Below are 136,764 nucleotides of genomic sequence, written 5' to 3'. Positions count from 1 at the left end.
GGACGCAGGGAACACAGGAGACCCAAAAGGACATGGGAGGTTATAGGAGCCTGGATGGACATGCAGAGAGCATTGCACGTGAAAACATGGGCATAGGGAGGACCCGGGATGTGAGGCAGACACAAGCATGGGGAGGACATGACACAGGGAAGGATACAGGATACCAGGAGGACATGGGACTTGGTGGGACCACAGGGTGTGGAGGGACATGGGGAGGACCTATGACACTGGGAGGGTCTGGGCCACCAGGAAGAGAATGTATGTAAGGAGAACATACATGTAAGGAGAACCAGGGGCAGCAGAAGCTCAGGGGTAAAGGAAGCCGCAGGGAGAGGGATTCAGCCCAGGAAGGAAGGAGGAGGTCGGCAGGGTGCCTCCCGTTCCGGGTTCGCGGAGCCGGGGACACAGCTAGCGTGGATCTGTCTGACCCCACAGCCACACAGCCCGGTCCCATCTGAGCCCTGCCTTCTCACCCCGTGTCCACAGGGCCCCCAGCCCCCCGACACCTCCACGCCCAGGCCCTTTCAGACTCCGAGATCCAGCTGGTGTGGCAGCGCCCAGAGGCTCCAGCTGGGCCTATATCCAAGTACATTGTGGAGGTGCAGGTGGCTGAGGGCTCAGGAGACCCGCTGTGGATGGACGTGGACAGGCCCGAGGAGACGAGCACTGTCGTCCGCGGCCTCAACGCCAGCACGCGCTACCTCTTCCGTGTGCGGGCCAGCGTCCAGGGCCCCGGTGACTGGAGCGACATGGTAGAAGAGTCCACCCTAAGCAACGGTGAGAGGGTGGGGCCCAAGAGGACTCCTGGGCCACAGGGTCAGTCTCAATGCTCTCTCCTTCCAAGCGATCCCCTGCCTTGGAGCTAGGGCATCCTAGGCCCCCTCCCAACAAATGACACAAGCCCTGGCACCGGGGACCCTGACCCTTCCCTTACTATGACCCATTGTCCTAGTGCTGGAAAAATCATGTCATTCCAGACCCATTGGTCCTAGGCCTGATACACCTGCTCCCTCCCTGGAACTGGGATCTCTGACCTCTCCCTCTGTGTGACCCCATGGTGGCCTCTGGGTTCCCTGACCCAGGCGTCCCTATGATCTGCCCCTCTTATTGGATCCAGGGCTGCAGAGCGAGGGCCCGGTCCAAGAGGTCCAGGCAGCTGAAGAGGGTCTGGATCAACAGCTGGTCCTGGCTGTGGTGGGCTCTGTGTCTGCCACCTGCCTCACCATCCTGGCTGCTCTCTTAACCCTGGCGTGCATCCGCAGAAGCTGCCTGCATCGCAGACGCACCTTCACCTACCAGTCGGGATCGGTCAGTCACCTGTACCCTTCTCAGGGCACATGTGTGCAGACCTTGTGTATATATGTTCCTACCTATACACACGAGTATTTGTACACTGCGAGTGTGTGTGTGTGTGTGTGCGCGCACACATGGTGTTTGTGCCATAGGTATAAGACTACACTCAACAACGTGCAAGGGTACGATACTTATCAATAATTTTCTCTATTTCTCTAGAAGTGAACTCAACTCACAGCCCATTTATATTCGTGGTGACATGTTTAATATCCCCAGTTCAGAATCACTCGGTTATGTCCCTGTTGCACCACGGTCAATTAAGGATTCTCCCCCTTCTCACGAGGGGTGATGGAAGCCTGGGAAGCCTGGTGATAATGTAGGCAACGCCTGGGCTCCGTGCCGGCCTCTGTCTGGGCAGGCCGTCCCGCATTTGGGAACCACCCTGCACCTGCACGCATCTGTGACTCATGTCCTCAGCCCTTCCGTAGCCTCCTTCCTGCCGGCAGGGCACTCATCCCAACCTCCATCCTTGCAAATCCCAGGGCCTCCTTGGGGAGACGTAAGAACTCCAAGGGGCTTCCCTGTGCCCTGCAGAAGGCAGCGTATTCTGTGGCCCTCAGACCCATTGCTGCAGGCCCTCCTACAGCTGTTGAGCTGGGCCTGCAGCCTCACCTGTCACTCCTGGAGACAGGAAGCACAGGCCTCCTCTCTTGGCTTCCCTGTAAACCTGGCTGAGTTTTCTGTCCTGTCTATGCCCCTCCAGCCAGCAGGCCCACACAGAGGGGCTGGGGGTGGGGGTGGGGTGCTGGCTTCTCTTCAGGGACCAGGCATCACCTCATCTTGTCACCTCCTCCCACCTCTCTGTCCTCTGGGATCTTCCCCACTGTTGTCACTTATGATCTGAACTCTGACCTTGGTCCTCTGTGCCTGGGCTCTTGATATTTACAGCCAAGCTTTGGCATTTCAAAAAACAAAAACAAAAAACTTCTCTCTCAAGGGCTGATCCTTGTGATACAAAGCCTAGTGTCCGAGGCTATTGTCTCTGCCATGCCTTTAGAAAACTCCCTTCAGAGATTCAATCGGCCTCTTTGTTCCAGGCTGCATTGGCCTCCTTCTGAGGTCAGTGTGTGCAGAAAGCGGCCCTGGCTGTGGCAGGAGAGGGTCACGGGTACAAATGTGGAGGGAAGGAGTAGGAAAGCAGCCTTAACTGGGTATAGCACCCTGACATATATCAAGATGTACCCCTGCTACATGCACCTGCGTGCGCGTATGCGTGCGTGTATACATGAGCGCGTGTGCCGGGCGTGAGTGCACGTGTGCGTCCCTGTGAGTACCCCCATCTGTATGTGCCTATGTCCCTGATACGTGTGTCCCTCTGCTTGTGCTCCTGCTTGAGCACATGTCCACGTGTAGTTCTCATGGATGCCCTGCATACGGGCCACCACTAGAACATGCGTGTGCATGCTGGTGTGTGCCTTCAGCTGTCCATGTTTTGTGTGAATCCATGTGACCTGTGTCCTCAGCCCTCGCCCCTCACGCTGGGCTGCAGCTCACGTAGGGACCGCACCCACCACCAGGTCTGTCTTAACCCTTCTTTTGGCTCTCATATTGGCAGCGCCCGTGGTCCTGTTTAGCGGTTTCCTCTTCCTATCAGCCCTGCGCAGGTGGCCCAGCTCCTACTTGGTTGTGGGGAGTGGATGTTCCTCTTTTTTATGCTCTTTCTATCCTCAGGTCCTGGGGTGATTTGAGAGCTATGGGTGGCCACCAAGTGGGTGGACAGGGGTAATCTCTGCTTCGACTGCTGTGGAGAAGAAAACCCATCCACTGGCTCCCAGCAGCTCAGGGCTTAGCATGGAGTAGGTGCACAGTAAATGTACCCTAGCCCACTGCCCAGGCCTGGAATCCCCTCCAGAGCGTCCTAGGTGACAAAAAAAAAAACAAAAAAACACGGGTTGTGGGATCAGCACAACAAGGGGAAGCTCATTACTCCCCGTCACAGTTCATTCCAATTCCTTTCAGTTTTAAATGTTAGGAGTATCATCCTTCCATCGACTCACGCCGTGGCTTCTAGCAATTTTACCCACTCCTTGTTCCTCCAGAGCCCCACACACCTGATCCCCAGGTGGCGGCCTCTGCATTTCTCTCCTTGGACATCTGTCCACTCAACAGCCCACCTGTGGCTCCATCTCATATGATTCTGTCTCGGTATGTGTCCTGTGTCTGACTGTGCTTGGCTGGCCACCAGGGTGCCCTCTGTCTGAGTCTCTGTCCATTTGTCTAACCACTCTTTGTCTGCCTATCTGTGCATCTTGCTGCCCCTGTCTCTTGTGTGGACTGTCTGCCCACTTGTCCCATCCTATGAAGGGTGAGGAGACCATCCTGCAGTTCAGCTCGGGCACCTTGACACTGACCCGGAGGCCAAAACCACAACCCGAGCCCCTGAATTACCCAGTGCTGGAATGGGAGGACATCACCTTTGAGGATCTCATTGGGGAAGGGAACTTCGGCCAGGTCATCCGGGCCATGATCAAGAAGGACGGACTCAAGATGAATGCAGCCATCAAGATGCTGAAAGGTCCGCTGCGAGTGACTCCCGCCCAAGCCCTGACCCTCTCCTTTGTCCCACAATCCCAGGCCCCACCTGGCTTCCACCAGCAACTGACACCAGCCCTCATCAGCCCATACCCTTTCTCCAGGGTTATTTTCGGCAAAAGTGATATTGGATTTTTTACACAGAGTATGCCTCTGAAAATGACCATCGTGACTTCGCGGGAGAACTGGAAGTTCTGTGCAAATTGGGACATCACCCCAACATCATCAACCTCTTGGGGGCCTGTGAGAACCGAGGTGAGCCCCCAACTCATCATCTACCCCTTCTTCCAAACCCCCATTATCTGCCGTCACCTTCGTATCTGTAGCTTGTGGGAAGCTTCGAGACACAGAAACATCACTATTGGTTCTCCTTTGTGCACCAGGTTCCCTGTCTAGTACCATGGGGTGCCTGCTACCACCCCAGGTTGCCTGAGTATAAACCACCACCCTGTATTCCTCACCTCCCAGGTTACTTGTATATCGCCATTGAATACGCCCCCTATGGGAACCTGCTCGATTTCCTGAGGAAGAGCCGGGTCCTGGAAACTGACCCAGCTTTTGCCCGAGAACACGGAACGGCCTCCACCCTCAGCTCCCGGCAGCTGCTGCGTTTTGCCAGTGATGCTGCCAATGGCATGCAGTACCTGAGTGAGAAGCAGGTGTGTGTGAGTGTGTGTTGGGGGAGGGGAGGGGAGACCATGGAGCGGACTTCAGGAGATTAAATCAGCAGGCTCTAATTGATGTGGGATTGAGGAATAAAGAGGGACGTGACCCCATCCTGTCCTGGATGAGCGGGTGAGAACACAGGGCGAGAAGCAGGTCTGAAAAAGGTGTTGCATTTGAAGCATCCGAGGGACATCCTGGTGGAGGTGTTGGCTTAGCGGTTGTAGAAGCCAGCCTAAAACTCAGGAGGGAGGCCTGGGCCAGGGACGACAGTCTGGGAGCTGTCACTTCACAGTTGGTGACACTGGTGGCCAGGGAGTGGGCGAGACTCACCAGGAGAGGCTGGAGGGTAGAACAGACAGGGGAGGCCCGAGCCCAAGTTCGAGGACACCCCGCTTCAATAAAAGGAGAGAGGGGACAGTTGAGACTGAGGGGAGGCATTTTGAAGTTATTAAAGTTTTGAGTATCTTTGAAAGCAGAGGGGAAGGGGCCAAGATAGAGGGAGGGGTGATGGAGAGAGGTCTCTGAGGAAGGTGGAGGGCCCAGTGGGGAGGATCTGGAACTCAAGGGAGAGGTCACTTTGGGCAAGAGAAGGGCCTTTCCACGCTCATCAGTGGGGTGGGGGTCGGGGAGAGGTCAGGAAAGACGGGGTCAGGGAGCATGCAAAGAGGAGAAGGTGCAGTGTGGTCACTGGGGAAAAGCCCACCTTCGTCCCAGGAGAGGGATACAGCCTGAACTTGGCCGTGGCCCAGGTCACTAGAAGGAAGGGATGACAGTCAGCACTGTGGTTCTTCTCAGGCAGGAGTTTCTGATCCAGAATGAGGCCTGGGTTCGGGGGCAGAAGAGTAAGGGGCTACTAAAGGCATGGAGGGGCCCACGAAGGCAGCCACGGGGCCAGACGCCTCGCTGGCCCCGGAGTCTGGGGCTCACTCATCCCCCATCTTTCCTGACTTCTGACCGTGCCTGCAGTTCATCCACAGGGACCTGGCTGCCCGAAATGTGCTAGTCGGAGAGAACCTGGCCTCCAAGATTGCGGACTTCGGGCTTTCTCGGGGGGAGGAGGTTTATGTGAAGAAGACGATGGTAAGTCTCACTGGGTCCCCCTCTCAGGGCCAGGCCTGGCCCTGCCTCCCAGAACCTGCTAAACAGCCCCTTTCTCGTCACCTGACCCCTCAAACCCACTCTCTCCCAGGGGCGTCTCCCCGTGCGCTGGATGGCCATTGAGTCTCTGAACTACAGTGTCTATACTACCAAGAGCGATGTGTGAGTGGGGGGGGAGGGGCGGGAGGGTTTGGTCACCTGAGGATGCTTGTAGGTGTAACCTGGACGCACCTCAGAGATGTCTCAGGTAGTCCAAGGGATGACTTGGCCATCCCTACGGTGTGTTCCAGGTGTGACACAGGTGTGACAGATGTGTCTCAGGTATACCTTGGCCATGCCCGGCATCTTAGTGGGAAGGCGTGGGGCTAGCTGGAAGGAAGTTTCAACTTGGAAGGTGTGTCAGGAGTAGGATTGGAGTAGGGGTGGTTTAGGGCTATATTTGACTAAGAGACTGGAGGATGCCTTGGAGAGGCTTGGGGATGCTGGTGGATAACACCTGGGTGAATGGAGAGACCACTCAAAGAATGTTCTCGCCTTCATCTCTGAAGGGGAGGTCATCCCCACCCGAGGACCTAACTAGAGCATGACCCCCAAGATGCCCTCTCTGTGCTCGCTCCTCCAAACAGCCACCCTGGCACACCCCTGCCCTTCTCTCCAGGGAGCCTGGCCTGCCCAGCGCTCCAGCCCTGGCTCTGCCCCTTGCCCCAAGCCCTTTGGCCTGGCCTGCCCGGCTCACTATCCACCACCCCTCTGATCACTACTCACCTGCTTCCCACTTCTGCCCCAAGACCCCTGAGATTCCCTCCCCCACTAGAAGTTCCACCCTGGCCTCAGCCACCTCTAACCTGCACAGCTGTTGTTACGATATAAGAGGCAGTTAAGAGCAAGGGCTTTGGAGCGAGACTGCCAGGGTTTGAATCCCAGCTCTGCCACTTACTAGCTGTGTGGCCTTGGGTGAGCTAGCTAAGCTCTCAGTGCCTCTGTGCCTCCATCTGTAAAATGGGGATAATAATTGTACCTATACCATAAGGTTGGTGTGAGGGTTAAATGAATTAACATACACATTAAATGATCAGTGCCTCGCCTACGGTAAGTGCACAGTAAAAATGTTAGCTATGATTACGTTAAGCCTGGGAGGGTGTGAAGGAGTTTCAGTTGCAGAGACAACAGCTGGCCAAGGCCAGACCCTTGCAAAGTAGATACACACAGGGCCTGGGAGGGGCTGCACACCAGGGGTAGGTTGACACTAAGCTGCTGGGCCCCGGGGCCTAGAAGGTAACTAAGTACATCCTCCTCGTTTCAGTTGGTCCTTTGGGGTCCTCCTCTGGGAGATCGTGAGCCTTGGTGAGTTCCTGACCCCTGTTCCCGAGAGGGTCCCCACCTTCTCCCTACCCCCCCCCACCCTCCCTCCTGGGCCCTGGGCTGAGAGAGCATTGCCCCTCCCGCAGGGGGCACCCCGTACTGCGGCATGACATGTGCCGAGCTCTATGAGAAGCTGCCGCAGGGCTACCGCATGGAGCAGCCTCGCAACTGTGATGATGAAGTGTGAGTCCCCTCAGCCTTGAGCCCCGGGAACCCCGTCACCCCAGCAGGCCCTGACCCTCACCTCGGCGATCCCCCACCTGCAGGTACGAGCTGATGCGGCAGTGCTGGCGGGACCGTCCGTACGAGCGACCCCCCTTTGCCCAGATCGCGCTGCAGCTGGGCCGCATGCTGGAAGCCAGGAAGGTGAGGAGACTGGGGGGGACGGGGGCTGGTCTCGCCGAGCTCGCAGGGGTGCCCTCTCATAGGAGCCAGAGAGCAGCAGCCTCTGTGTCCCTGTCCCCACCACTAGCTGCACCACAGCTAGGCCGGGCCCTGGGATGCAGCCCCGCTTTCCAGCTCTCACTGGGTTGGGCACTAGGCCCTTCTAAACTCTTCCAAGGCCACTGATCAGCCTCAGCAGCAAGTCGTTGTCCCAGGTCCCAGACTCCCTGCCTGTCCTCTGCTGGGGCCATCAGCCCGCTCTCATCTGGGACACCTCACCTGGCACAGAGCCAGAGTGGAATCGTGAATGGTCAGCTCACCAAATGGATGAAGGATGAATGAATGACCCAGTAACTGAATGAATGAATGAATAGAATTAGTGGATGGATGATACAATAATCATTCAAATAAACATGTAATTAAATAACTGAATCTAGTAACCATATAAATAAATGAATTATCACATAAATATAAGTGAAGAAATGCATCAAAATGAGTAATGTGAAGAGTTCGTCATATGAATTAATTAATGACTAAGTAGTTAAAGGAATTATAAAACTATCTTAAGAGTGAAGGAATAATCAAATAACCAGAAAAATGGGTAAATCATCAAAAATAGCCTTATAAACAGATGAATAAGTAAATGAATGGATGAATGCATTAGCAATCAATTCATCGGATAAGGGCATGAAAAAACTCCTATCGAACAATTGTGTCAAGGGTCTCTCACGTGAGCCCCCAGCTGTGGTCTGATGACCTTGCTGCTCTGGGCTGGTGAGGACCACCCTTGGCCATGGGGTCATCTTGAGTCTCCGAAACAAATCCGTGTCACTTCAGATACCCCAACCACATGGAAGTCAAGGACCTCCAGGGCAGGCACGCCCCCATCCCTGGCCCCCACTAAAGCTTGCTCTGCTCCCCAGGCCTACGTGAACATGTCACTGTTTGAGAACTTCACGTACGCGGGCATCGACGCTACAGCTGAGGAGGCCTGAGCTGCCATCTGGCCAGAATGTGGCTCTGCTGGCCAGAGCAACCTCAGCTCTTCAACCTGTGACTTCTGATCCTTGTCGCCTGAGCTGCCTCAAGGAATTGTTTTTTAACTTAAGGAAGAAAAAAGGGGATCCAGGGATGGGGTGGGCTTAGCGGGGGGGCGGTCCTCATCCTTTGCAGTTGCTCCCAGTGCCTCCTGAATTACTGACGGCTACCCTCACGTCCTTCGTTCTAGTTCAGCTGCTCCACGTTTGTGCTCTTCTTTTCCCTGCCCTCAAACCCCTGCTTCAGCCCCTCCACTCAGGCCAGCACTCACACCACTAACATGCCCTGTTCAGCTGCACCCCACTCCCAGCCTTGTAATCAGGAAAAATAAATGCTGTGAGAAGCTCCATCCGATGTCTACCATTTACTGCTGGTCAATCCCAGGGAAAAGTTAAGCCAAAGAGGGAGAAACTGGACTTTCCAGGAAAAGAAATGCTATCCCTGGTTACACTGTCATTATTCCAAGCCCTCTACGGGGGTTGCCTCTCCATGATGGGAGATATTCTTGAAGACCCATTTTATACATACACTGCCCCCACATCTCCGTCATAATGAGAAGTCCAGTTCTCCCCTGGTCTCTTCCCAGCTTTCCAGCCTCTATCACCAATGTGTCTCCCTAGGTAGCTGCCAGCCTAGGATTCTTTGCTCTGTCCTAACAGTCCCCTCCCAGGATCGGCTCTAGGCCAGCCTCAGCTCAGACTGACACCTCAGCACCGGACAGGTTCTGGCCTGTCTTGAGCTCCCATTTTCCTTATGTCTCTAGGCGGCCTTCCCTGGCTTGGCACTGCCCGGCTTGTGGGCCCCAAAGGAAGAAAGCAGAGGTCACTTCCAACTTCAGCCAGCCACGGTAGGATTCCTTTGCCTTCCTCAGAGTCTCTAAGTGTGTGGGGAGGTGATCCCTGTACTGAAAGCTAGTCCCAAATCACTACCCCATGCTGTGTGGCCTTCAGGTTTGCCCATCCTTTTGATTTGTCACTGCTGGCCTCAGATTTCTCTCCCACTGGTCCTTAAGAAACAAGACTTGTCTTGCTTCTCACATTTTTTCAGCGAATCAGATAAAATCGAAGAAGACATAAAGATAGGATGGTATTGTGGTTAAGAGCACAGATACTGGAATCACACAGACCCATGTCCAAGCCCCTGCTATATCACTTACTATCTGTGTGACCTTGGTCAACTCACTTAACCTCTCTGAGCTTCAGTTTTCTCCTCTGAAAAATGAAGTTAGTAACAGCTACCTCACTGCTGTTAGCACTAAATAAGATTACACAGGGACGTTTTTCACAACTATGACCTTGGACACAGTGTTCAGCAAGTGTCAGCTGATATCATTATACACAAATGCAGGAAGTTGGGGAAGGAGGTGATTATCAGAATCTATATTCCAAAAAGACTTGAGTGGTTAGAGAGTGGAGCTGAATTTAAGAAGAAGAAATTAACTGGAGTAAAGGGGAGGCTATGCATGCTAGGGGAGATGGGATTCTCTAGAATGAAATTCCATTTCAGATCTACTGCAGGGATATTTCCAGGTCTTGGATGTGCGGATTAAAAAGTTATCTCTGGTAGGGACCAATATATAAACAAAGATGCCCCTGTGGGGTGACAGGTATGTAAACAAACAATAAAATACAGTGGTGTATATGCTATAAGAGAGGGAGACGGGACCTGTGGGTACACAGAAAGGAGATGCAGTCGGGAAGGCTTTTCCAGAGAAGGTAACATTTTAATATGGGCCATGAAGAAGAAGCAGGAGCTTAACAGAAGAAAACACCTGGCAGAGGAAACAGCACCTGTGACATGTGGTATGTTCAGGAGCTGCAAAGAATTCCCTGTGTCTGGAACAAAGGGAGAACATAGCTCCATGAGGGTAACGACCGCAGAGAGGTGACAGGGGCCAGCCCATACTGAACCTTATAGGCAATATTAAGGATATGGGTCTTTATCCTAAGGGCAAAGGGCAGCCATAGAAGAGCTGGATGCAGGGGTGTGTCATGATCAGATTTGCATTTTTGAAAAGATCACTGGTTACTCTGTGGAAGATGGATTATAGAGGAACAAAGTGACATGCCTATAAATTAGATACCTTAAATAAAATGGACAAATTCCTAGAAAGACAGGAACTACCAAAATTGACTCAAGAAAAAATAGGCAATCTAAATAGACTTATGACAAGTAAAAAGATTAAATTAGTAATCAAAAAACGACCTACAAAGAAAAGCCCATGCCCAGATGGCTTTGCTGGTGAATTCCACCAAACATTTAAAGAATAAATACAAAATTTTCACAAACTCTTCAAAAATAGAAGAGGAAGGAATAGCTCCCAATTCATTCTGTAAGACCAGTATTACCCTGATACACAGAGCAGACAAAAGATCACAAGAAAACAAAACAACAGATCAATATATCTTATGAATATGGACACAAAAATTCTCAAGAAAATACTACAGAATCCAGCAACATATAAAAAGCAAACAGAATCCAGCAACATATAAAAAGGACTGCATAACATAACCAAGTGGGATTTATCCCAGGAGTGCCAAGTTTGGTTAAACATCCAAAAACCGATTAATGTAATACGTCAACGTATCAATAGAATGAAAAACAAAAACTACATGATCATCTCAATAGGCACAGAAAAAGCACTGGACAAAATCCAACACACTTTCATGTTTAAAAAAACAAACAACTAAAACTAAGAATAGAAGGAGACTTCATCAACCTGATACAGGGCATTTACAAAAATCCACATCATACTTAATAGTGAAAGACTGAATGCTTTCTCCCTAAGAACAGGAAGGAATAAGACAAAGATATCTGTCTCCCCACTTCTATTCAACACTGTACTGGAGGTTCTAGCCAGGGCAGATGGGCAAGAAAAATAAACAAACAGCACCCAGACTGGAAAGGAAGAAGTAAAACCGTCTCTATTTGCAGATAACATGATTGTGTATCCAGGAAATCTTAAGGAATCCACTAAAAAACTATTAGAACTGATGAATGAGTTCAGCAAGTTTGCAGGACACAAGATTTATATACAAAAAGCAGTTTTCTTTTATATACTTGCAATGAACAATCTGAAAATGAAAATAAGAAAATTCCATTTACAATAGCACTAAAAATAATAAAATACTTAGGAATATATTTGGCATGCAAAACTTATACTCTGAAAACTACAAAACATCATTGAAAGAAATTAAAGCACATCTAAATAAATGGAAAAACATCTCATGTTCATGAATTGGAAGACTTAGTATTGTTAAGATAATAATACTTCCCAAACTGATCTACAGATTCAATGCAATCCTGTCAGAATACTAACTGGCTTCTTAGTAGAAATTGACAAGCTGATTCTAAAATCCATATGGAATTGCAAGAGACCCAAATCAGCCAAAACAATCATGAAAAAGAAGAACAAATTTGGAGGACTGACACTTCCTAATGCGAAACTTATTATAAAGCAATAAAAATCAAGACAGTGTGGTGCTGGCATAAGGATAGACAGATAGATCAATAGAATAGAACTGAGAGTCTAGAAAGAAACCCATGTGTCTATGATCAACTAATTTTAAACACAGGTGCCAAGACCATTCAATGGGGAAAGAATGGTCCTCAACAAATGGTGCTGGGACAACTGAATAGCCACATGCAGAAGGATGAATTGGACCTTTTACAAACACCATAAACAAACTCAAACTGGATCAAAGACCTAAATGCAAGAGCTAAAACTATAAAACCCTTAAAAGAAAACATAGGGGTAAATCTTCATTACCTTGAATTTAGCAATGAATTCTTAGATATGACACCAAAAGCACAAGTAACAAAATTAAAAATAAATGAATTAGACTTCATCAAAGTTGAAAACTTTGGCATATCAAAGGACATTATCAAGAAGGTCAAAAGACAACCCATAGAATGGAAAAAAAATATTTGCAAATCACATATCTGAGAAGGGACTTATATCTAGGATATATAAAGAAGACTTACAACTCAATAAAGATAAATATCCCAATTTTTTTAAATAAGCAAAGGCCCTGAATAGACATTTCTCCAAAGAAGATATACAAACGGCCAATAAGCACAAGAAAAGATGTTCAACATTATTAGTCCTCAGGAAAATTCAAATCAAAACTGTAAGGAGAATTGGGGTGGGGGAGGGAAGGATTGGAAGTTTGGGATTAGCAGACACAAACTACTATATATAGGATGGATAAACAATAAGGTCCTACTGTAAAGCACAAGAAACTGTATTCAATATCCTGTGATAAACCATAATGTAAAAGAATATATATATGTAACTGAATCACTTTGCTGTACAGCAGAAATGAACACAACATTGTAAATCAACTATACTTCAATAATTTTTAAAAAAATACTATAAGGAGATACCACTTCATATCCACTAGGATGGCTATAATCAAGAGTCAGATAATAACAAGTGTTGGCAAGGAGAAATTAGAACCCTCATACATTGCTGGTGGGAATGTAAAATGGTGCAGCCTCTTTGGAAAATAGCCTAGCAGTTCCTCGAACAATTAAGCATAAAATTTCCATAGGACCCCACATTTCCATTCCTAGGTGTATTCCCAAGAGAAACGAAAACATATGCCCACACAAAACTGTACTTGAATATTTATAGAAGCATTATTCATAATAGCCAAAAAGTGGAAACAACCCAAATGTCTATCGACTGATGAATGGATAAACAAAATGTGGTATATCCATAGAATTGAATATTATTTCAGCCATTAAAAGGGAATGACATGCTGATGCACTCTACAACATGCATGAACCTTGAAAATACCATGCTAAGAGAGAAGCCAGTCACAAAAAGACCACATATTGTATTTGTTTGTATTTCATTTATATGAAATGTCCAGAATGGACAAGTCTTTAGAAATAGGAGGTAAATTACAGGTTGCTTAGAGTTTGGGATTAGCAGATGGAGAATTGGAGGGCAAGAGCTAAAAGATACAGGATTTCTTTTTTTTTTTTTTTAATATTTATTTATTTAGTTGCGTTGGTTCTTAGTTGCGGCAGGCGGGCTCCTCAGTTGCGGCTCGTGGGCTCCTTAGTTGTGGCATGCAAACTCTTAGTTGCGGCATGCATGTGGGATCTAGTTCCCGGACCAGGGATCGAACCCAGGCCGCCTGCATTGGGAGCGCAGGGTCTTAACCACTGTGCCACCAGGGAAGTCCCAGCATTTCTTTTTGAGGAGATAAAAGTGATCTAAAATTGACTGCGATTTCATATATCTGTGCATATACTAAAAGCCATTGAATTGCACACTTTAATTGGGTGAATTGTATGGTATGTAAATTAAATTCCAATAAAGCTGTTAAAAAAGAGAGAGAGAATGAAGAAGTGATGGTGTGGTGGTGAGCTGGAAGAAATACTTAGGTGGAAGAATGGCCAGGGGTTGAATATGGGCGTGGAAGGAAAGGGAAGGAGTCTAGGATTATTGCCACACTTCTGTTTAGATGACTGGGTTGCTCGAAGTGTCAGTCACTGAAAGAACAAAAACAGCTGCTACGTACATGGTGCTTAATTGCCAGGCACGGCCCAAGCACGTGGCATGTATTAATTCCTTTCATCTTCAACAACCCTATTAGGTAGCTACTATTATTATCATTCCCATTCTACAGAAGAGACAACAGGCTCAGAGAGGTTAAGTAACTTAGCCAGAGTCTGACAGCTCATAAGTGGCCAGAGTTGGGGTTCAAATCGAGACATTCTGGATCCAGAATCCTTCTCGTAGCCACAGTGCTGTGGTGCTTCTCTGGCACAGGGGAAAGGGCCCGACTGGGGTATAATACCAGCTTGCAAATCCAACACCAATACTTTGATTGCATACTGCACGACAGGTCCTGGGCTAAGGGCGGGCCCCAAGGGCATTCTCCCCCAACAGAAGAGCTCACACATCCACTGTGGCACCATAGGACCTAGGACGCCACTACAAACAAGGCAGAGAACTTCAGGCCAAAGCACCTAAACTCTCAGCCTCACCTGCCCCAGCCCTGTCTAGCTGCAGTCCTCACTGCCTCGCTCGGCAGCTGTATTCCCACAGGGGATGACCTGGGCTGGGCAAGCGTTGGAACAAGAGACCTACTCAGCAGCACAAACTTGCTTCCAGGGAAATGATGGAAAAGGGAAGAGGGAAGGCCGAGGCACGCCTCTTGAAGCCTCATTTGGCTGGTGGCTGTGGGAAAGGCGAACCCAAGTGCTTTGTCCAAGAGGCCTCACTGCAGCCTGCCAGGACTGCAAAAACGGCACTCCCACCCATCAGCCCTGAGTCATCCCCCTCTCGGCCCCAAGGAAGGGGTGATTTCCTGCCTGGCCCTCTGGGCAGCTCAGGCTCCTCCCACGGGCTGTGCATCTCTTATCTCACCCCAGGCCCGCTCCCAGAGTCTGGCCGGAGTGGTCTGGTCCTCATGTTTCCTCAGCAGGAAACATGGATTCAGGGGTCAGAGAGAGCCCAGCAGGTCAGGAGGACAGAGGGCTTATCAAATTGGGTCCCCTGTAGCTCTCGCTTGGGGTCGCTGCTGGGCACCTAGGGGCCCTTTTCCCATTTACTTGAATAAAACCTCTCCTGATGTCTGTTTTGAACCCAGCCTCATCCTGTGGGAGAGACTCTGGCCTGGTGGCCCTATGCCAGGCACATAACGTTAAATAAATGAATAAAGTGGAGAAAACAGTAGTCCTAGTCAGAGGTGTCCATGTAGTAGTTATAAGAACAGGCTTTGGAGTCAGACAGACCTGAATTCAAATCTCAGTTCCCCTTAATAGTGACTTTGGACAACTCAGTTAATCCATCTCAGCCTGCGTTTTCTCTTCCGTAAGGTAAGAACAAGGGCACAGAATGGAGTCCTCGTGGGATGTAATGAGACAACGCATTAACGTACGGCTAGAAAATAGCAAGGACTCTTTTTTTTTTTTTTTTTTTTTTTTGCGGTACGCGGGCCTCTCGCATTGAGGAGCACAGGCTCCGGACGCGCAGGCTCAGCGGCCATGGCTCACGGGCCCAGCCGCTCCACGGCATGTGGGATCTTCCCGGACCGGGGCACGAACTCGTGTCCCCTGCATCGCCAGGCAGACTCAACCACTGTGCCACCATGGAAGCCCAGCAAGTGCTCTTTAATGGTAGCTGGTGAGACAGGGAATCAGGGAGGAAGAGGCTGGCCCACTCCCACCCGACTTTTACCCCAGGATGAGTGAGCTAAGATGACAGTCCCCTCTTGGCAGGGTTCACATCTTGTCTCGCTAAGGGGGAGGTGTGCACAGATGTTTGTGTATAAAAGCACCCTCACAGGGGCACAAAATCCTGGGGGGACTCAGAGGAAGGAAAGATTGTGTGTGTGTAACCCAAATGTCCTCAAGGCTTGCAACGCTTTGGTGTCACCTTTTCCCTTTACATCCAATCAGAATAGCCCAGTCCCTATTCCGATCCTCTGGGAAGTCCATGCCCTCATCTATTTTGACTAGGACTCCAGTACATCCTCATGATCACCCCTCAGTCTGAATTCCTGCTCTTGCTAAATTCTTGATCACTGGATTGCTCACTTTCTGTGGCTGCCATCCTCTCTTGACTCCACAGGTATCATTACCTTTCTCCCTTTGTTCCTAAAATACCATGAATATAGGGTTTTGCTACAGAAGGCCTCTACTGAGTGTTTGGGGATGCTTTAGGGAAGCTAAGCTTTCACAGAATAGGAAGTAAACTTAAAACTGAGTATTAAGCATCACTGTTCTGAAATTTTCCTCCAACAGTCCTTCTACTGGAATTTCTCACTGGTGAAGACTTCTTTCCCTCAGGCTGCTTTCACTTACTAGCTCTCCTCCTTTTTTCTCTGGAGTTACCACAATACACTCCAAAATTCTCATTAATTTCATATTTGGCAAATTTAGCTCTCTAACACCTTCCTACGCCCAAAGTGTCACCAGGTTGCTTCTGATCACAAAACAGTTACAAGGCCTCTGAAAGGAATGTGAAATTGCATTTTTCTTTTTAAGTAAGGCTTTTTTCCCCATTATATATAGTTGGGGGATAAGAGTCCCAAGAAGTAATGACTTGAATCACAAAGACAGCTCCAACAGTCTGAGAGTTTGGAGGGTTCTGTGCTTGGGGAGGCAAGGAAGCAGGGCCTGTGGCAGGGTTTGGGAAAGAGTGAAGGGAGCATCATGAGGGAGAGAGTCCAGGAACAGGAAGATGAGAGGTTTAAGGACTTTAGTTCTAGCATCGAGAGATGAGCCCTGGTCCAAAGGATCACAAAAGGATTTTAAGCAGGGAAAGAATAAAAGCAAATTTGAGCTTCAGAAAAAGTACTGAATAAGGAGAGACCATTTGTCAACTATGGGAATAGCAAACATAACACTGAAAAAGGTGTGGGGAAACCACAGTGCTCTGACACACTGCTCCAGGCGTCAATGGAACAATGGTTCTGGAGAGAAGCTTGGCAACGCTGGGAAAGAGACGGGGAGATGGAGAAACCAAGTGCCCAGAGCTACCTCTCCCGGGCTTTCTGACTGGAAGAAAATGACAGATGTTGGGAAATCTGGGAAAATTGGGAGGGAGAGGGCAAGGGCACAGGCATGGGCCCCTGAGAGCCCAATTCTCTTCCCACTCACTGTTCAGGGATATCACATTAGTAGCTTGAAATTGGCCGTGTGGGAGTATTTATACCACAAAGAGCAGCAAATGCTACCCAATGGGCTCCCATCCCCCAGCCCCAGAGAGCAGTCCAACAGCACACTACTGCCTGAGCCAGTCCGCACCCAGCAACCCCTTGAGTTCTCTCAGCAGCAGCGGCACAGAGATCAGATGCAGACTTTGATACGCCAGGGCTTTGGCCTCATATCCCAACAGAAAAGCCTAGGCCTGCTGACCTGGGCTGGACCCATTGGCCCCTGACCAGAGAGTAGCAGATCTAAGTGATCTCCTTTCCCCTAGGGCTATTCCAGTCTCTGTTTAATATTCTAAAAAAGCAAAGGATTGGGGAAGGCACCTCTTTCCAGCTGTGTGGAAGCAGAAAAAAATGGCAAAATGACAGGGACAGGTAGTTGGTCGTCCTTCCACGCAGAAGCAGAAAGGCCCCAACTCAACTCTCTGATGGTAGTAAACAAGCCCCTTGTCTTGTGGGCCCTGCACCCCAAAACACTATTATGCTGCCTCCCTGTAAAGGTCATAGGACTTGGTAAGACCTGGATGCAGGCGTGGAGGGAGAATGAAAATTTGAGGATAACGTTCAGGTTCCAAGCTTACACGCCCAGGTCGCCTATGGTGAGATGCAAACATAGGAAGGGAAGATCCGATAGGATGCATGGGAGGTAGGAATAGCTCTGTTTGGGACACGGTGTGCTTGAAGTGCCCATGGAGCAACAACTCAAGATGTCTAATAAGTAAGTGAGAACTTGAAGTTCAAAAGAGTGATAAAACCTTGAGAGTTACTGGTATATAGATGGAACTGAAGCCATGAGACCACTCGGGGAATATGAAGGGGGAAACAAGGACATCTGGGGAACACCAACATTTAAGAGAAAGAGCAAAGAGAGAGAGAAACTGGGAGGGAACGTTACAGAAGCAGGAGGAAACCGGGAGAAGGTGACACATTGCAGAACACAAGGAAGGAGGAAAGTATCAGCACTGCAGAAAGGTTGAGCATGAGAAGGATTAAGATGAGAGACACAGTGAAGTTATTGTGGCTGGTGGAGATGGGATCTAAGTAGGCAGGGGCCGGATCAGGCAGGACCTTGTGTGCCTCTAGGAGGTGTTTGGATTTTATTCTAAGTGCAGTAGGAAACCGTTAGGGGTTTTAAGCAGGGGAGTGAAGAAATCTGATTTGCATTTTAAACATCTCACTCCCGTTCTGTGGAGGATCTGCCGGAGGGGTTAAGAGTGGAGTTAGTTAGGAAGTTACTCAGTGATCCAGACTTGGACAGACTAGGATGGTAGCAGTGGAGGTGGTGCAAGTTCAGGGTGCATTTTGAAAGACTATCTGGCAGGACTTGCTAATGAATTGAATGTAGGGTAAGAGGAAGACAGGAATCAAGGAGCACTGAGGTTTTTGGTTTGATCAACTGAGTAGATGGTGGTGCCACTTACAGTGTGGGTAAGACTAGAGGAAACAAAACAGGTTTAGGGGTGGGAACCAGAATCAAGAGTTTTATTTTGGCCATCGGTAAGTATAAGATGCCCATTAGACACATAAGCAGAGATGCCAAGTAGGCAGTTGGTGATCCACATCTGGACCCCAGGAGGGGGAGTCGCAGCTAGAGATATTTTGAAGCCATCAGCACATACACAGCATCAAAGCCATGGGACTGCATGAACATTAGAGTTGTTTCCCCTCTCACCTGACCCGGCGGAGGTTGGGTGGCCCTTGATTGGGGTCTGGGAGAGGCATCCAAATCACCCCCGTTGGGCAAAGGAAGCTGGTCCTTGGAACTTGAGAACCGAACAGGAATCGGGACAAACCTAGCCTCAGGGACTTCTTGCAGAGAAATGGTGCGAGAGAAGCTAAGACTTCCCAGGGGAGCTGTAGGTTTCCATGTCCCTCCTCCTACCCCTTCCCACAATTCTCTGTTAGTAGCATTAATTCAGGAGGAAGAGAGAAAAGTGATATTGAGGATACTAACTCTGTAAAGCCAGGAAGGGGAGCCCCAGCTGAAGCCAGAGGGGCTAAATGTGGGAGTTAATATGGTCTACACTGGCCCCATGCCCTGCAAGAGTCAAAGCTCCTGAGAATCGGCATAAAAGCTACCAGTCAGAGCAGTCCCAGGAGGGGGCCTGGGCTACAGAGAAGGGATCACACCCACTCTTCCGCTACTAATGTGGAGATGAGCTCAAGCTGGAGGACTGAGACCAACCACCCCTTGATTCTGAGCCAACCTGATAAAAGTACTGAAGACCAGAGCTTCTCCAGCTTTAATATGTATTCGCATCATCTGGGAATTTAGAGAGAGTGCAGATTCTGTTTTAGAAGGTCTGGGGCGGGGCCCAAGAGTCTGCATTTGTAAGACACTCCCAGGGAATGCTCTTGCTGCTGATCCATGGACCACACTTTGAGTAGCAAAGGATGAAAGGCAGCTGTGGAGGGTCCCCACAATGGAGGTTGTTGTGTAGTTCCAAGGAGAATGTGTTTATTTGTGCACAAAGTGACAGAACCTATTAAAGTGGAAATAGCCACCATTTTGTCACAGTTGCAAGGCAGACAGTCATTTCTTGGCAAATTACACCTTCCAGCGGCACTGGTATGGTTGTTAAGCACTTGGGGTCTTAAGCTTGATGTCCTGAGTTTTACCTCTTAGGAGGTGCGTCATCTTAGGCAAGTCTTTATTTGCATCTCAGTTTCCTCATCACTCTAATGGAAATAATAAGACTATTGTGAGGGTTAGCTGAGTCAGTAGATATAAAGTGCTTAACACATGGCAGCATTGTAAGTAGCACTCAGTAAATGTTGCTCTCCATGCTCATAATACACCCTTCTACAGCAGTGAACATGGACACACATAGAGGCTTACTCTGCTTTTGGTACATGGTCAAAAAAATGTAACCCCCCCATCTCCCTCCCACCAAAGGTCTGTATCCTCTCTTTCAAATTCCTCCTACCCTCCTGCCCACTCCCACACCCCCTCCCCTGGCCCCCGGCCCCAGTGTGGTCTGGATGGGCCCCACAGGGGCAGGGACAGGGACAGGACGTGGGGCTGTATCTGACAGGAACCTGAGGGGCTGGCCCGGGAGGGGATTGGGGCCCGGCTTCCTGCAGGGAGGATGGGCTAAGGCAGGCACACAGTGCCGGAGAAGATGCCCTCCTGGGCCCTCTTGGTGGTCATCTCCTGCCTCCTCCCGGCCCCCCAAAACCTGGCACAAGTCACCAGCCAAGGTGAGGTATGTGGAGGGTGGAGATCACCTATACCCAGGAAGAGGGAGCCCTGGGAGGGGGATGTGCAAAGTAGGAGGCTCCCATTGGTCCCCGACTCTTGCCCACAAACACACCAGGGAGGACCCAGAGCCCAACTCACCAGCTATTCCTCAGATGCCTCCTTGCTGGCCTCGGACTCAGAGTCCCTGAACTGTTTCTCCCGAACATTTGAGGACCTCACTTGCTTCTGGGATGAGGAAGAAGCAGCGCCCAGTGAAATATATCAGCTGCTGTATGCCTACCCGGGGTATGTGCTGCCTCATATATATCATATATATGTACCATGTATGTCCCACTCCCCTGGATCTGTCCTGTACATACCACAGCTGAGCCCCATTCCAGTAGCTTCCCTGCCTTTGGCGCTATCAGAGGACTCCTCCAAGTACATGCCCTAAGTAGCCACTTAATGAACAGATGTGCTTTGGATATACCCAGCTCACACCCTCTACATAACCCCTAATCCCACCCAGGCACTGAGAAGAAAAATGGCAGTATTGGAAATAGAACTTGGGTTTGGGCCCAGACCTGGGTCCTCAGGGCTGAACAGGTGGCCGTGTAGGTAGGATGGACTTCTCCTGTGCCCACAGGGAGAAGCCCCGTGCCTGCCCCCTGAGTTCCCAGCGTGTGCTGCCCTTTGGAACCCGGTACGTGTGCCAGTTTCCAGCCCAGGATGAAGTTCGCCTCTTCTCTCAACTGCACCTCTGGGTGAAGAACGTGTTTCTGAACCAGAATCTGACCCAGCGGGTGCTCTCTGTGGATAGTGTGGGTACGGACCATCCTCCTGTCATCCTGGCCCCCCCTGTTTGCTGCCCTCAGGCCAGCTCCTAGAATCAGACTGAGCTGTGCTCTTTCAAGACAATGTGGATGTCCCCCCACTACCAGACCCCCAGAGGCACCTCAAGACCCCCTTCTCATTCCTCTTAGCCTCAGCATCCAGAGCTAGACTTCATTTCACACCAGAGACACCCTGACTTTCCCATAATTAACCTATTCATTGACTCACTAATTCATCAGTTACAGAATACCTACCATGTGCCAGGCACTGTGCTAGGTGAAAAGGATGCACAGATGAAGAGACATCCCTGCTCTTGAGGAGCACTGAGCCTAAAAAACCTGCAGTGAGGTCACTGTTCTGAGGACAGGAGAACAGGATAAGGAGCCTCCCTGCCCTGCCCCAGGGGCTGCCCTCAATCCAGCCTCCAGTATCCCCTCTCCACAGTCCATGGGTTGAGCTGTAGACTGTGGCCCCCAAAGAGTTCTCACGTGCCCTGTCTCACCTTCAGGCTTGCCAGGTCCCCCCAGCCTCATCAAGGCCATGGGAGGGAGTCAGCCAGGGGAACTTCAGATCAGCTGGGAGGTCCCAGCTCCCGAAATCAGTGAATTTCTGAGGCATGAACTCCGCTATGGCCCTAAGGATCCAAGGAACTCCACTGGTCCCACAGTCACACTGCTGCTGTCCACAGAAACCTGCTGCCCAGCTCTGCGGAGACCAAACCTAGCCCCAGCTCCGGACCAGTCTCCATGTGCTCAGCCCATGATGCCCCAACAGGATGTACCAGAGCAGACCCCCACAACTAGAGAAGTATCCTGGCCTTCTTCTGCTCCACCTCCTGATCTCCTACCCACAATTTTGCCCCCAAGAAAGGATAGGCCATACTTTGGGGATTCCAGACTGGGTTGGTCCTTAGAGAGTTAGTATAGGCTCTGATTAGGAGCCATGTCTATTTAGGGATCTCCCACTTTGGGTCATTCATACCAACAAAATTGAGAGCTTCAGGCCTCCAAGTTAATGGGGATTTCCCTAAAAAGCCCTGCACTCCACCTGAAACCCACTGACCTGGCTCCCAGTCTGTGTGCATATCTATCCAGTGAAGAACTGAGTGTCTCTCCACAGGCATGTTGTGGGGCTTCAAATATAAGGGGTGGAGGCTCTCTTGGCTGAGAGGCAGACCTAGATTCTGAGGCTGGGATTCTTCTCCCAAGGCTCCATCTCTGACAGTGAAGGGTGGAAGCTGCCTCATCTCAGGGCTCCAGCCTGGTAACTCCTACTGGCTCCAGCTACGCAGCCAACCTGATGGGGTCTCCCTCCGTGGCTCCTGGGGATCTTGGTCCCTCCCTGTGACCGTGGACCTGCCTGGGGATGCAGGTGAGTCAACAAAGGAATGGGGAGATGGGGAGGAGATAGAAAAGATCTCTAGAGAGCCCTGGGCTCGATATGGAAGCTCTGTAAACCATGGTCCTTCCTGATGACCTCAAACTTGCCACTGGACAGAATGAACTATGTTCAGGGAGAGAAGACAAAATAGGAGTAAATGTTCCAAGTTACGTGTGTAAAGATGATCTGGACACCCTATAGAGTAGGAGCACATGGGCTCTGATGGGACTTCCTTCTCTGACCCCAGTGGAACTTGGACTGCAATGCTTTACCTTGGACCTGAAGAATGTTACCTGTCAGTGGCAGCAACAGGACCATGCTAGCTCCCAAGGCTTCTTCTACCACAGCAGGGCATGGTGCTGCCCCAGAGACAGGTGAGAACTGAACTGCTGACTGAGCTTGATATCATGGGAGAGAAGCACAGCCTTGCAGAAAGAAGGGAGAGATTGTCCTGGTCCTCTTCACTCCCCTCCCTTGTCCGCCAAACCAAACAGCCTCCATGCTCTCATCCTCCAATGGGTATTGTATCTTTTCAACCTCTCTTCATACTCGCTGGGAATGCCTTGGTTTCATGCAGCTTTAATCATGTCACCTGGACCATTCCAACAGCCTACATTCTCATCTACCTCCGATTTACCCCCCATGCTGCTGACAGACTGACTTTTGTTAAACTCAAACTTTGCATGGCCTTTCCCTACTCAGATATGTACTGCAGCTTTTCACTATCTATCAGATCCAATCAAAACTTCGCCTGGCCTTCAAGAATTTCCACCAAACACCTCACTGACCTGTCACTTCCTTCATATCAAGTATATAACCAAGTCTTACTGATTTTACCTGTTAAACATCTCTAGAATCTGTCCACGTTTCTTCTTCACTGCCATCATCCTAGTACAAGCCATCATCATCTCTCACTTAGACTATTGAGAAGTCTTATTAACTGATCACTTCTTGGATCCTCCAAAACATTCTCCACACAGGAGCTGGAGTGAGTTTTTAAAAGTGTAAAACATAGGGACTGCCCTGGCGGTCCAGCGGTTAAGACTTCGCCTTCCAATGTAGGGGGTGCGGGTTCGATCCCTGGTCGGGGAGCTAAGAACCCACATGCCTCGCGGCCAAAAACACCAAAACATAAAACAGAAGCAGTATTGTAACAAATTCAATAAAGACTTTAAAAATGGCCCACATCAAAAGAAATCTTTAAAAATAAATAAAGAAATAAAAGTGCAAAAATAAATACAACATCCTCTGCTTAAAACTCTTCCAAGGTCCACAGCTTCCATTGATCTTAGGACAAAGAAGAGAACACTACTGTGGCCGTGTAAAGTTCTAAAAGGCTCAGCCCCCACCAATGCCTTCAGTTTCATCTTGTACTATGCTGCCTTCTGTGCTCTGTGCTCCAGTACTGGCCTATTTTTGTTCCCCCCTACCTGCCATGTCCCCTCCTGCCTCTGGATCTTTGCACATGCTGTTTACCCAACTCTCCTATCTTTACTTAACCTTTATTTATCCTTCAGATCTCAACTCAAATGTCACCTCCTCAGGGAGCCCTCCCCTGACCTTCCTCCTTAGGTCCAATGGCACTATTATACATCCTTGTTGTACCACGTACCTCTCCTTCTTAAATACTTATGATAGTTACAATTTTACATTGATACCTCACATAGTTTTTTCTTTTGGCTGCGTTGGGTCTTCGTTGCTGTGCGCAGGCTTTCTCTAGTTGCGGTGAGTGGGGGCTACTCTTTGTTGCAGTACGAGGGCTTCTCATTGCAGTGGCTTCTCTTGTTGCAGAGCACGGGCTCTAGGCGTGCGGGCTTCAGTAGTTGCGGCACGTGGGCTCAGTAGTTGCGGCACGTGGGCTCAGTAGTTGTGGCTCGTGGGCTTAGTTACTCTGCTGCATGTGGGATCTTCCTGGACCAGGGATCGAACACGTGTCCCCTGCATTGGCAGGCAGATTCTTAACCACTGTGCCATCAGGGAAGTCCCATGGTTATTTGATTGATGACAAAATTCTGTCTCAGAGCTCCAGTTGAGAAAGGCTGATCTTGACTAGACATGATCCATGAGGGCAAAGTCAGTGTCTGCTTTTACTCACCAATATGTTCTCAACTCACACGGTGCCTGGAATACAGTAGATGCTCAGTAAAAAAAAATTGTTGAATGAATGAATAATGAAAAAAACCACTATTAACAGTTTTAATGTATTCTTCCAGATTTTATATGCATTTACATATGTCTATACACAATATTCAATTTTCAATATAAATTGGATCACATTATATGTATGATTTAGTAACTTACCTTTTTACTTAAAAATATGTCTTGGAGATCATTACAAAAAGATGTAACCCATTCTTTTTAATAACTGCACAGATTTCCATAGTATGGAGGGGCCATGAATGGATCAAAAGGTGGCAAAACCGAATTCACATATTCCCTACCAAAACCTGCTCCTCCTCTTCTTGTCCATCCTGCTATGAAATCAGTTTTCCACCCTGAACTTCTGCCATTTCTACACCCTCCATATCCAATCAGAAACGCTTGTCATTTCTACCTGTACAGTATCCCTTGAATCCATCTATTTCCCTCTACCCCAACCACCACAACCCTACTTTCAGATCCTCATAACTCTGCATGTAAAATACCGTAACATTGTCCTAATAAATTTCTCTGCTTCTAGTGCACCCTCACAAGTCCTCTCCTACAAACTGCAGTTAGAGTGACTTTCCTAAAGTACAAAGCTAATTATGACAATTCCTGTTTAAAATCTTTAAGTGTCTCCATCATTACTGCAAGATTAAGTTTATGCTCCTTAGAAAGGCAATAACGCCATCCATGACCTTGGTCTGCTCACATTTACCACTCCCCACCAGACCCTCTATGCTAAAAGCATTCTGCACCACTGAGAATTTCCCCCAGAGTACCACATCTCTTATCTGTGCACAAGCATGTGCCTGGGATGTCTGTCTGTCCCCTTTGCCTGTCCTGTTTAGAGTCCAGGACTCAGTCTAAGCACTGCCTTGCACGGGAACTATCCTCTGACCCTCCCCATCTGGGTTAGATGATCCTCCTTGATATTCCCAAGCCAGCCTGTGCACATCACAGAAAAATATCATCTGTTTGTTTTTCTACCTTTCCCATTGAAATGACAGGTCCTTGAAAATTATTCCTCTGTGTATTCATAGGGTCTATCACAGTGCCTGGCACATAGTATCAATTATTTGTTGAATAAATTAGTAAACATAAAAATATATAAAATGATAAATAATTTTAGTAATAGCTAGTCATTTAGGGGTTATAATCAGGAAGGAGACAGGATTTACTTGTTCAATAAACAATTCGCGAAGGCGACTATGTTCCAGGCACTGGGGATAGAGTGACAAAACAGAAAAGCTTCCGGCATTGTTGGGGCTTCCATTTTAGTCGGGAGAAGGGAAGAGGGGGTGAGAAACAAGTAAAGAAATAAAGGAACAAGGTTATATGATAGAGACTAAGTGGGAGGGTGGGGGAGGGGTGCTAATTTCACCTGAGTGGTCGGAGAAAGCCTTGCCAAGGACGTGACAGGTGAGCTGAGATCCAAGTGGCAAGAAGAAGTGAGTCACGTGAGATCTAGAGGCAGGGCAACCCAGGGCAAGGTGAGCTGCAAAGACAGTTCATCTGGCACATCTGCTGCACAGAGAGAAGGCCTGTGTGCATGAAGGGTGGTAAACTGGTGTGAGAATTGTAGGAGATGAGAATGGGGAGGGAGGGAGGAACTCAACCGTATGGAGTCCTATAGGCTCTGGTATGGAGTTTGGATTTTATTCCAAGGGGGATGGGGAGTCCTTGAAGGATTTTAAGCAAAAGAGTGACATGATATGATTTACATTTCGAAAAGATGTTTCTTTGTGCAATTAAAAAGAAGTAAGAGTGGAAGCAGGATCACCAGTTAGAAATTTGCCTTAATCCAGGCAACGGATAATGGTTTCATCTAATGCAGCAGGGGGTAAAGATCAAAATAAATGGACAGATGTGTCAGATATTCTGGACATTATCAGATCAACATTTTGGATCTGGTTGCTGTGTGGAGAGTAAACTGAAGGGAGTGGCAGAAATGGAGGCAGAAAAGCCAGTAGGAGGCTGTCGTAATAATCTATTAGTAAAATAACATTTAGAGGTGACTAAGAGGGCCGCCTGATGAGAACAGGTTAAAAACATGTTTTCCTCCAGAAAGATGAAAGCTCTTTAATCTCTGAAATAATACCATTCAAAGTAGGCATTATTAACCTATTTCACAAATGAGGAAACTGAGGCAGAGATAAATCAAGTAATTTGCCCACAGTTATACACCAATAAGCCAAGACCTGAACTCTATAGCCCATATGCTATTTTCCTATCTCATCTAGCTCTTTTCTTAAGAAGAGGCTGGACACCAAAACAAACCTCAGAAAACCAAACATTATGACACGGGAGAGAAAGCCCTGTAGGCCCATCCAAAGAACAAGTTAGATTATAATCCAGTCCCCTGTGGGATGGGGGATATGAGGATTAGTCTCTGAGGCAAGCCTGATTCAGTGACTCCATGGGACTGATTCGTAGGGACCCCGTCTGGGAGAAGTGTGAAGAGCAGAAGAAAAATCCAGGATCACAGCCCTCCCAGTTCTCCCGCTGCCACTTCAAGTCACGAAATGACAGTGCTATTCACATCCTTGTGGAGGTGACCACAGCCCAGGGTGCCATTCACAGCTACCTGGGCTCCCCTTTCTGGATCCATCAGGCTGGTAAGAACTTTCTCCCCTTCTCCTCCCACATAGTTCCCACCTCTACCATATCTGACCCCATGCCCAGGATCACCAACTCTGATACTTCTGACCCGTGGCCCTGGTGACATGATGTCTCATGCACAGAAGGGCTTAGGCCAGTCCCTGCTGACGTCCCTGTAGTGCTCATTCCCACTCCAAACTTACACTGGAGGGAGGTCTCCAGCGGGCAGCTGGAACTGGAATGGCAGCATCCATCACCCTGGGCAGCACAAGAGACCTGCTATCAGCTCCGATACACAGGAGAAGGCCATCAGGACTGGAAGGTACAGTCAAGGAACAAATGCCCCCAGACCTCATAATCAGGGTATCCCTGAGTTTCACTGTATCTGTTATCAGGAGTGAAGGTGTCTGTGTATTCACGTCTGAGCTTGTTTATCTATGTTTTATCTGATTCAGCTGGTGTCTTAATCTCTCTTTGGCATCTGACATGCTGACTACTCCTATTTAAAATTTTCTCCTTCCTTTGCTTTTGGGATATCAGTCTCTCCTGATTCTCGTACCACCTCTCTGACTGAACCTCCTCGCTCTTTTCCTGGCTCCTCCTTTCTACACTTCCTTAATAGGTTGTGCTTCCAACAGTCCCATCCTAGACTCTTTTCTCCTCTAGATAAATATATATGCTCTCCCTAAGTGAGTGCTTCAACTCTGTGGTTTCAATGACTATATGTTAACCATCCCAAACTTATCATTCCAACACCCATATGAGAAGGAACTTCTATACCATAGGTGAATTACGTAAATTTTTGAAGTCTCAGTTTCCTCATTGGTGAAATGGGGATAAAGCTATGTACTTTCCAGAGTTACAGTAAAAATTAAATATATAAATATTTAGCATACTGCCTGGCAGATAGAAGGTGCTCAATATTCATTAAATATTAGTTTCTTTACTTTTATTCTCATTCACCACATGTATATACAACTTCAGACTCAGTATATCTAAAACTGAACTCATCTTCTTCCCCAGACTTATTTTACTTTTTTACTGAAGTATAAGTTACATAAAGTAACACAAATCTTAAATATACCACCAATTAATTTGTACATGTGTATACAGCCATGTAACCATTACCCAGATCAAGACAGAGATTACTTCTAGCACCCCAGAAGCGTCTCATGCCCGCAGGTCACATACGCACACCCTCCAAGGAAACCACTACTCTGACATTACCACTCATAATTTCTGACTGTTGTTGAACTAATAAAATAGAACCATACAGCATTTCTTCCTCAGACTTACTTCTCCTGTTCCTTGTCTCTGACAGTGGCACCAACACTTACCCAGTTACCCGAGTCTGGAATTATCTTTGACTCTTCTCCCTTTTCCCTTCCCTCTATTCATCAACAAATTAGTTGAGTTAATCGCACTAATCGGCCTCATGTCCCTACTACCGCTGGCTTAGCCTCACCTTTGACCATCCAGCCGGCCCATGCATGCTCTCAGTACACAGAACACTCTGTAACCTCCAATCAAGCAACTCAGGCAGCATTACACTCTTCTTGGTGCTCCCGTGGTACCTTACTTATATCATTATTATTGCGCTAATTATTTCTTGTAACTATTTACTCGTTTGGGTGTCTTACTCTTCATGTTTGCTAACTGATCAAGTTAATAATGTCTCCCTGCTTGTACACACGATTCTTGTTCCCTGTGCTTGGAATCTCTCCTCGTACCCCCAGCACCTAGCACAGTGCTGGCATCCTCTACTCAGAGGATGTCATTTGTGGCCTGGTCTACGTGGCTCCGAGTATCTGAGCGTGTCCGGGGTTTCCATCGGCCGACCCGGTCTGGTGCGTGCCTGGTCACTGTGTGTGTACCAGATCTCTGTCGGTTTATCGTATGTATATGTGTCAGGATGAGTAGTAGTCTGTGTAGATGAGTCTGTGTGACGGGGGTGTACCGCGCCAGGCTGGGCGAGGCCGCAGGCAGGGCGAGGCTCTCTGTCCTGGTGTCCTCTCCAGCCAGCTTCCGCCGGGATGACCGTTTTCTGCCAGCGAAGCTCTCTGGGGGAAATCCCCGGGGACTCAACGCGGTAGGATTTCGGTCAAACAGATGCCGAGTTCTAGAGGCCCCGACGCCGGCCCACCCGGACCGGGAGCCTGACCACCCGCCCGCTTCTCCTCTGCGCAGGTGCTGGAGCCGCCTCTCGGGGCCCAGGGAGAGACCTTAGAGCTGCGCCCGCGCTCCCGCTACCGTGTACAGTTGCGCGCCAGGCTCCACGGCCCCACCTTCCATGGGCCCTGGAGCGCCTGGTCCGACCCAGTGAGGGTGGAAACCGCCTCCGAAACCGGTGAGGGCCGAGCCAGAGCAAAGGCGGTCAGCGCCTGCGCGAGCGGAGGGGCGCCGGCGCAGCGAGGGGCGGGGCCGCTGCCGAGCCGACTTACCCGGCGACCCGGGGCGGCGAGGGGTGGGGCCTGGTGGACCGGGGAGGGGGGCTCCTGCCAGGCGTGGCCCCCCGAGATCTGACTGCTTTTGTCCATTAGCCTGGATCTTTTTGGTGACCGCTCTGCTCCTGGTGCTGGGCGTCAGCGCCCTCCTGGGCCTGCTGCTGCTGAGGTGGCAGTTTCCTGCGCACTACAGGTACCGCTCCGGTCAGGCGGGAGACGGGGCCGTGGTCCGGGCGAGGCCAGCGGCCTCTAAAGAAGCATCCCCGCGTCACTCTATGTCACCCGCTCTCCGGACAGTCCCACATCCACACCTGTGGCGTCAGCTGCTCCCAGCGCGTCTTCCCCGGGAGTCGCACTGCCTTCTTACACCCTAACATGCCCACTATACGGGACACCCCAAACAGGCCCACCTTCTGACTCCTCATCTCAGTAACAAGGCTACTGTCCCCCTGTCCCCCAAGCCGGAACACTTAGGCGGCACCCTCGCCCTTATCCAGTCTGGTCCGGTCATTCCACCTCCTAAAGCTCGCTCAAACAATAGCCCTCTTTCTCTAGCGGTACAGGCACTACCTGACTCACCAAAACGGAGCCCCTTCTCCCTCCCGTCTAGCCTCACGCAGCCATCAGAATAATCTTTCTAAAACTGCACACGTGAACTTGTCACTCCGCCTCCTTAAGTCACATTATTAGCGCCCCAGGATAAAGTCCAGACGCTAGAATGACAAGGAAGGCTGTGCAAAATCTGGCCCCTGCCAGGATTTCCACCCTCCCACCATGTGCATCAGCCTTGCCAGACTGTTGGTGATTTCCTCCCCAAGTCAAGAGATTCTACTTCTCAGTGCCTTTGCGCATAATGTCCCGTCTGCCAGGAATATCCTCCCTGGATGACTAATACCCATTTATCTATAAATAACTTTCTTCCCCAACTCCTAGGAAACCTTTCCTGACCTTCCCCTATTGGCTACTTTCTTTGTGCCCCAATGCAGACTTCTTCCATAGTACCAGAAGCATTTTACTGCATTCATTTCTTTATCTGTCTTCCCTATGCTTTACTTGGTCATCCTTAAATCTATAGCACAGGGCCTGCTAAATAGCACACACTTAAATAAATGTTATTAATGAATGACTTGTTTATGTGGGGAGACTAAGGCTGAGGAGAAATGTCATTGGAAGTTATAAACATGAAGGACAGAATCCATACCACCTCAGTCCTTCAGTTGGTAACATCTCTTGATTCTTGAAGACTCAGCTCAGAAGGTAACTCCTGCACGTGGCCTCTTTAGATGACCCTAGGCTAGATTAGATGCCCCTCTTCTGTGCTGCATCTCTCCTTGAACATGTCTTTGAGCTTTTAATCCACTCATATGTATGAGCAGACCGCAATGCAGCCTCTATGCAAGTAGCCAGCCCAACAAAAAAGTTGGGAGAGAGGAGGGAGGTGGTGCTGCTGAACCAGGCGTACTCAGTTCCTTTTCCCCAATTTACCAGATACATCACTCCTCCTTCCCTGGAGAGATATGAGTGAGGTCACAGAAGAGGCCTGAAATGTCGTTCAGCTAAAGTCCCTCCATGTGGAAATATGAGCCTAAGGAATTGGAGGTTCCCCCAACATACCCTAATCCACGTTCTTCCTGGAGAGACCACCTTCCCCAGTAACTTAATAAAAGCCCCATTGGTTCTCTCCATTCATTCATTCAACTAATTTCTTGAGAACCTATTATGAGCCAGACACTGTTCTACACCCTGGAGCTACAGGAGTGAGCAAATAGACAAACTCTTTGCTCTCATGGAGTTTACATTCTCGTATATGTGATATATATAAGGATCTAATAAATACACAATAAGTCAAGTGCTATAAAGAAAAGTAAGCAGAGCAGGAGACAGAGAGTGATGGGGAAGGGAGGTGGTTCTATTTTAGGGCAGTCAGGGAAGCCCTCTCTGTCAGGACGACGTCTGAGCAGAAACCTAAATGAAGTGAGGGAACAAATCAAGTGTTCCAGGCAGAGAGAACAGGAAGTGCAAAGGCCCTGAGGCAGGAGTGTTTGAGGACACTCAAATCCCTTTTTTGAACCTCCGCACTGCTGAGTTCCCTCCACCACCAGAGGTTTCCTTTTCACCTATGCTCCACTACCTTACTTTACCACCTTGACTACACTGTTACCTCTCCAAGCTTGCTCCCCCACCTCACTGCCTCCCCCCACGGCCCCCCCTCAGGGCTCCCCTCCTAACTCACTCCCACAACTCAGTCTCCTTCTCTTCCTTCTCCTCAAGGAGCCTGAGGCATGCCCTGTGGCCCTCAGTTCCAGACCTGCACCGGGTCCTAGGCCAGTACCTTAGGGATACTGCAGCCCTGAGTCCGGTGAGTGCACCCCTGCTCTCCACCACCCACCACCAGCCCTGTGTGGAGCTGGATCCTTGCCCTACCACACAACTTTTCCAAGGCCCTTGCCCACCAGCATACCATCCCTGGGCCCTACCTCCAGCCGAACCCTCCTTTCCACACAATCCAGGTCCTGCTCCCACAGGACCTGCTCTAATCCAGACCCCTTCCCCCCCTCTCCCATCTCTCCCAGCCCAAGGCTGCAGTCTCAGATGCCTGTGAGGAAGTGGAACCCAGCCTCCTTGAAATTGTACCTAGGTCCTCAGAGAAGACTCCCTTGCCCCTATGTTCCTCCCAGGCCCAGATGGACTACCGAGGATTGCAGCCTTCTTGCCTGGGGACCATGCCCCTGTCTGTGTGCCCACGCATGGCTGAGACAGGGTCCTACTGCACCACTCACATCGCCAACCATTCCTACTTACCACTCAGCTGCTGGCAGGCCCCTCGCTCCCAGTACCCTGGACAGATCCAAACCCTCTAGTCCTTCCTTCTGAACTTCCCTACCCACCCCATCCCAACAACACAACCATCTCAGACCTCACATCCTTCCCGGTTGTCTACCCTCCTAGCTGGGCTTCATAACACTGATCTTTCAGTACTGCTGCTGACATAAATCCAGGACAAGGCTCATTTGACTAAGCCCCTCTAAATTTCACCTCCTTTCTCTCTCCTCTTTAATGCCAAACTCCTTGAAAAGGAGTCCCCACTTCCTGACTCCCATTTGCTCCTCAGACTACTTCAATTCATTCCCCTACTACCACTCTGCTAATGAAACTACTCAGGCAAAACTCACCTCAAATTTTTCTCATCACAAGATCCAATCAGATTTTGTTAATTCTCAATCCATTTGATCTCTCTGTTGTCATTTGTCATGGTGACTACTCATTTCTCCTTTAAATTCTCTCCTCCATGGCTTGCATACATCACCATCTCTCCTGGCTCTGCTCCGGCCTCTCTGAGTATACTAATAGTTAAGAGCATAAGCTCTGGAGTCAGAGCTGGGTTCAATTCCTGTCTTTCCCATTTGCTAGCTGTATGGCCTTGAGCAAGCAAAGTCTTTGAGCCTTAATTTTCTCATCTATAAAACAGGGATAATAACAGAACCCCATAGAGTTGTAAAGAGCATTTAGTGAGATAATCTAAGTAAAGCACAGTAACTAGGACATAGTAAGTGTTTGATATGTCTAAACTATGGTAATTATTCCTTCCTAATCTTATCCTGGAATCTCTTCCACTCCTTAATTACTGCAGTCCCTCAAGAGTCCATTCTTAACAGTCTCCAATCCCATCGGTTCTCATTGCCTTTCCTATATGCTGACCATTCCAAAGTTCTTATCTCCAGCCCAGACCTCTACTACAGCACCTGTAATGGTTTATGCAAGTAACCGTTTACATGTCTGTCTTCTGTTACTAGATTGTGAGCTCCTTGAGGGCAAGGGCTGTGATTTATTTGTCTTCCCTCCAACCCCCACCCCCCAGCACCTGGAGTAGTGCTTGGTGCATGGTAGCAGGCCTTCAATAAATGTTTTCTAAATGAAGGAAATCTTTCTGGACAATGCCGCCTTAACCCCATGCCTCTCATCCTCTCTGCCATTCATATGCAGCAGTAAATGTGCTTAGCCATTCTGATTATGGATTCCCCTGACCCATTCAAATTCTCAAACAAACAGTATTTTTTGCTGACTCCAAATATACCCACTGTGTCAATCAGGGTCTTGGCAGAAATAGATGACGCACTCAGTCTGGGTATCTGGATGAGAGTTTAATAAAGGGCATATTTATAAAGATGAGGCAGGATTTAGGAACACCATCAAGGAATAGTGCAGTAACCCGGGGCTAACAACAGCTGGGAGCGGGTACCCACCGCACCCCACCCTGGGCATCGAGGGGTAACGGGAGAGAGTAGTTATGAGACAGGGAGAGAGTAGCTACAGAGAGGGCCGCCTGGCAGGAGCTGTGGCAGACAGCTACAGCCAACCTGTGGGGATATGGCAGGGACGGAGCCAGGGGAACAAATAGCTCATGTCTGCCCTCCCCTTCCCCCAGACCTCACTCTCTGATCTCCTGATCTCCTCCATCTGCCCTAACAAAGTACTGCAAACTTGGTGGCTTAAACAACAGATGTTTATTATCTCTTAGTTCTGGAGGCTAGAAATTCAAGGTGTCAGCAGGGTTGGTTGCTTCTGAGAGCCGTAAGGAAGAATCTGTTCCATGCCTCTCCCCTAGCTTCTGGGGGTTTCCTGGCAATCTTCAGTGTTTGGATTGTAGAAGCATCACCTACACCTCTGCTTTCATCTTCACATGGTATTCTCCCTGTGTGTGTCTGTGTCCAAACTTTTCCAGTTTACAAGGACACCAGTCATACTGGATTAGGGCCCACCTAAATGACCTCAAGTCAACTAATTATACCTGGAGTGACCTTATTTCCAAGTAAGGTCACACTCTGAAGTACTGGGGCTTAAGTATGCAACGTATAAATTTTGGCGGGGAGAGACACAATTTAACCCATAACATCCTCCCATTGGTGGAATACAAACAGAAACCAGAGCCCAAGGGAGTCCATTGACGCAGGCCATATGAGTCAGCCTCACAGGGCACAGGGCAGAGTAGAGGATGAAGAGTGGACCTGGATGGGACAAATGGATGACATCCGGTATACTCACTTTCCATAATTCCTTCCCCAAGCCACGTTCAAGGCTCCAACTCTACTCCTAGGGACTCAAAACTAGGATTGAGATCCAAACCACTGAACCTCCCACCTTTACACCGATTCAGCCATCATGTCCTGACCCCTTATACTTCCTAAATTCGGCCTCCTCTTCTCCATCTCCACTGAGCTATTACTACCTACCTCTACCTAATATCTCTGCCTCCAGTCTCTCCCCCTAAATCCAACCTGTATGTTGCCTCTAGATTGATCTTCCTGTTCATCTCACTCCTTGCTCACTCCTTACCTCTAAATCTTTAGCTTGACCCTTCAGAACTGATCTCGTTCTCTTCTACTATTTCCCCCGTGTGAGGATTAACGGTGTTAACACAATGCCATGCATATAGTAAATAGTCAGTGTTTACAGGGTTATCTTTTTTTTTTTTTTTTTGCGGTATGCAGGCCTCTCACTGTTGTGGCCTCTCCTGTTGCAGAGCACAGGCTCCGGACGCGCAGGCTCAGCGGTCATGGCTCACGGGCGCAGCCGCTCCGCAACATGTGGGATCTTCCTGGACCGGGGCACAAACCCGCGTCCCCTGCAGCGGCAGGCGGACTCTCAACCACTGCGCCACCAGGGAAGCCCAGGGTTATCTTTTTTTTTTTAATTAATTTTTGGCTGCATTGGGTCTTCGTTGCTGCGTGCGAGCTTTCTCTAGTTGTGGCGAGCGGGGGGCTACTCTTCGTTGCAGTGCGTGCGTGGGCTTCTTATTGCGGAGCACAGGCTCTAGGTGTGTGGGCTTCAGTAGATGTGGCACGCGGGCTCAGTAGTTGTGGCTCACGGGCTCTAGGGTGCAGGCTCAGTAGTTGTGACGCACGGGCTTTGTTGCTCTGCGGGCATGTGGGATCTTCCCGGACCAAGGATCAAACCCGTGTCCCCTGCATTGGCAGGCGGATTCTTAACCACTGAGCCACCAGGGTAGTCCCTACAGGGTTATCTTTATTTTTATCCCAACTGGGCTGTTCCACCCGCTGAATATCACCTATATTTTATTCCCTCCATGTCCTCTGCTTCCCTACATTCAGGTCCTTCCGGTGGGAGTTCCCCAATCCAAGCAGCTCCTCAGCCTCTAATTATCTATCTCTAAAGCCTTGTTCTCCTTCCCTCCAGCCTAAGAGGAATTAATCTTTCTCCCCTAGACTGAAAAAGCTGCCTGTGTTTTGTATCCCCTTTCTTCCTGGGCAAGGTGCTTGTTCTACCCTCTTCCATCTCCTTTGGCTCTTCACCTTCAAAGATGCATAGGCATCTTGATGCTGGCATTCCCTCCAGCTCCCATGCACTACCCTCTTTTTCACTCCCAAATTTCTTATACAAGTAGCCCATGCTTGCTGCCTCCACATTCTCCCCACCCTTCTTTCTGCAACCCCTTCCAAACAGAACCCAAGCACCACCTCACCTGATCCCTTTCTCTCCAAGGTCACCGAAGATTTGTTTCCCAATAGCCAACTCTGACCTTTTCTGTCATCACTCTATTTGACCATTTTGTATCATATTAGAATCCCTCCAACTTCAAGGTCCATGTCAGTTATAATCTCCACTGGCTTCTTTCATTCCTTTATTTTTAAATGTTCAAATTCCCTGAAGTTGTACTCTCATTTACCCTGTTGTTCTTTTCCTCTACAGTGACCCTTACACCAGAAGCTGCAAATTGCTCGCTATGTTCTGCCCTCAGAAATGTTTTGTTTGGCCCTTACCTGCACAGAAACTCACTGACTCCACAATGCCTGGCAGATAAAGTCCAAATTCCTTAGCTTAACATTGAAGGCCCTGACCAGCCTGAACTTTCTATGTCCTCTGGGGTTCAGGGACTCCCCATTTCCAAACCCCAGGATATCTAACTCCTTGTTTTCCAAAGTAATTGGAAAGAGACAGCATGAATGCTTCAAAATTAAAAATAATAACAATATCATTTGGGTTAAAGGCCCCCAAATTTTCTCTGTCATCATCAGAGTTGACCTTAGGCTAATGATTGAAAACGCGATTTTTTTCTAGCCTCTCACTGGGGTAGTGTAGCATATGGTTAGATTGCTGAGGTTCGTTAGATAGTTTGGCTCCACTAATTACTATGGCCTGTATGCCTTTGGGCAAGTTTCAAACCTTTCCCTGACCAGGTTTCTTTTTTTGTAAAAAGGGAGTAAAGCATCTGCTTTATGGGATTAAGGATTAAACGCAGTAATGTATGTAAACTGTTTAAATACCGCAGTTAGCAGATGGCCAGGAAATGGTACCCATGATTATTTTTATTATTGTTGCTTCACCTCTAAGCATATCATACAATTCACTGAAGTCATTATTAGAGCACGGATTGAATGGGAGTCAGGCCTGGACTCCTAACAACATGGGACCTCGGGCAAGTCCTTTCTTGAGCCGCGGTTTCTTCACCTGTAAAATATGGGTATGTTGCTGGGATGGGGAGGGTGCACCATGTGCAGATTAGACTAGCGGATCTCTAAAATTCCTGACATCTCTAAAGCCCCATGGGGGTGAGCCCCTGTTTCCCTCGCAGGGCAGTCCAATCTTATCTCCCAGATAGGCAGATCTGAATCCTGAATCCTGATCTTTTTTCTTGACCATAAGGAATTCACCCCTCTTTCAGCCTCATTTTCCTTGTTTGTAAAACAACAACAAACAAAACAGTTTTTAAAAACAAACAAATGAGCAACTTCCTTCCTATCAGTGTTTCCGCAGGCACTAAGCTAACAGTGGACGCTCCCGCCTTCTTTCTGTTTCTAAGCCGCTCAATCAACTCCTGCCCCGGCCTCCCTGCCCGCGGGCCGGCTGGCCGGCCGGCCACTGCATGTAACCTCCTCTAAAAAGGCTCAAGTGCTTTAGGTCATTACGCCGAGTCCTGCACTTTGTATCATAAACACGATCCACAAGCAGAGTTAAGCGTGAAGGGCGGGTGCGGGGAGGCTGAGGAATGAATGGAAGCGACTGGGGAATGCACGCAGCTCAGGCCCCGCCCCCAGACGCGACGCGACGCGACGCGCCCCGCCCCGCCCAGCCCAGCCCCGCTTTCCGACACCTGGTGGCGCAGGACCTGCCTTTGCCTCTCTCCCACCCTTCAAACCCCGCTCCACTGCTGGACTCCCGTGAGATCTGCGACTTGCCCCGGAAGACCCGCCCCCTGTGCCGTGGAGGCCAATGGGCAAGGGCGACTGTTGCGACGGTTGGGTTTTGAAGGAGCCAATGAGTGCTCGGAGCGGAGAGTTTAAGAAGTGTAAATCCGCACTGCTAAGGCCGGTCTGGAATCGGAGTCTGCTTTGAGCTGACGGTGAGAGGCGGCTGGGCCGAGCGAACCGGGGTGAGGCCGCGGCCGGGGGTGCCGGGCTGGGAGGGGCTGCGGCCGGGGGTGGCCCTGTGTGGTCGGCTGTCCCAGAGCACGGTCGCCTTTCTTCCTCCGGGGCTCAGTGGGTAACCCTCCCCCTCCAGACACTCCCATGGCCCAGTTCGTGTTCGAGAGTGACCTGCACTCGCTGCTGCAGCTGGATACACCCATCCCCAATGCACCCCCTGCGCGCTGGCAGCGCAAGGCGAAGGAAGCCGCGGGGCCGGCCCCCTCGCCTATGCGGGCAGCCAACCGATCCCACAGTGCCGGCAGGACCCCGGGCCGAACTCCCGGTCAGTAGGGTGCGGCGGGACGCGGTCAGGAAGAGGGAAGGGCTGAGAACAGCCTTCACGACTGCTCCCATGGGAGCCTGTTGTGACAGTCTGACTTCCCTCTCCCTGCCCCAGGCAAATCCAGCTCCAAGAATCAGACCACTCCCAGCAAACCTGGCGGTGACCGCTATATCCCCCATCGCAGTGCTTCCCAGATGGAGGTCGCTAGCTTCCTGCTGAGCAAGGAGAACCAGCCCGAAGACAGTCAGATGCCCACCAAGAAGGTATGTGTCCCAGGGGGGCTTAAGGCAGGAAACCGATCTGTATAATCTGGATGATACCACCACCTCACCACCACCCTTATGTGCCAGGAACATCAGAAAGCATGGGCTTTGAACCTGAACGGTTTTGATGTGGAGGAAGCCAAGATCCTTCGGCTCAGTGGAAAACCACAAAATGCCCCAGAGGGTAAGACCTGAAGTTTTCAGCTCTTGGAGGGAGGTGTCATTCCATCCCCAGGGCTCGGGATAGATGAGATGGCTCTTCCCACCTAAGACTGAGAGGAGTGAAGGTGCTTCTCTGGCCTTCCTGGTTAGGGGCAGGGGGAGGTGTCAATTCTCCCAATGTCTAGACCTACTCCGTTGCTACAGGTTACCAGAACAGACTGAAAGTGCTCTATAGCCAGAAGGCCACGCCCAGCTCCAGCAGGAAGACCTGCCGTTACATTCCTTCCCTGCCAGACCGGATCCTGGACGCCCCTGAAATCCGGAATGACTACTGTAAGTGCAGCCTTCTCCCTGACCGGTGGATGGAGAAAAAGGGAGAGAGAGGGACTAGGCAAACTAGAAAGCTCATGCTCTTCCCTTCCCCCTCTGGCAGACCTGAACCTTGTGGATTGGAGCTCTGGGAATGTACTGGCTGTGGCTTTGGACAACAGTGTGTACTTGTGGAGTGCTAGCTCTGGTGACATCCTGCAGCTGCTGCAATTGGAGCAGCCTGGGGACTATATATCTTCTGTGGCCTGGATCAAAGAGGGCAACTACCTGGCTGTGGGCACCAGCAGTGCTGAGGTGCAGGTGAGACTTGTCCCTGTGCTGCAGCTCTATTGTTCCCCAGAACAAGACCCCCAGGGATCTTGCCCAGCAGGAGGATGTTAATGCCAAGCCCTGGTCTTCATGGTCTTCTCTCTCTGCAGCTATGGGATGTGCAACAGCAGAAACGGCTTCGAAACATGACCAGTCATTCTGCCCGAGTGGGCTCCCTCTGTTGGAATAGCTATATCCTGTCCAGGTTAGTGGTTTTTGCTAGTCTGTTACAAAATCAGTCTATGATTTTGGCCCCCTCTCCCCGGACTGTACACCTCTGAACTGAAGCAGCTCTGGCCTGCTGGTGGCGTTTGGCACTGCTATAGGACCTGATTCCCTTCTTTCCTCCTGCAGTGGCTCACGCTCTGGCCACATCCACCACCATGATGTTAGGGTAGCAGAACACCATGTGGCCACATTGAGTGGCCACAGCCAGGAAGTGTGTGGGCTGCGCTGGGCCCCAGATGGACGACATTTAGCCAGTGGCGGCAACGATAACTTGGTCAACGTGTGGCCTAGTGCTCCTGGAGAAGGTGGCTGGGTTCCTCTGCAGACATTCACCCAGCATCAAGGGGCTGTCAAGGTGAGAGTGGGGCTGGGCTGGGCCTCTGCAGACTCTCACTCAGAACCTCTGGGGACATGGGATGGTGGCATTGGACTGGGTTAATCTGTGAGCCCTATAGCTCTGTGTCTAGCTCTAGTACCTGCTGACCCCAACTTTTTATCACACCTAGGCTGTAGCTTGGTGTCCCTGGCAGCCCAATGTCCTGGCAACTGGAGGGGGCACAAGTGATCGACACATTCGTATCTGGAACGTCTGCTCTGGGGCCTGTCTGAGTGCTGTGGATGCCCATTCCCAGGTAGTCTTCCTTATTCCAGCCTCTCACTCCCAGATGCGATCTTAATTCTATATAGCCTTCTGGGCAACCATGTCCCCTCCAGTGGCTTCACCGATGCTATACCCTGATGGTTTCCAAACTTCTAACTCAGCTCTCACTCATGAGCTCCAGACCCACATTTCTAACAGTCCACAGAGAGCTTGTCTCTAACGCCATGTGCTATAGGTGGCACCACCCTAATATGTCCCAAATTAAACTTGTCACTTCTCCTTGCCTCCCTGAAATGCATTCCTCATCCTCCTATGTTGTTGTGAGGGACACCACTCAGAAATCTGAAAAACCTAGAATCTTTCATCCTCCCCACCTAGTCACCAAGATGTCTCAGTTTTACCTCAGAATATCATTTACACGTGTCCCCTCCCCTCAGCCTCATCCTTCTCCCCAGTGGAGGCTCACAGCACTGGTCTTTTCATATCTCTTCCAGTCTGTCCTCTTTTCATATCTCTTCCAGTCTGTCCTCTACACTGGTCTGGGTGGTCTGTTTCTGTCCTCTTTAAACCCTGCAAGGGCTCCCTATCACCTACAGTATATAATCCAAATGCTTTAGAGGCCCTTGCTGGTGTGTCTCCCTGCAAGCACTGCAGCTTCCTCTTGCCACCCCCTTGCCCAGCACATGCAGCCTTCATTCTAACCTTGGGCTCAGGTTCAAATTCTGGCTCTGCCTCCTACTAACTTAACTTGCATGTGATCTTAAGCAACTCGCTGAACTTCCTTCTGCTTGATTCCTGATCTGTAAAGTGAATAACAGTTATAACTCTCCAAAGGCTTTTGTAAGGACTACAGTCATTCAAGTCTGAGTCCGTAGCACCTGGTAGGGTGGCTAACACCACGGTGGACTTGGTTCTGATTTGAGTAGTGTTGGCTCTATGTACGTCATGCCCATGCCATTCCCTCTCCACAGGTGTGCTCCATCCTCTGGTCTCCCCACTACAAGGAGCTCATCTCAGGCCATGGCTTTGCCCAGAACCAGCTGGTTATTTGGAAGTACCCAACCATGGCCAAGGTGGCTGAGCTGAAAGGTAGGTGCTAAGTGACAGAAGCCAGAAACAAAAGGGCACGTATTGTATGACTATTTATATGAAATGTCCAGAAGAGGCAAATGCAGAGAGGGAGAAAACAGATTAATGGTTGCTAGAGGCTGAGGGGAGAGGGTAATGAGGACTTTCTTTATGGAGCGATGAAAAAATTCTGGAATTACTGTTGTGATGGTTGCACAACTCTGAATATACTAGGAACCAATGAACTGTACACTTTAAAAGGATGAACTTTATAGTGTGTGAATTGTTAATTATCTCAGACTGTTATAAACAAGTTCTCAAAATTGGAAGGCTGTAGGTATCTACCTTCACTTGCACTGCTCTCCCTTCTTCCCTCCTCACGCCCCAGGTCACACAGCCCGGGTCCTTAGTCTGACCATGAGCCCAGATGGGGCCACAGTGGCGTCAGCAGCAGCAGATGAGACCCTGCGGCTGTGGCGCTGCTTTGAGTTGGACGCTGCCCGGCGGCGGGAGCGGGAGAAGGCCAGTGCAGCCAAAAGCAGCCTCATCCACCAAGGCATCCGTTAAGGACCAACTCAGCTCAGTTTTTTGCCTTTTTTTTTTTTTTTTTTTTACTTTTCTAATAAAGTCACGTCTCCCTCTTCTCCTGGCATGACCTCTGTCCCAGCAGCCTTCCCCGGGGCTCCTCTCTACTGTGATCAGAGAGCTAGAAACATCCATCCTGTGGGCACCTTGACCATCCCTCCTGTTTGCAGACAGGCTGGCAGGCTTTGTACCCACCTCCTCCATTCACACATGTACACACACAGCCTCAGCGGTTTCCTCTGTCACTTTTAATGAAGACATAAAGGAGTGAGCAGCCTCCACAGGCTGTATTCCCAGGCCCCCACCACCCTGACCTTTGGCCAAGAAGCTCCTACTTCAGTGTGGGGTGGAGAAGGAGGGAGCCTGGGTCCACAGTGACAGATTATTGCTGACCTCTTCAGTGTGAGGAAAAAGGCCACACGACCCTGGTGGGGACCAGCCCTGAGTGCTCCTCTCCCACGTGTAAGGCAGGGAGGGGGAAATAAGTGTCCAGCCCTTTCGGCCCCTGGCTCTGGAGTGGCAGAGGGCAACGAGGCCTTGTCCCTGGGGCTGGCCAGAAGAGGAGGAATGGAAGCAGTGGTCCCTGTGTACCAGCTGTGGGGAGCAGAGGACCTGTCACCTGCTCAGTCCTGACCACATAAGCCCTGGTCACAGGTGTAGCTGGGGAGGACAATGACAGATGCTGCCCGAGGTGCAGTCCTGAGGCACTTAGGTGGGCGCCTAGCTAGGCCATGTTTCTCAGTTAGCCTTGACTTTGGCAGTACCTGGAGCTCCATTTTGCTGAAGTACACGGGGCAGCCGCTTGCCTTTGGTGTAAGACTGATACCAGAAATTGGAGAAGAGCAAGAAGAAGATGGTGCCGTACATCCAGATGAGATGGATGATGATTGGATACTGGTAGTTACAGCCGGGCATGAAGTAGTACTGGGAGATGTGCAGCGAGACCAGGACAAACTGGATCTAGGACAGAAAGGCAAGGGTCAAAGGGCACAGTGAGAGGACCGGAGGGAAAGGGGGTAGAAAAACAGAATGCTGAGTAGGGAGGGCTGGGGTCAAAGGTGAAGTAGGCTGGCTAAAGGTAGGATCCAGACCAGAATGTTGAGGGGATGGTTGTAGGTCAGGCTCAGGCCCCTCACCAGCTGGACAGCTGTCATGTGCTTTTTCCACCAAAGGTAGGGCTGAGCCACAGGGCCAAGGGCAGACAATCCATAGTACAGGTACATGATGACGTGCACAGAGGAGTTGATCATGGCGTGGAAAGAGCCCATTCCTCCTGTGCATGGACAATCAGGACCTGAGTTGGGCCTCTGGTCCCCAGTGCCTGTCCCTCCTCCCCCGTGGTCTTCACCACTCACCTGGAGCAAATTTTACCCCCCACCACCAGCTCCAGGGAAGCACTGAGTGGTGGAAGACATGTAGGAAGGTCACCTGTCCATCTTTCTTCCGGAGAATAAAGATCACCTGAGAGAAGAGTGGAGTAAGGGGTTTCAGAGCCAGGGCCTCTCACTCCCTTCTCCCCATAAGTTCTCGAATCTCATGTAACTACTCACCGTGTCCATCAGCTCAATGAACTTGGAGAACAGGAAGAGCCAGGCAACTCGAACCATCTGTAAGAAGTCAGGGCAGCCTTAGGACCGCCAAGAGCCTCTCTAAACTGGCTCATGAGCACAGGGCACATCCAAACTGCTCCTAACCCCAGGCTGCTAAGGACCTGGCCTCCGTCCCCACTTACCCTCAGTGCCTCGGGATTGTTGGAAAAGTCCACTGGGTCACAGCGCCAGGTGTAGGTGCTCAGCCAGCCAGACATCAGGAACTATGAAGGGGTGTGGATTAGACCGCCAGACTTCCCTCCCTCCCCCAAGTCTCTTCTGTTCTCTAGACGGAGAAATAGAGCTGAGCCTCTCTGGAAAGGAGATGCCATGCTCTGGCCCTAGGGCCTGCCCCTTATCCTGCCGGCAGGAATTAAAGCCTAGGCATCCTGGGGGCCCACCTCATAGACGATGTAGAGGGAAAATGCCACCAGTGAGAAGTTGTAGACAACCATGAAGCTGCGGAGCTGGAAGGGCTTCCGATTGGCCATGACGCGAGGCCCAAGTGAAAGAACGAAGTACACGTAGGTCAGGAGGATAGAGGTCATTAGCAGGGGGGACCCCATCAGAGGGTAGCCCTGGATCCGGGGATCTGTGAATAAGGGTCAAAGGAGTCAGGAAGGGTCACAGAGTACAAAGGGTCCCCACCAGGTGTGCAGACATGAGGTCAGGTCACAAAGGGTCAAGGGATTTGAAGGGACTCTCCACCATTAGGAGACAGCCCTAGATCCAGGGATGCCAGGGTGGGAGGGAGAAAGGGTTGGAGGACAGCATCTCACCTGCATGCTTCATCATCTCCTGGTACAAGTTCACAACAGCCTCCATCCTGGCTAAGGACTCTGGCGAGGTAGGGAGGATGGGTGTCAGACAGGGCCGACTGTGTTCCCCCCACGCCCCAATTTCACCCCTGACCCACAGACAGGACACAGACCAGACGCGACAACTCCCAACACCTCATTGCAGAAAGGACAGAGCAGTGAGAGGAAGGAATTGCTGGGGACTAGGGTGAGGAGGAGGCCGCTCGGGGTGGGGGGTGGGATCTGCTTCCCGCATACCCTGCCTGCCTGGGAAGGGCTCTTCCGCCCTTCCTCTCCACACCTTCCTCTCCTCTCCTCACGCTCTGCTCCTCTCCAGAGATTTTTACTTCCTGACCTCCCCTCCCTTCTTCCACAAGAGGACTCTCAATTTCTGGTCTCTTTCCAGAGAGTCTTACTTCCTACCAACAGGGAACTCACCTCCAGAACGAACCTCCTCTCCCTTCCTCGCCAGTCCCTCACCTCTCCAGCCCTGGAGTCTTCCTTCTCTCCAGGGGTCCTCCCCTTCAACTTCTCCTGCCCCATTTCAGGATGCACATCTCCCGGGATGGTCCCTCCTGTCCTCTCCCCTGCTGAGTCACCCCCTCGGGCTCTCCTCTGCCCTCCTTGGCTCTCACCTCCAGCCTCTCCTCTCGTCTCCGGAGCTCTCCTCTCACCCTCCCTCTCCAGGAGCCTGGCTCTTTGAGACTCCTGCCCTGGCGGCTCCACCTGTCTGACTAGATCTGGCAGCAGCCCCGCCCTCTGCTCGCCCCGCTGTACTGCACATGGGGTGGAGGGTGGGTCCAGGCCACAGGTCAGTACCTGGGGGACCCACCAGGATTGAGAAAGCCAAGTAAAGCTCAGGACTCACCACCCGCCCACCCCAGACCAGTCAGATGAGCTAAGGTTCTAGGTTTTGGCTAGAAACCTCCCAGGACGCCAGCCCCAGGCCTAGCCTTGGCCCAAAGAGAACTGCTGAAAACCCACACCCAGCATCCCCTCCTAAATTAGCCATAAATTCTCAGTTTGTCCTACTTCAGAATGGGTACCATCACCCTTCTCTCCCAGGGAGGGGCAGGGAGTGGCATGTGAGGAGGTGGGGAGTAGGGGAGGTCTCAGGAATCTTCCCCTCCCTCAAGTAGGGGGTCATAATGGGCTAGGCCCTCTTCCCCTCAGAGCCTGAAGGAATGTCGGGGGAGGGCTCACCAGGACACAAAAGCCTTGGCCCAGGCGGAGGACAGCCTGGGACTCGAGGCAGTCCCAGAGGGGCAAGGCGTTCCCCGAACAGCCAGGACAGCAGATGCTCTGCGAGCTGCCTGCACTCTGGTCGGCCAGGCTCCCTCTACCCAGAGAAGCACCTGTGCAGGTACTAAGTGAAGAACACACCTTCTGACACAGCTACGGAGGCTGCACACGCGCCCCTCACACACACATGTCACAGACGCTCCCCCAACTTCCATGCCGACCCACAACTGCCCCATCAAGGTCAGGCTCCAAGTCCTCCCATACACACAGCCCGTCACAGCTCCCCGCCACCAACGACAACTCGCCAGCGGCTATAGCACGCACGTGCACGCAGAGCCCACCTGGCTCCTGCAGGCTGCAAGTGCCCTCCTCTGACACTCTGACCACCCGGACAAGTCTTCAGGGACTTTGACATGCATGGTCTCTAACACTCAGGCCTGCTCCTAGCTACGTTCACACTGGCAAACACACCCAAACACACACACACTCTTTCACAGGACCCGCATTACCATGTGCAAGTGCTTGTGCTCAAACGCAGGTTTCCTCACACGTCTGAGTCTCAGATGAATGTGGTCACATACATAAACTCACACAGCCCACCTGCAGGTGAACGAACCCAACATCACCCACACTGTGTGCAGACATATACCTGTCCTGGGTCAGGCACCCCCACAGCTCTCTTTTCACGGATGGCAGTCACCATTCTTCATTCATTCATTCATTCATTCATTCACAATCAGACTTTTGTTGGCTGCTTATTCTGGGGTAGGGCCTACCCAGAAGCATGTGATCTAACACACAGTTCCTCCCGGCCCATGTGAGCTTGCCAGCTTGTTATCTCCCAGGCTCTCTCAGCCAGCATCCCCAAGTTCACCTCCCCCCAGCCTACACACGCATGCACCCTGGAGGTCAGGGGTGGCTCGAGGCTTCTGGAAGGACCTCTCCCCAAGTCTGAGCTGAATCTGGGTGTGTCCCCAGTGGGGGAACTCAGTCTGGTCCTTCCTTCCTTTCAGATGGATGAAAGGGAAAGGCAGACAGGCAAAGGAAGGGGGCGGTGGCGGTGCACAAGGGCGCCAAGGGTTGGAAGGAGTAAGAGGGGGAGAGGGGCAAGAGAAGGAGGTGGTAGAGGAAGGCCCAGGTTCAAGCAAATGGGGGCCTGGCGGGAGGGAGGCTGCTGGGGAGGCCCAGCCCCGGAGAGCTGGGACCTCCCACCCACCCTCCCCAGGAACGGCCTCGCCCACAGCCTGGGCAGGGCAGGGCAGGCCGGGCGGCCCAGCGGGGCAGGGGCCTGGGCACGTGGCGAGCCCGCCCTGGGAGGTCCCGACTCACCAGTGGGGGCCAGGCGGGCAGTCGTGGAGGGCTCGGAAGGAGCAGGGCCGGAGAGGTGTCCCCAGGGCCAGGCTGCCTGCCACTTCCTCATCTGCTGGGCCGACTTTCTGTCACCAGAGGGGGAGGGGGCGGGCCGGGTGGGGGGCGCCCGCTGATTGGGCCGCGGGCTGAGGCAGGAGGGGCCGGCCAGCCCCGTCTCTGCTGGGCCCGCGGGGTGGGGGCGGGGGCGGGGGCGGGCCGCCGGGCCCCGGGCAGGAAGCACGCCCAGCCCCTGCTCCCTACCCCTTCCCGCCGCATCGCCTCCCATCTCCGTCAGCTCGCGCGGCTTGGCCCCGGCCCGCCCCAGTTGCACCCTGCGCCTTCCTGACGTTCAGCCTGCGCATGGCCTCATTCTGGGCCCTCTGGGGGTTTATCCACCAAGACCAACACAGCTTCTTTCGCGGCCGGTCCACCCGGCCTGGGACCCTGGGAAAAGTTCCAGGGTCAGCCCTCCCCGCAAAGAGCTCCCTGTCTAGAGGGTGGGACCGGAGGGGTGGGCTGCAGGCAGCCTGTGTGTGTGCGGAGAGCGGACTGGGGCAGCGGGGAGGTCTCAGCCCGAGGGAGAGGCTGCGCGGGGAAGCCTTCCCTACCAGCCCATAAGCCTGGATGAGCCTAGCGTTAGGAGTTGCTGAAAGGATTGTGTGGACTGGAGGTGGGCGAATGCAAGTAGCCTGGGGCAGCAACAGTTAGTGAATCACTGGCTACACTGGCCTTCAAGGCAGTGAAGGAAAAGGAGGGAAGCGACGCCCGCTGTGGCTGAATGTAGTGGTCTTGAAGGCCACATGGAGCAGTTTGGTTTCTTCTGGAAGCAGAGGAGAAACTGAAGAGTTGAGGAGGCTACAATCAGACCTGTATTGTTAAATATTCATCTCATATTTTTCGACCACGTACGGGGTTAAGTGCTGGTGGAACATCAATGAACGAGGCAGGTGCCGTCCCTGCATGGGGTTTACTGCCTAGCCCAATCACTTTGCTCTGGCATCCAGTGAGATGAGGGTACTGGCGGGGAGACCAGGTGAGAGAGCACCCTGACCTAAGAAGGTTTGGAAACTGACGGGATTGGAGAAGCAGACACTGGAGATTTCCCCAAGACAGCTGGGCCCTCTCTGTACACTTAGCTGTGTGGTCTGGCTCCGTGCGCTCTCCCTTCCCTCACCCACACACTCACCAAGTAGACTGAACTACTGGGGGTGAGGACTAGGTTTCTGCGAAATGAAATCTGTATCTCCAGCAGCGCCTGAAACAGTGCTAATAACTGCATACAGGATTGTATGATGTACACGTGGAATTCAGAGGAGGTGGTGGTTTGGAAGAAATAATGTGTTCCTCGGTGGTGGGATCTAGCTATGTGGAAGTTTAGTCTCAGAGTTAAGAGGTCAGAGCCAAAGTACAGCTATGATCTAGCCCATTAGTACCTATGCTTGAAAGGAAATGGCAAAAGAATTCAACTATTCAAAAGGCTCAAACTTCTTAGCATGGTACACGACGGGCTACCTGATCTGGCCCTCAGCCTCCCATTCTACCAGTGCTATTCTCCTGGGCCACGTCCTATGCTTCAACTGTTCCCCAAGGATATCAGCGTCTTTCATATCCCCCCACCCCTCCAAGCCTTGTCTCCTAACTCAATACAAGATACAAGCCGCTCTCCCAGGCAATAAATCAGTCCCTGCCTTCGCTTCCACAATCTCCCTGCAATGCAGTTATCTGCGTGCCCCCTCACTATGTTTTAGTTGTCTCTGTACCTCTAGCATCTGGCCTAATGTCAGACTCACTTGACCCTCCACAATGTTTGTGGAATATTAGAGTGAATGAGAAATGTGTGAAGTGGAAGAGAGGTCAAGGGACCCAGAGTCAAGTGGGGAAAACATTAAGAATTCAAAAGACTTTCTACTTCCCTTGGGGTGGTACTATCTGTTGAGTCAATAAATATTTACTGTGTTAGGTATACTTCAGTGGCTTTGGGGTCACACCTAACTCCAAAGGCCTGAATTTAAATCTTCCACTTAGTACCTATATGACTTAATGTAAGTGGCTGAACCTCCATAAAATGTGAACAACGGTACCTGTCTCATATGATTGTTGTGAAGATTAAAGGAGATGACCCAGGTAAAGTGCTCAGCATGGCTTCTATCTTGACATATCATAGACAAGGGGGGAAGCAAGAAGGTATATACTTGTATGTAGATTCATAAGCATTCATTTAACAAACATTTCCCAAATGCTTACTGTGTGCAAAGCACTGTTCAGAGAGCACTATTGAGGGGCTTTGGACTAAGTGTCCATCTAGAGATGAACAAAGTCGACTATTATAAATGATGAAACAGTTCCAGAGGTCCGTTAGAGATAGAGAACTTCAACTATCCATTACTCACCTGGACCACGCGGGTAAATGACCACAGCAATCCCTCAGTAAATGCCCACTGACTACATGAATGAACATGCCCAAAGACTCACTTCCTTCAGTTCCTGTCCTAGTCCTAGGAGAAAGCGTGTTCAAATATCTGATATAGACCACCTATAGACCACCCGAGGTCCTACCAAATGGTATCTCCATGGCCCTGGGGTTACTGCAAAATACTCACAGTCTAGACGAGAAGACAGACATATAAATTAACAATTACAGAAGCGTGTGGTGGGTATTCCCACAGAGATAAACCCAGAGAGTTAAGAGAGCACCAAGGGGGGCACCTTACCCCAAGGTGGGGATTAGTTCTTGAAGGCTTCAAAGAAATGACACCAAAGCTGAGCATTAAAGGACGCTTTCTAGAAGGCAGGGGAACGTATTCCAGGCAGAGGGAAGCATGTGTGTGAAGGCATAGAAGCAGGAGATGTGGCAGGTTTAGGGAGCTCTGGGTAGTTTGGTGTGGCTCCAGCCCAAAGGTCTTATAGCTAAGGGGGAAATGTCAGCAAGAGTCAGTTATGAAGAGCCATGTATGCCTCGCTTGGTAAGAAGTTTGGATTTTAATTGTTTATCTTTTTCAGCCCTGGCTACACACTAGAACCACCTGGGAAGTTTTAAAAATATCAGTGCCTCGCTCTCACCTCCAGATTGATTCTAAGGGTTGTTTTTAATGGGAAGGGGCTTGAGCGTGTTTATGTGCTGTATGGAAGGCAGTGAGATCCAGCGCACATGGACGGGTTAGCCTTTGGCTCAAGAGAACCCCTCCCAGTCTGAAATACATAGAAAAGAAGGATAACCTTGTCAGTGGACTGGGAGGAAATGGGACCATTTGGGACCTGCAGAGAAGCTAGGATGAAGGCCTTGGAGGTAAGAGGGTCCGCAGAAGGGTACCTACACCAGGGGCAGGCTGATGAACTGGAGAAGCTGAAGGGGTCCAGGAACTGCCTTGATAAGGATAAAGGCCAGGTGTTCGTGTGGGTAGGGAATAATAGGCAGTCCAACAGCTGAAACTCCCCCTGAAATACCTGGCGCCTTCCTGACTAACGGGAAGTGATGTGACAACGTCCCCTTGGCCCCGTTCTCTCTGACTCACATCTTACTCACGGCTCTCTGAGGGGCCTTTCTCCATCCTCTTTCCCCAGAAGACAAACTACTGATTTACCGTCTCCAATGTTCAGCCTGAAAACCACCATCTGCATGAACGTTAACAACTCTGTTTCCCCGATTATGCAGCTTTATATGTTTCTGCAGAAAAACTAAAGGTAAATGGGATCACAGAAGCAGGAAAAAATGGGAAAAGGTATGCCTGTATGTGCATGAGTGGGTGAGGGAGGGAGCAGGTGAAGCCATGGAGGGAACAGGGCATGGGAGACACAGGGGAACTGGCTGAGAACAACAGGCACTGAGGGTCGAGGCTGAGAGACAGCAGGAGTGGCAGATAGAAAGGGAAGCAGCCTCCCAGGGCCTGTGTCAAGCTTCTCCCTTCCCCATCCTGTAAAGGGCAAAGGGCGCTTTCTACACAGTATCCACACAGAGGAGCTGAGCAGAGGGCTGAGTCCGTGAGGACAGTGGAGTGAAGACGAGGGTGAAGGGCTCATCAGTTAATCATTCTGCATGTCCCTGGGCCTTAGCTCACTAGTGTCCTCTGCCTAAGGCTGGGACCTTGGCTGAAGGAAAGACATCCAGCCAGCAGAAGAGAGAGACTGCATGCAAACAGTCATCACACCATCTGGAATTTGGGGATTGCCTGGACCCTTGAGAGGTCAGGGGCAAGGTCTGATCCATTGTAGGTAGCCAATGCCAACGCATTATGGGTATCGTTCAGTGTTCACTGAACTGAAGTAAAGAAACTCAGCTTGGGGGAGAGGGCTGCGATAGAATGTGCAGGAAGAGCTCTGGAAAGAGAAAAGGGAAGGCTTTGGTGAGGGGACAATCCAGGGGAGGTTATCAAGGTGGAAGAAAGAGAGTTAGCAAGATCTGGAAGATGTGGGAGAAGGGCCAAAAGGGGAAAAGAGGAAACGCAGCTTACTGTTCAATACTTTCTCTGGCAAGTGTAGGGCCAGCTGCTTTCCATATGCTCTTATGGTTCAGTCCTGTAAGGTAAATACTTACCTGTAAGTACTTACCTGTAAGTACTTACCTGTAAGGTAAGTACTATGATCACTGCTTAACAGATGGAAAAAAAAACAAAATCAGAAAGGGTAAAGGATTTTCTCAAGGTCACACAGCAAGTGAGGTGGAAGCAACATAGATGTTCCAAGCTGAGGAAAAAGTGTGGACAAAGGGATGAATGGAGGGAAGCACAGGACGGGAGTAGAGAATTGCAAGTGATTCTGTTTGGCTAAAGGATATGGTGAGTGAAAGGCCTTCATATGCTAGGTTAAAAAGGAGGTTGGCCCCAAATCATGAAGTGTTTTAAATGAAAGACTGAGGAGTTTTATTTGTACTGGGATGTCCCTGAAGATTTTTAAGGGGTTGGTATGATCCCCATTGTTATTGATAAAGAAAAACCTGGTGAGAGTGAGATTATCAAGAGGAAAGCAGAGGAAGGGAGAGCAGGTGGGAGACCAGCTCAGAGGCACAGGTGTGACAGAGTGAGGGCCTAACCTAGAGCAACGGAGTGAGAAGGAAGAAGAGGGGATAGGGCAGAGAGAGGACCCAGAACTGACAGCAAGGTTGGCACGCTGGATAATGCAGGTGGAGCAGGATGGAGGAAGTGAATGCAGTTTGGGACATCCGGAGTTTGAGGAAGGATGGCACATTCCCCAGGCAATCTGAAACACAGTACTGTAAGCTTAGGAGAAAGGATGGGGTTCGGGGGGAAAAAAATATCTGCGGATTGTCTGTAGAGATGAAACCACACAAAGTGGACTGTAGTAGCTGTAGGTCTGGTCGTATACAGATACTGTCCCATCCCCCTGCTTTCATCTCCTTTAAGGAACTCCTGTCCTGCTGCACTGGCCTTTTAATCATGGTGTTCTCTCCACTTCCCCCAATGCTCCTAATGGTACAGAATCCAAGCAGCAACAATCAGAGTTCTTTCATGGGATGAGCTATATGCGGTAGAGTGGAGAAACGCAGAGACAGAGAGCCTAGATGACACTGGAGCCCCTGACCCACCTGGAGCTGGCCACCCTTCAACTCCACATCCGCATAACCCAAATCCAGTTGGGTCTCTCCCTCTCTCTCTCTTTTTCAGTTAAGCTAGTTTAATTGTAATATGTTGCAATCAAATATACCATGTGATAAAAACGAGATTGCTCAGGAGAGAGTAGGAGAAGAATAGTATTAGCATTTCAGTGCTAACTATATGCCTGGAGGCCCTTGTGTGCTTTTCTAAGAAGCTTGGACTTTATCCTGTAGAAAATTAAGAGCTATTTAAAGGTTTAAATTGAATCTTAAATATACTCGGTGGAAGGTACCTTTCTGAGGTTGGTGCTATAATCCCATTTTACAGAGGTAGAGATTGAGGTTCTTGGAAGTGAAGTAACTTGCCTAAGGTCACACAATGGATAAGTGTCCAGGTCAGGTATAATTTAAGAATGGTCAAGTGTACAGGGGAGGAGGTGGTAAAGACTTTACAGAAGTAGGTGCCACTGGGAGGATGAATTGTTCACTAGGTGAACAGGGGTTTGGAGCAGGAAAAAAAGAGGGCAGACATACTAAGGAGAGGGCAGACCATGTGTTAGGTATGGAGGTGTGAGACAGCACCTGACCTGCAGGTGTTGCCGATAGCTTAGAGTACAGTGGCAAGAACCAGGACGTTGCCATGGCAAAACAAGGCCTAAAGCACTGGTGGTGAGTGTGAGGAAGAGGCAAGCATGGAGCTCTGGTTTGTGATGCCCAGTGAATCACACAGCCACCCGTGAAGACCTGAGCCCGGATTGAGTAAGCACAGACAGAGGAGAGAACACATCCCAGCTGCACAGAGAGACCTCTGAGTGGTGAAGGGCCTCCTTTAGAGATGGGATGTAGGCAGACTGTGGAACTGAGTCTTCAGCTGGTGTGGACAGGGAACAGACACAGTTTAGAAGGGAGGAAAAGGAACACTGCCAGTGAGGGAGCTTGTCATCTGATCTCAAATCAAAATCACACAATTTAAGAGATCAAACTGGGCTTTAATAGAAGAGTGTAGGTGACAACTAAGTGCGAGAAAGTTCACACAACTAGATTTGAAAATGACTTATCACATCAGGCAAACCAATATAAAAATGTTCCAGTGCCTGTTCTGCACATTGTGGGGGATGAAACGTGCCCAGAGGGTCTCTCCTGACACGTGAGCATAGCTGTATGCACAGATGAGCTGCAGAGGGAAGAAGAGTTACCTCCTCATAGAGGGACTGGTCAATCATTGATTTAAGCAACAACTACCGACAGCAGACTTCTAGACACTACCCTGAAGACAGTTAATATTTGAGCTTCTACTATTGTCAGGCACACTATTCTAAGCATTTTGTATATACTAATGTATTTAAACTTCACAGCATCCCCCAAAATAAGGAAACTGAGGCACAGAGAGGTAAATCAACTTGCCTAAGGCCACACAGCTCGTCGGTGGCACGGCTAGAATTTGAACCCAGGCAGTCTGGCACTAGAAACTGCTCTTTTAACCAAAATGCTACATTATACTCTCTCTCCAAAGTCAACCTAATAATAATAATGATAGCAGCAACTACACTTAACGTGTTTATGATGGTCCAGATGCCATAGGACGCCAGGCATGCACATTCCTTGCCAAAGATCATATGGCTCCCAGACAGAAGAACTGGATTCAAACCTTGGCACTTCAGGGTGCTTGAACCTGGGGGACAATAAAGAGCAGCAGGAGCTAGAATAAGTCTGCACAAGGCACAAATGTGGAGTGGAAAATAGGAGGTCGTTGACCTTACCTGGTGGGAGTGGCACTGGGTTGTAGACAGACTGGGTTGTTGGAAAGCTTCACAGAGGAGTGACTCATGAGCTGAATTTTGAAAGATAAGATTGAGTAGTCATCACAGAATGATGGGGCAAAATGTTCCATGCAGAGGGAACAGTGGGACTAAAGGAATGGGGTCCGTTACATTCAGGAAACTTCAAGCAGTTTGAAGTGGGTGTCAGGACAATACAGAAAATAAGTCAGAAGTCAGGGGCTGGATCACACAGAATCCTACTTGCCTTTCCAGGAAATCTGAGCTGTTTTTCAAACTTCCACTGAAGTAAATGTGAAAAAAAAAAAAAAAAGGAAGAAGAAATATCCCCAGAGAATCTAACGGCTAATTATGAAGCCCTTCAGACTAGTAGGAATTCTTTGAAGTCTATTTTCTCCTACTGCATGCATGGTAATTCTGCATTCTGTTTAAATTATTTACCCTCGAGTAAAATGGGCATTCTAGGATGATTTTTTTAAAAAATATTTATTTATTTAGGCTGCTCCGGGTCTTAGCTGCGGCACGTGGGATCTTCGTTGTGGCATGCAGACTTCTTAGTTGTGGCATGCGGACTCTTAGTTGTGGCATGCATGTGGGATCAAGCTCCCCGACCAGGGATCGAACCCGGGCCCCCTGCATTGGGAGTGTGGAGTCTTACCCACTGGACTAGCAGGGAAGTCCCTCTAGGATGATTTTTATCCTGCGACTTTCAGTATGCCTAGCACACTGCCCCTACCAACCTGCCAGGTATGTGGACTCCAGTTTGAGAAACATGGGAAGGAAACTATCAAAAGGATTTTAATCAAGGGAGTAAGGTGATCAGACCTGCAGTTTAGATAGATGTATCTGGCAGCCATATGGAAGATGAGTTGGAGTGGGTAAGACTGGATACAGAGAGTCTGAACAATACTTTTAGGGTGAGAGGCCCAGGGCCTAAACTGCAGGGCAGGATCCTGGGGAGACAGAATTGACAGGATTTAGTATCTGACTGAGTTGGGGGGGTGGGTGTTTAGGATGGCTTCCATAGACCTGGCTTAGGTCACACCTAGGATGTTAGAAAAAAAACAGATTTGAAGGGAAAGATGATTGGATTTGGACATTCAGAACCTGAGGTACTTGTGGATCATATGGGCAGAGATACCCAATAGGCATCTGCAAGTCAGCAAAGAGGTCTGGGCTGAAAATAAAACCTGTTTGAGTTATGTACATAAAGGTGGTGGTCACAAGGAGAGCAGGCAGAATAAGAAAAGAGGGTTAAGGACAGAGTACTGGAGAACAACAACATTCAAGAAGCAGGCAGAGGGGGACTTCCCTGGTGGCACAGTGGTTAAGACCATGCACTCCCAATGCTGGGGGGCCCGGGTTCCATCCCTGGTCAGGGAACTAGATCCCACATGCATGCCGCAACTAAGAGTCTGCATGCCACAACTAAGGAGCCCACCTGCCGCAACTAATACCCAGCGCAACCGAATAAATAAATGCTTTTTTTTAAAAAAAGGAAGCAGGCAGAGGGACAAAAGGCCAAGAGCTGCAGAGAAGGAATGGCCAGAGAGGTGGGAGCCGGTGAAGGGCAAGAGGTGAAAAGTTAATGGCCAGCACTGTTAAACACCATGGAGATAAGTAAGAAATATAAGGACTGAAAAAAGTCTGGATTTAGCCATCAGGTCAGCAGTGATCTGAGACAGGGTAGTTCCCGAGGAAGGGTGGAAGCGGGGCTAAACAGCGAATGGGAGGTGTGCAGGAAAATGGTAGGCTCTGTATTTCACGAGCGTGGCTGTGAGTCAGGGAGTGGGGACATGGGCTCAAGAAGGACTAACATGGAAGGATACTAACCAAGGCCATGAAAATGGGTGCAGCCCAGAGAAATTAGTACAAAAAAAGAAATAAGGATGCTCTACATTTGGGGTGTGGGCCAGAGAAGATGAAGAATCAAAATGACCATAAACTAGGGAAATTCGGGTGAGGGCCAGGGAAGGCAGTGGAATGGCCGAGGGAAAGCGGGAAGGGGAGCAGCCTAGGGCTCCTTGGATTTGATTTAGTAAGGAAGGGTATCATGACATGGAAAAGTATAATTTACTGCTTTTATGGGGGAGTCTCTCTGGTACATATATCTTGCCCAGGGGAGAGAGGGGGCTCCCTGAGTGGGAAGGTGACTTCTGGCATTCAATGCATTTATCTCTGCGGTAACTTACTACCTCTTTGATGAATTTTCACTAAAGAACTAGTGAAAGCTAGAAAACAATTTTAGGGAAGTGATCTAGAGGGATGTGGGTATTTTAAGCTGCAGGTGACAGGGAACTTTAGGAACAGTTTGGAGGGGTTCAAGGGATTGGCGGGCTGATCTAGGAAAAACCTAGCCTATAATAACATAGTCATGCAATGAGGAATATGAAAAATGCCAGGGATAAACAGGCTGGAGAATCATTGCCAGAGACTTTAAAGCTAGGAAGGATCACTGGGAGCACCTAGGCGAGAAAACCGAGGCCTATAGGGAAGTCAGGGGCCTTGTCCATGATGTACTTGGGGAAGCTGCCATGTCCAAGTGGTAGGCGACATCTTGAGAACATGTGAACTCATCAAGAGATGACAACAGGGCTTCCCTGGTGGCGCAGTGGTTGAGAGTCCGCCTGCCGATGCAGGGGACACGGGTTCGTGCCCCGGTCCAGGAGGATCCCACATGCCACGGAGCGGCTGGGCCTGTGAGCCATGGCCGCTGAGCCTGCGCGTCCGGAGCCTGTGCTCCGCAATGGGAGAGGTCACGACAGGGAGAGGCCCGCGGAGCGCAAAAAAAAAAAAGAGATGACATCAGAGATCTAGGAGCTGCCTCAGAAATGCACAGGAGCTCAAGAGCAAAAGAGAGATAAGTTAAAGGGAAGAAAAGAGGAAGTTTGTCCTTTGGGACAAAACACATGTTGAAGCAATGGATGCTATGGCCCTGTCAGATGGATTGGAGTTCACCTTCTGTTCCAGTTAGAAAGCCCCATCTGCAGGGTGGCAAACCCCTTCCAAGTGTTAGCCCCTGTGCGTTCAAAGCTGACGGGCCAGAGCCACATCACGCCTCCATAGGTTGGTACAGTGAACCCTCCGGACTGAACCAGAGAGGGACCACAGCCCCCAACCCTACTCCTGGTCCATTGCTAAACTTCAATAGGCTAGCCCCCCAAATCTGGAACAGATAGAAGAAAATGTACACCCCTTGGTAGTTTCTCTGAACAGTAATCAGGAGTTGACCTAGGGTGGGCATTTGGAAGGATTCCGCCTCCGTCCTGCCTGGTGCTGGGATCAGCTCACACGGCTCCTGTGTCCACAGGGCACAGAGAATACATTGTCCATAAGGAGGATTATTCTGTACAAGAAGCTCAGACAAAGGGAGAGGTTGTTCCCAGCTGCCTGGGGGAGGTGAGAAGGGGGTGGGAAAGGGACCAGCCTTGCACTGGGGCATTCCTGCAGAGCTCAGCTTCTTCCCTTCAACAGCAGGACAGGAGGTGGCCGCTACACCCGCTGCAGCTCAGTCCTAATGGCAGGACTGATAATGGAGTTAGAAGGAGCACTTAGCTAGAACAACCTATCTACCTTGGCTGTTTCCCAAGAAAATGCAAGGTGAAGTTAGGTGACCTAGCTAGGTAGGGCAGCAATAGACACCAGGAGGGGAAGAGAACAGGGTGACTGGGGCAATCAGCAAAAGGGACATTCAACAGTGACTGAGTCCCAGCCTCAGGGCAGAGCTGGAGAGCGAGTGGTCCTAGCAATGGGTGTCGTGGGGACACTGATGCATCCACCTTCAGCAGGATGACCTCTGTGCTACAGAATATTGAAGTTTCACAGCTGCTGCTTCTTTCTCCATCCCAGACACACACCTGGGAGACGATGGCCTAATCTCATTCTCCCGGGGCCCCAAGAGTAGGAGAAAACACAAGCCCTAGGCCAAACAGAGCCATCAGAAACTGAGCAACACTACCAGAGTGGAGCAAGAGGGCCATCTTTTGCAAATCTGAAATCTGAGCAAGGGAGCAGGTCAACGTCCTCTTCTTGAAAGGAAACTCTGTATTCCCTCCTTTGGGAATGAGTGTGTTAGGGATGGGAGATACTCTCCATTGAGGCATTTACTGGGCTGTATGGGCCCCAAAGTTGGCAATGCTACATAGGTTTGTGCACTCCAGAGGATCTGGGGTTGAGGGGTTGGGAATGAGAGCACGTGCTCCCGGAGTGAATATAAAGACATGAGTGCCTGCGGAGGAAGGACTGTTGGTTTAAGGGCACAAGATGTAGGTGGGGTCCTGCATATGTCCCTGCTGGCGCAGGAGGACATTTCCACTCTGGGAGGACAAGGAATCCATTTCAGATGGTACTTTGGGAATGACGTCGATATTAGCCTGGGACAACAAAGAAACTTGGGGTGGTTTCAATAGGTCCAAAAAGTTTTCAAGAAACTTTCAATAGGAAGGAATCTTTTGGTAGAATAAAGGACAGCAGTCACCAAAAGATGCTCCAGGGGTTTTAGAGAAGCACACCTTGAACTCTATCCAATATGACAGTTAGCTCTGACATTTCCAGTGTGAAGGGAAGAGAAGATAAGGAACATCTGAGTGGGCTGATAGACCAGTAAGGGAGCACTGTTGAAGTGGGGGACAGGTCTGACATTGCCTCAGAGCTGATGGCAGGACTTTCCGTGCTCTTGTGTACTATGATCAGTGAGCTGTGTGAATACCATTTCTTGTCTTGATGGAACAGGAATGGATGTGACATCTGCAACCACTTTTCCAGCCCTTTGCTGCCACAGCCTGGCAGAATTCTGCCTGGCACTGAACAGATGCCAAAGTACTAATGTGTGACAGAAGAGAACAGAAAAAAGGCAGCTGGAAGGTGTGAGAAGGGCCTCCTATTACCTCTCAGGACATTTAGATCAAAGCTAAGAAAACTTTTTATTGGAAAACAAATTAGAATTGCCTTGCAGCAACCTTGAAAGTCTCTGACATGTAGTCTCCAATCCCTACGTAGCTGTCTCAATTTATCTGTCAGATTAACCCTGATACAGTGGCCATCAACTTAAATAACTTTATTCAGAGAAACCCTTTGGTCCACTTCTGCTGACTCAACCCCTGCCCTAGCTCACAACAGAGAGCTAAGCAAGGCAGCTTAAGCTGGAGACCCAAGCCCACTCTGCTCTCAGCTTTATAAAAGCAGGCAAAAGTACTGGCGGCTGCCACCTCCCGCCATCCACCTGGCCCTTATTGGAACCACAGGCTCAGTGTACTGGAGAAAAACCATCCTGGCTGGAGCCCAGGAACCAGGCAAATTATGAGGATAACTCAATCATGATGAAAGATGGTGTGAGGTGCAATTCCCCTCTCCCTCTAAAATAAGAAAAAAAGAGTCTGGGGAACAAGGGACTTTCTCATCTGCTAAGAAAAACCCTTTCTCACATAGTCCTGCCTGGTAGAGCCACTTCCTGAAGAAGCCCCCATATACCGGGCCTTCAACATCTTCCTTCGTGTGTGAGGTGTAGGGTAAAGGATAGGGTACTTTGTGACTATTTCCCAGGTAAGAGCTGAACTGGCTTCTCAAAGGATGGAGAATAGAGCAGGCCTGAGCTTCTCCAGAGCCACAAGTGGACGGTCTGTCTCAGACCAGAAGCCTCGTCACCTGCAGCTTGGAGAGATGGCCAGGATGGAATCTGGGTAGGAAGGCCTGCGGAGACAGTAGGCCACTAAGGACACAGAGGCTGTCACCGTTTCTGGCAGCACGAAATAAGCACAGGCTTTCAAATAGAGCTGAGCGGTCCATGATCTTGTGTCCATCAGCTCACCACAGACATGAAGCAGTATCAGACCAGGATAAGTTCTGGATCGAGGACTGAAGAGGGGGCAGTGGGGAGAAGTGGCTGTAGAAACTCTCATTTATTGAATACCCATTATTTCATAGACTGTGCCAAGTGTTTTACATGCATTTTCCCATTTTAATCCTCACAACAACCCTTTGAGGTAGGTATTATCACCATTTACAAACAAGAAAACCGGCTCAGAAAAATTAGGTCACTTGCCCAAAGTCACGCAGCTAGTCGGCAGTGGAGATGGGATCTGTCTGTGGCTGAAAGCCCGTATTCTTTTTATTATACCCATCTAGGTCAGCTTTGGGCAAAAGGCAGCTTCACTGCCGAACTCTGCAAAGAGCACCTGGGAGTGGAGGTTGTCGGCCACACTCACCGCTGGTAGGGATGCATGGAAGCCGACTTGATGTTGGTTTTTATTCCACTTGGCATTTTCCCTAAAAGGAACATGAAGAAAGACACCTGAAGCACAGTAAGACGTTCATGGTAAATCAGAAATGTGGTCCCTCAGGTTCCCTTCTGCACCTCCGCTATCATCTCAGAATCTCTGTGGCATCTGACCCTGGACGGCAAGGCTCAGAGGTATGGCTTTTCGTCCAGCCCTCTCCCTGAAGGTGTCTAGGAGGAGGAATAGTGGGAGGGGTTGGAACACACCTGGCTCCTGCTCACCCCCTCCTAGAAAAAGAGAACTAAATCTGTGGGACCCCCCATTTAATATCACAGGTAAAAGAGTGCTACGTTCTCTCTTATTTTAATTGTCCCTTTGTCTAGACAGCTTGGAAGAAAATACCTCTTCTAGCTGCTTGCATCTGAACTCTGCCAGGCTGTTCTTATAATTACTAAAAGCGAGCAGGAGAGACAGGATACGGAGAAAGGACTACACACAGCACCGGGAAACTTGCCTGCTTGTCCATTCCCAACACACCTACCCAATGGTCCTAATGAAGGTCTGACCATTCATTTTTCTACCTAAGACAAGACAGTGAGAACACACCTAATACCCGGAGTTAAAGGGGACAGAAGGGTAGTTGAGACCGAGATCTGAGATGGGGTGGGAGGCGAGAGCAGTTTCTGCTTGTCAAAGTTCTTCCTCATTGTCTGGTACCTATTAAGGGTCTCAAATGAGACTTTTACTCCAAAAGTTTTTTTTCTGGGTCACAGTCCAAGGGAGAAAAGGAGAATATCTCCAGCTCTGGGGACGCTGGGGCCCCAGATAACCCAGCTTATTCCCACTTCCCTGCTCAAGGTCTGCCACCATGCCAATCCCTGTCACCTTACCTGGTTGACCTGCTTGGGCCATCTGCACCCCACTGAGCATTGGCTGCTGCTGACTCGGAGCTCCTGCCATCTGCACCTGCTGTAATCCTGAGGCTCCTGCGAGGATTGTCCCAGCTCCTGGCTGGCCCGGCTGGCCAGGACCACTGCTGCCTGAAGGCCTCCAATTAGACAGCCCCTTCCCAAAGGCAACAGCTGCCACTAACGCATTGGTGTCTGCTGGGTTAAAGGTCTGCTTGTTCGGCCGGAGACCTGAAGAAAAAGTAAGTGGGGACCCCGAGGTATGCCTCTGGCCCTGGACCGAACCTAGCAGCAGGAAGACCAGTATGGGTACCAGGGCTTGGAGTTCTGACTTCAGCAGAATCTAGGCTCCCTGGCAGCCCAGAGGAAGAGCCAGAGGACCCCCATGACTACTCAGAATACTCCCTTCTCCCTTTGCCCATTTCCTCCACCTGCTCCGGGGCTGGCCAGAAATACAAAAGGCTAACAGAATGGACGCATACCTTTTCCTAAGCAGCACATCCTTTCGTCCTCACTTCACCACTACCAACACCACCCTTCCTATTGATCTTATCCCTCTTTCCTCCTCCGTTTTGCCACCAATCCCTCCATACCTCCACTCTCCGCTTCTCGTTCCTCTTTGCTGATTTTCTCCAGAAGGTTTGAGCACATTTTATTCAAGCTCTGGATCTGCTTCTGCAACACACATAAATTTGTGCAGAGATTAGGGCAAGCAAGAAATGATTACGGGGACGTTTCTTCCTTGGGCTATTCCAGGGGCAACTGAGGGGTAACCAGCTGTGCATCCCTACCATACAGAGGTGGTAATGCCCAGCTTCTCATGATAAAATTCGGGGTTGGGGGAGCAGGGCAGTGACTCAGTCCAACCTGAGCTGCATCAGCACCAATGCGGGCAGCATCCGTTGTCAGCTGCTTCTCTTGCTCTTCTACCTCAGGGTCAGGCTTGGTTCTCAGATGGTCAGGGACCACCTCATGGCTAAAAACAGGTACCCGTCCTTCAGTCTGCCTCTGTAACACACAGATTTTATTGATCCTACTGTGCACTCCAAGAAGATTCAATCTGGCCTGATATATACATAGTTCCTTCCACAGGCAAAGAGTGCATTTTCAGGGAAAACACAACCTGAGACTAACAATATCTGGCTTCCTAAGACACTATCCCCCTCACTCCATCCTCCAGTTCTGTCTACTCACTCCCCTATCTCTACCAGACCTAAGGATAAACCTCTTTCTGCCACACTTAAATCAAAGATTGAAAGAGAAAAAGTCAGGGACTTCCCTGGTGGTCCAAAGGTTAAGACTCCGTGCTTTCACTGCAGGGAGCACGGGTTGGATCCCTGGTCAGGGAACTAAGATCCCACATGCCGCGCAGCTCAGCCAAAAAACAACAACGACAACAAAACCAAAAAGAAAAAGAAAAAGTCACAAAAGAACATACTTTCTGCTCAAGACAGGTGTTGAAGGAAAAAGGTCTTTGTCTTAGTGACATATGCCTCAGATTAATTCAGTTTGGGAATGGCTCTCACAACTCCAGAAGGACAAAAAGCAAAGCCTCCAAAATGCAGCCCTCGCTTCTTACTGCCACACACTACTGCAGATTCAGAACTTCTAGAATAGCCAACCAACCGCTGTGCCCTCAGTCCTCATCTAAGAACTTAATTTCCCAAGTTGCACCCCTCTCCTCCTCTTACCATGAGATCTTCATCTCGGTCTGGGGACAACACCAGAGGGATGATGACCTGGTTACGGAACAGTGGTGTCTTTTCATGCTTCAAGACCTTGTTCAGAGTGTTCAACTGTCCAGAGAGCAAGGCAAAGCTGTCCAGGACAGATGGCCTGGTGGTGGAAAGAAGGTGTCAGAATGTTCCCAGTAAATGAGCCTCAAAGGGGTCCTTCAGACTAGGAATACCCAGACTCACCCCCAAAACACTCATAGCACTATGGCTGGCCTGGGCAGGAACTAGCCTGGCTCACAGGGATTATGGGGTTAAGAAAGAGGGACACACTTTCAGTTTCTGATACAGATGGAGAGGAAAAGCAGGTCATTATAGCAGGCCCCCCTTATCTGCAGTTTCACTTTCCGAGGTTTCATCTACCCGTGGTCAACCACAGTCCAAAAATATTAAATGGCAAATTCCAGAAAAAAACAATCCATAAGTTTTAAACTGGGTGCTGTTCTGAGCAGTGTGACGAAATCTTGCTTCATCCTGCTCTGTCCCACCCAGGACGTTAATCACCACTTTGTCCAGCATATCCATGCTGTATACACTACCCACCCCATTAGTATAGAAAAAAAACACAGTATCTACAGTATAGGTTTCAGTACTATCACAGTTTCAGGCATCCACAGAGGGTCTTAGAACTTATCCCCCACAGATTAGGGGGACTACTATATTTGAATGGGGGTGAGGACAATGGCAAAGTAGGAACCATGGCTACACTATTATCACTAAAACTTCAGAAACTGGGTAAAAGTCTCCTTTCTGGCCTAAAAATAGTATCCACACTTCCAGAGTAGATTGGACCTAAAAGACTCAGCAACAGCCATGGCAAGAGATCCAGTATGAATACTGTAGTGGGAGGACCCACTGCGGGAGGAACTCCTCCCAGAGAAGTCAAATGATGAGAATCAAAAGCTAGTGAGAGGGGCTTCCCTGGTGGCGCAGTGGTTGAGAGTCCGCCTGCGGATGCAGGGGACGCGGGTTTGTGCCCCGGTCCGGGAAGATCCCACATGCCGCAGAGAGGCTGGGCCCATGAGCCATGGCCGCTGAGCCTGCGCGTCCGGAGCCTGTGCTCCACAACGGGAGAGGCCACAACAGTGAGAGGCCCGTGTACAGCCAAAAAAAAAAAAAAAAAAAAAGCTAGTGAGAACCTGGGCTGGGAAACTGGGCATTTCTCTACTTCCTTACCATGGGGGCCCAAAGCCAACTTCAGTGTTAAATGTTGGGAAACCCAACTCTTTCTAAATCAAGAGATGTTTGCAAACTGATAAATGGTTACGTTACTGGAGATGTCCTATCCAGCAGGTGGCCTGGCCCCCCATCCATGGAGCCCTCCCCAGCTTGCCCTGGCAACCCTTACCAGGTCAGCCGGTCATATTCATTCTCCAACTTGTAAATGAAACTCCCCAGCGAATTCTTCAGATCAGCCACTTGACTCAGCAGTGCATCTAATGATGCCTCAAGCTGCTTCTCCTCCCTCTGCACCAATAGGAATAGGTTGGTTACTCAGATGAGTGTGAGGATGACACATACAGAGGAAGGCTGAAAAGCCAGGATGACAGTGTGCGATACCAGTCCAGTGACATAGGATCTCATTGGCGTAGTGAGAGCCAGGTTGTTTACTTTCTTTGGTATTAGGGTTACAGACAGCGTCAACCCTTAGACCTTTACACCCATTCATCTGACCTCAATTCCTCCTACCTACTGATTCCTTTCTCTCATTGCTCCTAATCCAGGCCTGGTTTTTCTCTGTATTAGGTACACTCTATTCTCTCCCACTGAGTAATTTTCACCAGACCTAAATGCCTGGGGTTTATTATCTTTTGGGCACCTCTGCAGCATACATGCTCTGACTTCCTCTGTCCTAAAACCTGCCGGTGAGTGTAGCCGTTCTTGCCCATGATACAATCTCTGGAAAATCTACCTACACATGAAGGCTCTTCTGAATACCTGCCACTGCCACCGCCACCACCGCTGCCATCCCCACCTTCATTTGCCCTCAGTCTTTGCTCCTTCAACCTCCTCCTTGCTAAATTAATCTGCACTCATTTTATCTCTGTGCCAGTATTCCTGTGCCCCTTTCACAAGCTTAGTCAACCTATAAAAACTTACGGAGAGGCTACCAGCTGCAAGAAACTAAGTGACAAATGAAAAACGGGCACAGACTAGGAAGAATGAAGCAAAACTGTCTTAGCAAATTGCCAACGTTTAGGACAGGAGCCTTGATCCTGGGTTCCACCCACGGCCTCAGATTATATTAGTCTGGCTTTTGGCCACCGCGGTCCCATAATTCCTTCCACCCTCGGGCTTCTCTCCAATTACAGATTACCTGTTCTGTCGGCATCCGACAACGGCCATCCAACAGCCTAGGCCGGGGCCTGAGCCGATCCACCACTTTCTTGAGCCGTCTTCCTTGGACTGCACCTCAACCTTCCCAAATTACAACCTGATCCTTTCCCACACCCTAGCAAGTCAGTGCTGCCTTCTCCCTCCCGACTTAACCGCAGTCTGTCTCCCGTCAGCCGGGCTCCACCCCCATCTCTCATCTGCGCCGCTCCCTCGCCAGTGGGCCTCTGCCCCATCGTGCGTCCCCTTATTCGACGGTCGAGGGCTCTACCCCCTCCTCTCAGCCCCAACTCCTCACTCACTCCTCCGCCAGCCCACTCTCTGTACCGATACCCGAAGCTAGCTAGCGGTCACTAGCGCCAACCTGGCCCTCACCTGCATTGCGGCAACAGGGTCAGTGTCAAAGACTTCCTCTTCCGTTTCCCAAGTCAGCCAATCAGAAAGCTCAGGACTCGGCCCTCCCCCTCACTTCCTGTCCCGCTGGTCGCCAGGCCGCCGGGTCAGGGGTCACGAGCGGAGCAGCTTCTTTGGCCCGGGCCGGCGCGGGAGGGCTGTGTGATGGCCTCGGAGCGCCCGGAGCCGGAGGTGAGGGGCGGGCGGGCGCAGCGCTGGGTCCCGAGATCCGAGGGGGAGGGTCCGGCGGCCGGGCGCGGCCGTGGCCTCCTCCGGGTCCGGAGCCGCCGGGTCAGCCCGAGGCCCAAACATTCGTTATCTCCTCCCCCGCACTTTCCTGGGGGGCCTAGAGGAGCTTGTCGCTGTTTTGTTTGCCGAAATTTCATCCACGACGCCAACCCTAGGGCTCTCGGGTTCTTTGACCTCGCAATGGTATTAAGAAAACCTGTATTTTGATTTTCCGTTGCAGTTTCAGTGGGCAGCTTTGCCAGTTGCTGCATTTCTTCAAATATTGGAATGCCATAAACAGCATGAATTTAGTTCTAGCGCTCATGCTTTTGGAGAGCAGCTTTGGTTTCATGAAAAAACATTTGACTCAGAGAGAAGCCTCGTTCCGGTATTGGCGCTGCCGTGTAAACTATCTGTGCAACTTCGGGCAAGTCTTGACTTCCCGGCCTGTTTCCTTCTTCATAAAGTACTTATCATTGGTGTATTGTTAGGGTCACATGTTTTAAATCAGAAAATACAAATAAAGTATCCATAAGGTGCTAAGGACCATGCAAGGAACTTTATATACATTGTGTCATTCAGACTTGTGCAAAGGAAGGTGGCAATACCCGCTGTCATTTACAGGTAAGAATCTGAAAATCGAGAGAAGTACCTTACCCAACTGCTACTCTCAGCTGGGGTGTAGCAGAGTTTTGGAGTTAGATGATCTGAGCGTAAAATCTCAGATTTGGAAAGAACAACGTCACTAGGAGAGGGGCGCAGTGTTACAAGAGAATATATGAGTAGATGGGAAGGGTGAGAGATGTGTATAATGATGCCAATAGTTGTCATTACTTATTGAATGCTTACTGTGTGTCAGGGACCATCTCAGCACTTTACCAACATCAATTAATACTCTGAACCCTACGCAGTAGACAATATTATCATCCCCATTTTTCAGTTGAGAAAACTGAGGCACAGAGATAGATATTAAGAGTAATAAAGTTGCACAGCTAGTAAGTACCAGAGCCAGGACTCCAAAACTGGTGGTCTGCTGTAGATCTTGTGTTCTTAGTCATAATGTTTACAGTATAAATAATAAAGTAGCCACAGGATGGTAAATCTCCAATTCGATGTCACGAGCCCCAAGATTAAATATGGTTGTAGGAAACTACCCTGTTAAAAAGGATCAGATGTGTTGACAGGGGTGATGGAGTAGCGTATGCATCAGAAATATCATTGAGAAAAACCGATGAAGGAATTTGGAGTATGTTTTGTTATGGATTAAAATGAGAAGAAATGGAGGGATGTTGTGGTGAAATACAACGTACCTTTTAGGCAGGTAGTCTAAAACAGCATTGCATCCAGTGCAAGGCATATATGTCAGTTTTCTAGTAGCCACATTTAAAAAGGTAAAAAAAAACAGGTAAAATTAACTTTAATAATATATTTTTCTTTAACCCCGTTATTTCCAAAACATCATTTCAATATGTAATAAATATTAAAAATTATGAGATATTTAACGTTCTTTTATTGTACCAAGTCTTTAAAATCCAGAGTGTATTTTACAGCATATCTCACCTTGGACTAGCAACATCTCAAGTGCTCACCATATGGTAGTGGCTACCATATTGAGCAGTGCAAATCTAAGGGAACCTGGAGTCAAGACATACGCTCCTGGAAGTCTCACTCAGCCAAAAGTTCATTTGTTGAATTCTTGATTTACATTTCTGAAAATTTTATCTCAGAAGGTAAAGGGAGTGAAGAGTCCTGCCCCTGAGCAGAAAAGTGACTGATCGTTAGATGTTATTACAATTCTAAGAGAGAAATATTGGGCATAGTCAGATTTCAGAAGTCATTCATTCCTCAGATACTTAAATTATTTTATGCTGCTGCTATGGACTCAGAATTGTGCTAATTATCAGGGTGGATATGGAGCAGTGTAAGACACATTCCCTATTCTAATGGAGTGCACATGTTGAATTATGATAATAAGTGCTTCAAAGGAAAAGTACAGATTGAATGAGTGTTTAACAGGGGTTCTTAACCTAATTGTTTAGTGGAGGGGGTGGATCAGAAAGCCTCAGAGGAATGACATTTAAGCCGGAAGAAGGAGTGGAAGGTGGCTGTGAGAAGAGGCAGAGCGCATGCATTACAGGCAAAGGGAACAGTGAAAATCCTGAGGTAAGGAGGAGCTGAGGACCTTCAGAGAACTAAGACGAAGCAGCTGCCAGTGTGGGCGCAGTGGCAGTGAGAATAGCTAACACTAGTGCTTACTGAGTATCATCTAATACTGGGAAAACCCCTGTGAAATAGGCACCGTTGGGACTTCCCTGGCAGTCCAGTGGTTAAGACTAAGCCTTCCAGTGTAGGGGGTGCGGGTGCGAGTTCGATCCCTGGTCGAGGAGCTAAGATCCCACATGCCTCGCGGCCAAAAAACCAAAACATAAAACAGAAGTAATATTGTAACAAATTCAATAAAGACTTTAAAAATGGTCCACATCAAAAAAATCTTAAAAAAAAGAAAAATAAGCACTCTTACTATCCCTGTTTCTCAGATGAGGAAATTAAGGCACAGAGCGTGTAAGTAACTTCACCAAGGCCTTATACTAATAAGCAGCAGAACCAGCGTTTGATCCGAGGTGCTCGAACTCAGGTGGAGGCGGTTGAGAGAGAAGGCTGGTGAAGAAGATTCAGGTTGAAGCTGTGCTAGAGGTTCAGGACTTTGGCATAAGTACAGTGGTTCAAGGGCAGGTGGAGACTACATTATTTTGTGGGATTCTGTTAACAGAAAACAGCACAGGGGTTGGAAAAGTCCAGGAATAATTTATACCTTAACCACCAAGGGACAGGGGCAATGAACAAACAACAAATTAACGAGATGGACAATGTTTGCTTCATCCTGGTATACATGGTATGCAGCACAGTGCCTGATAATGTTTTATTCGTCTTGCTATAAATGGTATATAAGCCTAAATAAATTTTCCAAAGAATGATAGGCTTCCTCTATCATTGTTCTGACTCCTGATTAATTGCCACAACATCCTTCTGAAGTAGACATTCTTTTCCTTTTTTTAAATTTATTTATTTATTTTTGGCTGCATTGGGTCTTTGTTGCTGCACGTGGGCTTTTCTCTAGTTGCAGCGAGTGGGACCTACTCTTCGTGGCAGTGCGCGGGCTTCTCATTGCCGTGGCTTCTCTTGTTGTGGAGCACGGGCTCTAGGCACACGGGCTTCAGTAGTTGTGGCACTTGGGCTCAGTAATTGTAGTTCGCGGGCTCTAGAGTGCAGGCTCAGTAGTTGTGGCGCATGGGCTTAGTTGCTCCGTGGCATGTGGGATCTTCCTGGACCAGGGCTCGAACCCGTGTCCCCTGCATTGGCAGGCGGATTCTTAACCACTGCACCACCAAGGAAGTCCCTGAAGTAGACATTCTTATCCACATGTTATAGATGAAGAAACTGAGGCCTGGGAAAACTAACTTGTCCAAGCTCACCTAGATAGCAAGTAGTAGAGCCAGATTTAAATCCAGATCTCTGACTTAGAAACCCTGCTTTCCCTTTGCCAGACTGCTCCAGTGAACTTCAGACTCAGAAGGATTAAGTATCAGGGATTAAACCTCCATATGAGTATGGGTGCTGGGAGAACACAACCAATTCAGGGATTCTCAAACAGTAAAGCGGAAGAATCACTTGGGGGAGCTTGTTACGTATAGCTTCCCAAGCTCTCTCAGCTCTTAATTCAATTGGTCTCAGATGGTGCCCAGGAATCTGCATTTTAACAAGCACCTCAGGTGGTTCTGATGCTGCTGGTCCTTGGATCACACTTGGAAAAATACCATTCTAGCTGCTTTAATTAATTCTTGAGTCTTTAGTTCTGTTAAATCACCTCTTGAATGTGAAGAAAACTTAGAGATGATGTTTGTGAAAATGTAGTCGTTGACTTGGAAGGATCATGTATGGGGGGAATGTTGCGAGAAAACTCGAGTTAGGAAATGTTCCTGGTTTCAAGAGAGTGGATTCTATAAGAACTGATTGGTGAACTAGACTTCAGTTTGGCCTTGAAGAGTCAGTCTGTCATTCAAAATAACCTTCGAAACAAGGTGGAGAAATGGAAGCTGCACAGCAGTGGAATTCAGCAGCCTACGAACAAATAGTGTGAAGAAAATCTAATAGGTCAGTGCTTGTTTATCCTCCATCTGGTGTATTCCCCTTTCCCTCCTCACTAGGCCAACCCTGCTCAGTCTTCAGGGTCACCTTCTCTTAAGACTCTTGCCTGAGTCAGGTTACTTTGTTACATGCTGTCATAAAACCACATTCTTATCCTTGGCACACTTAGTTTGTATTAATGTAGTATTTAGAGTGATTATTTGATTAGTTTTTTCCTCCATTACAGGGTAAATCTTGCGAGGGCAGAGAATGCCAATTTTTGCTTTCCATTGTATCCTTAGGACCAGCCCAGTGCTAGCATGTATCAGGCTCTCCATAAATTTGTTGACTGATAAATGAATGCATGCTCACCTTGCCTTTGTCCTCTTGGGACTTGGATGAGGACTTGATGGCATCCTGATCAAATTAGCAGGGAAATTAAGCTGGAAAGGGATTTACTAGCAGACAAAACAGCAGTCAAGCTTCACAATAGAAAATAGGCTGGATTTATCCAATGTAATAGGACGAATTGAATAATTGTGTGTGTCCCAAAAAAGCCAGCTGCATGAGGAGAGAATGGGGGATGTGTCTAAGCAGCAGCAGAAGGGAGAAAGTCAGAGAGGTTTCTTGGGTCAGTAGCATGGTAAAGCTTCGCCTGAAGTAAATAGAATCTAGGAGATTCTGAATCTGTGACCTCACCTGGGTATTGTGCTCTATTCTGGCCCCCATATTTTAAGTTGAAAAGTAGACCAACCAGAGTTCATTCGTAGGCACGTGATCTAAGATTTAAAATAGTGAGGGAACTTGAAACCATGCCGTTTTCTTTTTATTTTATTTTTATTTATTTTTGGCTGCGTTGGGTCTTTGCTTTCTCTAGTTGCAGCAAGCGGGGGCTACTCTTCGTTGTGCGGGCTTCTCATTGCGGTGGCTTCTCTTGTTGCAGAGCACGGGCTCTAGGGACGCGGGCTTCAGCAGTTGTGGCTCGCGGGCTCTAGAGCGCAGGCTCAGTAGCTGTGGTGCACGGGCTTAGTTGCTCCGCGGCATGTGGGATCTTCCCGGACCAGGGCTCGAACCCGTGTCCCCTGCATTGGCAGGCGGATTCTTAACCACTGCGCCACCAGGGAAGCCCGAAACCATGCCGTTTGAGCTACATTTAAGGAACCTGGAGATGTTTATTATGGAGAATCAAAGACTCAGAACCATCATCAGATGTTTGATAGCTTCCCCTTTGGCAGAGGTTCAGATTTTTCCCTGTGTGGCCTCAGGAGGTAAAACCCAAAGTGAGTTAGATATGTTCAAGAGAACAGATTTCAAGAGCAGGCCAAGGTAATATCAACAAGACAGACTCTGGCTCAGTGTGAAGAAATTTCCAACTCTGCCAGCTAAGTGGGGGTGAGCCAAAAAGGCTGAGGGGAATGGCTGTGCAGGACTTCCTCCAGACTCAAAGAAGCAACACCTTGTTACCACTACTATGTGCATTTATGTGACACTTTTAACTTTACAGTGTGGTTTCACCCATCATTGGGGTAGGTGGTAGTATTTTATAGAGGAGGAAACTAAAATTCAAGCCCGGAGTCTCAGCTATCATATCACATTTTCTTTCCATAATACTGTAATTCTGTCTAAAACAAATCTATTCAAGTTTACACAACTCCCCTTCCCCCGATTCCAGAATTGTAGAAAAGAAGATGATACCAGTAAAGAACATACTAGTGAAAAAAAACTTGGTAAAAACAACTTTCAGGGAGGCAAAGTCCAAACAACAGACTGGGTTAGTTTTTCCATAAAGCAGATGAGGAAGGATGAGAACTCTTGAACAACAAAAGCCAGATGTTGATAAAAATGAAAAATTAGGAATCTCTGGTAAGATACTAAGAACATAGCTTGAAATAGAGAAGAAAATAAATATAGCTTGCGAGAGCAATTTCCCTCATTCATACATTCATTCAACAAATATTCAAACCCTTAGTGTGTCTTGGCACTGCGCTAGTTACTAGAGATACAACAAAGAACGATACAGACAGCCCCTACCTCCCTGGAGCTTCTACACTTGTAGGGGAAACCAACATTAAAAAATACACAAATTCTTCATTATGAACTGTGGTGGATGCTATTAAGTAGTCCAGACTGCTTTGTGAATGCCTAGCAGAGATAACAAACAGTGTAGGGAATCACGGAAAGGTTCATTTATTAAACCCAGAGTGGCCAGGATTTTAGTCCTAGAAGATGAAGTGAGCAAGTGTCCCCAACTGTCCTTATGGTGCTCCCTCCTTTAACCCTGGCTCAATATGGGCCAAAACTCCTTTCCTGGATATTTCCTTGCATAACTGAAACAGGCTGGCATTTGAAAAAAAGTCTTCACTAAGCACCAAAGAAGAACAAAAGGAAAAATATGGAGACTAGTGTTAAGATTACCTTACCTTAAGAAAAGTTGTACTGCGTGTGATTCATTTTAAATGCCGCGTTTGCTTTGCTTAGCTTAGAACATATAGTGAATTCACTTATTCAGCAAAAGTTTATTGAGCATCCTATTGCCAAGCAATGCACCAGGCTCTGGGGATAGAGTGATAAACAGAGAGGGCTGCTGAACTGGGATATCCTTCCTATTCTGATAATACTGAGCCCAGCCCGTCCTTTTTTAGATAAGAACCTTGGCAAGGATCCAGCATAGTCAACTTGTAGACGAGAGAGGTCACTAATATCATACCCACACCAGTTCAGCCAATCCTGAGGGAGAGGTTGCCTACTGGCATTGAGCACAGTTGCTCTTTCTCTGAGAAAGCCAAAGCCCAATACAAATGAATATATGTTATGGTGTTTATTGGTGCTCTAATCATACGTATGGAAGCCATCAGGCCTTGAATTTCTTATAAGGGTGTTGACAAAATACCAATGAAAAGTTAATATTAAATGTTTTACAGTACAATATGTAAGTATACCCAAGTTAATAGACTAACACTGTGGGAAAGAAATTAGGCAATCTGGCAGAATTTTCGAGATGTTAATCAGGGAGAAGGCCGTCTTTTCTATTTATTTATTTATGAGAGTATCTCCTCTTGAGACCAAGGATCAGAGAAAGAGAGGGCAGGTAATTGCTGCAGTTTCCTTCTTTGCCAGTAGACCCCTTTTGTCTTTTTAGGAGTTTGGCAATAAGAGCGTTCAGTTTGATGGGACCTTTTGAGGGGGATGGTGGTTAGAAATGATGGGAAATAGCTATATCTGATTTCTCTAGCTAACGGAAATCATCCTGCAACTTACTGGTTTCTGATGTTGCCTTAGTCATCCTTGACACCTTGTTTTTTTGGCTTTTTTTTGGTTACTTTCCTCCCTACTTCAGTTAATCACCAGTTCTTGTCCACTTTTTTTTTTTTTTTGCGGTACGCGGGCCTCTCACTGTTGTGGCCTCTCCCGTTGCGGAGCACAGGCTCCGGACGCACAGGCCCATTGGCCATGGCTCACGGGCCCAGCCACTCCTCGGCATGTGGGATCTTCCCGGACCGGGACACGAACCCGTGTCCCCTGCATCGGCAGGCGGACTCTCAACCACTGCGCCACCAGGGAAGCCCCTTGTCCATCTTATTTTAAAGATTCCTTAAAGTACAATTGAGCTCACTTCACTTGATCACTTGTCTTGAAGGTTAGTTCAACTGACTTTTCCAAGACTCTCTCAGTGAAAGGCAGTGCTGGTTTTACATTCTAGCACAACTACTTGTCTCTTCAGGAACAGTCTCAAGCAGTTCACAGAATGGCTACTTTGAGTAGCTCTGGTCTCGGCCATTGTCATCTCCCCTGGTTGTTAGGGGATCTTTCTAAGTCATGTGGTAGCCAGATGGAATTTTTTTTGAATGCAGATATAATAGTACTGCCCTGCTGAAAAAAGAGTTTGGTAGCTTGACCTAACTCTTGGATAAAATCCAAAATCCTAGCCAGAGCCTGCTTCAGGCCAGTGCAGGAAAACAGTACAACAGAGAGTAGTATTTCCCAAAATGTGATTTTAGATGGTGCAGAGACAAAACACAAAATAATACTAAATCACATCATATTGATGTTTAAATTGTCTTTTTGATTATGTCAAAGCATCCTTTCTATTTATAAACCCCCATCGTGTTCCTTCTTGTAACCACTTTAAATCTTTTCTGCTCTTAAGTCCCCAGTTTGATCCAGTTGTCACACTCAGTAGATGGGTTTTGCAGCTCATCAAGCCTGGGTTTGACTTCTGACCCTATGCCTACGAATTCTGCTAAGAATTCTGCTGAGAAATTAACTTTTTTGGACCTCAGCTTTCTTCTATTAAATGTTTTGTGTGAAGACTGAATGCAGTTACTTAGGTAAAGAGCCTAGTACTGGGCCTGGTAATAACCTGTAATAGTTGACTTCTATTATATTCTTATAAGTGCCATGCACCATGCTGAGTGCTTCATATGCACGGTTTCCCTTCATCTGCAGGACAGCACAATTAGATTGGTATTAGGATTTATCTCCATTTTACAAATGAGGACACTGAGGCTTAAATAGTTTAAGTACCTTTTCCACAATCTCACAGCTAATAAGAGGCTGAATTGGGATTCAAACCCAGGCTGTTTGAGTCTGAAATTCTTGTACTGAACTTTTACAGTGTACAATTGAATGTATTTTAGGTGCTTAATAAATATGAGTTCCTTCCCTCTTCTTCCTTCTCCTCTCATCCATGCCATTTCCTAATATCTGTTTCTGTACCTCTTTATGCTTGCCTTCTGAGGAAGAAAGACTTCCTTCATCTTTAGTCATTGCATCTCTGCTCTCCACGCTCTTCTCCGACATCAGGCACCCTTCATTATTGCTTTTCCAGGACTTTTTCCATCTCTTCTCCATGCATATTTCCCCATTATTGAAAAAAAAAAAGCTTCACTTCCTTTCAACATCCCGTTTCCCAACAGGTAGTCACTGACTTCTGCTCACTTCCTCACAGCCTGTCATTTCCGCCTCACTAGGAACACTGGAGGAGAAATTTGCAGTTTGTCTAAACAGGAGGAGAGTAATCTTTTCATCTGAGGCAAGAGTAAGGGGGTAAAGGAATGTTACAGATAAGGGTTAATCTGGAGGAAACATTGGGGGAGTTCACACCAGTTGACCCTTATTTTCTCTGCGAAACAGTAGGCACATTTATCTGCTGGGATGGCGGGGGTTGAGAGATTGGAAAACCTGAGTGGAATAAGGAAAGGTTACTGACCAGGGAGAAATAAAAGGATTGGTAAAGGCCACTAGAAATGGCACCACTGGCGAGTTGACAAGTTTCTTTCTGTCAAAGTACAGCTGGTGTGGTATTTGTGTGGATAAGGAAGAAAGTCAAATTCATCCTGAGTCAAGATTTAGCTGGGCTTGTGTAGTGACAGGTGAGGACACGGGCAAGGGAACTGACACTTGTTAGGACACAGTTGAACCGACTGCCCATGAGGCAGCGGAAGGAAGGAACTAGAGCGTTGACAGCTGAGAAGGGTGTGGGTGGGAGACTGTGACCCACAGAAGTTGGGCTTTGAGGTCTTTAGTAGGCTTGCCATTCACCCAGTGAAGATCCTTTAGTGCGTGCTGATGTCAAGGCTTATTAGGAGAAACTGCCAGGCATTATTGTCTGCTCTGTTTTAAGCAATTTGCTAAGCACAGGGACACAAAAGTAGAGCAAGGCACAATCCCCACCCTCAAAGAACTTAGAGTTTATAGGAGAAACTCACATACCCGTTGAAATGTGCAAAAGTCACTTGGTCTACATAGAGGTCTTTATAGGGGGAATGGGAGCCAAGAGTTGAGAATTGAATCCTTGGGAAGCCCTTGCACTGAGGTGGGGGTAAACATGTCACTTCTGCTGCCTTACCGCTCACTAATGGATTCTGAGCTCTTTGGACAAGTTACTTGCACCATGATCTATATGTACTAGGAACTAGTGAATTTTTATGGATTTATTAAATGTCTCTTTGTCCCCAGGTGGAAGAAGCTGGGCAGGTGTTCCTGTTGATGAAAAAGGATTATCGAATATCCCGAAATGTTCGCCTGGCTTGGTTCCTCAATCACCTGCATCAGACTGTGCAGGCCACGCCCCAGGAGATGCTGGTGAGGCCCAGAGACACACAGGATGTGAAGGGCTAGCCCCGAGGATCTGTTTTTTTAGGAGGGTGCTGGAAACACACAGGAGGGGAGACTAACTCTGAGGGGTCTGATTCTAGGAGGGGCAAGTGACTTTGCCCACAAGATGATTCCCCAGGGGAAATCTTGTTTAATTGTTTTTCCAGCTCGGAAGAGTGCTTGGTTGGGTTGCAGAAGGTAGAACCAATGGTGTGTCATTTTGGATATGGAAGTCAGGTCCTGGAAAGAAAGGGGTGACTTCCTGACTCTTCCCTTTCCTCCCCATCCTAAATGTCAGCTTCAGTCTGAGCAGGAGTTGGAAGTCCTCAGTGTCCTGCCTCCTGGATGGCAGCCAGAGGAACCGGTGGTCCCCAGGCCATTCCTCCTTGTACCATCCACCCGGGTCACCTTCCTGGCCTGGCAGTATCGGTTTGTCATTGAGCTGGACCTCAGCCCATCTACTGGCATTGTGGTAAGGGGTTGGTTGAGGGGAGGCAGTGGGAAGAAAGGATTGGGTGGGAAGTGAGGAGAAGAGGAGGGGCCTGGGATAAGTGAAGAATGATCCCACAATGATGCCGTTTTGGAAAGGAGACAGGTTTCCTTTACACAACGGAAGGAGTGGGGGGTGTTTGAAGACAGATCCCATTCATCTGTGGCACCGTATTTGGATGTGTGATCAACCTTAAGAGTCCCACTGACCCATGGAAGCTGCTTGTTTCTGCCCTCCGCTCAGGGCTGCCTTTGGTTACCCTTGAGAGACCTTTCTCTGCATTGCCCTCAGGATGATTCCACAGGCGAGATCTTGTTTGATGAAGTTTTCCATGCCCTCTCCCGCTGCCTAGGCGGGCTGCTCCAGCCCTTCCGAGTGCCTGGATCTTGCATCGACTTCCAACCTGAGATCTACGTCACTATCCAGGCCTACTCCTCAATCATTGGCTTGCAGTCCCACCAGGTATTGCATCCTTTCTTCAAGTTTGTATCCTCAGACCTAATTTCGGATAGTCCACTGACCAAGTCCTTATCCTGTCTCCACTGTCCGTGCCCAAAGTCCCCAGCTCTCCTCGAACCTGTTCCTAGTCATCTCTGTGAGTCTCTGTCCTCTTAAGAAGCATCCATTGCTCTGGTCTTAAAGGGCCTTCCCATAGCATTAGGTGAGTTGGCATTGACTGGACAAATGCCCCTCTCATTCCTCCTCTAAGTCTCTGGTCCTGGCCACTGAATGACTGTTTTCTCTCCCCCGCTCCCTTTAGTTCCATCAGAAGGTTAGCTAATGTCCTAACTCCTTGCACTACCAGCAGGAGAAACAAAGACCCAGAAACATAATTTCTTCCAAGGACAGAGGAGGGTCATTTTTCTCCTAGAGCCCTGTGAACTGGTGGGTGTAACGCTGACCACACAGATAATTATAGGGCTTATCCAGCACCCAAGCAGGCCATCAGAAGGCACTCCTTTTTGGAGAACGGCCAAGTCTGTTACTGGAATATCTGTATTGGGCTTAGATAAGCATTGGTCCAGTTTCCCTTCATCTACTCTTAACCACCCTCAACTCACTGGTAGAGGCTTACCCTGAAATTGTCCCTGATGGCTTCATTGTCACCTTAGCTATCAAACTGGCTTTGAGAGAGGGGGATGCAAGGAACAGTATCTGAGGGGCTGAAATATACACAAGGCAATTGGTACATGCCTGGATCCCAGCCCTCTGCCCTGGTTTAAAGTGTTCTCCTAGTGCAGGTGTTAGGACTGTTGGTTGTGGGCTACATCCCCAGATTTTGCAGGTGCTCACAGTCAAGGCGGGAAAAGCTTGGATATTAGGTAATCACTCAACACTTGGTTCACTTTGACAAACACTTACTAAAGCCTGATCTATGCCAGGCCTGGGCTAGGTCCTGGAGACACATGAATCAGACCCTGTCCCTATCCTGATGGGAGGGGTTGAGAGTTAGTTGCGGAGACAGATATTAAAGGGGGTAATTTCAGTTGAATGTGATAAGGGCACTGATAAGTTTTGACTCGTGATATGGGAGCACCCAGCCAAGCCTGGGGCAGCAACAGGAGAGACTTTTGGACAAAGAGGCATTTGAACTGAATCTTGAAGGATGAATTGATGTTAACTATTCAAAGAAGAGGAAATGGGCTTTCCAGGCAGAGGGGCCAGCAAAAGCAAAGGCACAGAGCTATGAAACTGTGCTCTCAATCACAGGGGTTCTAGGGAACTACATGTTACTCAGTTGGACACAGTGAAGTTTGAATGATGGGGGGAGGGTTAGGGGGGTGGTAAAGAGGAGACTGGAGAGATAAGTGGGGGCAGAATTATGAAAGGCCTTGAATGTCATGGCTAAGAACTTGTACTTTATTCTGTAGGGGAGTTTAGTGTGGTGGTGAAGAGCACTGGATCTGGAATAACAGTGCCTTATGTGCTTCCTGGCTATACCACTTACTGGCTGTGTGCTCTTAGGCAAGTTACTTAACCTCTCTGTGCATCTGGGTCTTTTCTCCAAAATGGGGATGTCAACAGTACCAGTGTTGCATGGTGATTGAATTAATACATGTCAAGCATTTAAAACGGTGCCTGCCACATAGAAAACATGCAAATGTTAGCTTTTAAAACTATTAGCCATGGGTAGAGAACCACTGGAGGTTTGGAATGTCAGTGACAGGATCAGATGCGAACACTAGGAAGATCACACTTGTTTGTGGCTGGTGAGAAAGATGGAGGGGGGACAAATTCTGGATTGGGGAGAACAGGCAGAAGAGTATTGCAGCATGGGAGAGGAGATAAGTCCTGAACAAGGACAGCAGCTGTGGAGAAGACAAGGAGTGAGAACTTAGGTAAGCCTCCAGGGCCACTTGCCACTAAGTCAGCTAAGAAGTCAGACAGCTTCCTCACTTGTCTCTGTAGCTCCCTCAAGATGCATCCTGCTGTTTTTCAAAACAAACAAACAAACAAAAAGTCACGTTTATAATACATGCCCAGTGAAGATGATTTGAAAAATACGTAAAATATAAAAAACTCACAAAACTCACTCATAATAACCACCCAGAAATAACTATAACTACTATTGACATGTTGTGGACTGTGTTTCTTCTCTTTGAGTTTGTGTTTACTTCCCTCGCCACCACCCCTCCATCCAGAGAGAGGAGAAACATCAGGCTCATTCTAAACACACAGTTCTACATCCTGCTTTTTTAACGTGTGATACGGGCATTTTTCCATGTCACTAAATATTTTTGAAAACACAATTTTTAATGACCACTTGTCTTCATATTTTATCATATTTTGTCATTATATATTTAGCCAAACCTTTACTGTTGGACCCTTAGGTTGACCCAGTTTTCACTCTTCTAAACAATACAGCTCTGAGCATCTTTCTCACCTTTTCACAGCCCCAGTTCCCACTATTCCTCTGATTCTGTTTCTCTTCTCACAGTCAGGCCTTTAGTGGTCCAGAGTCCCGCTCTGCCCTCTTCTGGCTGTCCCCACCCACTCACCCAGTTCTGAATAGAGAGAAGAAGTAGCTGTTGCACGGGGGGGCAGGGGTTGGGGAGAAGTGGGCAGGCTGTAGGAGTCTGATGGGGGCAGGGAGAGAGGAGAGATCCCGAGGGCCACCACAGGGACCACCAGGCCTTTATAAAATTTTTAGGATGGGGGCACTTATTTATATCTAGAGTAGAAGGAAGGAAACCCCATGGAGAGAGAATGAAGGTATTAGATAAAAGATCCAAGAGTAGATGGAGCGATTAGCTTTAGGGAGAAAAAGGAGGAAGAGGAATCTTTTCTTCTGAGCCTGAAAGGAAGAACTAGAACACATAGATATAAACATCTAGCAAACACTGAGGACATTTTCGATGGGTTGGAGAGCAGTACACCCTCAGGGTTAGGGTGAGTGGGTAGTTCCTGTTGACTTGTTTCCTTTCTCTGTGAAGAGGGGGGTGGGGATTATCTGCTGAGGGTAAAAGGAAGGAAGGAGCATTCACTGGGGGAATAAGATTTTGAGCTTAAAAAAGAGAAAAGGTCCAGAACAGCTTCTGTGTGCAGTGCTTAGGAATCAGCAAGAATAAGAAAGTATGAGTCAATGAGAAAGGCTTTGCCTGGCCAGATAGGGCAGCTTATAGACAATGTTCTGGAGGCCGAGGTGGAGGAAACTGGAAGATCTTCTGGTGCCTCCATGCTTGGGGAAGCCCAGTGTGGAGAATAAACAGGGAGACCAGAGGGGTACTGCCCAATGTCCCCCTGACCTTCATGGCTTGCTCTTTCCATCGTGCTTCTCAGGTGCTGGTCCAGGGCTGCCTTTTGGACCCTTCCCAGCGGGAGGTGTTCCTGCAACAGGTGTATGAGCAGCTCTGTCTCTTTGAGGATAAGGTGGCCACCATGCTGCAGCAGCAGTATGATCCCCAGAGCCAGGTATGTGGGAGAGAAAGTGGGTGGAGGCCACTTAGAAAGAGGAGCTGTTAAGGGACAGAGAGGAGAGAGGAAGGACAAGCCAAATATTATAGAGGGAAAAGACAGCAGAAAAAAAGGGCTAAAAGCCGGGGACAGAGGGAGCCAAGGAAAGAAGTGCTAGCGAGTGCACACAACAGGTTTCCTGTTGAAGAGCGCTCGGTTCCTGTTGAAGAGCGCTCGGATACACTCCCCAAGACACACGTTCTTGCTGGGAGAAAATGTGAAGACAATTTGCTTGTGTTTTTTCAGTCCTGCATCTTCTCCCCCAGTGGCTCTGAGAAGGTGATCATGGGTGACTTTGATCTCTAGTATTTTGTACAATCAGTGATAAAGCTGCTTGGGCTCACTACAGTGCACTTTCTCATTCCTTTAGATATCCTAGAAGTAGCCAGGCAGATAGCAGGTCTGTATGTCTGAAGACTTAATCTGATGGATGTGTAAGACATTTCATAATGGTGATGGGAAAAATATGGAAAAGGGGCCTTCTTGGCAAAAGGTGGGGAAGCCCTGCTGCAGTGCAGTGTGGTGCTTCATCTGGTGCTGGACCCCCTGCCCATCTGAGGGTCAGTATCCAAGCACACACTAGGGGAGGGAGCATAGTCAGGACTTGGCCACACAGTAGGGGAATTGGGGCCCTCACAGGATTAGGCCCGTCTGGCCTGGGCAATGCTGGGCTATAAATTCTGGTTTTGCTGTGGAGGGGGCAGCAGTGCCATCTGTCCCATTCTATCTTTTCTGTAACTTGAACCAGGCAGAGGACCAGTCCCCAGACTCAGGGGAGCCCCCGGGCCGGAAAGTGGGAGTCTCCATGGTGACAGCTGATCTTGGACTGGTCAGTATGATCCGTCAGGGCATCTTGGCACTGCAGTTGCTGCCATCAAACTCTAGTGCAGGTCAGTAGAAGGAATGTCGGTGGGATTGGGGAAAAGGGGGAATACAGGAAGGGAAGGGGGCATTATCAGCAAAGATAGAGGTTCCAGGGGATCAGTGGGCCCCAGGGAAGAGTGTCTATTTCCTTGTTTGTAAAAGGTAAGTGTTTATTAGTGTATATCTCAAGTACCCCCTGCTCTGACAACCGTCATGGACCCTAGTGGGAAGGAGTAGAGCACCAAGGTCGTCACTTAGGAGGAAGTTGGGATCCAGCCCTCCAGAGGAAGGAACGGGAGGGAAGGAGAGAAGGAAAGGTGCTGGAGGATTATAAAACACATTGGTTGGTGGACACTGACGCCCCGTCCATCAGATGGCTCCCCGTGACTTTGATCAGGCCAGGGTCCCCAGGTCTGAGTCTGATGCTTCCTGCTCCAGGTATCATTGTGATCACAGATGGGGTGACCAGTGTCCCTGATGTTGCTGTCTGTGAGACGTTGCTGAACCAGCTTCGCAGTGGCACTGTGGCTTGTTCCTTTGTGCAGGTGAGGACTTTCTGGGAAGGAGGAGAGGGAAGTGTCGTATATCACAAGGTGGGCTGTGGCTGGTTACTTTCTTGCAGGCAATGATTTCCCAGGTAAAGCCAATGACATAGTTCTGGAGGGTGTGGGGGACATCATGTCTAGAACAGGGTAGGTACTGTGGTGGGAGAGGACTCTCATCTTTGTCCTCTTTCCTTAGGATGTGAGAGACAGCATGTTATAGGAAGAAGAATGCAGAATTTGCAGTCTGGCAGTCAGTTCCAGTCCCACCTCTTATTAGATTAATTATTACTGTTTTGGTTGCAAGGGTCAGAAAACCCAGCTCAAACTGGCTTAAGCAGAGGAGGGAGTAGGTATATTCAGGGACCTGCAGCCAGTTTGGATTGACAGACTATAGGATAGGAGGCAGAGAGCTGTGGGAAACAAGGCTGGAGGGTAGGCATAGGCCACGCATGGAAAGCTGCTTCTTCTGTGTTAGGCGTTCCAGCATAATTCTGCGGGTGATACAGATATATGGAAGGAAAACCACTAGCTGGGTTTATGTTTTATAAAGGTCACTCGTGTTGCTGGGGGAAGGGCAGGAGAGAAGGCAGGGAGGCTGTTAATTGCAGTGGTCAGGTAAGAGAGGATCAGGGTTTAAACTGGGGGAATTCAGGGTAAGAGAGAAGGGGGTAGGATTGAGGAAATGAAGCGGTAGAGTCAACATAACTTGTGATCAGCAGAATGTAAGGGGTGAGCAAGAGAGAGGGGCTAAGGATGTCTCCAGGTTTCTGACTTCACTGATGACTGTGTATCTGGCAGAGCAAACAGAGAGCAGCAGTTGGGGTGGAGTGAGGACAGGACGGTGAATCCAGGTGTTGTGCATGTTGTGTTTGAGGTGCCTGTGGGTCAACAGGGTAGCTGTAAAGCATCACCTCTGGAGTTAGGCATGCCTGGCCGGCATCCTGGCTTCAGTTACTGGCTGTGTGACATGGGGCACATCACTGTCGCTTCTTGGTTGGATTCATTTGTAAATGGGTGAGATGATGCATTTAAAGGGCTTAGCATAATTACGTAATAAATGACTGCTGTTCATAGCAGCTAGCAGTTGGATATGCAGATCGGATACTCAAGAGACAGCACTAGCTGAGAGATAGCAAGTTAGGATTTGGCAGCCGACACATGGTGTTTGAGAAGGGAGGAGGGTCCCCAAAGAACCTGGGGGCCGCCAGTGTTCAAAGATCTTTCATAGGAAGAGGGCCCAGCAAAGAATGAAGGAAAATCATCAGACAAGAGCCAGGAGCTCTGGTGTCAAAAATTTCAGAGTTTGGGGGAAAAAAGCAGAACTTAACAGCATGAGATGCAGCAGAGAGATCATGTAAAATGAGGAATGAAAAGTGCCCTTTGGGAGATCAGCTTGGTGCTTTGTGACCACCTAGAGAAGCGGGATAGGGAGGGTGGGAGGGAGACTCAAGAGGGAGGGGATATGGGGATATATGTAAATGTATAGCTGATTCACTGTGTTATAAAGCAGAAACTAACACACCATTGTAAAGCAATTATACTCCAATAAAAATGTTAAATAAAAAAAGAAAGAAAAGTGCCCTTTGGGTTTGGCGATTAGGAGGTGGTTATGGGGATTTTTTTCCAGGTCATTTCAGTGAAGAGGCGGCGAGGGAAATGATTGCAGTGGATTGAAGAGTGGATAGAAGAGAAGGAAGTAGAGAAAAGTGTTGACACCCAGAATTTGGTTGTTCAGATCAAGTTGGGAGCGAGAGAGAGAATGGCAGCCAGAGGGGAGTACAGGGTGGAAGGAGAGGGGTGTTCTGCTTTGTTTTGTTTTTTAAGCTAGAGACTTCAGCGTGTTTCCAAGGAGCTGTGGTGAAGCAGAGTTTGAAAATAAGGGAAAGGAAAGGAAGCCGGATGGAGTAAAGTCCCTAAATTGACAGGAGGGCATTGGCTCAAGAAACAGATGGAGGGACTCTTTAGGAGCAGGAGAGTGTCACTTCTTCTTTGAGACTAGAAGGATAGAAGTGAAGATGTAGATAAATTCTGCCAAGGGGTCCTCTGATTTCTCTCCAAAGTAGAAGGTGAGGGTGTGTACTGGAGGGAGGGAGGGAGGGAGGCAGAGCCAGGAAGGACGAGCGGCACTGAGGACGGCCCTGAAGGACTAGCTGGGTTGGGTGTCATATGTTTTGATGTGGTGCCAACCTACACAGCTATGCAGGGTTTTTTTCCATTTGGGATTCACTGAGATCTCATTTGGGACCTGGGTATAGAACTTGTGATCCTAGTAGGGGTTTTCAGGTGGAAGCAGAGAAAAGGTGAAGGCAGCCAGGGAGTTGAGAATGATGCATAAGAAGTTGCTTGACCATGGGGTCCAGGCTGGGTTGAGAAAGGAGGGCCAGGAGGACATGGATAGATTTGAAAAGAGTAGAGGTTCAAGGCCTGGGAGCCTTAAGGAAGTCAAAGAGCAGCAAGAGGAGGATGGAAGGAACCTAAAAATGGGACAAAGTTGTGTGTAATCAGTTGGATGTGGCAAGTGAATTTGCAAAGAGGAAGTAGTTCCAGGTGAAGCCCAGGGCTAATGTGTAGTCAGCGGGACACGGGCGTTCTCTAGTTGCGACTAGCGAGGGCTGCTCTTCGTTGCGGTGCGCGGACTTTGCATTGTGGTGGCTTCTCTTGTTGCGGAGCATGGACTCTAGGCCTGTGGGCTTCAGTAGTTGTGGCGCGCGGGCTCAGTAGTTGTGGCTCACGGGCTCTAGAGTGCAAGCTCAGTAGTTGTGGCGCAGGGCTTAGCTGCTCCACGGCATGTGAGATCTTCCCGGACCAGGAATCGAACCCATATCCCTTGCATTGGCAGGCAGATTCTCAACCACTGCGCCACCAGGGAAGTCCCCTGACTAGTAAACATTTTAAGCTTTGTGGGCCATGTGGTTGTCACAACTACTCAGCTGTGCTCTTATAGCCTGAAAGGAGGCACAGGCGATAAGAAAATGAATGGGCATGGCTGTGTTCCAATAAAACTTTATTTATTTTACTTATTTTATTTATTTATCTTTTTGGCTGCGTTGGGTCTTTGCTGCTGCATGCGGGCTTTCTCTAGTTGTGGCGAGCAGGGGCTACTCTTCGTTGCAGTGCGCGGGCTTCTCATTGAGGTGACTTCTCTTGCTGCAGAGCACAGGCTCTAGGCGTGTGGACTTCCATAGTTGTGGCATGCAGGCTCAGCAGTTGTGGCTTGCGGGCTCTAGAGTGCAGGCTCAGTAGTTGTGGCGCACGGGCTTAGTTGCTCTGTGGCATGTGGGATCTTCCAGGACCAGGGCTCGAACCCATGTCCCCTGCATTGGCAGGCGGATCCTTAACCACTGCACCACCAGGGAAGTCCCAATAAAACTTTATTTACAAAAATAGATGATAGGCTAGATTTGACCACAGATTATATGTTGTTTGCCAATCTCCAATCTTTAGGCTTTGTGCTCAAAATATTGTCCACAGTCCAGCAGCCTTGGCATCACTAGGGAGCTTGTTAGAAATGCAAAATCTCAGGCCCCACCCCAGACCTGCTGCATTTTAACAAAATCCCCAGGTGTTTTGTGTGCACCCTAAAGTTTGAGAAGCACTTTGTTAGACACTGTAGTCTTGAGATGATGACAGGAATCCAATGAACCAGTGGCCAAAATCTTCAGTGAATGGGGGCCGGCTGGTATTTGATGTGGAGCAAGAGGGGTGTGGCTAGATGGCATGGGCTTCAGACAGAAGGGCTCAGGGAAGGAAAGCTGCAGAGCAGTGGTCTGTCTTGGGAGAACACTGGCCCACTTCCCACCGTGTGGGTCAGGGATGGGAGCAGCCACCCAGCCCGGTGGCTCTTTTGGAGCTAGGTCTCTAATTGCTCACTTCTTCAGGTAGGAGGAGTTTATTCTTATGACTGTAGTTTTGGCCATGTGCCCAATGTGGAACTGATGAAGTTCATCGCGATGGCAACATTTGGCTCCTACCTGTCCACTTGTCCTGAGCCCGAGCCAGGCAACCTGGGTCTGACTGTCTACCACCGGGCGTTTCTCCTCTACTCCTTCCTGCGCAGTGGGGAAGCCCTGAACCCTGAATATTACTGCGGTGAGTGGCAGACTGGGGCAGGTATGGGAACGGGGGAATATAATGTGGACCTAGAGATGATGCAGGAATCCATCTAGGGCTTGGGTCCCCGGGGCACTAGCAGTATAACTGGGGCTGATGGCTTTGGCCCTGTTCTCTCGCGACTCAGTGTAGCCTCTGCTCCTGTGCCTCTGTCAGCTAACAGATAAAACACTTTCCCCTTTCCCATCCTCACTGGTCTTCTAGGCTCTCAGCACCGCCTGTTTAATGAGCACCTGGTCTCCGCAAGTAGCAATCCTGCCTTGGCCCTGCGCCGGAAGAAGCACACTGAGAAGGAGGTGCTGGCTGACTTGGTCAGCACTGTGTCTGTGCGGCTTCGAGAGGGCTACAGTGTCCGAGAGGTCACACTGGCCAAAGGTAAGGGTTTAGGTCCTGCTGTATCCCACAAGTCTGAACAAAGCAGAAGACACACATGTACCGTGCATGAGAGGGTGTCTCAGTGACAGATTCTGCCTGTCATTTGAGACAAGTGGGTTCTGAGTTGCCTTCAGGGCTTAGTTCTCATAGCGTTTAGCTTCCCAATTCCATCTCCTTTTGACCCAGGTGAGTCAGCTGACGATGGTGTGGTGTCCTGAACTTAGCTTTGTTTTCAGATTACTCCTACAAACTTCAGTTTGTGTCAGTTGGCAGGCTCTGGGCCTGCATTCTGTGGAACCACGCTTGGAACCTTTGGCCAGGCTAGAGTTCCATGTGGTAGGTGGGGTTTCAGATAGGACTCAGTACCAGGCCTGGAGTCGCATGCCCTCCTGCCCTAACCAGCTCTCCTTCTTCCCCTGAAGGAGGGTCCCAGCTGGAGGTGAAGCTGGTGTTGCTGTGGAAACACAACATGCGCATTGAGTACGTGGCTGTGGCACCCTGGCCCCTGGAGCCTGAGGGCCCTCGAGGCACCCGGGTGGAAGTGACAATGGAAGGTGGCTATGACATCCTGCACGATGTGTCCTGCGCACTAAGGCAACCCATTCGCTCGCTGTATCGGACCCACGTTATCCGGCGGTTCTGGAACACGCTGCAGAGGTGAGTGAGGTCACCGCTCAGTGAGGGGTGCCCCATTTGTTGTGTGGAGGGACAGATGTGTGAAACTGGGGGCTAGAGAGGGTCACCCCGAGCACTAGGCTTGTGTCCAGGGCCCCCTGTGCCCCTGGGGCTCCCCTCCTCTGACTCACTGGAGTCCGGTGAGGCTCAGGGTTGGCACTTGTTCTGCAGCATTAATCAGACGGACCAGATGCTAGCCCACCTTCAGTCCTTCTCCTCAGTCCCGGAACATTTCACGCTTCCCGACAGCACCAAGAGCGGAGTGCCTCTCTTCTACATCCCGCCCGGCTCCACCACCCCGGTGAGGGGCCCCAACGCTCACTCTCCCCATCTTGTGCCCACCCAGACTTGGATTGGCACTGCATCTAGAGCCCAGAACCACGTTCGTTTTCCTCTCCTCTCAAATCTAAGGCCCCCAAACCAGGACCCTGAGCTTTCGCCTTGAGAGCCCCCTCCCTCCTTCCATGCCCCCGGGGGAAGGAAGGGTCTCTAGAGAGAGGCTGTCCTCAGCAGACCACGGGCGTCAGAGGTAAAGACTTGCAGAATGTCTAGGTGGTTGTCTCCCAGCCGACTGCGAGCCCCCTTGCCCGTCTCCATGTGGCATACTCTGGCCTCCCCCAGCACCTTCAGCCAACCACCGTGAACTATGCACTTCCTGAAGACCATGGCTCCCTTTGTCCTGTGCTTTCTCCACACTCAGCCCCGGCTGTCAGCCTAGCACTGACAAGCAGGGGGCTTATGCTAGCAAATAATGGCCTCATCCTGGGGTCCTGCCATCACTCAGCGGCTTTCCTCCAAAGTCAGTGGTGGAAGTTCCATCCTTTGCCTGGATTCAGCTTTAAAGGGCTACACAGCCTGTCCCTGGGTTCGTTCATCCTAATCCAGCCTTCATATTGGAGGCCGTTTTTGCCTCTGTCCCAGGCTGGGCCATGGGTTCCTTTAGCCTTACACCAGTGCCACCTCTGGCCCCCTGAGCCCCACGGCTCTGTTTGCTGCGTGGAGGTTATTCATGAATGCTCCTATAGGGCTGTCCTTCCTGTCCCCAGGTGCTCTCCCTTCAGCACAGTGGTTCCGACTCCTCCCACGCCCAGTTCGCTGCCTACTGGAAGCCAGTGCTGTCCATGGATGCTAACTCATGGCAGCGCTGGCTGCACATGCATCGCCTGGTGCTAATCCTGGAGCATGACACGTGGGTACCCGCCATAGCTGGGCCATCGTTGTGGGGGAGGGGCTGGGGGGAGGGGACAGGGAGTGATGGAGAAGGGAAGCAGCAGATGAGCCCATACCGACCTCAGCCAAGAAAACTCCGAGCCGTCCTAGCCTTCCTGCTCATGAGCCTTCAGATCCTCAGACAGGTCCTAGCAGAGAGGGAGGTAGCAGTCTGTTCTTCTGCCCCATGACTGGGGCTGGGAGGGCTGCCCTCTCTCCACACCCTCTTCCCAGGCCAATCCCCAAGCACCTGCACACCCCGGGCAGCAATGGCCGCTACAGCACCGTCCAGTGCAGGATCTCACACTCCTCGCTGACCTCCCTGCTCCGTGACTGGAGCAGCTTCGTGCTAGTCGAGGGCTATTCCTATGTGAAGCTGCTCTCCAGGTGGGCAAAGTGATGTCCCCTCACTCCTCCCCCTCCCCCTCTTCCCACGTCTCTTCCTCTCACCCCAAACCCTCTCCCTCCTACCTCCTAAACCCATCTTCTCCCAGCCAAGGGCTGCTCACGGACTCCCTCCCGTTTCTCCCCAGTGCCCCAGACCAGCCCCCCTCCTCCTTCTACATGGTCCGCATCATTTCCAAGGCCCCGTGCATGGTGCTCCGCCTGGGTTTCCCCATTGGCACGCCAGCACAGGCTCGGCACAAGGTGAGCTGGGCCCCGACTCACTCCCAGACCAAGGAGCCCTGGAATGTTGACTAGCTCTTTCTCCCCAGACTCCCCAGGGCCAGGGCCAGTAGAGGGAGGAGCCCCCAGACCAAGTAAGGCTTGGGGTACAAGGCTTTCTCACCTTGTCTGTGGGCCCCTTCTCCACATCTGTAGGAGACGGGAGTAGGAGGGTCCGATCACATTTTTCCCTCAGATCGTGTCGGATTTGCGGGAAGAAATCCTGCGCCTACGTTTCCCCCACCGGGTGCAAAGCAAGGAGCCAACACCCAAGGTGAAACGAAAAGGGCTGGGGGGCGCCGGTGGGGGCAACTCTCCCTCCAAATCACCCCCGCTGCTAGGGCCACAGCAGGCCCTGTCTGATCGGCCCTGCCTTGTGGTCCTGCATAAGCCACTGGACAAGCTGCTCATCAGGTTGGTAAAGAGAGTGGGGACAGGGCCAGGAGCACGTGGGGGGCTGCAGCTAAGCTGGGTATGAGTAGAGATCAACTGGGAATTGCCCCCGTTGCTCAGGTATGAGAAGCTACCACTGGACTACCGGGCACCCTTCTTGTTGACACTGGAGCCACCAGGGCCACTGCCCTTGGTGTCGGGCCGCTCGGCCTCTTCTAGCCTAGCGTCGCTATCCCGCTACCTCTACCATCAGCGCTGGCTCTGGAGCATCCCATCAGGACTGGCCCCCGCACTGCCGCTCAGCGCCATTGCCCAGCTCCTCTCCATCCTCACTGAGTACGTCACCAAGCCTGCTGGGCAACTTGGGGCAGAGTCTAGTGTAGACTCTGGGTTTGGAAGCTGGCAGAAAGCCTAAGCCAGATACTGCCCCGTCTCAGCCCCAGTTTCTGCTGTGGCCGCTGCTATGCAGAGGATCCAGCACAGAGCAGTGTGGGCTGCTGCCCTCCCCACCATGACTCCCCCGACTCAGTTTATTTTGGTCTCTGGCCCTAACTGGACCTGCCCCCCTGAGGGACCAGTCGTTTGGGCAGGGCCACCAGCAGACAAGTCTGCCTGGATGGCTGCTGGAAAGTGGGTATGTAAGTGGCATGGGAAGCAGGGGCTGTACACTGAGTGTCTCTCCCCACCTCATCCTGTCCCCGCCCCCACTCTTGTGGGCCTTCAGGGTCCGACTCTCGGAAGGGTTCCACTTTGCCTGCAGCGGGGAAGGAATCATCAACATGGTCCTGGAGCTTCCAATTCAGGTATGTGCTGTCCCTCACGACCCCTCCCACCAAGGTCCATCATCATCCCAGGGATACTCGCCTCTGAGCTGGGTTGGGACCGCTGGAAACACTGCCTCACAGGGACCCTGTGGCCAGAGGACCCAAGGCCTGAGGCCAGTCCCAGGACAGTGTGGCGAGGGGACTAAAGTGCTGAGGGTCAGAGCTGGGCCAGGCCAGATCTCTGCCTGGGCTGGGGCAGGGCCAAGCTCTCCCATCCTGTCCCAGAATGAGCCCCCGGGGCAGGCTGCAGTCGAAGAGAGGCACACGTGCGTCGTCCAGTACATCCTCTTCCCCCCGCACTCTACCTCCACCAAGGACAGGTGAGGCCCAGCCCCTCTCTGAGCCGCCTTGCTCCACATTCCGCCTTCTTCCTACTGTCCCCTGAAGTCCTGTCTCCCAATGCTGAGAGTTGGGGTGGGAGATACTGTCTCCAGATGCTTTACTGGGCAGACGCAGGTCTGGAAAGACCACGTGTGAATTGTGGCTGTCCCGTGTGCCCTGGCCTTCCCGCCCTCCATGGGCCAGCTCCCAACCAGGTGGTGGTGGGTTGGACTCTCCTTTCTTCCAGGCTCAGAGCCCTTCCTCCTTTAGCTTCTCAACAGATGACGACAACGATGTGGAGGTGGAGGCCCTGGAGGGAGACTCGGAGCTCAACCTGGTCACTGAGGTGTGGGTGGAGCCGCAGTATGGACGAGTGGGACCTGGCCCTGAGAGCTGGAGGCACCTCCAGGACTTGGCATACTCTGAGATCCCTCGAGCTGTGAGTGGCTTCAGGAGTACCCCACCACTTGCCAGGTTGGGTGCATCCCCTTGGGAGCAGCACAGCTTGGCGGCTTCCTGGTCCCCCTGAGTCTCCGTGTTCTGAATGTCCGTGACTGTGAGGGCTTCCTTGAGAGCTGGAGGCTGGGGTCCTCTTGGGCAGGAGGGGCTGACCCCTGCCCTCTGCTGTTCCTCCTCTAGCTCCACCCTCGGGATGCTGCCTGCATAGGCTCCATGCTGAGCTTTGAGTACTTGATACAGCTGTGCCAGAGCAAGGAGTGGAGTCCCCTGCCCCCGGAGCCGAGGGTCTCTGATGGTCAGTGGGGAGGGGGCCCCTGGGGAGGAGCAGGGGAGCGGGTGGGGAGAAGGCAGCCACAGGCAGGGACTGTGGGCCTCACTGCGCTCTTGTCTTCCTTTCCTCCCTCCCAGGCTTGGACCAGGGAGGAGACACCTGTGTCCATGAAATCCCTTTCCGTTTTGACCTAATGGGACTATTGCCACAGTGCCAGCAGATCCAGATGTTCTTCCTTCTGCTTTCCAGAGGTGGGTGAACCTTGTACCTAGAGGGCCAGCCAGCCAGGGAGTGTTAGAATACAGAGGGCAGATGAGCCTGCGAATGAGCGGGAGAGTGAGGGGCAGGAGGGGGCTGGGAGGCTGCAGGAGGGGCCGGGCTGGTTGGGGCTGAGCCGGGGGCGCCGGGCAGCAGGAGACCCTTGGTGCTGAGCAGAGTGTGTGTCGGGCAGAGCCAGAGGGCGTCCCTCTCGCCGAGGGGCCCTGTCCCGCCAACGACATGGTGCTGTGCCTGCTGCACAGCTGCCTGGGGCAGGAGCTGAGTGACCGGGAGATCCCGCTGCCCGCCGCCGACCAGGCCGCCTTCCCGCGTGAGGTGCTGCGGAGGAGCTGCCACAGTCCACGTGAGCCCCCGCCTCATTTCTGGCACCGGACTTCGGCCCAGCCGCTTTCCCCCACCCCACAGGGTGCCTTCTGTCTGGGTCTTGGCCTCCCCTACCCTTCACCTCAGAGCCCTGCCTCTCTTGCTGGCCCTGCTCTCTCCCACCCCTCTCTACCCGCATTGTAGGTCCAGAGGGGCCACCGGTAGGGGACTGTGGGATCCTGAAGGATGAAGCAGGCGGCAGCGCCCAGGCCAGCGGAGACTCAGTTCTTCCCACCCGGGTCAGCACTGGTGCATCTCCTTGAGCCCTTTGTCATAGTGACCTCCTGCCATCCCCACATATTCACACCCCAGCTTTCCATCACTGGGGATACTAAGTGCCCCCCTCCACTGACAGGATGCCATCATTCCCCTTGGTCCCCGATCTTGCAAGCTATCCCTGAGGATGGACTCTCGGGCGGAGGAAGAGAGCGGGCATTGGATGGTCCCTTATAGATGGCTCTAAGTTTGTTTCTCTCTTACAGAGTCTAGGCCCTTCTGAAACTCTCGGGCCTGTCAACTCTGCCCAGCCCCCTCAGTGGCGCTGCTATGCAAGGCTTGTGACCCCCCAGCATGTGTTTCTGACTTTCCTCCCTGCGACCTTCTCAGGTACCAGCCGCAGACCTCTCTCACTGACCCCCTCAGATACAAGCCCCGGAGCTCCCTCCCCAGCCCAGCAGGCGGCTCTGAGTTATGTCCTGCTTTTCCTCTTCAGATGTCCAGCATCTGGCTCCCTATGGCCTGGAGGGACCCTCTCAAGAGGAGACAAAGTCTAAGTTCGAGGACTGGAGTGGGACACCCAGCCTGAAAGATCTGGGAGGAACCGGGGTCAGGGCAACAAAGTCCCAGGTCCCCATCCTCAGTGTCACCCCAGCCAGCGGTAAGGCTGCTGACTCTGAAGTCAGTTAAGCAGCAGCGGAAATGGGAACAGATAAGAGGGCTCAAAGCCATGTGCCACCTCTTGCCCACAGACAGTGTCCAGAATCCAGGAGAGCTGAGCCCACCCTTCCATCGGGACTTACCAGCTTACACTGGGCGCCAGGCTTCACAGACAGAGGGTGCAGATGGGCCCCGGACGCGGTGTCCTGTCTACATCTATAGCTGTTCCCTGGAAGCGCTGAGGGAGCAGATGGTGGGTGTGCAGCCCCCTCAGGCACCCCGAGACCTCGTCTTCCGGTGAGTGCCCTCAGTGTTGACCTAGGTCCTCTCCCAACCCCCAGCCAACCGTAGCCCCCAGCTGTGGCTCAGATACATACTCAGTGGTACGGGCAGACAGGTTGATGGTCAGTGGCAGGAGCTCAGCTTCTGAGCCATGTCCTGCCCGTTTCGTGCTGGACTTCCTCAGCACATCAGTTGAGCTTGCTGGGCCGTGGATACATTTGGTAGGGACCTCGGGATGATCCACTGGAAGGTTGAGGATGGTGAGTCTGAGGTGTCACCAGGGGAGCTGGCCAAGCGGTCTCTTTCCTCCTGTTGCTAGGACTCAGCTCCTCGACCAGCCTTCCCTCTCCTCAGCCTGGATGGAGCCCAGGCACAAGGAGGCAGCTACCCACTGTGCCTTGCTGCAGGAGCATGCACAGCGATGCTACGTCCGTGGTGAGTGTGACGCCGTGGCAGGGAGGAGCCCACTTTGCAGGATTACAGGCATGGGGACTGGAGAGGCCCTTGCAGAGCTTGACCCTCGTGGCCCCTTCCACTTCCACTAGGGCTGTTCCGGAGCTTGCAGCAAGCACAGAGCGTGACCTCGCAGGACATGCTGATAGCAGTGGACGCCTGTGAGGAGCTACTACAGGAAGTAGACATCACCCCTTTTCTGCTCGCACTGTGTGGCCACACTCGGGGTTTGCCTCATGCACCCCCAAGCCCTGGTCCTCTCAGCCCTGGGCCCTTCAGCAGCAGTGTGGAGGAGGGCCCCGAGCCTCGAGAACGAGCTGTCTTGGCTTCTGAGTCCAGGTTGGGATGGTCCTTGAATGACATATAAGGGGGCACACAGACAAAGCCCCTATAAGCAGGGGCCTTCTGACCTGGGGGAGTGGCTGTGCATGGTAGTCCCCAGCCGTGCTTTGTCCTGGCTTCCCACCCCTCCTGCCCAGGCTTCTTTCTCCCATTTGGCACCCACGGCGGTCTTCCTCTCCTACTCTCCTTGTTCTCCTGGCTCTCCTGTTCTGGTGTGGAGTGTTGAGCTACGTTAGGGGTGGCGAGTTGTCAGTGGCCATCAGTGAAAGTAGAAGTCTGTTCTGAGGACATTCACATAATAGTAATAATCCCCCAAACTGTGAGTTTCATAGAGGCAAAAACTGTTGAAGGGAGGGAGAGAGGCATGCAGACGTACGGCTACGTGCCTGGTGTCTGCAGTGGATCAGCACTGGGGACACAGAAGGGGCGGAAGGATGAGGACACTGGTGATGCCCAGATCGAAGTCCAGCCCAGTTCTCTCTCCGGAGGTCTAGATCCCACACCTTTCATGCCTCCTAAACGAGTGCACTTTCTTCCCACCAACCCTTGCTTCTCCGCCTGTGTCCCTCCTCCACGGTGAAAGATCTCTCCCTCCACCCACTGGTCCAAGTCAGAAAACTGGGAGTCAGCCTTACTCATTCCTCTGTTTCACAGCAATGTCCAGCCACTAAGAAATGTGGAGGTTAGAGCCAAGACGGGTGGGTTGGCTCTCCCGGCCTCTTCCCGCCCGTGTCGTCTGCTAATAAGCACCCTTCCTAGAGGCAAAGACAGACAGGTGTGTGCTGCTCCCACTCGGGAAGCAGGCTCATTTAGGCCTTGATGGTTCCTAACACTTCACTGTCCCTCACCCCACCCTGACCACTCAGCATAGAGACCGAGGACCTAAGCGAGCCTGAGTTTCAGAGCACCCGTGTCCCTGGCCATCCAGACCCTGGCCTGGAGATATCTCTGACAGACGTCTGCCAGCTCAGAGGAGAGGCACATGATGCCCTTCATAGCCTCATCCAGGTGAGGGTAGAGAGAGCAGAGTCCTGCCTGCACAGGGGGGCAGTGGTCCCTCCTGGGTTGGGGGTGTATAGGTGTCTGTTCTAGGGTGGGAGCAGTGTCCTGCCGAGCAGTGACTGACATCGTAGCCTCCTTCTAACCCCCAAACAGGAGAAGTTCCTGGAGATCAGCGGTCTCTACTTCCGCACAGTGCCCTCCAATCCCCACTACTTCTTCTATTGCCCTCCATCGAGCAGGCGTGAGGTGAGTGGCTTTCTCCCTTACCTCCCTCCTACCCCCAACCTGTAGCCCCAGAGGCCCCGCTTGACCCACCCGGATCCTCTTAACTCTCGGTTCCCTGAGGCCCTGCCTTGGATCATACTGTCTCTTTCTTTTGCCCAGGATGAGGGCCCCCGGGACGCAGGAGACAGAAAAGTCAGTGACTTGGAGTTTTCAGAGGCTGAGCTCGTGGGAGAAGAAGGTATATAGGCAAGCAGGTAGAGGTGGAAAGGCTGCTTCAAGCCAGGATTCGGGGGCCTTTGCTGCCAACCTATCCTGTTGACCACATGACGTGTATCTCTAGGAGACACATCTGCCTGCTGTGTGGTCACTGAGAGTGACCCAGAGCTGGAGGTGGAATACCTCGAGAGCCGTGAACCAGACCTGGGGCCTGCTGGGCTGGACTCCGCCTCATTGTCAGACGCAGATACCGTGAACCCCGATGAAGACTCCTTCAGCATCCTGGGGGGCGACTCACCCACGGGGCCCGAGAGCCTGGCACATGACCTGCCACCACTCTTCCTGCACCTCACATGCTCTGTGCGGCTACGCGGCCAGCACAGCTCAGTACCCGTGTGCAGCCTGCCCACCTGCCTGGGTGAGTTTGGGGTGCCTAGGGGAGGGCCACTGGTCCGATGCAGCCTGTCTGCCTGCCTGGGGAGAGAGCCTACGGGTGTAACTCTTTAGCCCTGGAGACTTGGAAGCTGTGTTCATCCCAGGGCTGCAGTAACCCCTGACTTTCCCCCTCTCCCAGGCCAGGTGCTTTCTAGTCTGGAAGGCCCCCCCATTGGAGGCCGAGTTACTCTGCGGGACCTCAGTGTCACTCTGGACGTCTTTGTGCTGACCTTGCCCCTGGAAGTGGAGCTCCCCCCAACCTCAGACCCTCAGCACCACCGGTGGGACAGCAAGTTTGGTGGGGGGTATCTGGGGTCTTGTTGGAGTAGCGGGACCATTAAGGAATCTGTGGGCACCTGGGGACTAAGGGTACCTTAAGGATTCCAAGAAAGGAATGCTGAGGAGGCCCTAGGAGGATAATAGCTGCTGACCTTTGACCTTTGCTCCTACCCTGTTTCAGGTCTACATCTGAGAGCAGTACTTCCTTCCCACGATCCCCAGGGCAACCGTCCGATGATGGCCTGGGGCCCCCACTGCCACCTCCAGGAGAAGACAGGTACTTCCTTATGCTCCCTCTCTGAGTTCCTTGTTCCCTGTTGGTTTTGTTTTCTGGAAACCAACATCTAAACCTTTCTTCCAATTAGGCACCCAGGACTATCTAATTTGGCCACACCCCACAGACTGGCTATGGAGACCACCATGAGTGAGGTGAGGGCCTTCCCTCCCCCAACCTAAGTGGCAGCCCCTCAACACTGTAACTGACACCCTTTCCATCAGATGGTGAGGTGAGGCACCCTGTTTATGCTGGGGTCCAAGTGGTGCCTCTCTCAGTCTGTGAGGTGGAGTATCTTCCAGTATCTTCTAATCTAAGAGTGCAGTGATGTCCCAATCAGCATGGGAAGTGCCCTTCACCACTTCCTGGGTTGCTCTCCGCCTGTAGATCCGCTGGTTGCTGGAGGACGAGATGGTGGGGGCACTCCGAAGAGGGGGCCTCCCCCAGAGCCCCGCCCTGCACCGTGCAGCTGCCCACATCCATAGCTCTCTTGGACGCTCCACCTGCCTTCGCCAGACTCTGCCACTGAGCTTTGTGTTCGGGCCAGAGCGTTCCCTCACACAGTTCAAGGAGGTATGCTGCCCTCAGAATGCTCCCTGGTCACCTGGGCGCCCGTCCGTCCCTGGACTCCACATGCACAACCGGAAGGCCCTCTCTTGGTTTGAGTTCACCTCCTCACCCTATTGTTTGACCTCTACCTCATGCCTGGCAGCCCAGCTCAGTGGGAAGAGACCCAGCTCCACCTTGCCACTGGGCCTGTTGAACCTTAGGCAAGTCACTGAGGCTTTTCGTAACTCAGCAGTAGGGATGCTAGTGTCTGCTTCACCAGGTGGTTGTGAGGGTCTGATGAGGAAGTGTGGGGCGCCGTGACCAGGAAGGGCTGTCCTGCCTAACCTCTGCCCTTGGTTTCTGCTCCCCAGGAGTTCCGCCGCCTCCACCTCCCTGGGCATGTTCTTCTTGAGGACGCCGACAGCGGCTTCTTCTTTGTGGCAGTTGGCCAAGAGCCAGGTGGGTCCCATGGGGAGCCCCCTTCGGCGGCCTGGGCTTGGCACAGCCAGGAGGACAGGGCGGAAGGCGTCGAAGGGGAGGTGAGTCTTTCCTGGGCTGACCTGGGAACGGAGCAGGTGGTGGTGGAAGTGTGGGGCCTGTACTCCATCCTGACCTCCTGCCTCTCAGGCCCTGACAGCCAGCCCCCAAGCCCCTGGCTCTCCAGAGGATTCTGAGGGCCCCCTGCTCATCAGTCTGCCCGGCCTGCCCCAGCGAGGTAAGAGAGGACTTGCACCTCCCTGGCCCTGCTTCCACGTTCAGAGGGCATCCTCGGCAGGATTGAGAGAGGCTCCAGGCATTTCCCTTCTCTTCCCAGGGAGCCAGCCTGGGCCCAGCCGGGGACTCAGACTCATGTCCAGTCAGGGCAGTGTGGACTCAGACCACCTAGGTAAGCTGGGGTGGGGCATGGAAGACTAAGCTGATGGGAAGTGGACTCAGAGCTGCACAGTGAAAGGTCTGGGCAGGGCCATCAGTAGGGACTAACCTGGAGGGGCCCACCGAGCTGATACACTTGGGGCTCAGATGAGCCTAAGGATGGGGTTGAACTTCAGCACGTTTGACACAGGTTACGACGGTGGCAGCAGTGGCTCAGACAGTGAGGGTCCCAGTGAGACCCCAGGTGAGAAGGCCCCCTTCACGCTGCGGACCCCGCCCGGCCCGGCGCCTCCACAGCCTTCGCTCGCGGGCCTCCCTGGGCCCTGCCTGCCTGACTTCTGGCTCATCATTCGGGTGCTGCAGGACCGTGTGGAAGTGTATGCACACGCGCGGTAAGGAGCAGCGGGGCCCTACACCCGACTCTGATGTTAGCTTCTCCCTGGTCCCACGTCACCCCTCTTCAGTGTCGTTAGAAGGCTAGACTTGGGGCTGAGAGTTTGGGTAGGGGTCTGACTTGTATTCTAAGGTTGGGGGCTCCTGACCACTTCCCACAGACTGTAGCGAAACACATCACTCTGCTTTCCTAATGGAGTTGAAAAGTTAATGAGGATTTTGGTTCCTAGCCGAGCATTAAGAGCATCTGTAGTTCACAGCAGCTTCAGGAGCTGTAGATACATAAAAATAAGGGATGATAGATAATATTTAACAAGTACTTGCTATGCGGCAGGCACCGTTCTAATTTTTTTACACGGATCAACTCATTTAGTCTGTAACAGCCCTATGAGGTATTACTATCCTCGTGGTCTGAATGAAGAAACTCCAGCACAGATAAGTTAAACACCTGCCCAAGGTCTCAGTTAGTAAGCGGCAGCGCCAGGAACCATACCTAGGTATCTGGTTCAGTACTGCTGTAGTCACAGTGTTGAGAGGGGTGGGGGTACTGAGAGAAGGGAGGACCCACCATTCTGAGGAAGAAGATCTGAGGGTAGAGAAGGTGAGCTGCATGATGGAAGCCTCAGTATGGCAGCTGGTGAGGCAAGCATGGAACCCAGGCTTCCAGAATTGCTATCGAGAATTCCATCTTTCCCAGTTCCCATCTTGTTTACTTCCCCTTGTCCAGTCCTCCTTCCTTTTCATGGTTCCTCTTGGCGCCAACTCCCATGACACACTCCCCCCATTCCCTCCCCATGCAATTCTGTGTCTGATCCATCCTTCCCAGGAGCCTGATTCGGGAGGATGGGGGGCCAGGCACTGAGTGTCGCCACCTGCAGCAGCTCCTGGTGAGGCGAGTTGGGGAGATCTGCAGGGAGGTCAACCAGGTAAGAGGCAGCCGGGGTCAGGGCTTTCCAGGCATGGGACACAGCCCAGATGAGGAAGGGGTTTCTAGGAACTTGACCTTCAGAGGCTGTTGATCCATCTTGGATGTTTTCTTTGACCCTTAGTTACTGGGATGCTATTACTCCCCAGGCTCCCTACAAACTGGGGAGCTCTCCCTAACCCACCCCCAGAGTGGGTTACTCTCTCGTCCCCTCCCAGTGTCTGTGAGATGCTCCCTCTCATTGCACTGTGCTACCATTTGGGACATGATAGTGAACAAGACAGAGGGAAACCCTGACTCTCTGGAGCTTATGTCAAGTGGAGGAGATAGACATGGAACAACTAAAACACACTAACTACTTCCGCTACAATTGTGAAGGCTTCTACAGAGGAAAAGCAGAGACTGGTGTGAGAGCGTATAACAGGGATCTGACCACCTGCAGTGTCAGGGAAAGCTGGGAAGAAGAGATTTTTTTAAGATGGTGAGCAGATTCTGGCAAAGAGGAGGGACAGGTGTTCCTAACTGGGCTTCAGTGCTCAGAGCCTGGAGCCCAGTGGCTGTCAGACGTCATCTCTGAGCTCCCAGTGGTTACAGGCGCTCTTTTCGACTTCTTACCCCCAGTGATAATGGGCGTTCTCTCCAGCCTTGGATCCCCCCTCACCACCCCCACCATTGTATGGGGGAATACTTCAGCTCCCTGAGACCTTGCTCCTTCTTCTCCCAGCGGCTGCTGCTTCAGGACCTTCATGACAGTCACGTGTGTAACTCTCTTCTGGTGGCTGAGAGTGAAGAAGATCTATGGCGCAGCGAGACGCCCTTCCACTCCCGTCAGCGGGTACCACTGCCCAGTGATGGTGGGTCCCACCCAGGAGCCTCCCTCCCCAGGGGATGCTGCTGCCCTTGCCTTTATCGAAGACTCTGTTGAGAAGCTGCGGGTAGAGTCACCATTACCTGGCCATCAGTGCCAGGTAATACAGGGAGGGCAAGGAGGAGAGGACAGAAAAGGATCACCAGGTTTGGCTGTTGCGAGTTCATCAGTGACTTTAGTGAAAATGCTTTCAGTGGAGAGACGGGAGTAGAAACCAGAGGAAATGGAAACATGAAAGGATGTTCGGGAAGAGGAGCTGGGACTAATTGGTCTTTCAAGTAGCCTGGCAGTGAAGGAGGAGACAAAGTAGATCCGGCAGAAACTAAAGGAAGGTGGGAGGCAAGGCAGGAATTTAAAATAAGGTAGAGACTTGAGCAACCTTATGTTCCACGGGAAAGAGCCAGCAGAGGGGGAGAAATACAGGAGAGAAGGTACACGGAAGAAGCCCCTGCTGTGACCTGTCTTCCTAAATGCACGCCTCTGCCTGGCCCTACCTTGTTTTCCAAAATGACCGTCTTTCCCCTGCAGGGTAATAGACAGGGCCGAAGAAGGGGGCAGGGGCATCGTGGACAAGCGGGCCAGGTCACGGGGGAGAAAAACAGAGGGGTGGAGCCTGAGGGCCGGTAGAAGGGTTTGCCTTCTGATTGGCTGTCCCTCCAGGCGGGCAGGCAGGCACAGAACCCTTCGGGGTTTCTGAGATTTCTGGTCGTGGTTAGGAAACGTGATAATCTGAGATTTCTGGTCGTGGTTAGGAAACGTGATAATCTACTCGAGATGGTAATTGAAGTCTCCGCATTTCTGCTCCCTTCTCTTACTCCTCATGACCTCTCACCCCAACTCACAGAGGAAAGCCGGATCATGCCATTCCTTTGCCATTGTCTCTCTGTTATAAAAGTCAGGTCACTCCTTATCTTTAACATTCTCAGCAAGTCTGTGGACGAACGTTCCTAACAGCTCCGGGAGAGTACATCTCTCAGCTCATCCTGGGATGTATTCCATATCAAAGCAGAATCCCCATAATTGATGGACTGCCCAGGGTTTTGAAGCATCTTCTGCAAATTGAGTATGAGCTGTGACAGCCAAGCACTTTTACTTCACAATGGCTCCCAGCAGCCCAGGACGTTAGGTCAGTCGGAACCCAGACCCAGCCCTTCCTCATTTTAGTCTCTCCATACGGTTTTGCTGAAACCCTTAGCAACCAGCATTCCATTCCAGACTCTGCAGCCTCCCAGGTATCCTGCATGCTGCTCACATCTGACAGCAGCTTCTCTGGGAAACCAAATTGCCACCTTGACCTACCGGAAGGTTCCTCATCGACCTGGAAACCTAAAAAGGGTGGATTGAGGCCATGGGCTATGGCCATGGGCTCTTGCGTAGAGCCACACTACCCTTTGGGTTCTCTGGGATAGCTGTCCTCCAAAGCACAGGACGTAGTTTCCCCCACTTTGCTGCACGTGTGTGTAAGCAGTCACGCCCTTTTTGTTCTAATGGGGTTATTGTTGCAACTCCCAATGAGCACACAAGGGGGGTGTATGTTGTGTACCCCGTATGTGTACATGTATATGTGTGTATATGTATATGTGTGTGTATATGTATATGTATATGTTGTGACAGGCTCAGAGTGTCTTGGCATTATCTTCAGGATTTTCTCATGCTTTGCCTTGCCTGACACCTTTTCTTAGCTCCTTCTCCACATCTCCCTGACATAGTTCTGAAAACCTTTGTGCTGTGACTTATCTTCCTAAAAGCATGGTCCTATCTTATTACCCAGAATGACCATCTATCCCCCCTGCAGAGTCATAGGCCCGAGGAGTAGGACAGGTAGGCCGGTTCACAGGTGAGAAGTCTCTGAGGGCAGAGGGCCGTGTCCCATTTCTGATCCACTGTCTCCCTTCCCCCAGATTACACTGCTGATGAGAGCTGTGGACCCCGAGGGTACCTAGCAGCCACCATGCAGTTTGTCCCTGGCCATTTCTCCTGTGACGTTGTGTGGGGAACCGTGATTCGAGTCCACTCACGCCTCAAAATGGGGCCCAGCATGGGGGTCTCTCGGGGTATGTGATTGACATGAGAGGGCAGGTAGAGTTCAGGGGAGTCGAGGTTGTGTGTGTGGGGGGGGATCTGGAGAAGGGAGTTTCCTAAACCCATGTTCCTCTCACAGCCATCCAGGCCCTGCGCTCTGTGCTCAATGCCTTCTCCGTGGTGAACCGGAAGAATATGTTTGTTTATCAGGAGCGAGCAACGAAGGCTGTATACTATCTGCGGTATGTGGGCCCTGAGAAGATGGGCTACAGCATGGGTTAAGGTTGGCGCAGGAGGAGGTATGTCCAAAGCCCTTGCCACTCTTTCCCAGGCTCCTGGAGACGTCCTGCAGTGAGCGGCCATGGGACGGCGATGCCCTGCCCCCGTCCCTAGCTCTGTCCCGAAGCCAGGAGCCCATCTACTCTGAGGAAGCCTCGGCATGTATCCCCCCACTCCCTGATGCCCCCGTGCTCCCTCATACTTTGCTCCCTGGAGCCGGGCCCTGACCAGAGTTTCCCTGCAGGGTCCTCGTTCCCCCCTGGACATGGCCTCCAGCCGAGGTTCAGATGCTGCTCGTCCTGTGGGCCAAGTGGACAGACATATCCAGCTGCTGGTGCATGGCGTAGGGCAGGCAGGTGAGGGCCATGAGGAGGGGTAAGGGAGTGAGCAGATGAGGTTCCAAAGTCCTCTGGGACTTCTCTTCTTCTTATGCCAGCTCATGCTATGCTCTGGGCTTCTCTCGAGCAGGAGCTGGGTGGGAAAGGACAGGCTCCTGGGGTGTTTAGGGGTAGGACCTGTCGCTAACTGAAATGCAGCTTAGGGGAGAGGAGCTGTAAAAGTTGACACCCAGGTGTCTGTCCTGGATGACTGTGTGGATAGATGGTGGTACCACTGGCCAGGTACTGGGGCAGGTTTGGGGTGAAGATGATGGGTTCGGTTTGGGATACGTTGAGCCTGAGGCATCCAGTAGGCAACTGGCTCATTTAATTTATTTATGGCTCAAAAGTGTGCACTAGTCTTGGGCTAAGACTGCGACATATGAGGTAGTTGCTATTATTATCCCCATTGTATTGAGGGGGACACCGAGGCTTTGAGAGGTTAGACTCACTTGTCCACGGTCATGTACGAGTAGCTTGGCAGAACCAGAACCTGGTGTTGGCCGCCTCTGGTGCACGGGAGTCTGTTTGAGTCTGGGGTTAAGGGCTGGGATGGGGGTAGCTGGATCCTCCGCCCGTGTCACCACCTTGCCACTGTGGCTGTGTCCAGGTCCCGAGATCACAGATGAGCTGGTGCGGGTTCTGCGTCGGCGCCTGGATGAGGCCACCCTGGACGTCATCACAGTCATGCTCGTTCGGAACTGCAAGTTGACGCCGGCTGATGTGGAGGTCAGCTCCCTCCCAGGCTCCCTGCATGGCTCCTCCCACGCAGCCAGCCGCAGGGACGGTCTCCGCGGGAACCTCTTCCTTCATCTCTGACTCCCCTTCCTTCCCTCTCTCTGCAGTTCATCCAGCCCCCAGGAAGTCTGCCCTCGGAGGTGCTGCATCTGGCGCTGCCGCCCTCCTGCAGGCCCTGGCTTCCTGCCCTGGCCTGGTACCTGCGGCAGAATCTGCTCATCTTCCTGCACTCGCCCAAGTACACAGACAGCAACAGCCGGAACCACTTCCAGGTGAGACTGCACGCACCTCTCCCCACCCGCTTGCACCAGGCCCTCCACCCACCACACACCCTTGCTGTGTAACTGTTTGCTACAGATGCCCCCTGCCAATGTACCTTTGCCCATGGACCTGTGTACACCCAGGCCCCCCTTCCCTGGCCTTTATTATCTACCTGTGTCTTCCTGTGCTTTTACGTGTAGCTGTCCGCCACTTCCCCTTGTGGGTACCCATTCCCTGATGGCATTTGTCCATTTGCCTGGTCTTAGTGCTCGGTGGCCGTTCTCTCCCCAGCATCCACTCCCACCACAGGGTGGCCTCCCCGACTTGGACATCTACTTGTACAACAAGCCTGGAGGACAAGGCACTGGGGGCAAAGGTACAGTGCAGGGCCTGGGCCCGTGGCACCACCAGGCATGGGAAAGCCTGTTCCTGTCTCGCGGCTGAGGGCCTTTCCCAGCCTTGCACCTGAGGGGGATTGGGTGGGGTGGGGCAGGGCCTGGAAGTCCCAGACCTGAGCTTTCCTGTGGATTTCTACCCAGGGGTCGCCTGCATCACTCTAGCTTTTGTGGATAAGGAGGGAGCCCCCATCTCACTGGCATCATGCCCCCCCTCTTCTCCGGGGCCCCCAGACCCACTGCAGGAGGAGGAATTTGAGCAGCTGACTCAAGTCACTCGCTGCCCAGTCGTGCCGGATAACTCTTCAGGTAGGGAAGCTTGGTCAGAGGAGGGGGTGTTTATTTAATGCTATGGAAACCAGGGCCACACTCAAGTGGCCCCCATTCTCTCCTCCAGCTCCGAACGGGGCCCCACGGCTTCGACTGGATGTGTGGGAAAAGGGGAACATCAGTATCGTGCAGCTGGAGGAGAAGCTCCGAGCAGCAGCTCGCCAGGCCCTGGCTGATGCCATCATGGAGCTCCGGCTGCTGCCAGCTTCACTATGTACAGAGGACACGTCCCCAGGTATGCAGAGTCTGGAGAACCTCACAGGTCTAGGTGCAAACGTGAGAGTCTGGGGAGACGTCGCAGAGGCCCCATCTGAAATACACATTCACAGTTGTCCATCACCTTCCCTGCATCAGCAAGGTGATACGCCTTGGTAGAAATGTATGCATGCTGGTCACTCACTCAGAGGCGGAATATATGGTCAGGAACTCCCTTCACACACACACAGCCATGCACCTTCAATTGCATATACTGCCATTCAGGAACAGGTAGAGTAAGTGGCACATCACTCTCTTACCAGTCTTGGGGCTAGATTGTCTGAAATGGGGATTGATAGTCAGTGACAGGAGTCTGTAATGTCTGGTGCCCACAGGAAGTCTCAAGAGCGGGTCATTGGAAACCAAGAGCCCTGCAGGCCGAGCTAGCATCTTTCCCCCTGGCCCTGGCCCTGGCCCTGGCCCTGGCCCTGGCCCTCGCCCTGGCGAGCCTGTGACACCCCCAAGCAAAGCTGGCCGACGTAGCTTCTGGGATATGCTGGTAATGGGAGAAAGGGAGGTGGTGAAGTTGACATCTGCCTTCTTGTCTGCCTCCTGTCTCCCCTACACGCCCCGCCCCAGATCTCCTGTTGTGTAAAACTGCTCTGTGCCTTGTATAGGAGTGTGCAGAGCGTGGCAAGTTCTCACCGATACAGAGAGTGCCTCAGCTTGTTAAGTGCTTTCACTTCCACTTTTCCTGTCAGATCCTCACAGCCTGCACGATTGCAGCAGGCCTTTCACCAGTGAGGTAGCTGAGGCTCCAGAAAGTTGAGCAGCCTGTCCAAGGCTGCTTGGCCAGCCTCCAGGGCCTAAACCCGGGCCTCCAAATCCTCCAGGCTCTTGTTACCGTCCATGATGCCTCCGTCCTCCGCCCCGTTCCCCTTCCCTTTAGCCCCTCCTCATTTACTGCATTGTTGCCAGAGTAAAACAGAATGTGGGGACTTGGGTTCCCCGAAAACGACTGATGACATTGTCCTGGATCGGCCAGAAGACACTCGGGGCCGGAGGCGTCACAAAACAGAGAGTGTTCGGACTCCCGGTGGGACTGAGCGGGCAGCAGGCCCAGAGTCTGGAGCCCAGAGACAAAGGTGTGTGTGTGTGGTCACAGGGGATGTTGGGTGCATGTAAACACAGCCGTCTTGTATGTGGGTGCAAGGCTGTTACTCCTGCTGTGTCTTCAGACGCAGGACCACACAGCTGGAGGAGGGTGAGGCAGGCACCCTGCAGCCTGTGTTTGCTCTTGTCGCTCAGCGCTGGATGGAGTTCATGGTTCAGATGGGTGAGACCCCAGCCCCCCTCCCACCCTTAAGCTCCTGCCCTGGTCCCCATGCCATAGCCCCACCGTGACTTCTGTGTCCTGGATCCAGGATGTGCCTCAGTGTCCAGGAGCTCCACTCACGTGGTGTCCCGGTTCCTGCTCCCATCTGTCCTGTCTGAGTTCACCACTCTGGCCACCTCGATGGCTGGAGACACCAGTGTCCGCATCTTTGAGCAGCATTTGTGAGTTTGGGGTCTCACGGAAGCTGAGGTAGGAGAGGTGGGGGCCTGGCCCAGGAGGAGATAACCAGGGAATGGGGCCATGGATGGTCTGCTTTCTGTCCGTCCCTCCCACTAGGGCTTCTGAGCCAGAGCTCTTCAGTCCTTGTTCCCTTGGACAGCTGGGCCCAACTCCCCGCCCGGCAGCTGAGCGGCATCTGCTGCTTCTGGGAAGGAACTTCTCGCAGTGGAGGAGACCCACCCAGCAGGGTGAGGCCACGGCCCGGAGGAGGGTGGGCTCAGAGTGACTGACCCTGGAGCCGCTGACCCCGTGGGACGCAGGGTGGGATCGAGGGGGATCGGCCCCCAGACCCTCATTTTGCCCCTCCCTGACCCCGTAGCTGCCAAAGCCGTACAGCGCTTCGAGCCAGGAGGCGACGGGAACTTGGGGCGAAATGCTCCCCGGCAGAGGTTCTTGCTGCTGGAGGTCATGGACAAGAAGGTAGACGTGGGGCCAGGGGCTGGCTGGGAGGAGGGGCTCCATGATCCCACTGACGCTGAGCCCTGACTTCCAGCTGCAGCTGCTGACCTACAACTGGGCCCCAGACCTGGGGGCGGCCCTGGGCCGAGCACTGGTTCGCCTCGTGCAGTGGCAGAACGCACGTGCCCATCTCATCTTCTGCCTCCTCAGCCAGAAGCTTGGGCTCTTCCACCACTACGGCCAATTGGACTTCCCAGTGCGTGACGAAAAGGTGCCTGCTGCTCAGGTTCCCTCCTCTCCTGAGTGGTCAGCTAAAGGAAGTAGCAGTTCGGGAACAGGAGAGGGAGGGGACAGGCTGAGGGCAGGGGCAGTGGGGAGGGAGAGTCTGAGAGAGGAGGCCACGGGGGCGGTGGGCGAGGAGGTCTGAGGGCAAAGGCCATGGACCCATTGTGAGGCTCCGTCTCTCTTAGGAGCCAAACCCATTCCTGCTGCCGACCATGGAAGCAGAGACCCTCATCCGGAGTGCAAGCCCCCCTCTGAGCCGCGAGCAGGGACGGCTGAGTGGGTCCTCTCGGGGTGGGGGCCCCCTTTCCCTGGACACATTCCCCTTCGATGAGGCCCTAAGGGATATCACGGCCGCCCGCCCCAGCTCCTCCCTCGGCCCTGTGCCCAGACCGCCCGATCCTGTCACCTACCATGGACAACAGTTCCTGGAGATCAAGATGGCAGAGCGCAGAGGTGAGGGCGCTGAGCCGGGAAGCGGGCAGGGCAATCTGTGGAGTCTGGCAGGGCCAGGGGTGGCCATTCCTGGGGGCCGCTACTAATGCCTCCAACCCCCAGAACTGGAGCGCCAGATGAAGATGGAGAACCTGTTTGTAACGTGGCAGCAGCGCTCCGCCCCAGCCAGCATGCCCATCAGTGTGAGTGGCCAACCCGCGTCCTCTGGGAGCGTCCCATGACCCTGCCCTGGCCACCGCCCCAGTGCTCACTGCCCATTTCCCCAGGCCGGGGAGCTGGAGACCCTGAAACAGTCATCCCGCCTGGTGCATTACTGTGCGACGGCCCTGCTCTTCGACCCCGCAGCCTGGCTGCATGGGCCCCCAGAGACCTCTGGGCCCCCGGAGGGGCAGGTGAGGCTCCAGACTCTGGATTTCTCCTGTGGGACCTCCCTTTACCCAGCGGGGACCTCCATTCCTCCACCCCTGCTAGGGTGGTTGACGGTGGGTAGAGCCTTTCTTAACCTCCACTCCCACAGCGGCGCCACCGCCCTGAGTCAGGGTCTGGGAGCCGAGAGGCCTCCGCCAGCTGCGACTCCTCGGATGGGCCTCCACCGGGCGCCCGGGAGGAGCCTTGGCTGAAGGAGCTGAGCTTGGCTTTCCTGCAGCAGTACGTGCAGTATCTGCAGAGCATGGGCTTTGTGCTGGTGCCGCTGCGGCCCCCCTCGCCCGCCCGCAGGTGAGCGCGTCTCGTCTCCCCACCCTCCTCTCTTCCTCCTCAGCAGGTGAGGCCCCACACACCCTTCCTCTTGGGTCCTATTTGGGTAATTTGGGCCTTGCGTACATCCATCTCATCAGGCCCGCACACACACGTGAGGATCTGGGACACCTACCTGCAGCCCTCAAGCACATTCCGTAAGCCTCACACATCTCGTGGAACTCATGGCCACGTTCATACACAAACTGGGTACATTTTCACAGAGCTGCTTGCCCATGTGTGTCTTCTGTGCTTTCACGCTGGTGTCCATCCACACACACCAGTCCTGTACAAGCTCTTGGACGTGGGTCTTAATGATTGTTGTCCTGATCACCTCCTGACCTCTCCAGAGATTTACATAGTTCCTGGCCCAGGAAGTTCTTTTCTCACCATGTTTTTTTGTTTGTTTTGTGTTTTGTTTTTTTCTCACCAAGGACCCCTGCAATGGGCCTACTCGCATCACTGTCCTCTGGCCTGTTCTTGGTCATGTTCACTCACTGGCCAGTAGTGAGAGGTCTGAGTCATGGGAGGTAGTAGACAGCTCCTCTGGCAACACCTTCCATCTCCCCAGAACGCAGTGAAAACTCTGCAACCACCTTTCCCATCCTGTGTCAAGTCTCAAATTCCCATTTCTATGGCCCGTGCCCTATGCCCCTCTCAACGTCTGAGCCTCCAGATTCTATGTTCCCAGCTCCTTCCCAGTGGCTGCATGGGAAAATGTCTGTTCGTGTTATGCTGTTGCTTTCGTGTATCCAGATGTGTGAGTTTGTTTTCTCCCTCCTCTCTGCTTTCAGTTTGATACTTTTTCAGACTAGTAAATATAAGTTGTACTTCCTTACTCAAGACGCCCTCTTGGCCCAGAAAGCCAATTCCAACTCCTAAGCATTTTTGTAACCAGCTCTCTACCTCCCAGGCCTCCCTCTCATTTCCAGGCCTTAGGAAGAGAGGACAGGCCTGCGCCTCTGGGACATTTCATTCAGCACCCCTCTCATTTCTCAGTGACAGACCCCAGGAGGAGCTCTCTGCTCATTGCCCTCCACAGCCAGTTCCCAGCTGTAGGGATTTCTCTGGAGTTCGCATCCTTCCCATTCAGTTATGTTCTTCCCAGAAATCAGAATTCCCTTTTAAAACCAAAGATACTAGGATTAAAAATATGTTTCTAGAGGAGAATCTAAAGTCAGGCCTTCCTTCCTCTCCAGTCTCTAACCATCACCAATCACTAGTTAGGTCTGGTCCCTATTTCCTTGAGGATTAAGTGGGACATTTCTTGCCAGAGGCTTTGAACCCCCAGCAGGAGTTCCAGTGGTTTATAGCTCCTGAGTATGAGTGCGTCCCACTGGCCCTTTCTACCTTGTCCTCATTCACAGTATTTCTCTTTTCCCTTTGCCTCTGAGTTGAGAAATGAAGAACAGCAGGCCTGTGGAACACTGAAAATGCCCTTCCCGGGTCAAAAGAGAACCCCTTTCCCTCCCAGGGGAACGTCCCTAACCAGGGCATCAAGCATATCTGCTTGCACTTTCCCCATGAGCCTTAGGCAGACGCCACGCTCCCCTCCCTTGCTGTCCACGGTAAGCAGGTGTCTCCATCCGCTCATAAGTGGCCCCCAGTCACAGCAGCCTCTGCGGCTCTGCCCTCACCCTCTCACTGGAGGAGAGGGGCCTGGTCTCCGCCCCCCTTAGAGCAGCAGCCGCTGTGGAGAGCCCCCCCACATTCGAGCCCTGGACTCCTGGCCTAGCCTTGCCACTTACCCACCGTGGAACCCCAGGCAGGTTCTTCCCTTCTCTGGGCCTGTCTCCTCTCCTGCAGAACGATTCCACGTGAAATGGGTTCTGGGTCTGATAGCCGTGACCCTTCACCCCACTGGCCTGCCTCACCCCCTTGTCCCTCTCTTCCTTTTCTGCAGCACCAGCCGGCTGCGGGCCATGGCTATCCTTGGAACAGAAGGTCGGGGCTCCTTCTCCTGCCCGAAAGCCAAAACTGAAGGGAGCCCCAAGGTAACACGTCGTCGTGTTCCTTCCCCAAGAGTGAAATCAGTGATGCCTCAGACACCAGCATCACTGATCCTGAATTATTTGCCCAAGGCCTAAAGCGGGGGGCTCTGGGTGATGACTGAGGTCATTGATCCCAGCCTGACACCATTAAAGTCACTGACCCAGGGGACTTTTTCCCCGATGGTCCGACGCTGGTGAGCCCCCTGCCTTTGCCCCTGAACCCGTCTTTTTCCTTTCTGCAGAGCACTGGCTCTCCCGTCACCACGTACCACCTGCAGCGGGCACTGCCTGGGGGCATCATCCTCATGGAGCTGGCCTTCCAGGTGAGCAGAAGGAGCTCTACATGGGGAGAGCCAGGCCCACCTGTCTCTCGCCCTCCTGACCTCATCTTCGTCCTCTCTCCAGGGCTGTTACTTCTGTGTCAAACAGTTTGCCCTGGAATGTTCCCGAATCCCCATGGGGCAAGCTGTCAACTCCCAGGTATGTGGTGGGGACGGAGGGCCGTGAGGTCTCAGGCGTAGTCAGTGCAGCCCCAATGACCACCTGGTGCTGCAGGCGTCTGGGCCATTCCAGTGCTCTGCCTTCCTCAGGCACCAGTCTTACTCTGTGGTAGTCTAGACCTGTATTCAGCCATGGCACTGGGGGCAGAAGGCAGTGCAGCACAGTGGCTGGTCTGGCCCTGTGGTCATTCTGGCACTGACCATACATGGGTAGACAGTGAGGACATTTGAGCAGAGCGGGTAATCTGACACATGTGTGGGTCGGTGCCATGGGCAGTCCCGGCCTCGTCTAGGGCTGGGGACAACCTGGCACTGTCCATATAGTCACTAACACTCAGAATGTGGACTAGAGTCCCCACCCACACAGCACAGCCCCCCACACTCAGTTGTTATTTCTGTCCCTGTCTGACTGCCTGAAGGCAGGGCTTCTGCACCCCATGAGGTTCTGAGCACTCAAGAGGGCTCAGAAAGAATGAGTCGCGACTGAGTGTGGTCAGAGACCCAAAGCCCTCCAGCCTTGAGTGAGTTCAGCCCCTTCGTTGTTTGGCTTCTGCCTTCCTTGTGCCTCGAGTTGAGATTCGGAGAGATCAGGGTCTGACTGGGTGCAGTCCGTCGCCCTCCAGTACAGATGGCACACACTCTTCCCGTATCTGGACAGCTCAGATCCAGCCCACAGGTGTGGATGCCTGGTCTAGTCATCACAGGATAGTGAGATCCAGGAAAGCTTGGTGACTTTAGTGCAGGAACCTACCTGGCCCAGGGCACAGAAGGGAGATTGGACAGGCAGGTACCCTTTCACACTTTGCTGTAGTATTGGCGGGAAGGACCCACCCCATTATTCTCTTGAGCTTCCTGAAGTCCTGGCTGCCCTGCCCCCTGATCTCCATCCAGTTTGGCTCTCTCTGCACCTACATATCTAATCTCTAACCTCACTTAGATTTCTAAGTTGCTTTATTATAGCTATTACTTATTTATTAACTGCTTAGTATACATGCTAAGGGAAGAGGAGAATTTTACTCCTACTGTACAGATAAGGAAACTGAGGTTCACGGAGGTTAAGTGATGTGCCCCAGGGCACACAGCTAGTTGCTGGCAGTACTAGGGTTGCAAGCTGGGTCTCTGACTCTGAGGCTTATCCTTGGTTACCGCAGTTTATCACGCAGCTCTAAATTTATGAGGACCTTTCCTTTATCTCCATGGTAGATGAGGAAACTGAAGCAGAGAGGTTGTGACTTACCCAAGGTCACGCAGCTACTCTGACTTCTAGGCAACTGCTGCTTCTACAGTCACTGATTTCCTTTCCTGTTAATTTTTATGCCCTGTGCCCCCAAGGGCACGGTCAGGTAGATTCTGCCATTCTGGCATCACCTATCCAACTGTTAACACACTCTCAGTAACGCTGATGTACACCAAGAGAAGCACCAGCTCTGTGTCTCTGCCCTCCTTTCTTCCTCCATCAGTGGTTCGTTCGTTCATTCATTCATTCACAGATGAATTAGAGGAGGCCAGCCCTGGACTAGCCTTGGCAGGATGTCCCAGATGAAGCTTTACAAATGAGTGGGAGTTAGCCAGCTTTGGGGACCAGGGGGAGCAGCATTCAGGCAAAGAGAACAGCAGGTACAAGAGTGTAGAGAAAATATGTAGTATACGTCGCAAGAGCAAGTAATTTGATGAGAAGATAAAGCCGGAGGGATGGGAAGCGACCGGGAAAGCCTTTCTAATAGTGAGTAATTACACACCTGGCCTACCCTGACCACCCTGTTTAAAACCACACCTGCTTTATTTACTGCTTGATTTTCCATAACCATCTACTAACGTGCTATTTACTCATTTACTCTGCCTAATGTTTATTGTCTTATCTCCCCACTACAAGACTGTAAGCTCCTTGAGGGTAGGGGTTTGTATCCCCAGCAACTAGAACAGTACCAGGTAGGCACGTGGGAGGCACTCGACAAGTATTTGTTACATGAGTGAATCTGTGCCAGACTTGAGTGGAGACTGGGATACAGAGTAAAAAAGGTTCACGTCTCAAAATGGTCAGTTCATGTAAACAGAGTTACAACACTGTATAATGTAATGAGGAGGGCTTCTCACAGAAGCGTTTCTGGCAGAGGGGCCCACGGCGACGGGGTGAATCTTGAGCTGCCGTTTCCCAGGCAAGGAGGGAAGTGAGATGGGTGGGCAGCCTGCCACCGTTTCCTGACCAGGTCCTCCCTCCCCGCTCCCCAGCTGTCCATGCTGTTCACGGAGGAGTGTGACAAGGTGCGGGACCTGATGCACGTGCACTCGTTTAGCTACGACTTCCACCTGCGCCTCGTGCACCAGCACGTGCTGGGCGCCCACCTGGTGCTGCGGCATGGCTACCACCTCACCACCTTCCTGCGACACTTCCTGGCCCACCACCCTGATGGGCCCCACTTTGGCCGCAATCACATTTACCAAGGTCGGTGCCCAGGGGCAAGCCAGTGAACCCGAAAAAGAACAGGCCGCCAGGTGTCTCAAGCCAGGGCCGGGGGGACCACTTCCGGGGACCAGACCTTGTCTCTGCCTCTCCTGTCCTATATGGTCAAGTCGCCTCATGTCACCTGGACCCTGTCCCCATGTCTCTGTCTTAAGTTCTTCCCAGTCTGTTTTCATAGCAAGTTTGGTTTAATTTTCATAGCAAGCAAAGTTTAGATCCTGTGTCGTGTGTACCCTGCCCCGTGTGTCCTGAGCCACTTCTGTCCCATCTCCATGTCCCTCAGGAGCTCCCCAGAAAGAATCGGCCTGCTTGCCCATCAGAGCCTCAGGGATTCCCATCCTCCGGCCCCACCAGATCACTGTGTCTGTCCCAGGCTCAGTGTCTCCTGTAACTCACCCCTCAGGGACCCTGGAGCTCCCAACTCCGCTCATTGCTGCCCACCAGCTGTACAATTACGTGGCCGACCATGCCAGCTCCTACCACATGAAGCCACTGCGGATGGCCCGGCCAGGAGGCCCGGAACATAACGAGTACGCCCTGGTGTCGGCGTGGCACAGGTAAGGCGAGAGGGGATGCCTGGAGCCAGAGTCGGGGCCATCCTTGCAGTGGGGGACCCGCGTTTTCTTGGACAGAAGGGGTGGGGTTGGCTTCATCCGAACCTCAGGCTTGACGTCTCCCCAACCCCCACCACACAGCTCTGGCTCCTACCTGGACTCTGAGGGACTTCGTCACCAGGACGACTTCGACGTGTCTCTGCTTGTTTGTCACTGTGCCGCACCCTTTGAGGAGCAAGGAGAGGCCGAGCGGCACGTTCTGCGGTCAGCAGATCCCCTGCCTTGAACTTGCCCGTTGCCCAGCCGCTCCCTGCTGTTGCCCTGTGTCTCTCCTGCTGTGACCGTCACACTCCTGCCCCTCCCCACCCTAGGCTACAGTTCTTCGTGGTGCTCACCAGCCAACGAGAGCTCTTCCCCAGACTCACTGCTGACCTGCGCCGGTTCCGGAAGCCGCCCAGACTGCCCCCTGAGCCAGAGGCTCCTGGGAGCTCAGCCGGTAGCCCTGGGGAGGCCTCAGGGGATGGTCTGGCCCCTGGACCGGCTCCCCTCTTCCCCCCACTGGCTGCAGAGGTGGGTGTGGCACGGGCACGGCTGGCTCAGCTGGTACGGCTGGCTGGAGGGCACTGCCGTCGGGACACCCTTTGGAAGCGCCTCTTCTTGCTGGAACCACCAGGACCTGATCGGCTGCGACTAGGGGGGCGCCTGGCCCTGGCCGAGCTGGAGGAGCTCCTAGAAGCAGTCCATGCCAAATCCATTGGGGACATTGACCCCCAGCTGGTAAGCAGCTGTGGGTTCCAGAAGGGGCTGGGATGGATGCTAGGAATTCCACTGGCAGCCGGGGTAGAGGTTGCAAGGGTCTCAGAGGTGGTTCTGGAACAGCAGATCCATGCCTGTGGACCTTCCCCTAGGACTGCTTCCTGTCTATGACGGTCTCCTGGTACCAGAGCCTGATCAAGGTTCTCCTAAGCCGCTTTCCCCAGAGCTGTCGCCATTTCCAGAGCCCAGACTTGGGAACTCAGTACCTGGTAAGTCTCTTTGACCTTCCTCTGAAAGGGGAGACACAGCAGAAATCCTCATCAGAGAGATGACAGGGTCCCCCTCAAAGAACCCCAGTCTGACTAAACAGGGAGGCTGAGATGGAGTGACCACACCGGTAGATGGATGTAAAACCTTTCAAGCACCAAGCCACAGCATGTGATTCACTGAGAATAACCTAGAGCTGTGCCCTCAGGGCTCACAAAAAGCACAAACCTTGGCTAGCGATCCTGAGGGCCAAGCCAACCTTGTGAGTGGTTGCTCTTGGAGGTTCCAGTCCCAGAAAGGACCTCCTGGGCTTTCAGGCCTTTTTACCAAAGTGTGGTCCTCACACCAGCAGCGTCAGCACCACCTGGGAGCTGACCGAAGTGCAGACTCTCAGACCCCACCCCAGACCTGCTGGCTCAGAACCTGCCTTTCAGCCAGATCCGCAGGTGATTGGTACGCACAGTAGAGGTTGACAGGTTGCTGGGAAGGACAGGTAGAGAGGAGAGCTATGGCAGTGGGCACAAGCCTGGGGATTGAGAGCCTAAAGGATGGCCCCAACGAGAGCAGCGATCAGGAGAGGAGACATTCAAGAGAAGATTTCAAAAGAAAAGGTGCTTGGTCTGTGGTAAGGGGTCCTGCGACATAGTGCTTGTGAGGAAGGCAAGTTTCAAGGTGTGACAAAGCAACACCCAGAGAAGCCGAGGTTAGTTAGGGTAAGGCTGCGGTGGTGCAGGTGGGTGTGAGCAGATGGGGATGCTTCTGTGGGTGGCGGGAACGCCGAAGCAGGAGTGGGTTTGGGGGAAGGGTGAAGAATTGAATCTGAGGCCCAGGAGGACCTTCGAGGACCACAGTCTAGAAGGTATATTGGCATCGGGGATTGGAGCTCAGGAGAGAGATGTAGGCAGCACTTAAATACAAACAGGTGGTGACTGAAGCTGGGCATAGAAGAAACTGCCCAGGGAGAGATCACAAAGCTGAGCACCAGGGACAGGCATCAGGGAGGCCAGAGACACGAAACCCAGGAGGAAAGGAGGGCTCGCGTCAAGGGGAGAGAACCCTCCTTTGCTTATGGGCTTCGGTTTGTGAGCTTATGCAGGGCCTTCCAGTCAAGTACCACTCGCTCATCCTGGTGAGGCTGGACAGGCTAACCGGGGGCCAGTGAGGACGAGGACCGAGGTTGGGCTTGGAGGAGGTCCTGGGTGACCGTGCAGTGTAGGTGGGGTCAGGTGTGGTGATGGCAGCGGGCCCCGCTCAGGCTGGCCCCACTTTCAGGATGCCCTCCGGGAGGGTGTGTGCCTCACTCCGCATCTCATTCTGTCTTTTGCTGCAGGTTGTGCTGAATCAGAAGTTCACTGACTGTTTCGTGCTCGTGTTTCTGGATTCCCACTTGGGAAAGACGGTGAGAATGGGAGGGGGCGGTGAGGGGCTTTGTGTCAACCTAATGCTCCATCCCAGAGCCTGCTGAGGTTGGGGAGCCCTGCTCCCTGGGCTCACCCTGCCCTCCTCTCACCACCCCCGCCCCGTGTTCCCCACAGTCTCTGACGGTGGTTTTCCGAGAGCCCTTCCCGGTACAGCCCCAGGACAGCGAGAGCCCCCCTGCCCAGCTGGTCTCTACTTACCACCACCTGGAGTCCGTCATCAACACAGCCTGCTTCACCCTCTGGACCCGCCTCCTCTGAGGGATGGACCACTGAATGTCCTCGAATTATGGCTCTGTAGGATTGCCCACTTGCAGCAGGACTGACCAGCCCTCTGGGCACCCGGGCAAGACTGGACACTGAGGGATGCCAGTCGTTGTGTGAATGTGTCTTGGGGACCTGGTAGCAGGAGCTGCCCTCCCTAAACACTCACTGCCACTGACCAGCCCAGGGATCCAGAAGGTCCGGTCACCTCCCTGAGGTGCCCATGCCATCTCAGGTCCCTGGGCCCTTCCAGAAGGAGACTCCTCCTCCCTGCTCACTTGGTGGAGTCTGGGAATTCTTCACATCAGGTGGCACATAGACCCCTTAGAGTTCCTCTGCCTGAATCCTGCCTCCGAGTCTTGGCTTGCGGTCAGCCACCCGCCTTCCCCACCCCCATCTTGAGCCCTGTGGTCTTCACTTCCCACGGGGACATCATTGCTGGACAATTGCCACTAAGACACCTGGGTTCCAATCCCAGCTCTGCCTTTGAAGCATCTGTGACCACGGGTGAGTCCCTTTGCTCTCGGACCCTTGGTTTCTCATCTGTACGTGAGGTGGTGAGCTCGAAAGCTCTCCCATCTCCACAGCAACACTGGCACAGACTGGAGGACTTGAACGTGAGCTGTATGTCCCTTCTCTGCAGGAAGGAAGTGACCCAAAGAAACTGAAAAGTTAGGCACTGTGTGTCCCTCCCCCTCCCCCTCCAATAACACACACATGGAAACCTTCAGCAGATTGTCTTTAATTCAGAGGAGACTCGGGATGTGCAGCTCACCATCCCAGAGGTGTGTGGCTAGAGTGCAGGACCTCACTGGCCAGACTGTGGGCGGCCCTGCTTATCCCAGTACGAACGTAGCCAACTCAAGCCCTCTACCGTGTCTCCTGAGGGGAGAGGAACCCGAGGCATCTCAACCCACGAGGAGGAAAACAGCCCCTGCCCGACACCTGTCCCTCCAGAGCCCCCTCCCCAGGGCCAGGCCTGGAGCTCAGCCCACCCTCACCTCGAGGTTGGTACTCGCAGCCCACAAAGCCTTTGTAGCCTTCATCTTCCAGCAGTTGGAACAGATAGGGGAAGTTCAGCTCTCCAGGGCTGCCGGGTTCCCCTCGGCCTGGGACCTGTGCCACCTGCACGTGCCCTGGGAGCAGATGTGGGCAGATGTGGGGGGGGGTAGAAAGAGTGGGAGCACAGAGGAAGCAGCATGGCAGACTAGGAAGGAGCCAAGAAAGGGGCCCTCACCAACGAGGGGCAGGAACTCCCGGATGTTCCCTGTCAGGTTCCCGTCCATGATCTGCCAGTGGAATATGTCCTGGGGCAGAGATTCCGAGTCACAGACCCTGCAGGCCACACCATTCTGCCTGGATTTGGAGAACACAGGCGCACGGGCCCTCTGAGAAGCACTCCCTCTCCCACTTACCATCTGTAACTGGAGGTTGGGTCTTCCAACTTTCTCTAAGATGGCTGCCGCTGGGAGAGAAACCAGGGAGGGGGCCATGAGACTCAAGGAGGGCGCCAAGAATCAAGGGACAGGAGGAGACACAGGGCTGGGGTCCTACCCTGCTGGGGCGTATCCAGGAAGTACCGGGGGTCCGTGATGCGGGTGTTGATGGGCTCCAGCAGCCCCACAAGGTTCTCCTAGCACCAGGCAGGATCCGTGAGTAGAGCTCTCCCTGAGGTTTGTACCCCCTCAATCACCGATCAAGCCCATCACCAATCCCTCCGGCCTGGACCGGGGCCCAGTCTCTGTGCCTCACTGCTCTCCCCACTGTGCATCCCCTCCACACACACACACACACATTCATGAAGCATGTGTCTGTATGTGTTTTCACCGTCTCACCTGAGCCAGAACCCCAGCTGCGTGCCTCAGGTTCTCCAGAAAAACTGTCTCCATTTCATCCCTGACTGCTGCTCGATCAGCCCCCTGGGGCACTCGGCCAGCCATCAGGTGAATCCTGTGGGGAAAATGGGCCTGGAGGGGGCTGTGGAGTCCATCCTCGAAGCGTGAGCCTTCACTCCGTCGCTCCCTGGGTGCACCTCTTCCAGCTGCTCTCCGATCATGCCGGCTTCCCATCTCCCCAGGTCTCTCACTTAGCCCCTCCTGTACTTCCAAATTCTCCTTTTCCGTGCCCCTTCTCCTCATGCCTACAAACATGATTCTCACCTTTAAAAAATTACTTTGACCCTTACCCTTCTCAGGAATTCCACGCTGCTTGTCACTCCTCCTTGCATCCGTTTCTTAGCTTCCCATCTGTTTTCTGCACACACACTCCTCCACCCCCTTAATAACCCCTTGTTGCCAGTTCCTTCTCAGCCTGGTTGCTCTGTGCAGGATTTGACATTTATGAGATCAGTCCCACTTTGAGTCCCCCTCACTTCACCACCTGATCCTTTTCAGCCACCTCCAAAGCAGACAGGTTACATTTCCAGCCTCGTAAACTCTGCAGAACACACCAAGCCCCTCTTGCCTTTGGCCCCTGCATCCTTGACGGGAATGCTCCTTACCTCAAGCAAGTGCCCACTAGAGACCCACTACTTACTACCTGTAAGAAGCTTTCTCTGATCCCAGACAGAGTTACTGCCTACCTGCTCCCACAGCCTCCTTGAACTGACCTGTCCTCAAATGGATCACTCCGTTTGTTTACTGTGCTATCTATCTCCCAGGTCAGACTAAGCTCCCAGCATGGGATCCCTGCATGAGTTGAGCAAGAAAGAGTTGCAAACTGAGAGTGACACACAACAGATGAAATACAGGAGGCAATTTACAAGGGACCCGGACGGAAGGGGCGAAGAAAGGCCAGTGCGCTCGGACCTCTGAGCCTCTCAAGCCCCGGCGGCCTGTTCTCTCGCGGGTCATGGCGGCGGGGATTGGAGAGAGGAGGATACCTGGGACAGCCCAGAGCCTTGGCGTACACCACAGCCTGCTCCAGCCCATCTCGGAAGGCCGCCTGCCTCCCGGGAACGGCCCCCAGCCCCATCTCCCCTTTCTCTCGGTCTCCTGCGGAGAGAATGGACCTCAGTTCCCGGCTCGCTCTCCCGGCTCGCCCCGCCCAGGCCCGGGCCCCCACTGCGCACCCGGGGGCGTGTTGATCAGCACGAGCTGTAGCCCCACTTCCTGCGCCGTGCGCGCCAGCGCCTCCGGCGGCTCCCCGTACGGCCAGCCGACCTCGGCCGCCTCGAAACCTGAACTTCCCGCGGCCCGGAGCCGCGCGGGGAGGCTGGGGAGCTCGGGGAACAGCCACGACACGTTGGCCGAGAAGCGCAGCGGAGCCATGCCCGGCCGGGAGCGCGCGTGGAGCAGTATCCGCGCAGCCGGAAGGCAGCAGCCGCGGGCGGGGCCGGGGAGGGGAGGGGACTGAGGGCCCGAGCGGGGGGCGGGGCGGGGCGGGCGCCGAGGCGGCGGAGGAGCCCGGCCCCGCTGGGCGGGGGCGCGCTGTCGCCGCGAACTGGGTGCCGGCTCTCTCCGGCTGGGAAAGCCGTGCGTCGTAAAAACCGCGGACTGGCCAGAAAAGTGCACTTTCCCTGACGGGAGAGGGCGGCGCGCGGAGGAGGTGCGGGCCCAATTAACGTGAGGGAGCGTGGACGCTAACAAACGCTTCGTGTTTTTCCTTCATTATAACCCCAGTACCTGTTCATTATGGAACATTTGAAAGTGTGTGCCGCACCACTCACCCGTTAACTTTCCCGTACAGAGCAAAAACTAAACACGTGCAGTCTTTTCTTAGAAAACCCTGATCATAGTGTATATGCGATTTTATGGCATGTTATTTCGTGAGCATTTCCCGTGAAAACCTTGAACTAGCTGCTCACTGTTCCGCACCTGGACATCCCAGAATTGATCATGCTACTCTGTTGATGGTCATTAGGGATTTCAACGTGTGTGTGCGCGTGCGCTACAAAAGCACTTTAATGCACTTCTTAGTCCCAACTCTGAATCGTTTTCTTAGGTTTCTTTTGTAGGAACAAAGTACGAAGTCCTTTATAAGGAAAACTGCCCCCACCCCTGGACTCCGCACTGAGCGGCTATGGGCGGGCTGTCCCCTCTCAGCCCCGGCTGATTGGATCACGGAAAGACATCTGATCCAAGGGCAGCCAATCCATAGAATAGCCCAAGACCCTTGATTTGTCCAATTTGGAAAGATAGTCTGGCCAATCAGGCTCCCTCTTGGAGAGTTCAAACAAGGAAATACTGAGAGCCAAGTGGGAGGTGGGTTTGCCGGAAGATGACTGTGGCTGTAGAAACTAAATAAGCAGGAGTCAGGTGGTAAAGAAAAGCTAGAGCAGAGGGGGTGGGAAACTGAGCACTATGAATAGGGGTAGCACGTTGAGATACCGCTGCTGCAGAGTTCTCAGGACTGGCCAAACCCACGGCAGCTCCCAGGTCTACGCTTCCCAAGGCCAGGATGTTTAGACTTCCCCGGGTTTCTGTGTCTGTAGCCTCTTAACGTTTCTTCAGATCATTCAAATGAATTTATCAATATTTCAGCCACACTAAACCAACTGAATGGGCAGATTCCAAGTTGGGTGAAAAAATAGGAGCATGCTTAAGTTCTTGACGACTGTTCGAAATGGCTTTTCAAAAATATTGTCAGTTTACACGTGGACAATACATTCATAGACGTCATCTTGATCTGCTTCCTGTACTAGCTTTGACAAAAAGCAGCTTGAAGTGCAACATCAGGAGAACCCAGCGTCCACTGTCTTCCTGTCACTGCTCTCTGGCATCCCAAGTCGGGCTCACCCAGGCACCTGGGGTCCAGGCTCAGCTCAGAGTGAATGCAAGTGCCTGGCAGGTACTGTTTCTTCAGCTCTGCCTCCAAGCACGGATCGCCACCAGCTATGACTGATCACCTGATTTCTTGCCCCCCTGCAGCTGGCAGTATACTTGGAAATCAGACTCCTCCTGGAACGTGTTTCTTGGGTACTGTCCAATCAGGATGTGACCTCACTAAGTTTAACAATCCCAACTTCAGTCCCAACTTCAGCGTGTTTATGATCCATTGTTGGCAATACAGAATAACATCTAAGGTAAGTAATTCCTTATTAACACTTCACTGTAAATCTGAGTATGCAAATTCTATTTAAGACTTTCAAAGCACCACCATCTGCTGGGGTCTGTACCAGAAACAAAATTTGTCCAGCCTCCAATGGTTCCACTCCTTTTTCGCTTGTATTCCCTGTAGGGCAGCAGAGATGATGTATAAACTAAATGTGCGTGACTCACTTTTCCCCTTAATTCCCTTACAACCACCTTTACATAATGTATCAAAATATATACAAGAGAGGTACAATGCCCATGACAATTATTTTCTTTAGTCACCATTTGTCTATATCTTAACCCACTTTGCAACAGAAGCATTACACGAAGTTATTACAAATCTTGATTCTTTGCATTTAACTTTTAATCAAAGAACTTGTACAGGTATGATGATCAGTTAAGATAACAACAGCTTGTAAATAGTTACATGGATAATGGCTGACACTTGCACATAGAGTTCAGATTCGCATTTGACCACTGGATTGCACTTGCCAATGTCATAAAAAATATTACAACTAATATGGGAAATGCAAATCAAAACCTCAATGAAATTTCATTTTATACTTTCCAGATTGGAGGGGAAAAAAAACACCTTAAAAGTCAGACAATAGCAAGTATTGGAAGGGATCTGGAACAACTGCAACATTTATTCACTGCTGATAGGAGTATAAATCACTACAACCACTTTGGAAAATAATTTGGCATTATTTCTTAAAACTGAGCATTCATATACCTTTGATCCAGCGGTTCCTTGCCCAGGTTTATCTCCTGGAGAACCTTGTGCGCGAGTGTACCAGGAAATAATTCAGTGATGTTCATAGCACCACTATTTATGTAGCAAAAATAAGGAATTAACTCAAATGTCCATTGATAAATGTATAGATGTGTTGTTGTATAGTCCTACAGTGTTGTTTATAAAAGTGAAGAAAAAGCTGGTGACTCAAATGGTAAAATTGAGTTTGCTCTTGGATTAGAGTAGTATATGAAGAGCTTAGTGACGTTTAGGTCGAATTGAAAGCATCAGTATGAACACATCGAATGGATAAATCTCAGAAACATAATCGTAAGTGAAAGAAGCAAATCACAGAGAAATATATACAGTATGATTCCATTTACGTGAAGTCAAAAGCAGGGAAAACCAAACAATATCTTGTGTAGGGCTACAAACATCTGTGGTAAAACTATAAAGAAGAGCAAGTGATAATGACCACAAAATTCAAGATGATAGTGACCTCTGGAGTGGGAGGGAAGGGAGTGGCATTGGAGACTTCAAGAGTAATGGTTGTCCCCTTTCTCTGGTGTGATCACACATCTTTGTTTTATCACTACTCTTTATATCTTACATATATTTTATAAATATCATTTTGTATCTGGTTCATATTTAATAAGAACAAAATTTTTAAACTTTCTGTATGCATTATTACCACCTGTTAGCACATTTTCTATTAACATCCTCATTGTAGTATCATGAGAATCTCAAGGTTTTTCTACGGACTCAGCTTGTTTGTATTAGACCAGAATTACTACTTTTTGGATTCAATGTGTCACTGCTCAGGCTAGTGGTCTTTGATTGTATTACCTGCTCAGAACCTGTGCTAGGCAGCCTGTGAAATGGTCCCCAGTGATCTCCACATTCTGGTCTCCATGCCCCCTCTGCTTGAATATGGGCTGGACCTCGAGATTCACTTCAAACAAATAGAATACAGCAAAGCTGGTCCAATGTCACCTCAGAGATTAGGTTACAAAAAGGCTTTGGCTTGTGTCTTGGGTGCCCTGTCTCACTCTTTCACTCACTTGCTCTGAGGAAAACCAGCTGCCATATTGTGAGCTGCCCTATGGAAAGAGCTATGTCAAGGGGCTGATGCAGCCTGTGAATGAGCTTGGAAGCAGGTCTGCTCCCACTGAGCCTTAAGATGACTGTGATCCTGACCAGCACCTTGACTGCAGCCTCATGACAGATAAGGTTTGAGTCAGAGACATCCACCTAAGGCACGCCCAGATTTCTGGCCTACAGAAACTCTTTGATAGTAAACATTTGTCATTTTAAGCCACTGAGTTGTGGGGTAATTTGTTAGCAGCAATAGATATCTAGTAGAGGTTCCCTTTCTTCTTCTGGGAACTGTTCCCTTGTTTGGGGGAATTATCACTTTCACCACTTCTTCATCTTAAGTGTGAATAGATGCTGTCATCTACTTATAAGATCCTCTCTTCCCAGTCACAGTGATTGGTCAGTGAGTGGGCACCTGACCCAAGTTGGACCAACCAGAGTACCTGTTATAGACATTGTAGATTGCCTACCCCACATCTGTTGCCTCTTTTCTCCTTCTTAATAGAACCATACCTCATGGGGACATTCAGGCAGAGAGAATAGAAATGATGTGCAGAGAGATGTGGCAAGAAAAACCGAGAGAGGCGTTGTATTCGCTTGGAACATCTGTAAGGAAATCAATCAAGCTAGCCTTCCTGCTTCATCTTAATTCTTTCCAAAAAAGAGATGTCTCAGAACTAACTTGCTTTTCCCATCCCAAGACCAAGCATTGTGCACATTTCAAAAAACACCTGGTGCTTTTGGTAAGAAGCAATTTGAAGACCTGGACCCTGGGCACTTGGGCTATGTATTTATATCATTTCATGAATTTATATCATTTCATATAGCTGGTAGTGGTGAACTGGATGACTGATAGCAACTTAGGGATCTCAGTGTCTCTGAGGGAATCTTTATCTTTCAAAGTCATGAGTTTATGCTGATGATTTTTATTTCACCCGATCTTCATTAAGCTTTTTCCTACCTTGCTCTAATACAAGAGCATCTTCATTTCTATTTTAACTTTCTTATTTGAGCTCCCAGTCTTTTTATCACTTTTATACAGCATGTTCAAATCAGGCTCCATATATCATGTTATATATTTTCACATCCAACCATGTGTTCAGAATCTAGTGTCACTTTATTATTTGTTTGAACCATTGAGTCTGCATTTCTAAGGCTTCGGAATTTAACTTTCCCACTTCACTCAATTTTACCAGTAATAGTCCATATCACACAGATTCATGATAGCTTGTAACTGTGTCAAAAAGGAAACTAAACCTTTGGTAAAGTTTTTCTTTCATAGGGTATCCAAGTATGTCATAGGGGAATATTCGTGATACATCTATTATACATTAGGACTCGATAACTAAAATTTCAGCACATTTACACAGAATCATTTCACACACACAGTACATTGAATAATAACATCATTATACAAAACAGCATTGAATCACTTTACAAAATTTGTGCTTGCATGAGCGATCATTATATTCTTGGAAGAATATAATAATATTTGCTGTTCCATGTTATACATCCTTATCTTTAAAAGGAGGGTCCTATAACTGGCCCTTATCTTTAGTTTCTGTTCTATTACTGGGTGGCTGGATTGCATCCAGAAACTCTTCTTGTGCCGTTCCCCTACATATGCATGTTGCTAGGAACACATGAAGGCTCTTGGCCATATTATTTAATAGAGTGTTAGCTAATTACATTCCCATCCACATGCAATCTTTAAACTTAAATACAACCAGTGAATGTATGACTCAAAGAGTACAAGTGTGGATAGTCAGAAAGGTTTTTTTTCATGTTTAGAATTTTGAAAAATCTCAATAACCCTAACTACAGAATCTTATTCTTCCCTTGTTTAATTTTTACACTCATGAATTCTACCCATGGTATTAGGTATATATTTTTTGCAACTTGTTTTTTTTTTCCACTTAGCATTATACATAGGAGGTCTTATAGGATGTCTTTCCTTTGTGGGGGGGAATATATATATATATATATATAAACTCAATCTATCTTACTGTTCTCCCTTTCTTTGGCCATTCTTTTAACTGCATTTTATTCCAGAAAATGAAATTTTTTTTTTTTTTGCGGTACGCGGGCCTCTCACCACTGTGGCCTCTCCCGTTGCGGAGCACAGGCTCCGGACGCGCAGGCTCAGCGGCCATGGCTCACGGGCCCAGACGCTCCGCGGCATGTGGGATCTTCCCGGACCGGGGCACGAACCCGTGTCCCCTGCATCAATCAGCAGGCGGACTCTCAACCACTGCGCCACCAGGGAAGCCCCAGAATATGAAAATTTTATCCTTCCCCTATTGATGGACAAAAAGATTGCTTCCAATTTATCAGTATTACAATAAACATCCTTGTACATGCCTTTCTGTGTGTGGATACAAATATGAATATTTCTCCAGTATATCTCTCTGAAAGTGGACTTGCTTGGCCAAAGGATATGCATGTTTAAAGTTCTAATTCACTGCCAAATTGCCCTTCAAAACGCTTTATCAGTTTACATTCGTACTGACAGCCTATGAGCGCCTGTTTCCCTGCATCTTCATCAAGGCTGGATTCTTGCCAATCTGAAGCGGGGGGGGGGGGGGGGACATTTAAAAAAATCAAATCGTTCATTATGACTGAAGTTGAACATCTTTCCAGATGTTTATTTGCCATTAGCATTCCCTCTTCTGTGAATTGCTTATCTGAAGACTTTGTCCATTCTTCAGTAGGATTCTTAATGTTTTTTTTTTTGCGGTACGCGGGCCATTCACTGTTCTGGCCTCTCGTGTTGCGGAGCACGGGCTCCGGACACACAGGCTCAGCGGCCATGGCTCACGGGCCCAGCCGCTCTGCGGCATGTGGGATCTTCCCGGACCGGAGCACGAACCCATGTCCCCTGCATCAACAGGCAGACTCTCAACCACTGCGCCACCAGGGAAGCCCTCTTAATGTTTTAATTAAACAGTTTGTAGATGTTCTTTATAGAAATTCTGGATATTAAGTCTTTGGCTGTTTTTTGCTTACCTTTGACTTTATTTAAAGTATATTTGCTGTTCAGAGTGTTGGAGGAGTGCCACCTTTCTACCAGGCTTCGCGTTCCTGTTTGGAAGGAGGTCTGCCCTCTATAGATGTCTCTGGGCGCCTGCCCCGCCTTCTCGGTCTTTCCCAGGGGAAGGAGAGTGACTCCTTTGTCAGAAAGGAGGCGCCAAACTGCTCAGCTCAGTCCCATCCTCCCTTCTCTCTGTGAAAAAGCACGCTCCCTACCCTACCCCCCTCTGCCATAAGTTTTACAGGAATAAACCCTCACAGGGCTGACCTCAGGGGTGAAATATTAGCAACCTGCTTGCCTAGCAGACCTAAGCCATATTGTCCAGTGTCAGTTGTAGTGGTAATAAAGGTAATATTTGTATCTCCATCTGCCACACTCCCCTGCCTATCTCTTAATAGGTTCTTGTATCACTGAGTCCAAACAGAAAACAGATGGCACACTCAAATTAGGATAATTCAGAAGATTGAATAAAGGGACTATTTATGAAGGCGTGGGCAGGCGTAGGGGAGATACATGGGATAGTGAAGCAACCTAGGGCTGGGAACAGCAGAGCTGTTACTCCTCCTAAGCCTGAAAGGGTGAAGGGGATGGGGGCATGGGGACTGAAATCCGGGAGAAGAAAGTCGTGCAGAGATAACTGTCCTACGAGGAACCGAAGCCCTCAGTTGCAGGACACGGGCAACCTGAGGCAGCCTATAGGGAGGAAACCTGAGAAATAAATACCCTACCTGACTCTCCTTCTGCCCTGTAATCTCCTGCTGGGCCTCCCCACTAGATAAACCAACCAGAGCCCAAGGACAAGGGAACCCAATGATGGAGCCAACATCAGTCCCTCTGTTTGGGCAGAAAGCAAGGAGGAAAACAGAATGAGGGACAAACAGGAAATATCTAGCAGGGCTCTCCTCTTTCCTCCCTCAGTATGCCCTCTCATTCTTCATCTGGGTGAAAAATTCGCATCCCCATCAGCGGGATGCACAAAATCCCACTGACTACCATTTTATCAAGAGGCGATCTCAATCCAGAAAAACCTCTCTGGAAACCTAAAGCTTTACTACTACTAGTGTTCTTCAAATAAGGAATCGGGTTAAAGTGAGGAGAGGTGTGGTAGGCAGAATCCGGAGATAGTCTCCCCAGATTCCTGCTCCCGGGTGTACACACCTGGAGTGTGTTTTCTCTGTTTTTCAATCAAATACTAGTCTAGATACTGCTATGAAGGGATTTTGCAGATGCAGTTAAGGTCCCAAATCATTTATGAAAGGGAGACTAAGCTGGGTGAGCCTGACCTAGTCAGGAGAGCCCTTAAAAGGCCCAGGGCTCTTCCTGGTGAAAGAGATTTGAAGTTAATGCGTGAGAAGTTGTCCATTGGTGGCTTTGGAGATGGAGAAGGAATATGGGTGGCCTCTAGGAGCTGAGAGTAGCCCCTGGCTGACAGCCAGCAGGGATAAGGAAGCCTCAATCCTTTGGCCATGGGGAGCTGAATTCTGCCACAACGAAGTTAGCCTGAAAGAGGACCCTGAGCCCCAGATGGGAATGCAGCCCAACACCTTGATTTCAGCCTTTTGAAACTTTGAGCAGAGAACCCAGCCATACATGCCGCGCCTGGACTTTTTTTTTTTTTTTGGCCGCGTCACGTGGCTTGCAGGGTCTCAGTTCCCCCACCAGTGATTGAACCCGGGCCGTGGTGGTGAAAGCCCAGAATCCTAATCAGTAGGCCACCAGGGAACTCCCTGCTCCTGGACTTCTGCCCTACAGAGCTGTGAGCTAGTAAATGGGTGTTGTTTTAGGCTGCTGAATTTGTGATAATTCGTCAGATAGCAGTAGAAACCCATATGGGAGCAAACAGTAAAGAAACATAGACACAGCTGTTACGGTCTGCATTTTTGGAGCCGGTAATAGGGCCTAAATTGGTAATCACAGCTGTCTTCTTCCAGCACTCAAAGCAAGTTCCCTTTGCCCTTTCCAGCACCGCAGCTGGATGAGTTTCTTTACCTGGTGGAATGACACATGCCTTCATTGCTGTAGTATCCAGGTCTTTGGTGGCCTTGACAGTATTGGGTTGTCAGTTTCCACTGACCAGAACTTTAGAGCAAGAGAAGAATTAGAGTTGCCCTAAACCAAGTCCTTCTCATCCCCACTGTGTAGCAGCAACACAACTTTCCCTGGTGATCAGGATCAGCCACCTCAGCCAAGCTAGAGAACCTCTCCTCTGACTGCTTAGTGGCATGTGGAGCCTAAAATGAACAGGGGAAATCTCAGCTTCTAGTTCACTGGAACCATGACCATGTTTCCTGGCAGAAGAATTTACTGCTGTGGACACTAGAAGCTTCAGATCCACCAAGCCTTTGGTTGCAAGGATGGAAAACAAAAAAGTCTTCTAGTGAATGATTAGGTGAAACAGTGAGAGGGACCACTCCCAGAGCCCTTTGTTCTCTGGCCACGAATCCTGCCATCGGGGAGATGGCACCAAAAACTGACCTCCGGTTTAGAACATATACTGCTGGAAGGGTGTTTTCTTCCCTCTGGCACTGTAACCGTGTTCTTAGTAATCCACCTCCCGTTCTCTCTGGCTGTTTCATACTAGGTGATCAGCCACGTGATAATATCAGTGAGTTTCATGGGCATGAGACTGTTGCCACACTTGTTTTGTTTTTATTTTTTAATTTAATTTATTTTTATACAGCGCATTCTGATTAGCCACCCATTTTATACACTTTATACATGTCAATCCCAATCTCCCAATTCATCACACCACCACCACCCCCACCACCACTTCCCCCCCTTGGTGTCCATACATGTGTTCTCTACATCTGTGTCTCTATTTCTGCCCTGCAAACCAGTTCATCTGTACCATTTTTCTAGGTTCCACATATATGCGTTAATATACGATATTTGTTTTTCTCTTTCTGACTTACTTCACTCTGTATGACAGTCTCTAGATCCATCCACATCTCTAAAAATGACCCAATTTTGTTCCATTTTATGGCTGAGTAATATTCCATTGTATATATGTACCACATCTTCTTTATCCATTCATCTGTCGATGGGCATTTAGGTTGCTTCCATGACCTGGCTATTGTAAATAGTGCTGCAATGAACATTGGGGTGCATGTGTCTTTTTGAATTATAGTTCTCTCTGGGTATATGCCCAGTAGTGGGATTACTGGGTTGTGTGGTAGTTCTATTTTTAGGTTTCAAGGAACCTCCACACTGTTCTCCATAGTGGCTGTATCAATTTACATTCCCACCAACAGTGCAAGAGGGTTCCCTTTTCTCCACACCCTCTCCAGCATTTGTTGTTTGTAGATTTTCTGATGATGCCGATTCTAACTGGTGTGAGGCGGTGCCTCATTGTAGTTTTGATTTGCATTTCTCTAATAATTAGTGATGTTGAGCAGCTTTTCATGTGCTTCTTGGCCATCTGTATGTCTTCTTTGGAGAAATGTCTATTTACGTCTTCTGCCCATTTTTAGATTGGGTTGTTTGTTTTTGTAATATTGAGCTGCATGAGCTGTTTATATATTTTGGAGATCAATCCTTTGTCCGTTGATTCCTTTGCAACTGTTTTCTCCCATTCTGAGGATTGTCTTTTCATTTTGCTTATGGTTTCCTTTGCTGTGCAAAAACTTAAGTTTCATTAGGTCCCATTTGTTTATTTTTGTTTTTATTTCCATTACTCTAGGAGGTGGATCAAAAAAGATCTTGCTGTGATTTATGTCAAAGAGTGTTTTTCCTATGTTGTCCTCTAAGAGTTTTATAGTGTCCAGTCTTACGTTTAGGTCTCTAATCTATTTTGAGTTCATTTTTCTGTATGGTGTTAGGGAGTGTCCTACTTTCATTCATTTACATGTAGCTGTCCAGTTTTCCCAGCACCACTTATTGAAGAGATTGTCTTTTCTCCATTGTGTATCCTTGCCTCCTTTGTCATAGACTAGTTGACCGTAGGTGCGTGGGTTATCTCTGGGCTTTCTATCTTGTTCCATTGATCTATATTTCTGTTTTTGTGCCAGTACCATATTGTCTTGTTGACTATAGCTTTGTAGTATAGTCTGAAGTCAGGGAGTCTGATTCCTCCATCCTCACTTTTTTCCCTCAAGACTGCTTTGGCTATTTGGGGTCTTTTGTGTCTCCATACAAATTTTAAGATTTTTGCTCTAGTTCTGTAAAAAATGCCATTGATAATTTGATAGGGATTGCATTGAACCTGTAGATTGCTTTGGGTAGTGTAGTCATTTTCACAATATTGATTCTTCCAATCCAAGAACGTGGTATATCTCTCCATCTGTTGGTATCATCTTTAATTTCATTCATCAGTGACTTATAGTTTTCTGCATACAGTTCTTTTGTCTCCCTAGGTAGGCTTATTCCTAGGTATTTTATTCTTTTTGTTGCAGTGGTAAATGGGAGTGTTTCCTTAATTTCTCTTTCAGATTTTTCATCATTAGTGTATAGGAATGCAAGAGACTTCTGTGCATTAATTCTGTATCCTGCAACTTTACCAAATTCATTGATCAGCTCTAGTAGTTTTCTGGTGGCATCTTTAGGATTTTCTATATATAGTATCATGTCATCTGCAAACAGCGACAGTTTTACTTCTTCTTTTCCAATTTGTATTCCTTTTATTTCTTTTTCTTCTCTGATTGCCATGGCTAGGACTTCCAAAACTATGTTGAATAACAGTGGTGAGAGTGGACATCCTTGTCTTGTTCCTGATCTTAGAGGAAATGTTTTGAGTTTTTTACAATTGAGAATGATATTTGCTGTGGGTTTGTTGTATATGGCCTTTATTATGTTGAGGTATGTCCACTCTATGCCCAATTTCTGGAGAGTTTTTATCATAAATGGGTGTTGAATTTTGTCAAAACCTTTTTCTGCATCTATTGAGATGATCATATGGTTTTTATTCTTCAATTTGTTAATATGGTGTATCACATTGATTGATTTGTGTATATTGAAGAATCCTTGCATCCCTGGGAGAAATCCCACTTGATCATGGTGTATCACCCTTTTAATGTGTTGTTGGATTCTGTTTGCTAGTATTTTGTTGAGTATTTTTGAGTCTATATTCATCAGTGATATTGTTCTGTAATTTTCTTTTTTTGTAGTATCTTTGTCTGGTTTTGGTATCAGGGTGATGGTGGCCTCATAGAATGAGTCTGGGAGTGTTCCTTCCTCTGCAATTTTTTGGAAGAGTTTGAGAAGGATGGGTGGTAGCTCTTCTCTAATTTAGTTTGATAGAATTCACCTGTGAAGCCATCTGGTCCTGGACTTCTGTTTGTTGGAAGATTTTTAATCACGGTTTCAGTTTCATTACTTGTGATTGGTCCATTCACATTTTCTATTTCTTCCTGGTTCAGTCTTGGAAAATTATACCTTTCTAAGAATTTGTCCATTTCTTCCAGGTTGTCCATTTTATTGGCATAGAGTTGCTTGTAGTAGTCTCTTAGGATGCTTTGTATTTCTGCGGTGTCTGTTGTAACTTCTCCTTTTTCATTTCTAATTTTATTGATTTGAGTCCTCTCCCTCTTTTTCTTGATGAGTCTGGCTAATGGTTTATCAATTTTGTTTATCTTCTCAAAGAGCCAGCTTTTAGTTGTATTGATCTTTGCTATTGTTTTCTTTGTTTCTATTTCATGTATTTCTGCTCTGATCTTTATGATTTCTTTCCTTCTGCTAACTTTGGGTTTTGTTTGTTCTTCTTTCTCTAGTTCCTTTAGGTGTAAGGTTAGATTGCTTATTTGAGATTTTTCTTGTTTCTTGCGGTAGGCTTGTATAGCTATACACTTCCCTCTTAGAACTGCTTTTGCTGCATCCCATAGGTTTTGGATCATCGTGTTTTCATTGTCATTTGTCTCTAGGTATTTTTTTATTTCCTCTTTGATTTCTTCAGTGATCTCTTGGTTATTTAGTAATGTAATGTTTACCCTCCCTGTATTTGTGTTTTTTATGTTTTTTTTTCCTGTAATTCGCTTGTAATCTCATAGCGTTGTGGTCAGAAAAGATGCTTGGTATGATTTCAATTTTCTTAAATTTACTGAGACTTGATTTGTGACCCAAGATGTGATCTATCCTGGAGAATGTTCCGTGCGCACTTGAGGAGAAAATATATTCTGTTGTTTTTGGATGGAATGTCCTGTAAATATCAATTAAATATATCTGGTCTGTTGTGTCATTTAATGCTTTTGTTTCCTTATTAATTTTCTGTTTGGATGATCTGTCGATTGATGTAAGTGAGGTGTTAAAGTACCCCACTATTATCATGTTACTATCAATTTCCTCTTTTATAGCTGTTAGCAGTTGCCTTATGTATTGAGGTGCTCCTATGTTGGGTGCATATATATTTATAATTGTTATATCTTCTTCTTGGATTGATCCCTTGATCATTATGTAGTGTCCTTCCTTGTCTCTTATAACATTCTTTATTTGAAAGTCCATTTTATCTGATATGAGTATTGCTACTCCAGCTTTCTTTTGATTTCCATTTGCATGGAATATCTTTTTCCATCCCTTCACTTTCAGTCTGTATGTGTCCCTAGGTCTGAAGTGGGTTTCTTGTAGACAGCATATAGATGGGTCTTGTTTTTGTATCCATTCAGCAAGCCTGTGTCTTTTGGTTGGAGCATTTAATCCATTCACGTTTAAGGTAATTATCGATATGTATGTTCCTATGACCATTTTCTTAATTGTTTTGGGTTTGTTTTTGTAGGTCCTTTACTTCTCTTGTGTTTCCCACTTAGAGAAGTTCCTTTAGCATTTGTTGTAGGGCTGGTTTGGTGGTGCTGAATTCTCTTAGATTTTGCTTGTCTGTAAAGCTTTTGATTTCTGCATCAAATTTGAATGAGATCCTTGCCGGGTAGAGTAATCTTGGTTGTAGGTTCTTCCCTTTCATCACTTTGAGTATGTCACGCCACTCCCTTCTGGCTTGTAGAGTTTCTGCTGAGAAATCAGCTGTTAACCTTATGGGAGTTCCCTTGTATGTTATTTGTCATTTTTCCCATGCTGCTTTCAATAATTTTTCTTTGTCTTTAATTTTTGCCAATTTGATTACTGTGTGTCTTGGCATTATTCTCCTTGGGTTTATCCTGTATGGGACTCTCTGCGCTTCCTGGACTTGGATGTCTATTTCCTTTCCCACGTTAGGGAAGTTTTTGACTATAATCTCTTCAGATATTTTCTCGGGTCCTTTCTATCTCTCTCCTCCTTCTGGGACCCCTATAATGTGAATGTTGGTGTGTTTAATGTTGTCCCAGAGGTCTCTTAGGCTGTCTTCATTTCTTTCCATTCTTTTTTCTTTATTCTGTTCCATAGCAGTGAATTCCAACGTTCTGTCTTCCAGGTCACTTATCCATTTTTCTGCCTCAGTTAGTCTGCTATTGATTCGTTTTAGTGTATTTTTTATTTCAGTTATTGTATTGTTCATCTCTGTTTGTTTGTTCTTTAATTCTTCTGGGTCTTTTTTAAACATTTCTTGCATCTTCTTGATCTTTGCCTCTATTCTTTTTCCGAGGTCCTGGGTCATCTTCACTATCATTATTCTGAATTCTTTTTCTGGAAGGTTGCCTATCTCCACTTCATTTAGTTGTTTTTCTCTGGTTTTATCTTGTTCCTTCATTTGGTACATAGCCCTCTGCCTTTTCATCTTCTCTATCTTTCTATGAATGTCGTTTTTTTTTCCACCAGCTGCAGGATTGTAGTTCTTCTTGCTTCTACTATCTGCCCTCTGGTGGATGAGGCTATCTAAGAGGCTTGTGCAAGTTTCCTGATGGGAGGGAGTGGTGGTGGGTAGAGCTGGGTGTTGCTCTGGTGGGCAGAGCTCAGTAAAACTTTAATCCACTTGACTGCTGATGGGTGGGGCTGGGTTCCCTCCCTGTTGGTTGTTTGACTTGAGGGGACGGAACACTGGAGCCTACCGGGGCTCTTTGGTGGGGCTAATGGCTGACTCTGGAAAGGCTCAGGCCAAGGAGTACTTCCCAGAACTTCTGCTGCCAGTGTCCTTGTCCTCACGGTGAGACAGAGCCACCCCCAGCCTCTGCAGGAGACTCTCCAACACTAGCGGGTAGGTCTGATTCAGTCTCCTATGGGGTCACTGCTCCTTTCCCTGCGTCCCAATGTGCACACTACTTTGTGTGTGCCCTCCAAGAGTGGAGTCCCTGTTTCCCCCAGTGCTGTCGAAGTCCTGCAATCAGATCCCGCTAGCCTTCAAAGTCTGATTCTCTAGGAATTCCTCCTTCCGGTGCCGGACCCCGGGTTGGGAAGCCTGACGTGGGGCTCAGAACCTTCACTCCACTGGGTGGACTTCTGTGGTATGTGTTCTCCAGTTTGTAAGTCACCCAGCCGTTATGGAATTTGATTTTATTGTGATTGCGCCCCTCGTACCGTCTCATTGAGGCTTCTCCTTTGTCTTTGGATGTGGGGTATCTTTTTTGGTGAGTTCCAATGTCTTCCTGTCGACAATTGTTCAGCAGTTACTTGTGATTCTGGTGTTCTCGCAGGAGGGAGTGACAGCACGTCCTTCTACTCTGCCATCTTGAACCAATCTCCCGCCACACTTCTTATGCTGTAAAATGTGTGCCCTTGTCAGAGGTGATGTTGCGTTTGATAGCAAAGTGAAGGATAAGGCATTCTGTAAGTCTACAAATGATCCTGGAAGAAGAACTTCAGGCAGAGAATACAATCGGAATATGTATTTACCCCATGAGAACCAAGCTTCGCTCCCTCTAAGATAGAGGGGTCCACGGTGGCCTCCCTCCAATCCCAGTGTCTCTCTTTCTTTGTGGTGTGAAATTCAAGAGGCCGCAACTTGTCTCTCCCTTTAGAAGTTTACCCCAGATCACAGAGGCCCTAGAAACTTCCCCTATATGGTGGGTCCCCCTCCACCTCAGGCACATACATCTTACAAAGGCATCTAGAGTGCTAGGCAATTCCCACTCACAGGTCCAGTTAGCATAATACCATCAATGTGATGAACCAAGACGTCCTATCTGATATCAAGATACCTGAGTTCCCCTTACATAATATGACAGGGAGGACAAGACTTGACATTGTCCTAGTGAAGATGGTAATGGTATACTATTTTCCCTGCTATGTAAATTCAAGTTGCTTCAGCTTTTCCTGGAAAGAAAATGTTTTCCAGGTCAAAAGCTGAATGCCAGGTGCCTGGGCTGTGTTGACTTGCCACAGTGAAGATTCCACATTTGGTACTCTAGTTGTGATTGGCATCACTACCTAAGTTTGCAGAGATTTACTCTCTTTCTCTATGTCCCATCTGGCTCTTCCACTAGCCAGATAAGTGAGTCAAATGGGGATGTGCTAGGAATCACTACCCTTGCACATCTCAAGTTTTAAAGGTAGTACCAATCTCTGTAATTTCCCCAAGGTGGAGGTATTGCTTCTGACTTACCTTCTTGGTGTGGCGGGGATGGGAATGGGGGAGTCGTTTCAGGAGCTTTCACTTTGCCTCTCTCATCATAATAGCCTTCATTTCATGAGTGAAAAGACCAGTATAAGAATTCTACCCATTATTAAGTATCTCTCTTTTCACCATATATTCTGGGGGAAAAACACAGGGTCCATGACCCCATGGACACTGTATTAGACTTGGGTCAGGACTCCATACATAACCTGACTCTCATAAGTTCCCAGTCTCACTGGTGGCACTTCAGGGCTCTGGGGATCAACATGAATTCAGATCCAATATCTTTTTCTTTTAAATATTTATTTATTTATTTGGCTGTACCAGGTCTTAGTTGCGGCATGCAGGATCTAGTTCCGTGACCAGGGATCGAACCCGGGCCCCCTGCATTGAGAGCACAGAGTCTTAACTGCTGGACCACCAGGGAAGTCCCAGATCCAATATCTGTTAACCTAAGGAAGATCATGTACCTTTCAGTAGTGCACAGTTACCTTGGTCAATGGCAGCAAGTCATTTGGGGACAACACATGGTATCTATCTGCAGCTACATTGCGGGCTCCTCCCTCAGTTGAGGGTGTCTGAATCTGTGAACTGACTTAATTAGATCTGGAAATTGGGTAAAAGGCCAAGAATACCCACCCACCCCCAGTTTCTAGAAATCTAGAATTTTTCATCTGTGTTTGTCAAGCAATACCTTAACAGGCTGCCCAACTGTTTCATTTCTAAAAATCTTTGCCACAGTTCCCTAGAGATCAAAGCACTTGGATTGCCATTCTTGGCTTACCTGGTCTCTGACAGGTAAGCATGGCCATCTTGCCCTTTCTACTCTGGGATCCCATTATTCCCACTGAGATCAAGGGATATAATTCCTTTGCATTATCCCCAACCATCATCTCCAGTCTATAGATGACAGTCCAGTCACTGCAAGCTCTTCAAGGACTTCTTAATGCCTTCATGAGGGGAGTGTCCTCCAGGCCTTCCTGAGGGCTCTGGTTGGGGAGAATCGAGCAGGTTTACCTACTACCATCATTCTCAAACTGTGGTGATTCTGAAACATGCTGAAGTTTGAAAACCATTACTGTAGAACAGGGCTTCTCAAA

The 136,764-nt window shown here is 50.4% G+C and overlaps 7 protein-coding genes across 22 annotated transcripts in view; 4 read left to right on the top strand and 3 right to left on the bottom strand.

Annotated features, from left to right (window-relative positions):
- Positions 1 to 8,805, top strand: part of TIE1 (tyrosine kinase with immunoglobulin like and EGF like domains 1) — a 19,345-nt gene extending 10,540 nt beyond the window's left edge. The window contains exons 13-23 of one of the 2 annotated variants that reach the window (XM_029228838.1): positions 487 to 777; positions 1,118 to 1,308; positions 3,658 to 3,868; positions 4,030 to 4,140; positions 4,354 to 4,544; positions 5,518 to 5,631; positions 5,741 to 5,811; positions 6,953 to 6,993; positions 7,098 to 7,194; positions 7,278 to 7,377; positions 8,319 to 8,805. In XM_029228838.1, coding sequence (XP_029084671.1) covers positions 487 to 777; positions 1,118 to 1,308; positions 3,658 to 3,868; positions 4,030 to 4,140; positions 4,354 to 4,544; positions 5,518 to 5,631; positions 5,741 to 5,811; positions 6,953 to 6,993; positions 7,098 to 7,194; positions 7,278 to 7,377; positions 8,319 to 8,390 — 1,490 coding nt within the window. In that variant the 3' untranslated portion in view covers positions 8,391 to 8,805. Of the gene's footprint in view, positions 1 to 486; positions 778 to 1,117; positions 1,309 to 3,657; positions 3,869 to 4,029; positions 4,141 to 4,353; positions 4,545 to 5,517; positions 5,632 to 5,740; positions 5,812 to 6,952; positions 6,994 to 7,097; positions 7,195 to 7,277; positions 7,378 to 8,318 lie in introns of those variants that run through there. The other variant, XR_003794468.1, reaches the window with a different exon arrangement.
- An 11,425-nt stretch (positions 8,806 to 20,230) lies between these two features.
- On the top strand, positions 20,231 to 33,576 carry MPL (MPL proto-oncogene, thrombopoietin receptor). Its single transcript, XM_029230425.1, has 12 exons — positions 20,231 to 20,309; positions 20,463 to 20,595; positions 20,936 to 21,114; positions 21,632 to 21,930; positions 22,332 to 22,494; positions 22,751 to 22,877; positions 27,082 to 27,263; positions 27,426 to 27,568; positions 29,434 to 29,593; positions 29,787 to 29,883; positions 31,962 to 32,049; positions 32,264 to 33,576. Exons 1-12 carry the CDS (start codon positions 20,231 to 20,233, stop codon positions 32,549 to 32,551), a joined length of 1,938 nt encoding a protein of 645 aa, XP_029086258.1. The 3' UTR covers positions 32,552 to 33,576.
- Positions 33,577 to 37,969: 4,393 nt separating this feature from the next.
- On the top strand, positions 37,970 to 42,176 carry CDC20 (cell division cycle 20). 3 transcript variants are annotated; one of them, XM_029230426.1, is made up of 11 exons: positions 37,970 to 38,049; positions 38,208 to 38,396; positions 38,511 to 38,659; positions 38,747 to 38,843; positions 39,026 to 39,154; positions 39,255 to 39,451; positions 39,571 to 39,665; positions 39,815 to 40,043; positions 40,195 to 40,320; positions 41,261 to 41,378; positions 41,746 to 41,999. In XM_029230426.1, exons 2-11 carry the CDS (start codon positions 38,216 to 38,218, stop codon positions 41,922 to 41,924), a joined length of 1,500 nt encoding a protein of 499 aa, XP_029086259.1. In that variant the 5' UTR covers positions 37,970 to 38,049; positions 38,208 to 38,215; the 3' UTR covers positions 41,925 to 41,999. The 3 variants fall into 3 exon arrangements, with proteins under 3 accessions (XP_029086259.1, XP_029086261.1, XP_029086260.1); XM_029230427.1 differs by having other exon boundaries at positions 38,032 to 38,079; positions 41,746 to 41,998; XM_029230428.1 differs by lacking the exon at positions 38,208 to 38,396 and having other exon boundaries at positions 38,021 to 38,049; positions 38,581 to 38,659; positions 41,746 to 42,176.
- Positions 42,169 to 47,050, bottom strand: ELOVL1 (ELOVL fatty acid elongase 1). Of its 5 annotated transcripts, XM_029230430.1 has the most exons (10): positions 46,900 to 47,000; positions 46,080 to 46,170; positions 45,532 to 45,694; positions 44,311 to 44,370; positions 43,933 to 44,123; positions 43,675 to 43,755; positions 43,493 to 43,549; positions 43,298 to 43,403; positions 43,079 to 43,215; positions 42,174 to 42,902 (listed from the first exon to the last, which is right to left on the bottom strand). In XM_029230430.1, the coding sequence occupies exons 4-10, from the start codon at positions 44,354 to 44,356 to the stop codon at positions 42,681 to 42,683; spliced, it is 840 nt and encodes a 279-aa protein (XP_029086263.1). In that variant the 5' UTR covers positions 44,357 to 44,370; positions 45,532 to 45,694; positions 46,080 to 46,170; positions 46,900 to 47,000; the 3' UTR covers positions 42,174 to 42,680. The 5 variants fall into 5 exon arrangements, with proteins under 5 accessions (XP_029086262.1, XP_029086263.1, XP_029086265.1 ...); XM_029230432.1 differs by lacking the exon at positions 46,080 to 46,170 and having other exon boundaries at positions 46,900 to 46,978; XM_029230433.1 differs by lacking the exon at positions 45,532 to 45,694 and having other exon boundaries at positions 46,900 to 46,950.
- A 5,819-nt stretch (positions 47,051 to 52,869) lies between these two features.
- Positions 52,870 to 65,836, bottom strand: MED8 (mediator complex subunit 8). 5 transcript variants are annotated; one of them, XR_003794676.1, is made up of 9 exons: positions 65,420 to 65,820; positions 64,451 to 64,569; positions 63,061 to 63,205; positions 62,237 to 62,377; positions 61,963 to 62,044; positions 61,352 to 61,600; positions 60,450 to 60,510; positions 54,229 to 54,299; positions 52,870 to 54,140 (listed from the first exon to the last, which is right to left on the bottom strand). XR_003794676.1 is itself a non-coding variant. In XM_029231268.1 (8 exons), the coding sequence occupies exons 1-8, from the start codon at positions 65,815 to 65,817 to the stop codon at positions 54,293 to 54,295; spliced, it is 810 nt and encodes a 269-aa protein (XP_029087101.1). In that variant the 5' UTR covers positions 65,818 to 65,836; the 3' UTR covers positions 52,870 to 54,292. The 5 variants fall into 5 exon arrangements, 4 of the variants coding, with proteins under 4 accessions (XP_029087101.1, XP_029087099.1, XP_029087102.1 ...); XM_029231268.1 differs by having other exon boundaries at positions 52,870 to 54,299; positions 65,812 to 65,836; XM_029231266.1 differs by having other exon boundaries at positions 52,870 to 54,299.
- Positions 65,837 to 65,922: 86 nt separating this feature from the next.
- Positions 65,923 to 117,087, top strand: SZT2 (SZT2 subunit of KICSTOR complex). 4 transcript variants are annotated; one of them, XM_029227579.1, is made up of 72 exons: positions 65,923 to 66,021; positions 76,141 to 76,266; positions 76,577 to 76,750; positions 77,060 to 77,230; positions 80,549 to 80,680; positions 81,471 to 81,612; positions 82,043 to 82,131; positions 86,010 to 86,220; positions 86,446 to 86,616; positions 87,039 to 87,273; positions 87,463 to 87,592; positions 88,338 to 88,480; positions 88,735 to 88,887; positions 89,034 to 89,148; positions 89,363 to 89,580; positions 89,680 to 89,895; positions 90,284 to 90,362; positions 90,609 to 90,703; positions 90,975 to 91,143; positions 91,344 to 91,458; positions 91,572 to 91,685; positions 91,886 to 92,056; positions 92,221 to 92,315; positions 92,559 to 92,682; positions 92,789 to 92,953; positions 93,045 to 93,249; positions 93,554 to 93,669; positions 93,780 to 94,026; positions 94,896 to 95,037; positions 95,185 to 95,277; positions 95,416 to 95,494; positions 95,597 to 95,890; positions 96,047 to 96,188; positions 96,368 to 96,463; positions 96,552 to 96,615; positions 96,848 to 97,033; positions 97,381 to 97,548; positions 97,637 to 97,724; positions 97,824 to 97,895; positions 98,073 to 98,274; positions 99,102 to 99,201; positions 99,925 to 100,054; positions 101,970 to 102,122; positions 102,230 to 102,332; positions 102,422 to 102,527; positions 102,614 to 102,725; positions 103,357 to 103,475; positions 103,592 to 103,756; positions 104,037 to 104,121; positions 104,285 to 104,449; positions 104,538 to 104,705; positions 105,061 to 105,224; positions 105,644 to 105,810; positions 105,904 to 106,001; positions 106,090 to 106,222; positions 106,338 to 106,468; positions 106,600 to 106,700; positions 106,774 to 106,950; positions 107,150 to 107,417; positions 107,520 to 107,599; positions 107,684 to 107,809; positions 107,935 to 108,134; positions 110,056 to 110,146; positions 110,386 to 110,466; positions 110,549 to 110,623; positions 112,873 to 113,086; positions 113,508 to 113,661; positions 113,800 to 113,922; positions 114,030 to 114,435; positions 114,567 to 114,683; positions 116,012 to 116,080; positions 116,217 to 117,087. In XM_029227579.1, the coding sequence occupies exons 1-72, from the start codon at positions 65,995 to 65,997 to the stop codon at positions 116,358 to 116,360; spliced, it is 10,299 nt and encodes a 3,432-aa protein (XP_029083412.1). In that variant the 5' UTR covers positions 65,923 to 65,994; the 3' UTR covers positions 116,361 to 117,087. The 4 variants fall into 4 exon arrangements, with proteins under 4 accessions (XP_029083412.1, XP_029083413.1, XP_029083410.1 ...); XM_029227580.1 differs by having other exon boundaries at positions 82,025 to 82,131; positions 104,375 to 104,449; XM_029227577.1 differs by having other exon boundaries at positions 82,025 to 82,131.
- On the bottom strand, positions 117,087 to 119,676 carry HYI (hydroxypyruvate isomerase (putative)). 2 transcript variants are annotated; one of them, XM_029227583.1, is made up of 8 exons: positions 119,434 to 119,659; positions 119,245 to 119,356; positions 118,199 to 118,503; positions 117,918 to 117,996; positions 117,779 to 117,828; positions 117,601 to 117,670; positions 117,365 to 117,499; positions 117,087 to 117,245 (listed from the first exon to the last, which is right to left on the bottom strand). In XM_029227583.1, exons 2-8 carry the CDS (start codon positions 119,291 to 119,293, stop codon positions 117,172 to 117,174), a joined length of 762 nt encoding a protein of 253 aa, XP_029083416.1. In that variant the 5' UTR covers positions 119,294 to 119,356; positions 119,434 to 119,659; the 3' UTR covers positions 117,087 to 117,171. The 2 variants fall into 2 exon arrangements, with proteins under 2 accessions (XP_029083416.1, XP_029083415.1); XM_029227582.1 differs by having other exon boundaries at positions 117,090 to 117,245; positions 118,199 to 118,313; positions 119,434 to 119,676.
- Between the last annotated feature and the right edge of the window lie 17,088 nt (positions 119,677 to 136,764).

This window comes from Monodon monoceros, unplaced genomic scaffold (assembly GCF_005190385.1).
Source record: "Monodon monoceros isolate NGI ecotype Baffin Bay Population unplaced genomic scaffold, NGI_Narwhal_1 Super_Scaffold_18, whole genome shotgun sequence".
NCBI lineage: Eukaryota > Metazoa > Chordata > Mammalia > Artiodactyla > Monodontidae > Monodon > Monodon monoceros.
Note: the sequence above shows the minus strand (reverse complement) of the source record. Positions and strands in the feature narration are given on the sequence as shown.

What these genes read in the sequence shown, in the direction of transcription:
- HYI (XM_029227582.1), bottom strand. Translation starts at nt 119,632, where the DNA reads ATGGCTCCGCTGCGCTTCTCGGCCAACGTGTCGTGGCTGTTCCCCGAG. An exon ending in CCTGGATACGCCCCAGCAGG is followed by an intron (nt 117,829 to 117,917) that starts GTAGGACCCCAG and finishes TTTCTCTCCCAG; the next exon opens with CGGCAGCCATCTTAGAGAAA. An exon ending in CCAACCTCCAGTTACAGATG is followed by an intron (nt 117,671 to 117,778) that starts GTAAGTGGGAGA and finishes TCTCTGCCCCAG; the next exon opens with GACATATTCCACTGGCAGAT.
- MPL (XM_029230425.1), top strand. Translation starts at nt 20,231, where the DNA reads ATGCCCTCCTGGGCCCTCTTGGTGGTCATCTCCTGCCTCCTCCCGGCC. An exon ending in GCTCTCTGTGGATAGTGTGG is followed by an intron (nt 21,115 to 21,631) that starts GTACGGACCATC and finishes TCTCACCTTCAG; the next exon opens with GCTTGCCAGGTCCCCCCAGC. An exon ending in CAGTTTCCTGCGCACTACAG is followed by an intron (nt 29,884 to 31,961) that starts GTACCGCTCCGG and finishes CTTCTCCTCAAG; the next exon opens with GAGCCTGAGGCATGCCCTGT.
- SZT2 (XM_029227577.1), top strand. Translation starts at nt 65,995, where the DNA reads ATGGCCTCGGAGCGCCCGGAGCCGGAG. An exon ending in TGGAGACCACCATGAGTGAG is followed by an intron (nt 96,616 to 96,847) that starts GTGAGGGCCTTC and finishes CTCCGCCTGTAG; the next exon opens with ATCCGCTGGTTGCTGGAGGA. An exon ending in TGGAGGTCATGGACAAGAAG is followed by an intron (nt 106,701 to 106,773) that starts GTAGACGTGGGG and finishes CCTGACTTCCAG; the next exon opens with CTGCAGCTGCTGACCTACAA.
- MED8 (XM_029231266.1), bottom strand. An exon ending in TTGGTGCTGATGCAGCTCAG is followed by an intron (nt 62,045 to 62,236) that starts GTTGGACTGAGT and finishes TGTGTGTTGCAG; the next exon opens with AAGCAGATCCAGAGCTTGAA. An exon ending in ACGAGAAGCGGAGAGTGGAG is followed by an intron (nt 61,601 to 61,962) that starts GTATGGAGGGAT and finishes CTTTTTCTTCAG; the next exon opens with GTCTCCGGCCGAACAAGCAG.
- CDC20 (XM_029230426.1), top strand. Translation starts at nt 38,216, where the DNA reads ATGGCCCAGTTCGTGTTCGAGAGTGACCTGCACTCGCTGCTGCAGCTG. An exon ending in ACCACAAAATGCCCCAGAGG is followed by an intron (nt 38,844 to 39,025) that starts GTAAGACCTGAA and finishes CCGTTGCTACAG; the next exon opens with GTTACCAGAACAGACTGAAA. An exon ending in AGCATCAAGGGGCTGTCAAG is followed by an intron (nt 40,044 to 40,194) that starts GTGAGAGTGGGG and finishes TATCACACCTAG; the next exon opens with GCTGTAGCTTGGTGTCCCTG.
- ELOVL1 (XM_029230429.1), bottom strand. Translation starts at nt 46,990, where the DNA reads ATGAGGAAGTGGCAGGCAGCCTGGCCCTGGGGACACCTCTCCGGCCCT. An exon ending in GGAGATGATGAAGCATGCAG is followed by an intron (nt 44,124 to 44,310) that starts GTGAGATGCTGT and finishes CCTTATTCACAG; the next exon opens with ATCCCCGGATCCAGGGCTAC. An exon ending in ACATGACAGCTGTCCAGCTG is followed by an intron (nt 42,903 to 43,078) that starts GTGAGGGGCCTG and finishes TTTCTGTCCTAG; the next exon opens with ATCCAGTTTGTCCTGGTCTC.